This window comes from Phaethon aethereus, assembly GCF_964289735.1.
Source record: "Phaethon aethereus genome assembly, chromosome: 17".
NCBI classification, from domain to species: Eukaryota; Metazoa; Chordata; class Aves; order Phaethontiformes; family Phaethontidae; genus Phaethon; species Phaethon aethereus.
This window is the reverse complement of record NC_138593.1, coordinates 3,089,996-3,227,201: the sequence shown is the minus strand read 5'-3', so window position 1 is coordinate 3,227,201 and position 137,206 is coordinate 3,089,996. Positions and strand designations below refer to the sequence as shown.

At 42.1% G+C, this 137,206-nt stretch overlaps 4 protein-coding genes and 1 pseudogene across 7 annotated transcripts; 2 read left to right on the top strand and 3 right to left on the bottom strand.

The window, feature by feature from the left end:
• Positions 1 to 34,003: 34,003 nt before the first annotated feature.
• IFT81 (intraflagellar transport 81) lies at positions 34,004 to 73,202 on the bottom strand (the record flags this gene model as incomplete). The annotated part of the gene is made up of 18 exons (XM_082007940.1): positions 34,004 to 34,186; positions 35,123 to 35,168; positions 39,938 to 40,023; positions 40,111 to 40,182; positions 41,721 to 41,807; positions 42,834 to 42,923; positions 44,081 to 44,209; positions 45,682 to 45,831; positions 54,271 to 54,417; positions 56,328 to 56,423; positions 57,701 to 57,864; positions 65,888 to 65,972; positions 67,231 to 67,341; positions 67,658 to 67,723; positions 68,789 to 68,878; positions 71,388 to 71,568; positions 72,215 to 72,318; positions 73,059 to 73,202. 18 exons carry the CDS (start codon positions 73,200 to 73,202, stop codon positions 34,004 to 34,006), a joined length of 2,031 nt encoding a protein of 676 aa, XP_081864066.1.
• A 933-nt stretch (positions 73,203 to 74,135) lies between these two features.
• Positions 74,136 to 92,073, top strand: LOC309411172 (P2X purinoceptor 7-like; annotated as a pseudogene). The gene is made up of 11 exons: positions 74,136 to 74,174; positions 81,694 to 81,767; positions 82,691 to 82,786; positions 85,885 to 85,969; positions 86,546 to 86,674; positions 87,617 to 87,666; positions 89,725 to 89,741; positions 90,068 to 90,132; positions 90,975 to 91,063; positions 91,530 to 91,654; positions 91,773 to 92,073. The product of its transcript is annotated as a P2X purinoceptor 7-like (transcript).
• A 1,945-nt stretch (positions 92,074 to 94,018) lies between these two features.
• Positions 94,019 to 100,744, top strand: P2RX4 (purinergic receptor P2X 4; the record flags this gene model as incomplete). 2 transcript variants are annotated; one of them, XM_082007623.1, is made up of 12 exons in its annotated part: positions 94,019 to 94,503; positions 95,182 to 95,329; positions 96,355 to 96,426; positions 96,521 to 96,593; positions 97,082 to 97,178; positions 97,362 to 97,442; positions 97,549 to 97,690; positions 98,029 to 98,165; positions 99,592 to 99,685; positions 99,772 to 99,837; positions 99,922 to 100,017; positions 100,712 to 100,744. In XM_082007623.1, exons 1-12 carry the CDS (start codon positions 94,373 to 94,375, stop codon positions 100,742 to 100,744), a joined length of 1,170 nt encoding a protein of 389 aa, XP_081863749.1. In that variant the 5' UTR covers positions 94,019 to 94,372. The 2 variants fall into 2 exon arrangements, with proteins under 2 accessions (XP_081863749.1, XP_081863748.1); XM_082007622.1 differs by lacking the exon at positions 100,712 to 100,744 and having other exon boundaries at positions 99,922 to 100,083.
• A 4,330-nt stretch (positions 100,745 to 105,074) lies between these two features.
• CAMKK2 (calcium/calmodulin dependent protein kinase kinase 2) lies at positions 105,075 to 114,936 on the bottom strand (the record flags this gene model as incomplete). The annotated part of the gene is made up of 16 exons (XM_082007523.1): positions 105,075 to 105,663; positions 106,056 to 106,156; positions 108,144 to 108,272; positions 108,830 to 108,925; positions 109,170 to 109,257; positions 109,826 to 109,899; positions 110,373 to 110,426; positions 110,531 to 110,730; positions 110,974 to 111,062; positions 111,349 to 111,370; positions 112,155 to 112,191; positions 112,844 to 112,977; positions 113,070 to 113,121; positions 113,283 to 113,336; positions 113,759 to 113,806; positions 114,499 to 114,936. The coding sequence occupies 16 exons, from the start codon at positions 114,934 to 114,936 to the stop codon at positions 105,591 to 105,593; spliced, it is 1,689 nt and encodes a 562-aa protein (XP_081863649.1). The 3' UTR covers positions 105,075 to 105,590.
• Positions 114,937 to 121,386: 6,450 nt separating this feature from the next.
• Positions 121,387 to 135,520, bottom strand: ANAPC5 (anaphase promoting complex subunit 5; the record flags this gene model as incomplete). Of its 2 annotated transcripts, none has more annotated exons than XM_082007912.1 (17): positions 121,387 to 122,266; positions 122,671 to 122,833; positions 123,411 to 123,558; positions 124,062 to 124,169; positions 124,958 to 125,079; positions 125,862 to 125,936; positions 126,172 to 126,307; positions 126,788 to 126,969; positions 127,911 to 128,000; positions 128,734 to 128,815; positions 129,755 to 129,945; positions 131,104 to 131,205; positions 132,948 to 133,014; positions 134,231 to 134,426; positions 134,815 to 134,924; positions 135,131 to 135,210; positions 135,317 to 135,520. In XM_082007912.1, the coding sequence occupies 17 exons, from the start codon at positions 135,518 to 135,520 to the stop codon at positions 122,052 to 122,054; spliced, it is 2,271 nt and encodes a 756-aa protein (XP_081864038.1). In that variant the 3' UTR covers positions 121,387 to 122,051. The 2 variants fall into 2 exon arrangements, with proteins under 2 accessions (XP_081864038.1, XP_081864039.1); XM_082007913.1 differs by having other exon boundaries at positions 126,788 to 126,930.
• Between the last annotated feature and the right edge of the window lie 1,686 nt (positions 135,521 to 137,206).

Here is a 137,206-nt window from a genome sequence, read left to right as displayed (position 1 = left end):
CTGTCGCGACAGGCACCTCAGCGCAAGGGGTTGGCGCGGAGCTGCCCCGGCGCATGTCGTGACAGGAGTGTCAGCCTGCCGGTGAGAGTTACCCTCACTTCTGTTGTGACGGGATCCTCATCCAGTCAAGGGGCGAGTGTGGGGCTGCCCCCATCTCTGTCGTGACAGGAGCCTCATCCAGCCGTGAGTGCGCCAGAGGTGAGAGAGAGAAGCGAGGGCTGTGTGCCTCCATGCAGGGGTGACACCCTCCACACTGAAGGGCTTCGTTCCCCACAGGTCCTGCCCCTGCCCTGACAAGGCCTGCGCTGACACCGACCAACGTCTTTTGCACGACTTCCCCAATTGCCGCTGCGGCCATCGCCCACTGCCCCGCCAGCATAACAGTGACACGCACACTCAGCCCTGGCTTGCAGAGAGATAACGTAAGGAGGTATAAACTGCACCGTGTGATTTCAGCAGCGTGTGTGGTGTGAGATACCAGCTTTCCTCGGCACAGTATCTCGGTAACTGACACAGTTCACCAATATAGAATGCAGAAAACTGACTGATTTAGCCATCCCATCCAATAATTCACAGAATCTTCGATGAACTCAATACAAACTGAGAGAGGTCACCACCAACTGACATTAATGACACCTGCGATACATACATAACAGATCGCAAGCAGTTCAGTACACAACATAAACACCTTCCCTTAAAAACAGTTGGTGCCAAGCAACGTTCTTGTATACGTGCATGCAAATATAAAAGCTGATCTCCACATGTGTGCTGGCTTACATAAATGCAGATCCTACATACAATCTGCATATCCATCACTGTTACGAACCACCCACAGTACCACGCTATGAGAAACTGCATGTCTGATCTGGAAGGAAAATATCTTAGTCTTAACTCCATATTAGCAAAAGAAATAAGGAGAGGGGACAGACAATATAAAATTACAATGTTTTAGGGTATGTGTGCCCCTATATCCTTTCTAGCAAAAGTACAACTGCCCTAAAAGAGACTTCTCTGTAACTAGCCAATGTCCAGATAAGGGTAACCTGACAGCATGTCTATACTGGACAGGGCAGTTCTGAATAAAAATTCATGTGTTAGATCTGATGATCTAGTTTAGGTATGACAATTACCTATTCCATGCCTTGCCTGTATTAATTTTTTCTTGCTTCAGCATGGGCCAACATTGCTTGAATACAGTTATGTTGCATCTCATACCATTACATCACACTGCACGTATATAGACACACCCTAACTGTTACAAAGGTAAAGAAAGTCAACATGACAGGTTTATATAGTTTACTGTAAGTTTCTTACCTAGGTTTAATACTTTTCTTGATATTGTATGAACACATGATCCCATCATTCCCAAATCATAACTCAAATCACAAGGTGCACATGCATCTGAAATTAATGCTCTTACAAAACAATGTCTTTGAAAATATACACTCAATGCCAACAAAGCTGCTGATTGATGCCTGTCACAGGTCCACCTAATGCACACCGAAGTTTTCAGTGTCCTCTAACGCACAAGTATGTACATACCACCTCTGCACATTAAAAAAAAAATAATTTCCACAATCATTATATGCCATTAATGCCAGCTACTTGAATTAACATATTTCACTGACTAACAGCAGAGTACATCTATATAAATAGTTTCTTCCCTTCTTCTACATTAACACAGCCTGCATTATATGTAAGCTTTTTGTAAAAATACCACAGCAATGTTTTTACACAGAAGCATATTTTACTAGCCTTCATATACAAGAGCTATACATATATAAAGGACCTGAAAGACCTGTATTTCATTTTCTTACTATTTTAAAGTACTTTTAAATGTTATAAAAGAGCAATACAATTAAACAGCAGTAGCAATTTTCAAAACAAACTGATATTAGAAAGAAACATGGGTCATGTTTCATAATTATTTCTCCCTGTGATACACTTTGTATGTCATTGTTGGTTTCTTTTTTGTGCCTGTTTCCAAAAAGTCTTATGGAAAATTATTTTAAGCATACTAGAACCATGGCATGTGCAGTTAGAGCTTGGCAGAGTGTATAATAAAGTAGATATGTTGTTCTTTCAGTCTTAACTTGATAACAAGCGGAAATGCTGCTAGGAAAGTGAACAGAGTTTGCCTTCTAGTGAATCCTGGGGACCTCTTGGCATTCTCTGGGATTCACTAGTTCAGTATGACAACTCCATTTCCATTGATTCTCTCTCATCCATTAAGAATAGAGGATTTGATTCTTCCCATTTTTTTCTGTCTTTTGAACATAGACCCTACATAAAATCTGGAAAGAACCTGAAAGCATGGTCCTCTGCCTGTGTTTATTTCTGTCTTGTGTTCTGTTATGGATCAGTGAATTTTGAGGGAAGAATGACTGAATTAAGGACTGTTACACAGGTCTTTCTCTTCCAGAGCAGAATAAACTCTGCATTTCCTTCACAATTGCTTCCCTGTCTTTCCACAGATGTGCAAGACTGATGCTAGCGGACCAGTGAGGATTTCTTTGCAGGTGATACCCTCCAAATCATTACAGATCCTCTGACAGTTGCACATTTGAAAAACATTTGCAGATACAATGCTTGGTCTAGACAGCATAGTGCAGAATGAACTACAAATACCCATGTAGATACTGCAGCAGAAGCAGTACCTGCTAATTTTGGCATCACTTGGCATCATACAAATTTAGAATTGTGAATTGAAATCAGTGTTATTCCCCATCGCTATGCAAGGATTCATAAAGTTTCCTATGAAATCTGTCTTGTCTCTTAAAGAAGATGGTTATCTTGACCCAAATCAGAATGAAGGCACCTCAGCTCTCCCTTAAGCAGTCTGAGCCCATGAAAGCTTCTAGGCGACTAAAACTTACAGCATGTGCAGACAGCTTTACATTCTCCATCTTTAAAGGAAGAAGGAAAACAATTTATTTCGCTGCTGTGAGGTGAAGTTGCAGTCTGTTTTTAGAGTGGAACCCCTTACAGCGTTACCTTGGAAAGAAACATGACAAAATGGGCCAGCTTTGGCCTTGATGAAATTCCATTCACATAATTAAAGTATACCATTCATACATTTGGCCTACTGTCTTTTTTTCACTGTAATGTATTAGAAGAAGCAGCCAACACATCAGGCAGCAGCATTAAAATGGTTCCTGTAATGCTTACTAATTGAAGCAAATGGGAATTTGGCGTGAGAGAGGACTGCAGGATGCTTTCCTTCAAATTGCAATAATGTTAGGTCACCTCTATTGCTGCAAAGCAGATTCACAGTAGAGTTACTGGTCTTAATGTGAATTGTCTCTTGCTGTACACAAAAACATATGTTTTGTAGCTCAATTTTCAAAGAAGATTAATAGTTTTTACTGGAGCTAAATGCAGCACAGAAGGGCACTACACAAAATGCCAGTTTGTTGAGCCAATACACCTGAATGCTGACCTGCAATAAATAGCCTTCCTATTTCAGGTCTGGATCTTTTTCAGTGGTCATAGACAAGGTTCTACTATTCTGCTTGACTGTGCCAAATTATGTCATGATTTTTGCAGACTGGCTAATTGTCTAATGGGGCTTAGGCTGAGACCACCAAACTCATTGCTCTTATTACCCCAGCTGATTTCACATTTAAGTCTTCATGAGTGACAAATAGGGGCATTGTTTCTTCCTCTTGTGGTACTATTTTATTTTTCTTAAATTACGGTTATTAAAATATTTCAGTCACTTGAAATCTACTAAGACATATTAAAATATTGCAAAAGTGCTGTATCAAAGTGGAAAGGTTTTAAAACTGCAGTTCTGTCACAGGATAATGCAGTTTAAATATAGTAACTGTTTTTTCCTGCCAGCTTGCTCTTTGATTTCATGGTATTATGTTAAGGGTTTTTTTCCCCCCTCTCCCCTTTAAGAAGCTTATAGCTTAAACAGCAAAATGCAAAAAATACTGAGATGAAACAGTTACACAAACCCAGTAGAAAAAATCAGTGATAAAATATGAGTTTGAATTTTGATGATTATGATAATCTGAGTATGTTCTTAATCATTTTTATTCCTAGGCAATAGAATGTTCCTGTATCAGCAGCAGGTAGAATTTTACTTCCACTGAGACTGAGAGACTGTGAATACAAAGGATAGTGTTGCTGCTGGGAGATTTCTAGAACTGGATCACTGTTCCTGCACAAAGCAGCTGCTTGCTGCCTTGGTAGTGTAAAAGAGACAGTGAGACAGATTCTGATCTCAGTGACAGTAACTATAAGCGATCACAGGCTGGCTTGGTAGATTTCTTCTTTTATTTCTGTATCCTATTGATAGTCACTTAGTTTGTTACTGAAGACTCCATTAGAGTATTTGCCACAATAATCTCCATTTCCCTGTTTGGAAAAATCTGTCTATCCCATGCTGATGTCAATAGGAGATCTAGAAGTATGGGAGAGAGGAACACTGTATCAGAACCAAGATCCATCATGCATATCTGAAAAAATAATTTATCCTTATTTGATGGCCAAGTCATTTATCTTAAAGGGAAATCAGCTCGACTGCTATCTTTAAAATGCACAACAACTTTAGAAATAAAGCACTGTTCGGTGCCCACGAGATTTGAATTCTTATCTCATCCTGACCTGAATTTTCCATCTAATTAAGGTCTAATTCTGATTAATTTGGCCGGTAGCTACCATTTTTTCCTGTGTAAATATCCCTTGTGTGCTTCTGGATCTCAATTTTGCTCTCTGTAGAAGGGGCTAGGGATACTACCAAGCTTGTAGGAGACTGTGTGGCCAGGCACATTATAAAATGGCAAAGTTTGTTGTTTGTAACATGTTATAAAATTGCTCTACATTTCATATGTGCAACAAGTTGATGGCTAATTGGGATGTCATAGAAGGATCATACTAGCACTTACCTGTAGAACTCAATAGTGCAATGAAAGTTGAATCACTTTGCTATAGGACATGGGGCACCCCTTCCTGAGCAAAGAATTTGCGTCAGTTTTGAAGCTATCAGTCTGTGGTCTCTGGCATTCAGTGCCAATTCCAAGTTGGACACATAAATACACAACACAGCCTCATTTCTTACAGTATTAAAGCTTCAGTTAATTACTTTGGATGGTTTCTTTTTGTGATTCTTAAGTATGTTAGAAACAGAAATGCTAACATGGAATTTAGAGTTTACCTTGCACCCTCTTCAACATGTAATGCACACTGTTATATTAGTCAGGTTCAAGTGAGCTAGCCTGGTACTTAGCAGGCTAATGACAAGTCCTAGAAACTACCAGCTACAAGGTAGGGCAATAATTACTGTAGATTAATAGTACCATTGTATCCGTCTCTAGGGGCACTATAAATTCAAATTCCTTTCCTGCTTCATGGATATTTATGGGGACAGAACCAAAGTCTTGTACACTGAAAGCAAAACAGCGTGGATTGTGCTCATCCACAGTGCTTTTGCATGATCCTGTCTGTGATAGGATGGATGAAGGAAAGGATTTCCAACAAAAGTACAAAAACAGCTACACTTTTCATATGTTTGTATCAGCCTGTACATATTGATGTTTGTATTCACCTGAGAGCAGCAATGACAACCAGAATTTAGCTCAGCGATACCAGTTTTTTATCTTTTCACCTTCTATCTACTCAGGCTTTGTACAGTAAGACTCTTCTGTTAAAGTGAACCATCTGAATTACTTGGTTTTAAAACTTTTCCTTTTTTTCAGTGTTACAGTACTGTACCATCAACAGTTCCACCATGCAACGGGTGTCTGACATTTCATATATTTACTGAATCGCGATGAAAAGTCGCACTCTCTCTGACTTTTCAAGACTGAAAGGAAGACATCCAGATGCACTCCATGTAGGTGAGTAGCAATAATGTAAGATTGAAAAGCTTTTCTTAGTCATGGAGATTACTTCATTTTCAGCCATTGTTTGGGACTAATGGCACATAACTACCACTTTTATTAGGCTTGTGACATTTTATGATATGACACAAGCTTGAAATTACTTTCTGTGTTTCTTGTGGAGGATTTCCTCCAAACTCATAGGTAGTTACTAGCAACATAGTGAAGTAACACACTTCAGTTTTCAGACATGGATAAAATTATTATATACATCAAACAAGCTCTTTTATTGGTTATGAGGTATATTAAATAGAATTCTTTTTTGTTGGATTTTTTTCTCTCTCATGAAATAAGACAAAATGAGGTATTGAGACCAAATGCTCTGTTTGCTTTACCAGTTAAATTCTTCCAGTCTGACCCGTAAGAAATCTGTGTAACCCACAATCCACACGGGTTTACTTTTGAAAAGGCAATATTTCTATGGTAAGACTAATGGGTGAACTTACACTCTGTGTCTCACCTTCCCCTACCTTTCTTAAGGTCTTCACACCTGCTTCCTAACATGGGATGCTCAGAAGGAAAAGAGAAACTGCTAGACTGCCTTCATTCTCTGTTAATGTGACTCTAAGCAAATCTGAACACATTTTTCTTTAGTGGAATAAGTGCTATATTGATCTTCTATGTTTCCACTTCCTGACCTCATCTCTACCATTCGATACAATCTATATAGATATTTCACAAAAATGATAGATTTTCAAAGGAGCTTTAACTTCCCAAATTACCTGTGGTATTTTTTGGTCACTCACAGAACAAAAATTATTACAATTAATCTGTAATTAATTGGAAGCTCAAGGCTTCCAATATGAGAGATCTGTTTTTCTCTGTTGTTTCTGCATAGATTTCTTATATGTCAATGGTGTTGCATGTGAACTCAAATTATCCTGACCTACAATACTTGCTCTATTTCAGGGTTCTGGGATTCTGAAACATTGTTTGACTCCTGGGTGTTGGTTTTTGGTTTTTTTTCTTCAGTTCTGTTAGAAAGAGAAAACCTCTCCTGAGTCATATATTAGAAATACTGTTAAGCTCTTAAAGATGCTTCTGCTCCTATGTCACAAAGCATTATTGAAAAGATACTAATTTTTACCACCTGCAATTGCTGAGATGGAGAACATCAAGAATTCTTTTCCACTCCCATGTTGAAACTATGCTGGCAGCACTCTTGTGCTACTATGATCTTCCTGCTATGTGCAGGTTGGGCTTTTTATGAGAACAATGCTGTCAAGCTTATAATTTAATATTAATAACACTAACAAACATTAATAATAACAACAATAATAACAACAACAATAATAATAATAGTAGTGCTGATACTGTGATTACTATTACTTGATTAAAAATTTGCATTTGCAACTTCTTCTAATCAAAGATCTCAAGCATTTCATAAACCTTAATGAAAATTCTATTATACAACATCACTGAGAGAACAGTAATTATTATCACCCTGTTTCACAAAAACGGGAGCTGAGGTTCAAAGTCATAGTCACACAGTCTATGGCAGAACTAGAAATAGAAACAGTCTCCTGGCTCCCAGTCCTGTTTCTTCTCCAGTCACCCTAAATAGTTTCTAGTGTAGTTTTGTAAGACATTTATCACATGATTTTTGAAAATCTTGTCCTCTTTGTTAAGGAAAATGAAAAAAAAAGAAAATGATTTAAAAGTGATACAAAAAGGAGACTACCTAATTTTTGAATGAGGTTGCTGAAATGATTCTACCTGTTTCATGAGCAATGCCATCCAAGTTTCATGAGTTAATCCTGACCCTAAGTACACCTAAAATAGATATCTTTGCCTCCAGCAAATCAACAGGCTTGCTAAGATTGCCTAAATAATTTATGTATAACCAACTAGTGGAAACTAGATCATCTGTAATTTCCCTAGATACATATTCTGCATGTATCATGTATATCCTTGCCTATTTCTGATACTCCTTTGAAATTCAGTTGGGACATTTCAGAACATTTTTGTACTCTAGCTGTATAGCTCTAAGAAAAAGCCAGCTGGAGACATAATACAGTATCTTTGAATTGGGCAAAATAATGTTTTAAATCCAAGTGCATAGTAGATAAAGATTATGAATTTTCTGTTAATGAAGAGTGGATAAGAATAAAAAACCCCACAGTTCTAACTCTAACACTGGCCCATGTGGATAAGCATTTTGTCTCTCTGTGCCCTATTTGTACAATAAAAATAATGGCATTTAGCAACAAATTCAAAGACAATATAATGATATGCAGACACACAGATGAATATAAGGTATGAGAGGATGATTAAATAAAATGAAAAATGAAATAATCTAATTTTCTTGTTTATACTACAGAAAATGTGAAGAAAATACAGTACCAAATTGTGCTTTCTGGACACATTTGTGTAATGTTGCCTTCAATGGAGTAGTGAAATGAAGCTTGAATTAAAACTCACTCCACTGTGGAAAAAACAGATTTTCTTTTCCAGTGCCTGCAAACAGAAAGCAAAAGCATTAGCAGACATTGTCCTACCTTGTTCTGACTGCAAATTCAAGAATCTGTTTCACATCTGTAGCTGAAATGGAAGGTACAGTACAAACTGTCTATCTGGAGTTCATAACTTTTATCCAGAATTTGTAACATAAATATATTCTGTCTCTTTTGCATAGCAGCTGCTAGAAGACAATTCTTGCTCATGTCTGCTCCACTGTTCCAGGAATGCTTTGAACTGTTTACTGTACTTGTTGAGACTAGCTGCAAAATTAGGGCCAGGTTGTAGCTTCAGTCAGCCATGCAGGAGGTGGAGGAGGAGCACCAGGTACCTAGGAATAATGTAGGTCTGGCAGCCAGAAATTTTGCGGCAGTCACTGAAAGGATACAGCAAGCCTTGCTGCTACCCGACATTGGCTCAGCTGTACTGGTTGGTGCTGCCTTCATCTGCAGAGTTTATGGCAGCACTGAACTAGAATGATACTTGTGTAGATACTTATGTAGCTCTTTATACCTGTGCAAAAGGAGTGTGAAGGACTGTTGTTCCAAATCATATCATTTTACATGCACTTCTACCTCCTCAAGCTATTTTTATCAATCCAATAATGCTCATCTATTCTCACAGTTAGCAACGTCACCATGTTCCTCGGATTTCTGTCTTTGCATATTCCATCTCTGCACAGTTGAAAATCCTTCAGGCCTAAGCCTCAGGGCAGTATGTTGAGTTCATGTACCGTTCCCAAATGTGAACTTGTTTTCCTTGTGCATACACAAGTTTTCACATTTCAAATGTCACAAAAAAGACCAAGAAGAAAGACGAATTAAAATGTCATTGAGAATGGTAAAGACATGAATTGTTTCTGGGCTGTATTCATATAGCACCTGTTTATGACAACTGTAAGAAGGGATAAGCAGATTCATGTTTGCTGTGTAGAACTCAGTGTTGCTCTGCAAAGCTGGAAGATCTCCACTGCTTAGACTGACCTTTAAAGGCAAGTACCACTTTTTTCCAAACTCACCGAGCCATGGTAATCAGGCAGGTGTCAAAACCTGTGGATGCTCATTGTCCACAAGAAAACTTGGAGCATTCAATATCCGTGTATGTTGAGACAAGTTTAGAGTGGTTCTACATTGTGACATATGTTAAGGCCTCAAAATATTAAAATTTGTCATTTCATAGCCATTTTGTGCTGAATATGATGTGCTGGAGCCATTAACTTCTGTTGATTCTATGTTTCTTCTTTCTGTATAGACATCTTGGCTGATGAGGAAGAGAAAGACCTGTATCTTTTCATGTGGCTAGGGATGTATGCAATTCATCTCAACTGTTGCTAAGCGGTATGCCCAAATTTTTTATTAAATCCCTTATCTCCTATACATTTACAGTTTTTGCTTGAAAAGCCATGGTCATCACCTGAAACCACGACCTCCCAGTTAATCCTTTTGAGATTAATCCTGGCTGAGACATACAAGATTGTAATTTGTTACTGTTTCTGTACATTTTAAGTCCTTCTCAATCATCCAAAAGAGAGGCCTGAAGAGCATGGCAAACTGAAGCAGTACCTGTGGTTTACTTTTTTGCTGTTTTGGCTCAAGGAAGAATCAATTCAATTATTCTGATTAGGAAAGAGGCTCAGTTAAATTAATTCTCACTTCAGTTTGGTGAGAGGGCATTCTTCCTTTCTTGAGTATGATGAAATAAAAAGCAGACACTGAAGGTTTTTATTTTTATGAAGAGAATATAAAAATCTCAGCCTATAAATTCACCATGACAGTAAAAATATATATCAGATTTTTTGATGGGTTGTCTTTGTGCCAGCCAGCAGTCTTTATGCTAGATGTGTTTTTTATGTTATGCTAGATGTTCCTTTATGTGTTGTCTACATGAACCTTTTTTACTTTATGCTGCTACAATCTTTATGTCTGTCCTCTCACAAGCTGAATACATGTCATATAGTACATTCTGTCCCATTTGTCGCAAGTACTATTGTGTGTCTACCCTGGATCCATTTTGGATTAGTATTGATGAGAGATGCCAGGTACTTTATACAAAGAGAGTATCAAGAAGGATGTATAGAAAATACAGATAGGAAAACAAAGCTCAAGTGATCACTTTTGGAAGTAGATGCATTAAAACAGCCTGATGAAACATATTTTGGAAGGTCATTCTCTTATTTCAGAGGTGTTTGGGAGAGGTTTGACAGTTTTATTAGTAATTGCTTATTCTTTGAGGTGTAAACTGTCTGTTGTGGCTTTCACATGACTGACTGTATAAGTATCTGAGATAAAACTTACAAGTACTATACTTTCAGAAATGTCTAGAAAAAGCTGTGCTATACATAGAAAGCTACAATCTCAGATCCTCCCAGACGAAAAAGTAAATGATACCTAACTGGCAAAATAGGAATCTCCCTTTTCTGAAGGCATAAAGTTTCCACTTTTAGCTCTGGCGTTTCATGGCCTTCCACCTGCCACTGGGCCAGAATGATGACCATTTGTTGGCTTGCAGGGCAGTGTCATTTCAGAAAGAAGTTCCACTTGAAATGGAGAAAGTGAACATTTTTGTGAGGTATATATTCAGTTACTTACATGACAGCTGTTTGAAGAAAGAAGCCAAGCACTTACATGAATTATTTTCAATAGGCAGAAATACTTAACAAACCATTCAGCTGTCTTTTAACTAGATTCGTAAAGAAACAGCAAATAATTAATTGAGGCCAAAATACATGTCATACTGAGTTTGCATTAGCTGGAAGGTTTGGAAATAATTAAGAGCAAAACTGCTAATACTCCATTTAAATAGCTGCTGCCTATCTGTCCGGTATGAAAGCCCAATCTGTTGTATTCAATCAGCTTTCAGCTGCTACTTGCCAGCAGCCTAATTCCCCAGTCTTGTCTCTGTGCTGTGCTTGTGCATTCCACTACCTGCTAAGTTAAACCCTGCTGTTCTGGTTCTGCATGGAGATTTCTAGTGCTATTCAAACTATGCACACTGGTTGAGAATATAGCCCCCAAACCTGTACACTGTGTTGAGTATCCATACAAACATGCCTGGTTTCAGTGGAGCACCACATGGGTGAAAAGGGGAGTCAGCAGCTGTGTAGTTTAGCTCGCAGGGTTAGTGCTGTGTTCATTCATACTGTTCTCTGTGCATTTATGCAGTTTTGACAAGCTGTTGACCCACAATATTTCCCCCTTAGGTTCTCTTTTTTTAAGGGATGCAATTGACACTGCAGAGTAAGTTGCTCAGACAAACTGGCACTCTTCAGATGACAGCATATCTCAGTTTTCCTAAATTTCTTTGCATTTGTGTTTCAGGTTCCATGCATTGGCCAATCATTTATATTGCAAGAGGATTAAAAATCAATAATTGAACTCCTTATGTGCTTAGCTTGTGCTAGGTTCTGTGCAAATTGTGAATGAACACTACAGGGAAGTCTCTGCTTAGGTTTCACAGTTACAAAGCTATATGGGTAGCATTAGAAATATATTCTGATGAAAGGTGTTTTCAAGTTGAGAGTCATTCTAAGCCTCAAACCTGTATCACCAGTTCTTTGCTGAGATATCTGTATTAAAAATGGCAAAGTTCATTGCACAGGCTTTTGGAAGGAACTAAAGAGGAATTCATTGACCTTTGCAGATTAAGTAATGCATAGTGTCATAAGGAAGTGATATTTGAGTAACAAACAGCAAATGTACACAATTATCTTTCATTAACCTCTCAATGGAGGCAATCAGGATTTCCTTATCCTAACACATTTAGCGTTCTTGGCATCCTGAAGATATGTTTTCTGTGGCCTGTGGACACATTAGTTCTCTAAACATGTTAGAGGCTGCTTAGTGCATTGCTTGCCTTTTCTGAAAATGTACATATGCAGGAAAGAAGGAAGAAGGCCAAGGAATGGGGGTGCAGATGGAATACTGAGGGCTCTGTGCTCTGCTCTCAGATTTAACACAAGCCTCGGTGCCTGACTCTCTGCCTCAGTTTTCACTAAATTAAACGGGACTGAAGTGTTTGCGTAATCCACAGAGAAACTTGCTTCCATTTAAAGTGCTTTGAGATAATGGACAGTAACAGAGCAACAAAGAGCAGTTTTGCTGCTTTTGCAGAACATTTATACTACAGAAAAAGGACAAGAATGAAAATGAACCATGTGTATAATTCAAAACTTGAATGCAAAAAAAGTTAAATATGTTCTTCTTTTCTTTTATAGTTTATTAAGTCAAAGCATTTTTCAAAAATCTATGGGAAAAATTTTATAGGAAACATTTTGTTGCTTTCTTCTGGGGAATGAAATAATCTGTTCAAGTGCAAAAGAATATGTCACATTCTTAAATGATTTGCAAGAAGATGAGTTAATGGGTCTCCTTCTCCAGTCTTTCTTCCTCTTTTCTAATCTACATGAAGATTATTTTCAGATTCACTGTGTTGGTCTTTATGTGGCTTGTTGCACACTGAAAGAAATTGGCCACACTCTTACTAAAGCAGTGTTTTTAAAGCTACTTCTTTTATTTAGAAATTCTTGGTACAGCATTGCACATTTTTGAAAAATTAAATTAGTGAAATAGAGAAAAATTTTCTGTTCATCAGTCTTAAAGTTTGAGCTCATAATTGTGTGGCAGATGAAGAGAAAAAAAAAAATTGGAGCAATCCAGAGCCCCTGGGCAAGGTAATCACTTTACCTCAGGACATTGAGATAATTTATCTGGATGGCTTAGAAAAAATCTTAGATAAGACTGGCATTTGGAGAGGATGAGCACGTCCAGGCTCAGCCTTTGGATTTCCAAGGAATTAATAAATCCAGCAACTGGCATTTGAATATGTTAATGCCGTAGATTCTAGCATGGAAACAGGAAACCTTATTTATGAGGGAAAAGTATATCAGAGATTAATTCAGTTCTATATAGAATATATACATTTTACATACACAAAAACTTTGCCAAAATATGAATAATTTGCAAGCACACTGAAGTTAGAAAATGCCAGAATAAAGGTTGCCTTTCCATGTATATGCCCTAAAGTAATCTTTAATTACATGATTCCTGGCTTCTTTACTTTCTCTTTTAAATAAAGACTTTTGGGATGTATTTCCCCAGGTTTTCAAAAAAGCATTTGAAAACAATGATATTCCATCCTACTAACTTCCACATGGGTCATCATCAGTCTGTAACCTTTATCTGTCATCTGAGAAGACTCCTGCATGGCCATAACTGATGCTGGTGTGGTGTTGAAGTCTGAGCAATGAGGCCGTGTGTCTTCTGTCATGTGGCATAAAGCTACAGATGTCAGACCAGAGGACTGTAAGGTAAAGGAGCACCCGAACAGAGTTTTAAATAAGTTACTTATTATTGCTCTCTCTCATCCTTTCTATTCATTAATGCTCTGTATTGTGCAACTATTAACGGACCTTGCTTAGACAGCAGTCACGTAATCTTCATCAACCTGTTTCTGTACTGCCTTGTACCATATGCGTGGCCATTTCTACTCATGCAAAATGGATGTAAAATGTTGATTTCTGATTTGCTAACATGTTAAAACTACTCTGCACTTAGTTGATGCGGATGTGAATGGTGGCACATAATGCTACAGCATGCAAATCCAGGGCCCATATGCTGAGGAGGGTTACACTTTAAGCTGATTTTTTCACCGTGTTTGTAAGTCAGAGTAGTCACACCAACAGCACAGAAGTTGGATCCAGTGTGTTAAGTCATTATTCCTTGTCTACTTCTTTCTATATTGTATTGAACAGTTTTGATCAATAGCGGCAGCATGCAAAGCCTCATAAAAATTGTTCATTTCCTAAAATCTATTTCCATGCTTAGGTATTTAGTCTTTTGTGTTGATAACTGAGAGGGTAATATTTCAAATCTCTCTCTGTGCACAACAGAAATGCTCCAAAACAAGTATTCACCTCTGCTGCACTGAAAAGGCTGTGCAGTCCCAAATTCTAAATTTTCACAGAAGATGAGCTTTCAGGACTCAAGAACCTGACTCTAACGAGATAGGTTAGAGGCAGAAGAAGATCCTACCTGTGAAGACTCAGGCAGGGTGTGAGAGGGTTAAGTACTTGCTGTATGTTATTTTTTAGTTGATTAATTTAAGCCTGGTACTGAAACTGCAAACTGAAAGTTCTCTGTGAGATCTGGAAACAGCAACAGGCTGGCTTCCATAAATAATACTGGAAGTTAAACAGTGATTTCACAAGGTCCAGGGCATAGTATAAATAAGAAAGCAGAAAAATCCAGGAAATCCTTAGTTAACAAATGTTTTGTTTTAAACATTATATGCTTTTCTTGATCTCTGAGAATCATTTTCACAGTAGACACTAAACTCAGGGAAGTAAAAAAAAATTTCCTTAGACTTGAGTGAGACGTTTTGCCTTCCTGAAAGCCTAGTTTGTTCTCAAGCTTTTCAGAGTTAATCTAGAAGCTCACAGACCTGGCAAAAGGTAAGAAACCAATGAAATAATACTCTATTAACAAGGGACCAAGCTTGTGTCAAAAAATCTATAATGCCGCCTGCTGACAGCAAACATTACAGTATTTGGCAACTGCAGGAGATTGTATTAGTGCAATATTTTGAATTGAACAATCCCAAAGGATATTCTAGGCATGTTGGGCCAAATACAGCCAGGAGGTAACTGTATTGATTTTACTAGGTTTATACCCAGAGGAATTTGGTCCTTTTTGTTGTGGCCAAAATGCAATGCTCAGGTTTAAATTGAGCAGCTGTACTAAAGTTGTGGCTTCTTTTTTAAAGAAATAATTTTAAAAGTCATTCAGTTATTTCAGGTAAACACAGGTACGATTTCAGATAAGTGATGGTGCTGTTTTCATCTTTGGCTTCTAGAGCAAACTCCATTGCTCAAAAGTGAAAGGGAGGGAAACGGGAGCAATTTTGAGAAAGTCTTTGCACTTATGGTATATGCTGATTCTCGCTCGTTCTATGGCCTCAGTCCACCCCATTCTAGATTCAGGACCTGTTTAGGTCACAAGTGTTCCCATTCTGTCTAAAGCATCATCTCTGTCTGGTATTTATTACATAGTCCAGTGGACTGAACGACCTGTGAGTGGGCCAAATGCCAGAGGAAAACATGCACAGGCTGGAGGCAGCCAAAAAGCTACTGGACAGTCATTGAGAAACTATGAGGGATTTTGTCCTGTTTTGTTTTGTTTATGGGCTTTTTGTATCTATGCAGTTTTTGAAAACCAAAAACTCTAGTCTGGAAAATATGTATTTTGGCTTTGTACAGGTTTCTATATTCTGTTCAGCCCACTCGGTAGTATATTAACTTATGTCATATGATTTGTTTTTTCTCTTACTGTCTCCATGGGAAAAAAGTGTTGGAACTGTAGTCCTTGTGGTGTGGTGTTTAGGTTTTTTATTTCTATGTTTGCGTTACATGCAACTGCATCTTGCTTTGGAGAGAAAGGTAACCCATCAGTTCCTGAGCAAGTTCAGGAACCCTGGTGCTTGTATAGAGCTGATGTAAAAAGTGTGGCAGTGGGTAACCGTTCTGTATCAAAGGGAAGGATTTTCCTTATCCTGTCTCAGAGCAGCGGGGAGGCATTTCAGCAGCCATTACAATAATTTCTGTATCTCAGGAGGCTCAGAGTTGCTGTAGCAACCTTTTGCTAGGTAGGAATTTGGCTGGTGAAGCCCCACAGGAATCTGCTCCCACTCTTGACTAACCTCTCACATCACCAGTCTCAACTGCCAGGGAGAAACCCCAGCTGCAAATCGAGCGGGGTGAGGGACCTCTTTCCACAGGTTCCTCACAAAACCTTCCCCTAATCACTGGGATCAGATGCTTTTTGGCAGTTTTCCATGGAGACAGAGCTTCGCTATGTTATCTGTTTGAACCCAAACTGTAAAATGGTCATAGTAAATCTTGTGCATACAAACAAGCCCCTATTCATGCACTTGCAAAAGCAGGGAGTGCAGTTTTAGAGACCAGTGTGGGAAGTTTAACTGGGAGGCAGCAGTAGTTCTGGTGACACAAAAGATGTATTATAAAGTCACTGAGGGGATCAGGCAGATGGGAACAGGCTTGAGTAGGAAGGAATAGAGACAAGGTCCCCAAAGCCTGTTACTTAGATTTGGATAAAAAATAAAGTGTGAACTTGGTCAGAGCATGAGGGGATGCATCACTGCTAAACCAGTTCCTTCAAAAGTGTGAAGTAGTTTCTAGAGTAATGAAAGATTTTTTTTTGGCCTTCCGAGTTGCTGTACGGTTCAGAATAATATCTGGAAGATCTTATTTATGGATAATATTACCCAATGGTTATAGAGAAAAGACAGTAATTTTGGACTCTTGGCTTTTATTTCTAATTCTGCAGGTGACTGGTGTTGTCAAACCACAGGACCCTATACATAAAGCCTAGAAAACAGTAAGTAATGTGATAACTAAAACAAGACTTTGACATAAGACATAGTTCAACGAACAACTTAAGCTGCCCAAATCTGATACTTTTGCCAAAAGAAGCAGTTGTGCTCCACCTTACGCCTTGCTGCTGGTTTTCATCCCTGTATCTTCCCTCATTGTATGGGTACAGGCACTGGAAAGTTGTCCAGGGAAGAAAAAGTTGATTTTAACTGGGTAGATTCACTGTTCAGCCCTACAAGCAATTTTACCAGTACAGCTGACAGACAGGTCAGTCACACTGTGAACTGAATGCTGAACTAGGCTGTCATTATTTTTTTTTTTCCCCTGCATTACTTTTCAGGTGAGCAGCTCTGTGATGTGGCTCGCAATTCTGCTGCATGAGGTCTGGTGCCAACATGACTGGGGGATGGCACAGCTGCACAGGGGCAGGGACAGCAGGAGCAGGGAACCGACTGCAGCACCTTAAACCCAGGCTGGGTTTTCAGAAGGCCAGCTGCAGCCTCAGTCTTTGGAGGGTTCAGTTAAGCCAGCATGCTCAGAGCTTATCTGACAGCTGTCAGGTAACACTGGGTCTTGCTAGGTGCTGCCTTCTGTTGTAACTCTTGGAGGATGAGGAGAAGATGGCATAACTATTGTTTTCCTTTTACATATTGTTTAGTGATTATTGCTGCGGAATCAGAACATGTAGAGCCAGTTCCTTCCCTGGTTTCCAGCTCCTACTCCCAGGTCTGCTTTTATAATTCATTAATAGTCTACTTAGACTAAAATATCAAACAGTCATGGAGCAGGTACCGAAATCGGTGGTGGTTTGAATTAATATGCTGAGCTGGAGAAGTAGATGGCTGAGGAGCCAGCCCACACTCATTTTTGCCAACTGTGTTGCACAGCAGCTGCTTCTGGCAAGCAGACAGTTAGGGACTTACATTTAAAATTGTCCGACAAGGACCACAAAAGCCAGCCTGGAAGCTCTCTGAGGCTCTTTCTATACTAGAGATGTACCAGCTTAACAAAATGGATTGTTGAGTCTATGAGGTTAAGCCAGGTTGAATCCTTAAAGACAATGCAAGATTTATCTCTTGCAGATATTATTTTAAGTTGTACAGACAGGTCACTGAATACAATAAATCGTGAAAAATATATTTAAAAAAAACTGTATTTGTGTATGTAATGATTTTCACTGGTTTAAAGCACAGGTAAAGCAGGGTGAGTTCCAGAAAAAGCCAATCTCTCTTTTTCTTTTATTTAAACCAAGTACCTTACAGTCTGAAGCACTTTTTTATCACACAAAGAAAAAAAATATCTATACTGACAGGTTTCTTAGGCTGCAGACAGATGTTAGGCCTCAGACAGAAAATGGGCCCATGTATGGTTATAGTCAGCTCATTGTGTCACTGAGTGGCAGTAAGAAAGGCAAGTGGGCTTTGGAAAGCTGACTGATCTCGGTGCACTAGCAAAGTAATCAAAACTGAATACGGACCGTGCCCTAGTTAGATTTATTCTAACTATTCAAAGCTGTGTGTCGTTTCATGCAATTTGGGATACAGCCTGGGCTCTGTTTTGGGGGTGTATGTGTATGCTTTTTACTGTATATTTTTAAAAAGAGCACCCAGTTCTGAGGAATCTATTCCCAGCTAAAGCACACAAGCTCTGGAAAGGTCAGAGAGAGGCATCTCTAGCTTTGGTAAATAAACAAATCTCTTCTCTGTGGCTGGGATGTTGTATTAATAGCAGTAGATTTGGTTTCGCATTGTGGAGCTCCTCCTGTTTCATTGCTATTGAAGATAAGAGAACACAAAATGTTCTGTCGCCCTCCCCACGAGAAAGCAAGCCAACAGGCAGAGACTATTATGTTTAAAGATATTACTGGAGAACGCAAACACTCAGGTTTATATTCAGTAACTACTGGATACCGTAGCTGGTACACCAGTAACTCAACATTATTTAATGTCTTACATGAAAGAGTTTGCAAGACAAAATCACTACAATAGAAATAACCTAAAAATAAGGGTTGAACCTTAAGCAGACTGAAGTTGATATTTTCCTTTTGCTTTTTTCTTAGTGATTCAGATACAGCAAAACGTAACAGGTCTTTTCTGCTTCTTAGCCTATTCACCAGTCTGCTACAGTCTGTGTTACTTCAGTTTGCAACCTGGAGTTATTCTGACCTTCATTACAGGATAGCAGGATTGGCAAAGTTTCTCCAAACGGTTCCTGAAAGGAAGATATTTCTCATGAAATTGTAAAGCCCTCTAACTTGGCAGTAAGCGTGTGTAAAATAAATTAACACTGCTGCACCCTAGAGCTTCTCTACACAAGTTATCTGGGAATAATTAATTCTAAGATTCCACATGTGGAGTACCTTACTTTGGAATATGCACTCTTGAGTGTAAAGCAGATTTAACCTATATTGGTTATTGGATAAGAAGCATGATGGGAAGAAATGAAGCATTTATCCTTAACTAGTTAACATATATGACTTCTACAACTGCCTTTACAACGCTAGGCACCTATTACATTAGCTAATACATGCTTAAGACATACCTCTTGTCCTTAGTGGCACCTTTTCTCCAGATCAGGCATCGGTCCAAAAAGGAGACAGTCTTCTCTTCTGCAGATAAGCATCTTCTGTTGGAGAGCAGATTGCTAGATGCAAGTAAAACTAAACATGAACTAAATCAGATAATTCTACTGTTGTTTTCCTTGCCCTTGAAACGTCACCAGCTAGAGATTTATTTATTTCCCTGATGCTCAGGTAGGGAATCTGTTCAGAGGGGAGTTCTCCCTGCATGCAGGAGGCATTTTGTAAAACTACACCTCTACACAGGATACATAAACAAACCGAATGACTCAACAGAAAAAGAGAGTTAACGTGCAGTGAGATCTTTTCCTCTAGGGATATTTTTGCTGCAAGAAAATAAAAATACTGGAAGAAGACAAAGAGACTGAAATCAATGAAATTGCTCTCTCCCCAGTATGAGTCTGACCAATCTGGAATTTAATTTTTGGATGTGGTGCCTAAGGTAGCAGTCCACCTTTCCATCTGTTGTGGGAAAAAGAGAGTCTCAGGTGAGGTTAAGATGCTGCTTATATGTGAGTGTTTGTAAGTGGATATCACTTCCCATCCGCTATACTTATTGTATTTTACAAAAAAAGATTAATTATTTCTTCTAGATCCGTACATATGCAAATTCCTCTAAAAAATTTGTAAGAAATTCTGGGCAGAGACAATGGACTTATTTGACAGCTACCGATGACTCTTTAAGATGATATAAATGTTCAGAGAAAGTAACAGTCTTCGTAGTTAGGAGTAAAAAAAAAAAAGGGAATTGTTCCATATTGTAGCTTCCTTACCATTTGAGAACAAACCCAAATTTAATTCTGCCATCACAGGAATTTTGGCTGTGTTAAATGTGAGAAAAGATTTCAATTTTGAGCATGAAATTTCTTTTAACTGTGATTTCTGATACAACATATGCCATAGAAATGAGGAAGAAACCCCTGCAGCTGGTGTGAGGGCCTTCTGATCTTTCTGAAGGATCCCGTGCACCTCAGTACGTTAGTGTTTGAAAGGATTTAATATAGATGTGTTTGGAAAGGAATGAGTTTTGTTTGTACCTGATACCAATAAGGTTTTCTTTTTCAAACAGATTTAATAGTCATCAGAGCCACACTGTGAATAACATATCCTAAATAGAATTAAAATTTTTGGACCTAACAGTTTTAATTTGATTACATCATAAGCTACTACAATTGAAATATTTATTTTCACTTTAAGAGATATCATAGTGAAATTTCAAAGCCATATGTAACCCATTACATTTGTGTTGACCACTGGAAAAGTAGTGCAAGAAACAGTGTACTAATCTGAATTATTCCAAGAATATAATGTTCTTAAAAGGCAACAGACATTAAATACCCAATACATGAGAATAATATGAAATTTATTCTTTTATAACTTCAGTAATCCAGTTTATTTGGCTTTCTAAAAATGGATTTATGTAAAGAATGTCTTTGCAGCTGAACTTTTGCATAGAGATTTTGGCAGATTGAACCTGATAGTAAGAACTTAAATCTGTTTGACCAGCACCTGAATTTTCCTGCGAAGTATAAGAGAAGGCAGCAAGCAGAGCCCCAACTGTATAAGCAATAATATAAATGCTGTTCTTCTTGACAAGGTCATAATCTGATTTCTGATTATAGATTAACATCAACAAATTAAGGTACTTCCAAGAAGATGGATATCAAACATCATTATTTTAGTATTCCATGTGCCTTATAAAAATTTCTCTTTTCTTTCAAGAATGAAGTCTGTTCTCTGAGTTGCAGCTGGAGAATGAGGGCAACTCAGGCCACCCCAAATCTCAGGAGATCAATAGTGTTAGCAGCTGATGATCTAATTATGGATTATTTGGGTCGGACTCTTTTCTCCTAGCTAGGTGTGACTTGACTGACTTCAAAGAGGTTAGTTCATTCACTTTGTAGGGGTTATAGCATGAGTGAATCATTCCCCTAATAATTGCCATCCTATTAATCATAAGGAGAGTCTAACAATTCCTATAAGCAGACATTTTGATTTGACAAGACATTTTAATGCATAAATTAATGATATTACACGAATTGCTAGCAGTTACGTATGTTATTATTACATTTGTGTTAGTTATGTATATTTTTATTAAAGCTCAGGATGAAAGCATTTACTGAGAAAAATACTGTTATGAATGTTTCCTGTGCAACGTATCTCTCAATTTTGCAAAGGCATATATCAAAAACAGGCTGTCATATTGCATAATCATTCATGTGTTCATATCTTAAGCTGACCATATACATGACACATAATGATGTAGGGTTTATGACATATTTTAAATTTTCATTGCTTAAGAAACTGAAAAATATTGTCCGCTTGAACTACATAATAACCCATAACTGGATTCCAATATTTTGGAGTTTTCCACAGTTTCTTGCATAAGGATTTTTATAATCTCCCTATTGTTGTGGTTTACCTCATATTAACTATCAGCCTTGCAGAACAGGTACAATGTGTCTGGGCATTAATGTAGCACTCAATAAAATTCAAGAAGTCCTGCCTTATACCAAGCAAGGCTCAATGTAAATGATGGGGTACACTAAATAGGGCAGTCTGTTTTCTCTTTGGTTGTTCCAAAATCCTGTTCAGGAAATCATAAGGGATCTGGGCAAGACATTAAATCGGGAAAGTGACTTAGGCAGATTTATACCATCAGGTAAATCGCTAGGCAGACAGATTTCCAGAACTGTATTTTTTTTATCTACTTTAATAGATGCATATGTTCTGTGAGGAGAGGATGATGAGTTTATGGAGGGAAGAGTATTTCCTGGAAAATCAAAAGCCCAGGTGATCATTCTGCATCTTTCTATTTCATTTTTTGAGAATCACACAAAGGAGAGGAGCATGACACCTCAGACACGGCTAATCAGACGGTATGAGTATTCATTTCCTGCCTTCCAACTCTGATCGCTTGGTAAGCATTTCTTAAATGATAAAATGTTTCTATCTTGTTTTTTGTTATTTAACTCTGTGATCACTCAGCATCCGGATAGGGCAGTACATTTTGATGAAGGAGAGATTTCACCTTTGCTTAGAAGTTTTTTAATAAAACAGTTGTTACTTTTCTAATTTGTCTTCAGTCTGTCTTGAGCTCTTCACTGAAGCGCATCGAGGACAATAGGAACTGCAGACATAGGTGCAGTTCTCTAAAACATTTTCTTTGATGGCAAAGGCAGTTTAGGAAGCTCCAGACGTCTGTTCTCTGTGTCACTGCCCACTTGCTCCCAGCTCCTTGCCTGCGGCTCTCTACCCCTTCGGTTGTGCTTTTACAGTTATTTATGGCTATAAACTGAGTAACTGAGTTAATAATCATCATTTAGCAAGCGACCGTAATAAGTCTGACCATGCAGCCCCACAAAGAGTCGTGCCAGCACAACTGAAAAAACATTGTCACAGTAATTGCAGGCTGGTTTAGACTATGGTACCACAGAGCAGGGCAGTCCCACCTCTTCTCTCAGGCTACCAGTTGGTTTTTTCTAACTATTGAGTAACATGTATCACTGTGTGCTAGTGTAATCCACCAAAGAATAGACTAACATTTTATATAACATCTACCATTTAATATTTAATATTTATACTAACATATACTAACTAATTTTTTAAGTCACCTGGGACAGGATTCTTTCAAATGCCAAGCTGCTGTCTTTCGTGGGCTTTCTATCCAGGCAGTTTGGGTTTTCTTTACAGCTATTTTGCTCCACAGGCACTGTAAGTGGGAGTGAGAGTGTGCTCTGCCCATGACCTACCTTCTTTCATGTTCTTTAACTAGCCCACTGATCTTAGTCTAAGACCCTTCTAGCTTGTTGACAGCACTTAAAATAATAATTTATTTTTTAAAAATTATACAAACAGCATGAGCCTGCATACTTGTGTTTGTGGACTTGTGTGTGTGCACACTGTGTGGCTGCAAACAAGCCTTGAAAAAGGGGTTTCCGAAGGGTCAGTTCTCCAAAACCCTTAACATGCAGTGAGTCGTACAAGCAGTTTGCTGATGAAGCACAAGGTGTTTACCACTGGAGGAACATGGGTGTGGGGACCGATTTTTTTACCGTTGGTGCAGTAATGGCTATGAAACAGCAGTCCTATGGGAAGATACAATCTTTTGAGTAGAACACATTTTCTGATGTCTCTGCTTTGGGCAGATTGGCTGGGATTACTGCTGGCTCTGGTCTAACGGCGGGAGGTGCGTGCGTGTGTGGAGAGCATGTATGTGTGGTTTCTCTTCTGAAACGGCTTTTTGTGAATTTTGGTTTACTGTCTGTGTCTTGTAAAGGTAAATTGTATAGAATGTATTTGTATACACCAAGTAATGGTTTCAGTTAAAAGCACAGTTCTCACTACTATTTTACTGGGGGGATTTTGTTGTTGAAGTAGCTTTGGCTTAAGTTCCATACAGGTCAGGCAGCACCCTGCAATTTAAGAAGCTCCATCTAATTTTTTTTGGCTTTCTTTTAGATTCTAGGTGCAAATCATTGCTGGATTTAATCTCCTGGAAACCTACATCCTCATTGTATTCAGGGAGCGACCACAGTATGTGTGGTAAGAGGGCAGGCTTAATCCATGCTTACTTACGGTGTGCTTTATCTCTGGCCAATAATCACCCCCAACTTAATTAGCTAATGTTGTGTTTAGGTATTCAATATTTATGCATCAATGAAGCAATAACATTGCAAACCACTCTGTTGAATGCCCTTTTATAAAAACTGGATGTACTGATACGGATTGTTTCAAACAAAGATAAATTGCGCCAGCACTATGTATTTGCAGGTAAAATTGGCTCCGATGCAGCTGCTGTATCAAAGAAAAATTCCCATATTATGAAACTCCAGTATCCATATGCCTTTCCTCTGAGAATATAATAATGTAAGCATTGCTGAGCGTGCTGTGAAGAGTTCATCTAATTGTAATGGAACTACACAGTAACAGGCTGTACAACTTCTAAGTACAGAGAACATTTCCATCAAAGCTGTTTGAGTTGGTCTTATTTTTTGTATTGACTAAAGAACCTTTTTTTGGTCTTTTATTCAAGAAGTGTAAGTTTTCTTTTGAAAATTTTAACTTTGTATTAAAAAGTTGTGAGTTTTTTAAAACATGAATTTTCAGGTTTTTTCAAGAAATAATATGAACATTTAATTTTTTTGTTCTGTTGAGACTGAAGTTTTTCATGGGGAAGATGGTTTTACTTCCCTGGGGTATATGCTTGTATCAACAAAAGTTCAGTTTGTGTTAAAGGCCAAATTAATCAGACTAAATAGGAAGTATCACCATTGACAGGGTTATTTGTTAATTGAAGATGCCCTGGATTTGTTCTCACATATAAAACCAAAATTTAGTGCTGCAGTGATAAATTTGCTGCCTTTCTATTTGAGGTCTAATTCCAACCAATTCCAGCATGCCAGTGCACTGATGAGCAGACCAGACAAGCTTTGACCACAGCTGCCTGGGGCAATAAACCGGAAGCACAAACTCTCTCGTCCCTTACCATGTTTTAAGCCAGCCAGTTTTTCTCTTATAGTGCTTTCACATTCATGCATCATTACATTTTTTGAAGACAACATTGAGCAAGATTCAACATCTCTTCATTTCCTCTAGATGTTTAAGAAAAAATTTAATTTCCTGATATTTCTGCGCTACGTTATATAATTAATGTGTTTCAGCTACAGCACAAAGTAGACACGTGTAAAAACCTGAAAATGTACACAGAATAGGCACACTAATAAAAAGCTGCCTCTGAATGCTAGTTTATAACTGAGACACCTAATCTTTGTTTGCATGCATGCATGCACATGCACGCACACAGTGTTTCTATTTAGGACTGCCTCTCCTGATATTTATCTCTCCGGGATTATAAAAAGATCTCAAAGTTAAGAGAAAATCTCACATTTAGTTTTGTTGACTCCATTAGCTCAACGAAGGTAGCTGTCATGCTTTTTATCTTTGAAATTCCTTGTTACAATTTAATGAGAAACTCCTTCAGGAAACGCCTTTACGTTTGTCTGTATCGTATTTGTTTATCTGTATCTGTTATGACCTTTCCGATACACATTTCAATGAATTATCACATTGCAAATGTACAGACATTTTACTTGTGAATTACTTCGCCCGGAGTGGCAGGGGTCAGATGAGGATACCCAAAGCTAGGACACTGACAACTGCACTGGGAAATTTTGCGACGTTTGCCGTATCATTCCTTTATGTTCAAATAAACCAAACCTGGGGCTAGGATGAGGGTGAACTGAACACAACAGTGCTCAGGACAAGACTCAGGGGGTTTCTCAGGGAGAAGATCAGGCTGGGATCCCTGGGCATGCCTTGAGACTACAGCCCAGAGACAAGGACTGGATTCCTAGTTTTGCTTCTGTTTCATCCCGTACCGTGGTTTGTTCATCTAGAAAATAATATAAATAGCAGCAACTTTGTTTATCTGGCTATATGTTCGACAGACTTTACTAAGAGTTGTTTGTAAATTATTTTGAGATTCTGTGATGCAAGTTGCTATACCAAATAGTGTATTTTCACCTGATTTGTGCATATGCTAATGGAGTCATGCTCACTTACGTACAGGTTCACAGGATCAGTTAAGAGTTGCTTGTCTTAAGCTGTCCACAACTACTTTACAAGACAATGCCATAAAATAAGGGAACTGGATATTCTAGAGTTAGAACTGGAGCCGCCACTCATAGTAAGTATATAATAGAGCTATAGAAATGTACATTGCCATGAAGTGTGATCAAATGAATATAAACAACATACTCCCAAGTAGTAGGTTTACATCTGCATTTGCATATACCCCTTAGGTAGATTTAGTGTCCATATTATGTATTCTGTATTTGATCATTAGGTAACACCAGACAACATTATTATTGAAAAGAGTAAATACTGTACAGGATAAATGACAAGAATACTGTACTTTCTCAATTCTGTTTTTATTCACAGCAGTGAAACTGCATTATCATTGCAACAAACTAATTCCATTTTGTTACGGAGTCCAGTATGCCTATAACAGAGAGTAATACAAATGAATTAAAATATATTGATTGTACAGAAAATTAAGTGCAAACTATTTAAAACATCTTACGTGATTAGATGAAACACAATTTTACAGATACGATTGCACAGCTGGCAAACCAAGTCAGAAGAAAACAATCACCCCACTCTAAATGTACACAGAACCTGGCTCCTAAGCTTGGCTTTTAAACTCGAAGCTTGACAAACAATATTTCTCCTGTGATCTGGACAGGTGGCAGTCCCATCGCAGAGCATTCGCCCGCATTACCACTCTCCTCATTTAGACTTTACATCAAGTCTGTGTGAGCTCTGGCTTGAAATCAGATTCTTCATGTCTATAAGCAAAGACAAACGCTAATGCTTATTTATTAACACTAGTTCTAAAGAAGCAAGGGCATTACATAAAGGACCACTGTTCATTTAGAGTACACAATATTTTTAAGGGACATGTGATACATGGGAGGACTGCTTATACACACAATTGAAAGTAACTGTTGATTACTTAAAATAATTCTTACCCTAAACAGATCAACACTGCAAAGAAGGTACAGAAAAACAATTCTGCAATAGCATAAAATAAAAATGTCGTGTTTGTGGGTACATTAAAGGATTGAAGAGTATAATTTTACTCTCTTAGACCAAATGAAGTCCTAAATTGGAAAAGCAGCTCCATCCAAGGTCGCCTCTGTTGTTTCCAAAAATATCTTGAAACAAACGCAAGAGGGGCACTTTGTTGGGTGTTATCTAGACATATATAGTTTCAATCAAATTCTTCAAGAAGTGTCAGAATAAAAGTCGAACATTTGTTTGACACTGCCAAGTCACTAGCAAGTGAATCCCTTCAAAGGTTGAAAATAACTTTGATAACAGAATTAAGAATTATGGAGTGCTTTCTCTACCCTTAAAAAAAGCACCACATTAATTTGGGATGGAATTGTAAACACTTTTTAGACATTTCATGAAAGGGTTGTATAATTCTTTCCGCTACCCGGGGTGAAGTGTTACAAGGTTGTGTTAATGATCCCAGGAAAATATTTATAGTGCTTTTTCCAGTATATGAGTTCTCTCTTTCCCTCTCGTCGTATTTTATGATCAACCTTCACTTCATTCAACTAAATCAACAAGCAGAAAAGAACCTTTAGTGTATAAAGACTTTGAAGTGATGCATTTCACATACAAATGGTTGAAGTAGAGTGTAGTAAATAACAAATACAAAACGAATAGTAAGCACAACAGTAACAACCCACTATGAAGTATGCCACACTCCACTTCTTTGTTAGAAGAATTCAGATTGCTTTCTAGTTTTAGCTGTGGGAGATATTTTCCTGAGGAGACTTAATTTTGAGATGATGTTGTTGTTGCCCATGAAATAAGAAATGCCCAGTTTTCATTACTGTTCTCTGAACATTAACTAGATCTCTGTTTCCTAGCTCTCTCATGCAGGTACCTGAGCAGCCTAATCAGCCTACATAAAATGAAGTAGAGAAATCCTTCAGGACAAAAGATGAAACACGAATGTAAAATATTAGAGGAACAGGTTGTCTGTGGGTGACTTTCCATGTTCTGACACAGTTCTGTTTTCTTTTTAATATGCTATAAAAACACGGCAAGCTTGAAAACATGGAATAAGGGAGATGGATACAACATATTATAACTACTTAAAACAATTCAAAATTTTTGAATGCCGCAGTTCACAGAATGCAGTCTTGGAGCAATGCATCATTTAAATAGTGGTTGATAAGCAAAATGCATCATTATAATTTATTTTTAATTTTTGAATTTTCAATTGTTAGAAGCCAAAATTAATTGGCCCTTTTTGCTTTTGGTATTTCTTCACTAATGGCTCTGAAATTTCTGTGATAACTGCAAAGAAATGCCTAGAAACACTAGTTTACTCACCAGGAAATGCTGCAATAGTGTAAACCAAGTAAAATGCTGAATTATTTGTATCTTATAACCTTTGAGTTTCAACTGCTATTTAAAAAACAGTAATCCAGTTTAAAAAAAAACACATTAAAAACCTACACATTTTAATTGCAGAAAATCTTAAGAATTTTGTGGGGGTTTTCTCAGTATGACCCAGTTGTAAAATTCATGAAGAAGAAATTGTGAGATTAATTCCTTCATTACCTCCCTTACATGGTTAGTATTTGTACATGATGTATGCCTTTATGGTTTTGTTGTCGTCACTCCCTAAGTGCCAGGCATACTGTCTATTCCATTCCAGGGAAAAGAAGTAGGGAGAGGGAAAGGAATTTATCTTTGAAAACTGGTAAGATCCCATTTTCCATACTCCTATCAACTGCATTTTTTCTGGTATTAGCAAAATGTGCAGGATTTGGCTCTATCCTATTTCAAGAGTAGACCTAATTAAGTGCTTATTGAATTAATGAGTGGTTTTAAAACTTGAGCAGTTCCAATAAAATTTAGAAGCTTAAAAATGACATGTTCTTCTGTAAGACAGAGCTGAAACGGTGTAATAGACATTGGCTTGAGTAAATCCATTTGCAGGAAAAGAACTCTAGTTCTTGGTTGTAGGTATCCTGATTTGCAAAAACATTCTATTTTCAAAACTATGAGGAATGGACATGCAAAAAAAGGTAAAGAGATACTTCTTTTTGTAATAATAAATCTAAATAATGCCTTTAAATATAAGGTGATGCAAAAAGTTGTATTTTAATGATAAACACTATAAATACTCCAGCACTGGATTTGTGCAAGACAGCCTCTCCTAGATGTCTAATCAAAATCAAACCACATTGCTAACTACCTGTGTATTTTGATTTTTTTGTGCTGAGAAAAGCTTCCACAAACATTTAATTTTTGTTATAAATTAGACTGTGTCTAATGGAACATTGATTTGTGTTGGATGAAAGTTGTTAATTTAGGTAAAGATAATTACAGGTCTCTTTTATTCTCTGTGAATGCTAAATCTGATCCTGGCCCTTTAATTTCGGCTTCTGTCAGGAGGAAGAATACAGAACTAAATCCAGCAGACCTTATTTTGGCAAAACTCCCACTGAAGTCAGTGAGGGTTTTGTGAAAGTAAGGACGGCATGATTTGTCTCACAGTTCCTGCTGATTATTTGGAATATGTTTGCTCCCCCCCCCAAAACAGCAGAGCTCCTCACTGAGTTTGACATCACCACGGCGCAGTGGCTTACAGCGTTTTTTTGTCTATAAACTAGAATAATGAAAATCAGTGTAATGCAATTGTGAAAAACGCCCTTTTCACCGAATGACCTTGGAATAAAACAGATTGCCTTGGGAGTTGGGAGACTGCTACTGTGGAACTAACAGTACAGAAACAGAGGCACTGCGAATTTGGAGAACCCATTTTAAATTCATGCTGAGAATTTAAAGAACTCTTTAACCAAGCTGGAAATAGGTCAAATTCTGATTGTTAAAAAACAACTACCCAACTGGGTGTTGCCCAGACAAGGTGGTACCTTCTGATAAAATTGTTGATTTGTGTAACACTTCCTCACTGCAACACTGGCATGTCCATGAAAATTTCAATTCTGTTTCCATTACGGATTGCAGTAGAGAAAGGCAGCTGAAGAGTTAACAGCGTTCCTTCGGCAGGAAACCTACTGCCTCAGATGATAAAACAGGGCACATGTTCAGATCGAGTTCTTTATTTTTTCCCTTAAGTCTGGGCAAGTACAGGGCTGACGGGAGAAATCAGATCTGCAAGCATCAGCGCTCTCCTCATCCACAGACAAGATGACAGAGTAACAGCTTCCCACACTCCACTGTGTCAATGTGTCACGACCTTTCTCCAAAGGGATCACCTTTCGGGTGACAGCGCTTCAGTCTCCATGGTCTTTCAGTCACATATCTGTCTGCCTTCATGTGGAAGCTGGCTCCAGGCTCGCCAAACACTGCCAGAGTGGTGATTTAGGAATCGGACTGATACTGCCAAATTGCTCTGCATAGATCACTTGCTGAGGACAGCCACCAGGTAGTTAGCAGTGAGCTTTCCGTCGCTGTTCATCATGGGCCAGACATGAAATAGTGATCGAAGGAGAAGCAGCTCTGTACTTCATTTCCAGTTTCTGAACCAGCAAGTCACCCGGAGAATGGCTTTTATATTGCTTACTGCGTACTGTGCTATCCGTGCTTCTTAATCAGAACATCCTCATCGTGAGGACATTGCCTAGGCACTGAATTGTTACTAAATACTTCTGCTGTATTGTGTTTTATAACAGTGAGCAGCTTCATACTGTAGGAAAGTCTTATCAAGAAAGCTCTAGAAATCAGTATATTTAAACATAATAAATACAATGGCAGGGCCTGACTTTTACGATTGTGGGCAACTATATGCATATGACTTCATTAGTAGTAATATCCATGTGAGTAAAGATATACAAATAAGTAATCCTAGATTTGGGTTACTTAAAAGAAATGTTCTTAGCCTTCCTTATCTATTACAGTTCAAACGGAAGTAAAATGGTACCGCTATTAGAAACAAAATCATCTGATATCCAGATAGTAAAATGGCAGGTCATACAACACGGTAGATGTAGTTTTCTCATGCCTATTTCTGATGCCTGTAACTATTTCGTCTCTTAGGTCCATGTGGAACTTGCCTGTAGCTCTAAGGACAGCTGAAGTCAACATGACTAAATAACACAAAGCTGCAGAATACTATACTAGTTTTAGCTGGAATACTTCCTCATCCAGTTCTGGGTAAAGATAAGGAGAAGCCTTTTGAAACAAAGTAAGTGACTGCTCGGATCAGTGTTCCAACTGGAAGAAATCTGGTAAGTGCTGGAGCCCCAAATTTAGTTAGGCACATTTTGATTTATTTGGACCTTCACAAGAGAAAGACAGGTATTTTTCCATATGGTACATTTAATCTTATTAGTTAACCAGCTAGGTTATTAAAAAGAACAAAGTAAAAAAAAATTTAAAGTAAGCTTTTTGTTGCAAGTTAGGAGGTAAAGATAAACTGTGAAATTCAAAGATTTTTGAACGCTCCCATCAAATCATGAGCTAGGTGGAAAAGCCAGTGAACAGAATCCATTAAAGTTGCATTTATTCAATGTCCACTTATATAAAAAGCTAAAAATAGCATTTGAGTTTTTCCAATTTTCTTTTCATAACAGTTATTATGATTTTCTGCTTCATTTCAGAAAGTCATTTTGCTGCTGCTGTAGTGTATAATCCGTGTGTCCTTTCTTGGTGCAGTACAAATGACAACACTAATCAGATCAGAACAACAATCACGTCATCTTTGAGTAACTAGCAATAACCTGTTTTTACAGGGAAGAAAGACGAACTATTTTAGGGTAACTCTGAACAGAAAAACAGAAAATGATTATACTCAATCTTACTCTACATCATTGTTATGAATTTCAATAGCATTGCTTTTTCCTGAGCAGCAGGCTAATTCGTGTAATACATCTTTGCATAAAGGGTCTAGTCAAATAGGGTTTCTAGGGTTTTGTTAAAAGTTTTGACTTGAAGTATATAAAATCCCCTTGCTCTCTGCTCTGTCTGGTGACTCTGAACTGTAGGCTGATTCCTAAGTAAGCTAAATGCCCATTTTTGGTGATTATCCCATGTTTTCAGCATGTTTCATATCTAGTGGTCTGTGTTATTTTACTATTGCTGGCAAGTGTTCAGCAAAACCCTCCTTTAGAAGTCCAAGTATGTGACTGCCATAACTTTCTTCAGCTCAACAGGCCTTACAGTGCAATGCAGGTGAAGCGTGGTAATAATGGTACAGGGCCAGCAGGAAAAAGATGTATAGGTGTCTCTGGAGACAGCTGTGCCTACGCCATATAGTCTGCGTACATCCTTTTCCTGAGCTTCTCCCTTCCAGATCGACATGGCTCGTTCTCCTGCCACGTAGAGTCATGAGCTCATGGAAGCAGCGGGTGGTGGCAATGCAGCACGTTCTCCCCACCCCAGCCAAGTCTACCTGTGGTGCGTCCTACTGCGCAGCCTTCCTTCCACGCTCACCGAAAATGTGCGTAGGGGAAACCACGCTGCTTCTCCTTGCCCTGAGAAAGATTAGTGTGCAGCTGTTGAGAAAGACTATCTTCAGCTATTCAGCAGCGTGGGGGGGCTTACATGAGGATGTCCTGGGAACCTATGGATCTGAGACCCACTCCTTACACATACACCGTGGTTTTCAACACTTTGGGGGGGCATCTGAAATAAATTTCATTAAATGACCTATTCAAACCTCTTTTTCCTGTGGCCCAGCAAGCTACTTGTCACTAACAATTTAACTTCTTTCACTTAAGAAATATAAAAAAAACCCCAGAACACCATACAGTCAAAATGTCATCATCAGGTTTTATTTTAGTTCTGTTAACAAATATATTTAATGCAAAGGCAAATAGGAACTATATAATGACCATACACTCTCTTGATATAGAAAACAGCAGAAGATCTCATAGTTAGGTATCAAAGAAAGCAAATTTATTTTTTATGTCCTGAAAAGAGATTCTACTTCAGGCAGGAAAAATGAAAAAAACCCCAACCCAACAAACCCAACCCTATCTAGAAATTCAATAAGCCAAGAGACTAAAGAAGAATAGCAAGAGTTCTGGTCCCACAGACTTATCTCTCTGCAGCTGATCTTTGATTGTGGCTAAGAGGCGCTCATCCGAAATGATGAAGCGTGAGGGACAGTTTCAAGCCTCACCTACATTCCTCTTACCCTGGGTCAGCTGCGGGTCTCATGATGCAGTGTTAAGGGCAGTGACAGTTGCCTGTGGCTCACGGGTCAAAGCCAGAGTAGAAGGCAGCCTTGCCTATCTACCTGTTCTGCATACCCTAACTTATGCAAGAACCACTGTGCCATATTTACATCCATCAATAACCCTCCATCCCTGGGACGACCCTTTCTGGGTAGTGTAATCACTTTGGAACCGTGCTGCACAGAGCAGACAGCACAAAGTGTCCTCGGTGGAGGAAGCCTTTAGTCGACCACCATTTACACTTCCACGCGGGCAACTCGGAAAAATTAGAAGAAGATATATGTGCAAAAGAAATACGTTTGTTAAAAACAACAACAAAAGATAATGGAAAAAGGTCAGAATCCAAGTAATTGTTCTCAGAAGCTACTCCTGACGCTGTAGCAATGAACTGTCTCCTGGAAGCACAATCAATTTAATTCAACCGTGCAAGGAAAGTATGACTAGCAGTGTGCAGGCAAGGTCTGTGCAGCTCAGAGCGAAAATGGCTCCATTCTTGCCAGTCACACTAGATGAATAAAGACAATAGGGAAGGAGAGGGCCAAGCCAGGAGGGCCACAATTACACAGTAACAAGTCCCAGGCCTTGCAAAAATATAACCTTAGTGACACAGAATAAGGAGCAGAGCAATTACGTAAGTTTTCTGTGACCCCGGAGAAGGATTTCTTTTCCTTTGATCTCCCTGCAGATGCATGCCATTCCCAGCCTCATAAAACTAAGATTTACGATGACGTTCACCCTAGCACAGCTCTCACAACAGATCCTCCTAACCACGTTACGTTGTCCCTTAAACAATGGAGGAAAAGTTTCGTAGTGGTTAGTCGCTCTCTTTGTTTACCACCAAAACCAAATAATGCACAACAAATTTATGTAGAAATGATGAAAGCAACAATATCTAGTAAGAGGTTACCTTTAGGAAGACAACACACTGTCTTCCTACTCTACGTTGGAATCGAGAAGGAAGCATTCACAACACAAGCCTATCTTTGCCTCCTTCTTGAATGACTTGACCAATGGCTGTTTGATTTTGCTGTTTCAGAAAACATTCTCTCTTACATTCCATTAACTGCTCAAAGTCCTGCCACATTTTAATTTGCTTCATATTTGGCCCGTGACTTTCCCGTACAACTTTCTGCTTCTCTCGTAATTTCTGTTAAAAATACAAAAATATTGGATGTTTGGAACAGTTCTGTGCCACAAAAATTGCTTACATAGGCAGATTGGAATGACGAAGGTTTTTATATGCTACTGAAATATTATTTTGTTCAAGTTGATAACAGTCCCTGCAAGTGATAGATGCATTAACAGTTGGGACTCAGATATCCACTTTATACGAACTGACAATTATTTCGGTGTTTTAAAACTGTCTAAATAATAGTCCTATCTATTTGAGAGGTTATGCTAAAATTCTGAGTTCATTTCCGTACAGAGCTCTTGCAGTATGAAGTTGCAAGCTGCAATCGGTTAGTATCATGATATTATAAACATGAAATTAATGTTTTGCAATGAAACTGATTATTAATAGTGGCAGCCCAAACGTGTAGAAATTGCTCACAGACTCACTCATAAAAAGGAAACTAATGAAAGAAAGATGTTTAGTGTGAATTGGTAAGCCTAACCTTCTCCATGCTGGTCTGAGCTTCATACAAGATTAAAAAGGGACAACTGCTTTTGTTTAACACTGCTGCGCTGATGATCCCCTGGCCTTTAGTGATAAGGCTGACAGGCTTCAAATTTATTGTCTTCAACAGGTTGCTTTATATACAACACAAAATTTGAGCTGGCACAGTTTGTTATGCCCATGTTTCAGTTTCTTGTCCAAATGGTTTTCAGGGAATGTGCTGTCACGTTAAGCTGTTTGACTATCTTTTACAAGCGTCTCATGCTATGCTCTGCAGGAAATCAAGCCCTGAAGAGTGAGCATGATCTCTTTTCAGAGTATTAGTTACCAGTGCCAGCAGTGATGGAATTTTCTTTGTAGGCTGCAATATGCTTTTTATAAAAGACTGACCACAGCCTCTAGTAATAAGCCCCACAAAAATATGAACTGTACAATGTTTTTACAAGGTAAAAACTTCATTCTTACCTTCCCGAGGTTTTCTTGTTCAAGAATCATGCGTGTATACTGTTCTCTAAAGGAAATAGAAAGTAATTTTATTATGATTTTATGGTTCTATGTAATAGAACACAATAATGATGAAAAATTATGAAACTATCAGGAGGTTCATAAATTAAATAGAAGAGGAAGCATGAAGAAACCTTTCTGTCATTGGACAACGTATCCCTTGACATCAAGGATCAGATCTCTCTGATTCTCTCAGTTGTGCGGTTGGGAAAAGTGGTATCAGAGATGATCTCTCACATTTTTGAAGCAAGCATGATTACCGCTCCTTCCAGCTTGAAGACAACAGCAAGATCATTTACAGTAAGACATACTTGATCCCTTTTTAATAATGCATTTATCCTGGTGATATGCTGAGGTTAGCCACAGTGACCTCATTTGTCAGAGTTTACAAACCCACAGCCCTTAATTGCTGTGAATGTAGCGTTAGAATGAGTGAGAAAATACCGGAATGAAGGGGAATAGTATTTCCCCCCAGGTTTGACAAATCCAGTGACGGCAATGGAACCGCTGTGCGTTCCTCGCTTTCAGAAAACAGCCGTCACATTTAGGTGCCTAAATATAGGCTTAGAAGCATAACTGTTGACATTCATTATTAAAAATCTTGGCTGTACACCTTTGTCTTGTAACACGTGGCTGGATCACTTTCTGACATATGCAAACTTGATACATGAAACCTGACAATATAGTATGCAAACCAGAACAGCAGGATCCAGATACCTTGCTATGTACTTATTTTGGATTTTTTTGAAATGTGACAATAAAAAAACCTCTTCACTGATTCACTTGGAAAAAAAATATTATATTTTGTGAGTAACAGGTACACTTAGAGTTTGCTAGTGGAATACAAAGTAACTCGGCTCAACTAGAGAACTTCCCAAATTGGTCAGGGTAGAATACCTTCGCACAGAGAAATCCTAATTTCCAGAAAGAAATATCAGCTTTCACAACACCAGAGTGTGAACATTTGCTAGAGCATGGTGAGCAGCCGTGCAGAACCAAGGCATTGTGTTTCTTCTATTCCTTCCATTTCTACTAAGTACTCCAGGCTTTCGACTGGAGCACTTGGGCCCCTGGCCACCTGGTCCTGCCTGCCGTACTCCCTGCAGAATGGACGTGCAAGGAATGAAGCTGGATCATTTTATGATCCCTCACTCTTGGACGATTCCAGCCAGAACAAATCAGAGCCATCTTGAGGCTGCTCCAAGTGCTGTGCTGCACAGCTGATCCCTAGCAATCCTCACCAAATCAAAGAGATGGAAAGTCACACTGAGTCTTATTTCCACTGGCACACAGCATCTGTTCACACACACTTGGCCTCAAGAACATACTTTTTTTCGTCAGAAGATTAGATGTCTTTCCTAGTAAGTTTTTTCTTTACTATTTGTAATGATAACTGGAAAGAATGCAACTTAATAACTTCATTAAAAAAAGCACAACTTTCTATTTTTAGAGAAGAAAATTAACTTTTCACATTCCTAAGGAGTGAATCCACAGAACAGAGAGTTTATATTCAATAAAGAGGGTCAGAATTAAGACTTTTTTGTTCAGTATGTTGTTAGGAAAGTGCTGTTCTATTTATGGTTCATTTTTACTCAGTGTACATTCCAGTGCCTGCTGAAAAATATATTCACATTCTAAAAGGATGTCTAGAAAAATAATTTATCATCTCATTTTATATTTTGCAAAGATCTCTATATTGGATTTTGTTGTAATTCATTTAAACGGCACAGGTCTGTGACCTCTTACAGAAGGTCAAAAATGTGTATAGTCACTGTGAGAGCATAATTTCCCTAGCTTCTGTGCCCACAGCGAGCAAGTGAACCGGGGACAGCAGAGAGAGTGGTAATGCTCCGTTCACATTCTCCTCACCATACCTGGAATTACATAGCTGGGCTCATGCTTAATTCCAGCATTTGGCTTTGATGGCTTGTCTGTGTGAATACTCCCATTGTGGTTGTTCATTTCACAAGTATTTCAGTTGGAGCATTTTTTGCTCGGCATCTGTGAATAAACTCCGACCCTCCCCTTCCCCACGAGGCCGTAAAAGGACAGTGCCTGCTGTTTGACCCGCATTTCCTCTCAGCTGCTTGGCTGAGCTGTCTTGCCTTTCATACTAATGAATATTAACATCATCACTAAGATTTTTCTCACAGCCACTTCTCTCTTTATCCTTCTGCTTCATTTTGCTGTTTCATCATCTTTCATTAGATAAATCTTTTATTTCCTACAGCTTTGCATTATTTTGTGAGATGGAGTAAGAGGCTGCTTAGCCTCCACTAACGTGCTATGTCCTCATCCTTTTCTTCTCCCACCCTAACATTAGTAGTTTTGATTCTTTTCTTACTCATATTTTTCCTACGTTGTTTCCTACATAGTGTTTAAACATTCTCATGCCTCAGATCCTTGCAGCAGGTCTCTGTGGTGGATATTAATCTTGCCTTTCATTTCCTAGCGATCTCTGCCTCATGTTCTAGACCAGCAGGAGATGCAGCTCCACTGGTACCAGTGCAAGGTGCATCAGGACAACTTCTGGTTGATGAAGGATTTGATGGGGGAAGACGACCTCATCTCTCTGTCTCCTGAGGGAATCCCTGGAGTTTTCTCACTCAGTTTGACACATCACTATTATCCCTGTCAACAGCCCCACTCCAGAGCCCAGAAAATCCTAGTGGTCAACCACCACCTTTTTTCACTCCACAATGAGTGAAGACATTGCCCTGGTGATACCAAATTACTTTTGATTATGTATACTACCACCTAACGGTGCTTCCTTTGTTGCCACCACTGCAACAGAAAGGTCCAGAAATTATTCTGAAAGGTGAAAATCTTGAGGACACATGTCTTGAGAAATTAATTTAAACTCCTCTGAGAAGACAGACAACTACTGGTTCTCTTTTCCTGTTGTGCTGTCAGCACGTTGAATGGTCTGACGCTTTCAAATGGAATGTAGAATGATAATTAATTATCTAATTAAGCAGTTCTATCTTTGCTTTTCCCCTCAGTCATGTTTTTAAATTGTTTTGTGAATGGGACAATTTTGTGAAGCATTTTGGCACATTGTACAGAAGACTGTACATGAACCACAGCTCTGACATGACAGATTACACAGATCTCAAGCAACAATCTGTCCCGCTGCTGAAATACAAATGCAGAAATCTAAGAAGAGGCCTCACATCGAGGAATTATACTGCTGTGGATTTTTAAAGCCTAAGCAATAAAGCAAACTGTAGGAACGCTGATTGATGCAGACTGAGATGGAGAGGTACAAGGCAGAGCTGATGCCCCCCTGCACTGAACTAAAAATTATACACGCTGTGGAGATTCCTTGCTACAGTAATGACTGCACCTTTAAGGAGACCCAATCCTCAGAACATCAGAGCGTTTTTCACTCGTTCTATTCGTTAAAAATTAAAACAAAAAGACCCTTGGTTGAACCAAGCAAACATGAATTTTAAAACTATGGTTTTGATAAATATTTTCATGACTGAGAAATACTGTGGTGCAAAAGCCAAAGACCACCTTATAAAACTAGTGACAGCAATTTAAACTTGTTGATTTTGTTGACAGCTAGGATCTAAGAATTTAGGTTTTTGTGTGTGTCAAAGATAAAACTAGCTGTAAAACAGAATTTGTATTTCATGCAAAATTATAAAATCTTGAAAAAGTAATTACGAAGAATAAAAAAACCACAGGTATTTTGACCAAATGAAAGTTATAAATGTTTTGGGTTTGGATTTTCCTGATGTTTAATTTTGATGGAGCTGAACCAGCTTGTTGACTTTATTGCCTGAATTTTGTTTCACCTTGTATATTGTATTAAAAGACTGAACATATACAAAATTTTAAACAGGATACTTTTATAAAAATATTTACTATAAATTAAATTAATTTAATAATAAATGGAAGTGTAAAAAACCTATATGACACAGTAACATTTAGACTTCTTAGGACAGATAATTAATCCAAAATATCTCATTCTCAGAAAACATTTCATTCTTTGACAGGACTGCATAATTTAAAAATAGAAAACTACACTCCCAAAAAATCATCAGCTCAATTCATAACCCTTTCTGCTTCTCTCTCTACCAGGCAAAGGCAAGGGGTCCTGAAAACACTCACAGGATGAAGCAACCGTCTTTATATTGGAGTAAATTAAATTGACTGTAAAGATGAAGGTTTGTGTGATGGTGCAGAACAATATTCATTCCACCTCTAGTAAGAACTGCAAATAGGAGCAAAACCAAATCCATGTAGGATGAGAATATGCAGTCCTCTGTTCCTGTACCAGTGATGGTGACAGTTATTACACCTTCTACTCTTCTACAGAAGAGCAGAAGATTTGCAAATAATGGCCAGAATTTGAGGGCAGCACGTGGTTGCTCTCTGAGAGGTAGTAAACCTTCTACTCCTGCCCGCTGGAGTCTCGGGGGAAACTTGGCAGCAGCGTTATGTCTGGTAGAGCCACACTTCCTGCAGGACCTAGCTGGAGCACAGCTTCTCTGAGCTTCTGCCAACGCGGGCTGCGAGTTAAAACTGCTATCTGGGGCCTATAATCTCCAGCAGGAAGAGAAAATCTTTTGGTATGTCTGAGAGAACTCGTAGGTTTACAGCAGTATATACTGGAATTTGAGATGCTTATTTTTAGATTATTATAGTGTTTCTAAATTTATCAGGTGAACTCCTCCAGTTCAAATGCCAGTGAGAAAATTCCTAACTTGAACCTCAGTTTATGAATATCCTCAAGTTAACACAAAGGAAACACGATAATATACTTACCGAATTGCCTTTCGTTTTTCCTGTGGGTCTGGGGAGATGTATGCCTTCATTTCTTCTTTAGCACGCTGCAGCTGTATTTCTAGGTTCTATAAATACATACGTAATTTTAAAAAAAATATATATAAAATAATTCCTATTTGAAATGAACAATTGGGTCCCTCCTGTGATCTTACCCTTTTCATGCAGTTAATATAACGGTAGTTGCTTTCTTCCTGAACGCACTCCTCAAGAAGTCCTTTCACTTCCTGTCGTACAAGAATAAGATTTCAAAGGACATCGTAACTGAAAGTCCACAGAGATGCTCCGTGTTGCTATATGAACCATGAGAGTCCGTAATAGAAACAGGCATTATACTGAATTGATGATTTCTTAAATGTTTATAAAAGAGACTTCAGTAAAGCCAAAATTATGAAGTGAAAGACAATTGATTTTTTTAGATTTGGAGTTTCAGTCACAGTCAGAGATGCTAAATGGTTGTTAATAGGTGTTTATTAATATGACTGACTTCTAACGGACACTTCACAAGCGCTGCCAAGACTCTTGTTCCTAAGCACATCTTAAGTGCTAAATACAGTTGTGAATAAGCATTTCCTGGAACACATCTGCAAAATGTATGTTAGAAACTACAGACATGTTAATAGTATGTTAATTAGCAATCAATAATTACGTTGATGAGTATGGAGTGGTATGGAGTTCCATCTCTAAATGGTCCACACCAAAAAACCCTAATAATCCAAATGGAATTCATGTACTCTGGGTCGCACAACAACTGTCAACTCCAAAGCTCTGTCACCACGTGATTTTCAGATCATCAGCTGGAAAACCGAATTCTACTGTTCAACTGCAAGAGTTCACTGACAGACATGTCCAGCTTAATCAGTGGATGTGATTGTCATCATGTGTTAGAAAATGACTAAGATTTGTCTGCCAAGAAAAAAGCCTTGGTTGCTATTGTAAAATAGCACTTATGGAAGGTCTACTTCATAGTAGGTTCATCTGTGCATTCTTTTATTTTGCTTGGATTAAGCCATACAAAGGTAATTTTAGTGCAGGAAAAGAATTATCTATATATCCACCCACACTTTAAATGTATGCCTTTTTTATTTTGAAATATATTCCTTGAAAAATCAAGACTAAAGTCACAGGAGATAAAGCATATTCATACAAGCATATTAACACTGTCCCAACCTTAAAGGATTGCGGTGGTTTAGGTACCTCCTTCCCTGAAAGTGCTATAGTTCAAGTAATGCATAAGCTACTTACACACAAGCTCAACCTATATGGTTGTATTTTTAAAAAACTGTTGTATGCAAGAATACAAACCAGTCACATTTAGTGAAGTATACTTGCCATCAATTCCAGTGCGTTAATTATCCATTGGATGTAATTAATCTGCTTAAATGCATATAAAGATTTGTCTTGATAAATTAATTCTTATTTTATGGTCAAATTCTCTCCTAACAGATACTATCTGGGTCAGCAGGATTTCTGGCAGATGAATCTTTTTTACAGTATTCCTTCTAATCAAAGCTGGACGTCGGTGGATGGACTGATGTACCACTGAGTTCAGTTGTTGCTGTTCAGAGCAGATGTGTGTGACTGTAGCTAGTCCTCAGCAGCTTCAGGCTTGATTTGCATAGCTGTGGATCACCACTGACTCATTTCCACCTGAAGTGGATTCATACTTTCCATATCCAGAGGGAAGGCAGGGAAAATATTATACCACAGTGAATAACATGTTGCACAGCATTTATTAATATGCATGAATGAGCCACCATCTTACCTGTTCCAGTGTAGAGCGATTGCTTTCTAACCCTGCTGCACAACTGTCGTATTGGATCTTTTTTTCATCACATTCTTGAGTTAATTCCTTATGTGAAAAGGGCAAAAGGGTATATAAATGAAATCTTCAACTGACTGACATGTGACATTCAGGCAGACTGTGTTGGTGTCGGTCTCACACATCAACCTCAGCTATTGGCATTCTCGCAGCCGCTTACATAAAACCTAGCAGGCACACGGGTATTATTACACACGGGGAAGCCTCTAGCCTCCACTTGCATACTGGAGGATCAGCTGTATACACCACACCATAGCATGCAGATTTCCTCTTTACAGCCACATCCATAGCTTTAATGCGGTAGGTTAATAGGGCAGTGTTTGCAAGAAGAAAGGAAAAATAATTATGAAAATAGAGATTAAGAAAGGATTCATATAATTGCTACCTATGAAAAGCCAGCTTTCTAGTTGTACACAACAAACGCCGTAGCTGGATTTCATTTGGTGACGCTTTTAATAGAACCATCAAAAATAAGATTTCTGGAAAACTGGTTGATAGATAAATGGATCACTTGCTCTACTTCTATGGCAGTGAGCCAACTTATAGCAGCTGTGGACCTGAATGACTCTTTTTTCAGCTCCCCATAAAACTTTGAAAACAAATAGATAAATCTGTCATTCCTACAGACTAATATAGGACTTTGATCTATGTACTCAACTACTTGGATACGGTATTATTTGCAACCCATTTAAAAAGGAGAGTGTTAGTTGAGATCATCAGTGCTGAGATGCAGAAAAAGCTTTGAAACCAATTTGAAAACTAACTTTGCTATGGGTTTGAACCATGATTTTTTAAATTTTCCCCTGGTGTAGTAATTTTTTTTAATTGCTACAAAGGACAAAATTTTCAGCCTGATTTTGTGCCTGCACTGTCAGCTTTTACAAATTCCAGTCTTTTATATGTTGCTTGTTGCAAATCACTGTTGATCCATTCTGTTATTTCCAGCTTTCCTTCAGAATTGATTATGTCTTTGCACAGCACTAGAGAGACCTGTAAATTAGACTATTTGTGATTCTGACTTGATTCACATAGAATGAGAGAAGTGTTTCTACTAACCTGGCACTTTTGACGCAACTGTCTCAGTTCTTTGATAACAGGAGCTAGGCTTGCCTTCTTCTCTGCCACCATAGCATTCAGTTTTTTTACCTGATAGAGGGACAAAATAATATACATTCACATTATGATACTAACAGTACATTTATATGATTAGGAATGTGAAAAGAAAGAGAAGAAAACCAAAATATGGAGAGAAAAAAAATGTGCAATGAAGCCTGAGCTATATATAATGTAACGTACATATATATATATATATATATAAAAAAAAAAAAAAAAAAGTACATATATGTCCACGTTGCAGTGGGGTCATTACCACAAATAAAACAAATTCTGCTCCCATTGTTTCAACTGCAAACATCACAGAGAAGTCCAGAAGACAACCTATGTGCCAGGCACCTGAAGAGCTTAAGAAGTAGGGGAGAGTTGCATAGAGGTGGACTGAGGGAAAGGAAGAAATCCTTAAAAAAACAAATAAAAAACCCTGCATAGGTTAAATAAAGTTTGGAAAATGCTAAAACAGAGTCACTTTAAAATATTTATACTGAAAATTCAAATCGATCCAGCTTTCTATTTGAGTCATCCTGTTTTAATTATAGCACTTTATTTTTAAAGTGCCCTAATGATTTCAAATAATGTTATTTTGCTTTTTCCTCTTTTACAATATTTTCAAATTAGAAATTCAAGTTCTGTCTTGTCTATGGCTATGCAGGAAGTTAAATTAAAACACAACAGATCTAAGGGCAGTTGAAAATTAGGCTATAGAGAAAAAGACAAGATACTTAGCTCTTTAGGCATAGTAAGTATTTTTTTAACAAATGCTTAACTCCAGTGATTTACGAACATTTCAGAAAGAGATTCTGTTAAAGATTCAAACCATTCATCTCTTTCAAATAATGTGATAACAAATATGAAACCACTTCTGCAATCACAAAAAAGTAAAAAAACCAAAGATGAAAAGACTCGATATCCCTAATGTTTCTGAAGGGGAAGAAAATAGGGTTTATTTGTAGGATTTATTTTTTTTTTTAATTCTAAATTTCTCCTTCATATATTAAAGAAATGCACACTTTAGTAAACTTTTTCAAGATTACCTTTGCAGGTGTACACTGTTTGAAAGGTTTTTTTAATATATAAACATAGATTAAAAGAAAACTAAGAACCCAAACAAAAATACTAAGTGTGGTTTTATATGCTGAGGGACCAGATATTCAAACTGAGGAAATACAGTAATTTAAGACAATAATCACCATTTCAGACATGTTATCTAGTGTTCGGCCTTTCATTTCATCCAATTCACTCTTTACTGCAGATACTCTTTCCAGCTCCTCCTGGGTGTAACTATATCCAGAAATACCTTTCTTGTCTTCAATAGCTTGCTGCAGACACAAAAAATAAATGCTGAATGTGAGTCCATTAATCAAGTTACGCAGAAAATTCCTTCATTGAGCCAAAATCTTGTAAGAAAGCGGAAAAGGTACGTGCTGTAATCAATTTATTTTAAAAGTGATTAATATCCTAGCTGCCAGAACAACTAACTTTTTGTTTAGTGCCTGTACAGTAGGATAATAACAACTTTCTGCAAATACACTATTTGCTCATCCAGTGCCCAAAGGAATTAACAGAAAGTTTCCAAAAAGCAAAGCTTTAGGACAGGCTCTGAAGAAGTTCAATGTATAAAATCCAGATGCTTAATCCGAAGATGTAGATAATTATTTTTTAAGCAATTGCAAGCAAAACTAAGTAAGTATTGTATTCATTATAGTAATACTAATCCCATCTTACCAAATTCCAGTCTCACATTACATAAACTTTACATTTACTTATATGTTGGTATAATGGTCTTTAGCAATGCTTCCTCATATAAGTATGTAAGGAGGGTATTTTCTGAAATCTGAAAGCTAAGTGTTGATTTACGCAGCCACAATTTGTTAAAAAGCAAAGTGTTCATTCTATAAAGTGCCATGTATCCATGAACTCCAAGTCCGTTATCCTCATTAAACAATGAACGCCCTATTGAAATAGTATGACATCATCCACTGCATCTATGTGAGTATCTTTCCAAAGTCTATCCCATGTATTTTCACACTTTCAATTTTCTTTTAATAAGGCAAATACTTTTATGTTTAAAAATGCAAAATATGTACATATTACAAACGGATATAAGAGAAATAAACCCAAAATATTCTGATAACAAAAATACTGGTATTAGAAGAAAATACTACAGCAGTAGATTTTTGTGAACTAAAAAGGGAATCTCTCTGCATTTGGGATGCGTGTACGTTCCCTGACTGCTTACAGTTATGTATAGCAGAAATCTTTCTCCTGCTGTTCTCGCTTAGAACAAGCATTCATCCAGTTCTCAATTTTTCACTGTTAAATGCATTTTCTTCTAAATATTCTGGGGTTAGAATTTTCCTTCCTGCCTGCTCCTTTTTTAAAAAACTATTCCTATATCTTTTGCAGCAGTAACTTGAATCCTACTTGCTGTTGAAAATTTTCAAAGCACTTACTATGTATGTGGATACCAAAAACTAATTTAAGAATCCAGCCTTGCTCTAACTGGAGTTAGTGAAGACTTACCATTGACTTTAAAAAGCAGGGTCAAGACCCTCAGTCTAAAAAGAAATTGCGGAACAGTCATGAAGGCCTGTAAGAAACAGGCGCTGAACATGAAGTACAGCAGCTTAGCATAGCCAACCGACAAAAATAAATTTTGTACCCTAAGGACAGCAGGAGAGCTGAAGATGACATGCATTAGAATCTAACAAACCAACATCAATCTTATTATACAGCTGTTGTCAGGGAAGGACGGGTGATGGACTGTGGAAGCAGTAAATGCGTGTATTACCAACTGCTGCTGAATAGCCTCGTGGCGCTGTTTTAGAAGTTCTTCCGTCCTCTGGAGGATACCATACTCAGCTGTAATTTCTGCTATTTCCAGTCGCTTCTTTTTATAAAACGTGTTCTTGCTCCGGAGCTTATTAACATAGTGTTTAAACTGGAAAGAGAGAGGATAGAAATATGATTTAACTTAAAGGAAAAAAAAGGGCTTTATCACAGGCTGTTGCTACATAAAATGTCATTATCCTATTTGGACTGCATATTGAAGATTAAGTGTTTAGAACAGAGGACTGGAATTCAGGATTCCCAGGGTCTATTTATTTTCAGCTCTGCATTTGTCCACTGAGATCAAGAAAACCAACTCTCTTGCTTTCTGTCCCAGCTCACTCATTTGTGGTACTGAGATCATTCAGTTGTTCTCACCACCATTTGACAGCTGGAAAACTAATTACTCTTTGTAAAATGTTGTGAGAATCATGGATAATAAAAAAGTTACTGTAACAGTAATTTGCACTTGTAACAGAGCACCAGATCAGCAGCATGTTGCCCCGAAGAGCTCTGCAGACCAAGAAACATGATAAGAAAGTGCAGAAAATATGAAAGAGAAGAGGGCATGGGAAAAGACAATCTTTTTTCCAAATGCTATTCCTCAATAGTTAACATTTGTTGTTCTCTTTCCTTGACTCTTGCAGACCTAAATGGTATCACTGGCCAAGTTTTTAAAAACAGGAAAATTAAAGCAGAGTCCTTGCATAGAAGCAGAGAAATGCAATATATATTTCACTCAAAATCTAAAGTAATGGAGAATTTATATTTTCATTAAAGACTAAGCAAAATAATACATACCCTTACAGATCAACAGCCTTAGCTAATTTGCATCTGAATCCGTGTGTGCTCCATTTGTAACACACATGAAATATCCGGTGTTGAAGCAAACGTAATATTTTTCTTTGCTTTAATGTTTTCCACCTGTCAAACAGGCTTAGCTCTTATTCTTACATTTTACCTGAGAGCTGCGAGGCAAATGCCAGTCACAGCTCAAAAATGGATTCAGATCCAGAGATGGAAAGCAAATAAAATTTATTAGAGTAAATGACGTAAGATGTAAGATGTAAGAACAGGCTTCAGAATGTTCTTTGATGAGGAGGGGTTCAGCGTGTGCATGGTGAGCATAAAACTGGCAGCCCCAAGGAGAAAACAGGAGTTCTTCTACCACCGATACAAGTTTAAAACTCAAACAGAAAAGAACTTAGATTTTGAAGTTTACATTAATTTTTCTTTTTGCAAACTTACGCCTCTCCCTTCTCAAGACTAAATCGAAAAAACCAATGTGACCAACAGCCTAAGAACCCCCAGAGTAACTGTATGTTCTATAAAAAGTGTCCTGGGCAAAACGCCCAAAATGAAATCAACCCTGTTCATCTGCCATCCTGTGCAATAACTAGGCCAAAGCTGCTTCTCTCTTGCTATGCTCCAGAACTATTTTTAAAGCCAAAAGCTATAAACGTTTTTGGTGAAAGAACAAACCCACAAATTACTCAATGTGCTCTATGCAGATTGGACTATGTGTGGCTTTGGAATACCATTTTACATTGTGCGTACTACCTAGGACAAGGATAGACAAGGTCACCTAAGCCACAGCACTGCACGGCGGAGGCAGTTCTGTTACAGTCGCACTGTCTTTGTTATATTATTGGCACACTTATATAGTATTACCAGAATTAATTATTTTTCATAGCAAATTCAGGTATATCCTCTTAGTTAATATCAAAGACTTTTTTAATTGCTTAGACAATACCAAGTTTTCTGTGATTTTCAAGAGATTATAAAAATATAAATACAATCTCTCCAACTAACTGAGGAAAATTTAAGGGGAGCACAGTCATCTGTCTTGATCGAGTAGTTCCAGAGATATTTCATTTGACCAGTGGAATGTAGTAAAGAATGATGTAAAGGATTAAACTTACTTAATACGTGACCACACACAGCTATCAAATCTGAATGATTTTCTGTCAGTTTAGCCCAGAATGAAAAGCAAACTATTCTTCTCTTCACTTCTATAGCTACTTTTAAGGTCTTGAAAATAGCTCGAGTGGGAGGTAGAGTATTTGCATATTCAATATTCAAAGCATAATATATTTTACAATGGAAGTCAAAAGATCTTGTTGATTAAAGAACTGATTCCACCTATGTTCTATTATTAGTTGATTAAGTTAGGGCTATATAATAAAAATTTCATCTAAAATGAACTACAAGTTTCTCACATTGACAAGTGAAACCTCTTCATTTTAGGACATAGATGTCTATCTTTCATCGCAATCTCTGGCTTTTTAAAAGCAAACTTAACCTTTCACATAGCTTTTATTGCAGCAAACAAGGTAAAACAAGATATAAACAACGGTAGCAAAATGATAATAGCCATAGAAAATCAATCAATAGTTTGGCAGAATTTTCAAAAGACTTCATCTACTCCAAATGCAGCCCAGATTAACCTCTCAAAATCTCACTAACTGAAGGCTTCTTTAGATCCAGGGCCAAATTCAGAGCTGGAGTTATTAAATTTAACTCTACTTAAATCAGCAGCTTGCAGGGGTCTTATGGCAAAATTAGGTTTCTTCAGCCTAAAAGCTGAGAATCATTCCACAGGTTTCCAAAACTTGTAAATAAGCTTCTTGTAAAATACCAGTGCTTTCATTTGTGTAAGCATTAGTTCTGAAGCTTTATACATCTCATGCTCCCATCTATATGTAAATGAAAAATCAAGCCCTTAAAATGCTATAAAACATTGTATTTTTTACTGCGGTACAAGGTCTTTTAAATAATTTGAATAGTTCACAAAAGAGTAACATTGTCTAGCCATACCGCTTTAAAGTTAACCAACCAAAAGGGATCCATTTTTGAGCAGCAGCATTTTCCCAGAGACCAGGTCAACTGCTCCCCGTGTAGAAACTCAGCAGGCTCAACCTACAGAATTCCCATGGATCTGCCAGTGCCCACAGTGATGTACCATTCAAGGCTATGTCCACTAGTAAGCTTGTCTTTCTCAAGCAACTTAACACAAATAGCTATTTAAGCTTCAAAGATTAAATGACTGGACAAGAATCAAATGCTGGCACTGAGTTCAAGTTAAAGTAAACAAGCTTGGAGACCCATGTTTGCTGGCCGAGTCAGAGCCCCCTGAGATATAAAAACTATCCAAATGAAAGCAAAGAAAGATTATGCTTTTTCACTTGGCTATTTTTATGGGTGACTGTAACGTAACAAGCATGGAATCTAGATTATGAAATAGAGTGAATGAAAACAGCACTTCCATTGCTCCTATGATGTCCTGCAGCATGCAGGTATCTAGCACCTCTGGCCAGATTTCCTGTATTGTCTTCCACTCTTATTGAAAGAAACCAGCAATGCCGGGACTTTATGCTTCTCCACTTACCACAATCTGCAAGTGATTGCTATCACCTGGTTAAATCTTGCAACACTTTTGTGAAGTAATTATTACGACAATGCTAAATACAACAAAATTGAATCACGGCTATTAAGATGACTTCTCCAGGACCATATAGAGCCCGGCAGGTTACCTCCCTCCAGGAAAGAACATAATCATGTTCACCACATGCTTCAGTGCACCGCTGAACTGGGATCAAAGCCCAGCTCCACTAATGCTTAGTCCTCTGCTTCCACTATAAGCCCATTGTTTTTCTCCTTCAAACTAACATTTGCCCCATGTGAAGTTTTCACAAGGTTTTTATTCCAAGATTATCATTAAAGGAGAAAATGGGTAAGCTTGTTTTCAGAAAAGAACAAATCCCAGATTAATCCTGCACTTTCGAGGCAAATGTTTAAAAACAGTATTTTCTGGATTACTGCATCGATTTGATTGTGTTATAGTAATCAAAATAGTCTTCACACAAAAGTACTACAGAAAATAAAGTATTAATTGTAAAAAAAAATTTATTTCTGAAATGCATAATGTAAGCAAGGTTCCAAATAAACAGTTTTGTTAATAAAATTATTTGCACAAGCACAATAATGGCAGGAAATCTTCGCTGACTTTTTTTACTAAGAATTGAGGAACAGATGTTTTCATTTTCTAACTAGACCAATTAACGGGACACAGGCTGTCCAAAGTATTAAAATTCAGTTAGGAAAAGTTCCTGATCATGACAGATTTTCAGGTTTTTTTCCTAAGAGGCTCTAAGTTTAAGCTAGTACAGCCACTGTTAGAGTTAATAACTCATACATAGAAAGACAAACTTCTAAAAGATACAAGCAGTATTACTTCAATCTGTTAAAATGAAAGTATGACAGATCAATCAGGAAAATTCTTCATTAGCATTAAGTAGGATGTATCTTCTAGGAGTGCTTGTTTCTGGTCAGGAGAGAAGTATTAAAGTAGGCATTACTAACAATTTGGATCAATCAGGATTTTTTTAATGAAAAACCATTTTCAGATATCACTGACAACGCACAGATCAATAAAATTGATTATTTATTCATGCCAGTGGGTGCTGAAAGAGCATTCAGTTCCATTCAGATTTGTCTGAATCACTGCATACATTTGGCCTAAATGCTGGTTAACTTCTTACAGCAAAAAGCTTCTGGCTTCTGTAAGAATCCTACAGATTTGCCACTTCTGTTCTCACAACTTGACTACCAGCTACTCTCCTATTTTCATGTGTAAGGAGCCTTTGACAGACAGGAATGTAACTGTACCTAGAACCTTAGCTAAAAGTTGAGAGAAAGACAGCAGACTGATAGGATAATATATCCTGGGTTCTGGCTTAATACAGCTCCGTTACAGCTACTCTCTTAAAAGTCCATCCACCCAGTTTCGACCAAGATAACTGTTGCTGGTGGATTCAGACGGACCTGACAGTTTTGGAGGAGAAGCGACAACATCTGTGGTCCAAGACTGACTTTTTTCTCTGCAAACTGAAACATTTTGGTATTGTTTTACCAGGGGGCACGTAGGCATGGATGAGCATGTCTATCAAAAAAATTAAACTCCTTATGTAAATGAATATGCAAAACTCACATATCTATTAATAAACTGATAGGACTTTCTATGCCACATTCTCAAAAACATATTCATTTCAACTACTGCAGCCAAGCACAGCTATGATACTATTCTATTCTGATACCTGGGGAAAGTCTAGGTTCTTGGGGCCCTAATGCTGAACTCTGAAATGTACAATGCGTTGTGTAAAGAGATAAAAATATCACAGCTTTACCTAGGATCACTTGTAATTGAACCATCTAGCCTTCTAAGTGTCAACATTTGATTCCCTAATTTTCAGGATCTGACAGCTGCAGCTAGGAGCCTGCCAACTTTGCTCCATGCTCATTGTACTTTGTTTGAAGTACTGAAAAAGATTTCATAATCCCCAAAGCAGACAATTTATTCCTACCTTTTTGCGTTTGATGTAAATGAATTGGTTATCCCCTGCTGTTTCTTCTAAGTTCTATCTAGCTACGCAACCTCTCAAACCAACTGGAATGCTGTAAGATTCCTTTTTATGATTAGAGAAGAAAGCAGAACGCTAGCACCTAAAAACATAAGCCAGGATTGACCTTTTGGTGAATGCAGTGCTAAGAAGACCTCAACTGGAGATCCAAATACTGGTATGGGAGCACAAGCTAGGAAGGCACCAATTCTTCGATTGCCAAGTCTTCTGAGTGCCATGATAGAAGAGGACACAGTGAAGCGAGACAAAGAGAAGATGAGAAATACTGGGTATTGGAGAAAGAGAATTCTTTAACTGTAGCATTTAGATAGGTTAAACGAGGCAGGATTAAAATCCCATTTTAAATTTAAGACAGCAAACCTATTTGTTAAAAACCCCTCTTCCTTCCTTTTTGAAAATGGAGGAACTAAACGTAAAATATGTTCGACTGCAACAAGAAAGTGTAAGGAAGCTCTTGGTTGTCAGAGAGTGCAAAGTGAAGGTTGAAAGTACTACTTCTTTCTGTCCCCATTGAACATACGTATTGCAACAGCGACTCACCACTACATTAATCAAGATTTCCTTTGGTATTGGCTCAAAGCTGGAGTAACTGAGCACTGAACCAGAAAATACAAATTTAAAAGCATAAAGATACCAGAAACAAATCTATAGCAAAAGGTTGTCTGGTGAGTGATGAACCGAGACTTTTACTGATGAGACATAACCTGTTCACATCCCTTTTGCTTCATCACCTCTTCTCTGACAATTTATTGGTCTCATCTATCAGTCCTGTCTTCTCACAACCTGGACTCTGAAGCAGGACTGTTCCATAATATGCGTTTGCAACGTACTTTAAGGAGATACGAAAACTATAGTACCACGGTCCTATGCAGTATTTTTGGCAGCAGACATTTACAAAAAAATTAAATATCACGATCTCCATTATCCAGATGAGGAAACTGCAACCTTTGAAAAAGAAGCTATCAACATCATCAAGAATTCAAATGCTTTCCTAGTTTTTAGCCATAAGAAACACTCTTTTTACTGCTTTACACTGGTGCCCGTGAGTACCACTACAGTATACCTAATGAAGTAATAAACAAGAACAGGACACAGCTTGTACAACAGCAGCTTCCTTGGGCCAATGTGCAGAAAGTATTTTACAAAACAGGAAATGCTTCTTATGAAAAGACAAACACTTCTTACTTTAAGCTGATGGTTTTGTCCAAAGTGCTCAGTCATTTATTCTTCACTCCTCACAATGAAGACTTGAAAAGATTTTAAAAGTCAAAAGCAGAACATGTTTGAACAAAAGGAATACAGGTTATGTTCTAAACAGGTCTTGTCTTTTTCTTGAGCCTCTTCCTTGTGTCAGACAACTAACTTGAATTTTTCATTATCAAGCCTCTAATGAGGTTCTGTAACTGTGTCTCCCTCCTACCCTGCTCTCCTTGAATTTCTATGGATAAGAGCATGTTGTCCCTCTCAAGAATAAGAACAACAGGAATTATTTCTTACCTTACAGCGCATTTACAGGTAATATAAAACATATGTTGCTGTCTTGGTAATGCATTCTTGTTGATTAAACACTTCTTTCCCATCACACATCATGAAACACAGATTGTCTACTTTCTGTTTTTATTTTTACTTAAAAAGTTGTCAAAGACTCTCACAACATGCACACTAGAGTTCAAAACCTTGTAATGGAGAGAAATCTAATGCAGTGATCTTATTATGGCTACCTATGGAACACCTATGGAATGTGCATAGTATGTCTCAGTAAGAAAACTCAAAGTCTTAGTTCTTAAAAGTCTCTGTGCCATTGCTTCCACCTGCAGTTTTCATCTTGATTTACAGAAGAGGAGAAAGGCAAGAAGGCACAAGTGAAATATGCATGGATTCCATATTATACAGGCAGCCTTTATGCATGAGTGTACACGTTTCCATATTTGATTTACTCTTTAAGACTCCTTACAAGAAAACTGATCTTTGTGGAGCAGGCATGTCCTATGGGATCAGGAAGGGAGTTCCTTCTACAAAGGGCGTTCCCTTGTATTGAGTAGTATGTAAAAAAAGCACAGAAATAGACAAAGAAAAGGAAAGCAAAGAGCGTTACTCTTGATAAATGATGGCAGCGCAAATTAACACAATATGGAGGGAATTAAAAGATACATTAAATCAGAGAATGATGCCGCTAAAATGCTCTTTGCTTTAGTGATTCTGCCTGTAAGTACTCTTAGCAGGCTTCTTCCAAGCTGAGAAAAATTACTGTCTTAAGAAAAGTCAATTCATTTTCCTGACAAACCACTACCCAGCTGCAGCAGCCTCATTCTCCGCAAACTTTTGAAGAAGAGCGAGCTGCTTTGATAAGTACAGCTTCAAATATAACTTTGCCAGAACTACACTGATTGTGCTAGTCAAACTCTGTATTGCAGAGGAACTTCAGGAGGTTCTGGGAAAATTTTTTAAGTAAAAACCTTTGTGGGTAATAAATATAACAGGACTAAGTGCATTGCTGATAATTGCTGGTATTATGCTTTATGATCATATATCGTATAGAGAACAGATAGTAACACAGATTTTTAATAGACATAAAAGAATAAAATTAATCTATGTGACTTATCACTTGAACTCCTAATCCCTTAATTGTTATTTTTCGTTAGTTTTTTAACTTTTATAGCTAGTTATTTACCATCATACCTTTGTAATGATATTGATATTATTTTGACTCAGAATCTGGAATGTTAAGACAGCCCAACATCAAATCCTCATATACCTTCCACTCTATTAGGTACAATGTGAATAATTGAAATTAATAATTTGAAAATAGCTACAAATCAAGCACTGCTACAGTATAAATACTGGAAAGCATTTGAAAGCATTGGACAGCATTGTACTACCTGCACAATAAAAAGAAAAAGCCTTCAAAGATGTTACTTTTGGAATTCGATGACAAAATGTGCATAAAAAAAGCAGAGGACAGCCTGTTGCAATGCTGAGGCCATGTAGTTTGACAACATACTATAAAAATAGGTAAGATACTGTAGAAGCAGCTATTGCAACGTAAAGTTAAAAGGAAATTGTGAGTTAACAAAAATTGATCCATCTCTCACAAATTTCCTCTTCCTTATACCCACTGGTCTATTGCATACCTCATCCCCTTTCAGAACTTCAGAGCCTTCTAACTCATGGGCCTGATTGGTCTTCTGTAGCATCTGCCTTTCAGTGCTGGACATCTCTTCCTTAGCAGCCTGAAGTTCTTCTGCCTTGGCTTCCTTTTTCCGGGAAATTATAGATGCCTGCGTGATCATTAAAAATGCATACAGATAAGTAAAGTAAAAATTGCCTTGTTCAATCATTAGTAAAATGTCATGCATTAAATTTCAGGCATTGCACCACTGAAACCACATTCTAACTGTCAAAAACTGATTTTTATTAGGAAATGTGGGCCTGTCTCTTTGCAAAGAAAAAAGCATCGATTATGCCTTATATACAGCGGGTTAAACTACAACTTCATTGAGTTGATTGCAGACTCCCAACTTTCCTCAGTACAGCCAAGATTTCAAGCACACCTTTTTTTCCCAGATTCATGTTAATGTATTTCACATTTTAGATTTACAGTTTTTCACCTCATTTTTTCACAGAAGAAAAAGGTAGGCATTTTAGCTGCTCCATTTCTTCTGCTTAATCCTTTTTTGTGCATATGTAGGATACACCAACATGGCTTAACTGGAAAGTTATCCAAGATTTCACAAATGTCATAATACAGATTTTTATAACTCCAACCTACTCCAACCTACAGAAATATGTTCTAATAACAGCAGAACCGAGCCACTAAATCTTGGCAAATAGCTAGAAGACGATAAATACAGCAATACAGTACAGCAACAGTGTAGATTACAGATTTTTTTTTTAATCTAGAAGATAAAGCATCTAAAAAAATAGTATTTTATACAATATTATTTAATAGTACCTAACATTTGACCAGAAGCTAACAGATTTGGGATTTTTATCTTGCCAAAGTATACTATTTTAAAATATTTTTAAATAACACAACATGTTAATTTAGATGCACGTGCCTGAATTTGGGGGCACGGTTGGTTTCTTCATATGAACAGTAAAACTTAAGAAAAAATGAAGCAAAATACACACCGCCTTTCTCACATTAGGTTAAAAGGACCAGTTTATTTCTAAAACTATATCTAACAGAATTTTGCTGGGGTAGTATCTCAGGTCTTTGCTTTTTTTACAAAGATATTTGCAGTGACAAATTGTGGTACAATATATATGATTATTTTATGAAACAGAAGCCAGTCCCTAGCAGAACAAAGCAAAGATCTCCATACGCTTTCAACTCACAGCCACAACCTGAGCTCCTGGAGTGGTTCCTCTGCTGAACATAATTTTATCACAAGCCAGTTGTCTTTGGTACCAGCACATTAGGTAGCAGGCTTTTCTTTAGGGAAGATCATATCTTACAAAACAAAATGGTGTGTTTCATATTGCATATGTGATCGAACTGCAGTATACATTTTATCACAATTTTTTTCCTCCCACTGATACGTTTTACTTAAGTCTTTTTATTTTTTTAAACCGTCACCATAAGCATCATCATGAAAATCTTCAATAAAATTAGCAGCGGTACAGGTTGCCTGGAAAAGAAATCACTTATATTTCTGTGTAAGCTCTGAAAATTGCAGAGTTCATAAATCCTTTTGATAACTTCTGAATTTACTAAGACTAGATCAGACAGCCTATTTTACAGAAAGACTATTTTATAGCCTCAGGACGAAAAATCAAAGAATACCTTCTTAACAGACGTAATGGGAAAATTAGCATCGGTCAAACACAAGCAAGGGACATAACTGAAAGCAAGCTTTGCATCCAGGTCTGGCTGCAGCAGTCAGCCCACACGCTGTGTTTTAAGAATCTGTCCACAGCTGGAGCTTTACCAAAATAGCTCCTCCAAAATGATCCTTCCAGAATTACTGTGAGGTAGCTGAAGAGCAACACCTAACAGCTTAAGGACAGCAGTCACTAACATGACTGAAAGCAATTGTTTGACTCAGCCCTAAACACACATATGTTCAACAGCTATTTATTTTCTTTTTGTCCTTCATTATTATGTACTTCTACTGATTTATGCTAAATAAAGAAAAACTCAGCACATAACTGCTACTGCTTAAAAAAATGTTTTGTTCCTTCTCACCTGTTGGCGATACATGGAAAATTTACTGTCAATTGGCTCATACTTCATCATTCTCTTCTCAATAAGCTGATTCATTTGTGCATTTACTTCATTTATCTGCAAGATAGAGTAGAAAACTGAGGAAATGGAGTTTTATTTCTTTGTCTTCTCCAAGAATTAAATGCTTTGCAAACTAGATTTACAATCCAGCTAGTTCCATTTTTAAAACAGAGAAAACAAACCCAAAAAACTCAATGAGTCATTAAGTATTGGCCAGGAAGGGGCTATGTTTTTGGATTTCCAGTTCTGTGCCTTTATGATAAGGCAGAAGCATGACGTTGGCCCTGAAAATGAAGTAAACTGGTGTACGTGGAAAGAAAACTAATGTGAATTGGTACAGACACAAAAAAGACTGATGTTGTAACATACTATGTGAAAAATGTAATTTTATCGATATTAATTAAAATTCCTTTTCACTCAATCATTTATCAGAAGTTTAAAGGGGAGCAAATAAAAACTAAGTGATATCAAATTTCATCAATACTTTGAAGAGTCACAGACCATCATATTCCAGCTCTACGGTACCTTTTTTCCACTGCTGCAAAATGTACGTGTTTGTCCAGAGTCTCAAATTGTTGATCTTCGTTCTAGCTGAAGATTTAGAGCCTACTGCATCTGGAAACTCATAGCTACACCAGTGTACTGATTCCAGCTTTTCCAGTCCTGACTTAATGCTACACTGGGACTCTCATCAGCCATGGAAACCACAGCCCTAGCAACCTTCCTTTAATTCTCTGCTAACTAGATGAGTGCTGATAAGCCAGCAGTGTAAATATGTGCTGAAATCCTGTGAAGTCAAAACGTAACGCAGGTACAGTGTTGGGCATTACCCTAAGATTTCCATGAGCAATATCCGTGTACTTTGTAAGCAAAGGATTTGAAATAAAGTGCTCAATAGGACTAAAAATACTCGAACACCTGAAAAAAATATAAATTCTATTCCTTTACAAAAGTTATTAGTGGTAGAACAGGCCTGAATTCGAAGATGGCATAGAGACTCCCTTCTGTGAATAAATTCCTGGTTTATATGTTATAAAATGCACGACAGTATCACGCTTAGTGCAGTTCAGCTCCTTTTTAAGGCACTGAGATAATAGAAGGCTGACTTTAAAAAAACAAGTTGTCTAAGGCCGTGCTGTGATAACAGCCAAGTATATCTGAGAGTTTTCATTTAGTGATTAAACATCTTTTCTTTTACAACTGAAGGGATGGTCCTTTGGGAATGAAAGATTTTCTCAAGGATATGTATAAAGTAGGGATAAGAAAACTACAGTGTACAACAACCTCAGACTATGCTACAGAACACAAATTTAGTGTGACCTTGGTCAACTTACCTTGATTTCAAGTACACTGAGATCAGATTGACTCATAGCTGGCTCTGCAACCACCTTTTGTAAGAAATACGCTGAATTCTTCTTACTTTCAAGCTCTCTAGGTATTTTTTCAGTAACCAGGTATGAATTGAAATTTATCTCCTCTTCTAGTTTCTTCATTAAGCCTTAAAAACAAATTAAATCACTGTGTGTCTATAAAAGTAATGTGGCGGATAATTAAGTTTGATTTCACCAACACATTAAAGTATTCAGCAGCAGATTACAATTACAACAGCATAACATTTGAGTCTTCAACGCTCAAAGAAACAGGTAGTTGCTTGACTTAGATTTTTAATCTGGATGTTAAACAATATAATATATATTATTATCCATCTGTAGCTCTAACATGTAACTGTTAACTCCTTGACAGATTCTTTTTATCAATAAAGGTAAAACCCTTCTTACATGAAACTCTAGCTGAATCGGATGCAAAATCCAACAGGCAGCATTGATATCAAAAGTCATTAACCCCATGTGTATCTTCCACACATCAAGATATTGGATTCTATGTTACTTTTTGTTGTTCTTGTTATGAATTATATTCTTTTTAAGTTTTAAAAGTTGAGAGCTAGACTTTGGTGCTTATGCACACACAAGGTGAGGGGCAGCAGAGCTTGTCACAGCTATGCGGACTTGGTCAGAGCTTTTTTGAAGCTTGTAATCACTTGGAACTGTCCTGGTTGGAGCAGTGGAGCAAGCAACCTGAAGTTGGTCTAACCCACAGAGTGCATAGGTCATTGTTTTGTGTGAATTACTTCATCTACAAATTATCTCAGCGTGAATCCTTTATCTGTACAAAGATCTTAATTTGGCCTACATCATGTACAGATTTTTGGTATCCTTCAAAATTCTGCCTTAAAAGAAAACTTTATTCTAAACTGGCATCTAAAAAGCCCTTAAAATGAGCAGAACTGAATGTATGCCTACTTTAAGGGTCTTTTATACTCCTGGAACACTTACAAATTGCCTCTCTGTACCAAGCAGATGATTTTTTCTTGTAAGAACAAGCGTTTAATCTCAGGTCAATAGATGGACTGAGAATTCTGAAAATAATAATAGAAAAAACAAGAAGGAATTGCTAGGTAACATCCAAAATTCCATTGAGTAAAGCAACCACATTTATACATTTTGCTCTACACAAGCCTGATGCACACTGCACGTTACCGTGCTTATGATGACTTGGCTCTGGCGAGGTAATTTAGCCTCCTTAACAGATAATTTATAAATAAATACAGGTACATTCAGGTAAGAACTATACACAGCTAGAAAAATGTGGTAGAATGAAATAAAGCAGCTATTTAAATTGCACATTCTTCTGCTGACAACAGGCAGTTTAGTGCAATTACTCCTCCGAGACACCTGTGCCAAGGCCTACGGTAAGATTTGGAAATTATATGTCAGATGAGAGTGGGAATAGGTATTTCAGAATATTTTTCATTATCTAGATGACTAAAAGGTAAGTAGGAACTTTTTAAAACTACTTGCTGGAGGTTTGTTTTTGGTTTTTTTGTTTTGTTTTGTTTTTTGGGGGGGGGGGTGTTCTCTCCATATTTGGGAGAATATGGAATTACCATGAAATGACAAGAAAAACAAGACATTCACAATCTCCGCCTCTTCCATATACTGCACAAGCAGAGAAAAGCTTGAGTACAGAGACACAATAATACACTTGACGTTGCTGAAACAGAGATGGGAAAGGATGTAGGTGAAAGCAGAGTTTTTGGCGCTCAGGCTAAAAAGCCTGCTGACCATATCACTGACTGACAAAAGGAGGTCACAACAAAGTGAAATACAAGCCTAGGAAAGGGTCCCCCATTATTCTGCCGCTATTTACCTCTGGAAACACCGTACTGATAGATCCTCCTCACCCTCTGCTCCCAGCTCAGACTGAAAGGAAAGCTGGTTTAGCTGCCAGAGAGGAAATAAGCCATCAGCTCTTGAGAAAGCCTCAAGAACTAGCAGAAAGAAAACAGACCCTAGGGAAAGCAGTGTTGCTAACAAAATCAACACAAACTAAAAATGAGTGGGAATTCCTCTTTTCCAGCAGTTTAGTTTGTTGATTTCTGTGTTTATGAGAAGCAACACTACGACATGAACTTTTCCCCTTTGTGGTAAGGTCATTTATCTTGTGCAAAACGAACTGCCTCAATACTGGTTTCAGAATGGTAAGCGGAGTTACTCTATGTATGCAACAGCCATTATGTACTTGGCACTACAGCTATACCTTGAGAAACACACTTGAACCTACTCAATTCCCACTTCTTTCTTCCAGAAGAACTCTATTCCAGTCTTCCTCAGCCCACGACAGAGCTGGGCAGGAGGGACTGCATTTTAATGTCTCACTAGAAATCTACCACCTCTGCAAATGCAGCAAAGCTTCCCACGTACACTGTGAGCTGAATTATCACCTCAGAACTCACTAGGAACACAACTTCCAATTTGATATTTATAACCAAGATCTTTGGTGTGGAAATCAAAGGGATATCAATTAAAGTATTCTGATATTAAATATTAATATTTTAATTTAATCAAACAAGTTTCTTGTTTTCCTCTTAGCAGCAAAAACAATCTGCATATATAGCCTATACTTTATTTCTTGTACTGCTCCAGTTTTCTTATAAAAATGTATATGCCTAAATAATTTGTTGTAGAAATGACACTAAACTCAGGAAATAACCATGCCTAGACAATTGCTTTCCTAAGAGTGGGGACCTATTGACTTCACAGGGTATATAACCTTGACCACTATCTAGATTTAGTTCTCGATAACCTCAGAGCTACTATCAACTTCTTTTAAACACTGACTGGTTCTGCATCATGCTTACTCTTGACAGTGCAAGAAGCAATGAAGCGAGTTAAAACTTCACATCTGGATGGGGAAAGACATGATGATGTCAACATCCCTCATGACTAATGTAGTTTTTTCCCTAAATATATTGGATATATTTTTCCTCCGATACGATTCAACATACGGAGAAGTACGGAAGAGCAATTTTTGCTGCTTGACAGAACCTTAAAAAACAAAACATAGGGCAGCTCTTGTTTTAATTTTTTTTTTCAGTGTAAAACATTCTTTCTTCAAATTCCCAGGCTAGAGGAAAGAAAAGCAAGCATACTTTAAATCTTTCCATTACACATGTAAATTCTGTTTTTAATGTTTTAACATTGACTTATGGTTACAAAATCTACATACGTAAGCTGCCCAGAAAGTCTGGCTCTGTGCCCTAAGGTTATTTTAGCAAGGTTCTGCCAACCACGTATTTACATGTGGAGAGCTATTAACAGCAACTCATGTTTCCATTCAAATTTTTTTTATTATTATTATTACAAAGAGAGGGATGGGAGAAAGAATTTCTTAGTGCTTGCTCAGTCACGCAGAAAAGAGGCAAGTTTCTCTGCATAATTCTGCTAATGGATCTAAAACTCGATTCACCTTGTGCTCAGACTCCTACTAGTTTTCCTACTTCTTTTCCCTCTACAGGCTATCAATTGTGCATCCTATACCAAAATCATTTGCAACACTGATTTTCTAAAAAAAGGGAAGAAGAAAAAAGAAGAAAAAGAAGAGCACTCATTTTATAGACTATCTGCAAACTCCTCCTTTAATATCACAGAGGAAGGCCACGACAAAAGCACATCTCGAACAGACTTCCACACGGCATTCACTTATATCAAAGCCCTCGCTTCCCTTTCTACAATCATCCTCAGTAAGTATTGAGCACTGAAATGACTCCATCCACAGCTTCCAATGACATCACTTCCAATTTCCCTGTATTAAACAGAGGCCTGGGACATGCAAACACTGACAGATTATGAGCAAATCATTCCTTAGATAGTTCCTTCAAAAATGAAAAAGCTTCCTGAATTTGCCACTGTTATGCTTTCCATGTTTATAATTATTATTGATGCTCTTTGAAATCTCTCTGACCTTTCAACATTCTTGAATTCTGGTAAATGGACTCAAGTGTTGCAGTGATGGACGTATCAGAGTTAAAATGTGAGGTAATATAACTCTCTTATTCCATTTTCTTCCGTAAATAAATGCTTGGATAGCACCAAATCTTTGACACTGGGAGCTCCAGTTCTACCATTGTTACACCATGACCCACAAGTCCTTTTCAGAGTCACAAGTCCCACGTGCTATAACTACATTGCATATGCCACAACTACATTGTGGCATTTTGCTCTTCCTTAAAATACATACTCTTGGCATGGGCTTGGCTTCCTAAGTGATTAAGGTCACCGCAAATCAACAACCTGCTCTCCTCATTATTCAGGCATTTCCCAAATTTTTATTTCACCTGACAATTTCACCAGTGATCATTTACTGTTTTCTTTCAGGTATCTGATGTAAATACTAGAGAAAAAAGAACCAAACATTGGTTTCTGCGTGTCCCAATTAGAAACACATCCACTCAGTGATGATTCCCTGATTCATTTTCTTTCTACAACTTTTAGTAAACTCCTTTTAATCCTTTTAACTGAGGTCATGCAGAGTTTTTGCTGCCTTGTTTGTTCTTCAAAATGGGGTAAAGGTTAAGAGTCAATGGTCTTAAAAAAGTCAACCATAGCAATACTATTAATCTTACCAACCAGACTTCTATTCTCATCAAAGACACCAAGTTAGCTTAAAAGTGCTTTACCCGTGACCTTGCATCAACTGAGATTAAATATAATCATTTAAAGATGGAAAAAAAGTTACACCTAAGCCATTCTCCTTTACCAAATATATCTATAACTTTAATTGTAATGTGGTTTTCAGTACTGGTGGAGATCATTTAAACTTGGAATTTTTGGGAAAGATAGTTCTATGGAAATAAAAATGTTAATGTTTTCATTCAAATGGAATATTTAAATAATAGCATCCTAAATTTCTATTTTTCATCAAGTGTTCAGAATGACATAAAATAGGTATCTGTACAAAGCAATTCCACTTTGACCAGTATCTTTGAAGTTCTCAGTGCTCTAAATCTATTACTACATATTAACTTAATGAAATATATAAATTACACTTTTCACTGTTTACCAACAATAATCACCGTAACACATTCTTTTAATCAATATTTTCATGCTAGTCATCCACTTCTTCATATTTCTGCCAATAAAGTGAACAATAATGTTCTGAAAATGGACAGAGATCAAGAATTTCAGTAACTCAGTTCGCTTCTTGGCATTAAAAATTTGTGTTAGTGCCAGCAGATATTCAAAGCAAAAAGATGGCAATCTTGCAGAGAAAGCATGAGCCAGGTTATTCAAACTAGTGGTCAGTGTTAATAAAAATACTATTCATATCCAGAACAACAACATCAACACAAAAAAACCCAGAAACTGCAAAATTCATGATACTTAGTGCTACCAGCAGCAACTGCCTCTCTGTAGTTAAACAGCATACTGTTTATTATTATACACTGTTTATTATTATACATATACACTGTTTATTATTATTACTGTTTATTATTATACATAATAAGTTTATAATAAACAGGGAAGGAGTGTACTGCGGAAACCAGTATGATCAATTTGAGCCTACAAAACATCTCATAATAATCAATTGTTTTTCATGAGACAATACAAAATCTTCTAAATATTGTATTTCTAAGATAAAAAACTACTAACCATAAGCTGTATTCTCCTGGCACAGCTAAAGCAGACTGATTCTACTTGCATGTTAATGACACTCATGAATATGTGCTAGTTGCATTCCTTAAAGAGTTCCTCTACATTTCTTTAAAGTACTTCATCCTAAATTAATTATAAGATGAAGTAATGAAAGCAGCATGCATCCATAAGACAAACAAAAAAGCTGCCACTCATTAACAACAACTTGTTTCATTTTATCTTGCTTTGGAAGTAAAAACACCTGAAGTATTAAAAATGGAAGAAAATTCTCGTAAAGGAAAGTATCTAACTTCCAGTGAAAACCCACACCTACCAACCAGTCGTTGAATTGTCAGCATACAAGCTATACTGATACGAGTAGGCAGCTGAGGTACCAAACTGCAGCTAATGGGAATTTTTAAAATAAAATAGATTGTGCTAACTGCAGACCAACAAAGCTTTTAAAATAAATGTAATCCTATTCAGTGCACTGTGGTGACCTAATTTCAATTATTTAAAAAACACATTTGGCGTTCTATAATTGCTACTACAGGCAGTGTCTTTGTAACTACTATGGGGAAAAAGCAATTACAAAGCTAAGTCTTGAAGTCTTTGTTTGGGCAAAATTTCAACACAAGTTTTCTTAAGTAATGACTCCAAGTTTTCTTCAGAACATCTAAACACGTTTTTTTTCCGCTACGAGCAGGACTCAAGATAAGGAAATTAAATATGTTAACTTTATCTTTATTTTCATCTCAATGATTAAATGACATATTTACTGCCTTTTTATTATGTTGCCTTTGCTTCTGTGAACTGAACCCATTAAGTTTCCATTGGCCTTAAAAAAAAAACAGGAACTGAAATAGAAATGTTGACACAGCTTTCCTATATAAACTCTCTGATAGCTACTGCAAAAATGGAACAGTTACAAAATCCACTGCAGGTCCCTTTGAGTAAAGAAGATAGTTCAGATACTCTTTTAGTTCCATTTGTGGTTCAGTGGCTGATGAGCATCATAAAAAAATTAAAGTAAAATTGCGAAGTAAGAACAACACAATGTGGTGGTGACTGAAAAAAATTCTCTACCTCTAAACAGCTGCCAAAGCAGTTATATCATGCAACTGGAATATTAAATGTACTTGAAAGGGTAGGACAATTTAAACTTAGTTACTTTACTAAGTTTAAATCGATAAATAGTCAGATTCTATCATTTTAGAAGTAATTTATACATATAATAAGATTCATTCTATGGCATTTTTTTTTACCACAGCAACTTAGAATGCAACTGGAAAAGCCCTGTGAAAAGGACTATTCCGAGTCTTAAACGTTCATGCTATCTCACATACAGTAAAGTATTTCCCTATAAACCAACCCCAATGCCTGTATGAACAGCACATAAAACCTCTATCAGTCCTGTGATGTGTTATTAATAACCAAGTGCAAGAAACAAACTGAAAGGGATTAAGTGATTTGCCAAAGCTCATATACATTTGAAACACTGAGCCCTAAACTGGCTCCCAGTTTTGCTGTCAAACTGCCAGGCTAATCCTTGTTACATTTCCTTCACAGTGATTAAATCATCAGAAACCTAGAGGTTGTCAAATTGTAGCCTTTGGAGACAGTTAGTTATGCATTTATCTAATAACTGCAATTCCTTCCCACCTGCTATTTTTAGAAATGCTTATAGAGTACTAACTTATTCCATAAGTAGTATAATTTATTTTGCTGAGGTTATTGGCAGACTAAGATATCACTGAAAATGAGAAGCAATCTTGCTATTTCTAATATCATACAGCAAGATACAACTCAATCAGCTAGTCATATAACGAGAACATATATGTAAACAAATATATTAATATATAAATATATAGGCTTTAATATATAGCTATATCTAGTGTATATACTTATAAACATAGTCTTATATAAGTGTCTGTGTGTGTGTATATATAACTCATAATCTAGGAAAAAAGTTTAATTAGGAAGTAGCTTTATTTTTGGCACCATACAAAACTACAACACAAAATTGCACTACGGTAACATACAGGCCTTAAAACTTTTCAAATATTTTATAGAGGGTAACTAGAAAACCACATCTAGACTGAATAAAACACAGTATTCAATGTATTTGTACATTCATTGAGAAAATTTAAGAAGCAGTATTTCACCAATGCCCAATTACAAACAGAAAAGACAAAATTCTGATTTAGTAAGAGGTTTCTGCTTTTTCCAACCCTTTGTAGTTCCAGCTGCTTTTTTTCTTGTAGAGTATTATGGTTAGTATTCAGTATTAACTGTTTTAAGATCTTTTAAAAAGCGAACCTCAAAAATATGACTGATATCATCTCCCTTGTGATTGTCTCCCTGGCTTTTTGTGGCAAGGCACATTCAGCCTTAGGATCTCCAGCACGTACCTTTAGAACATATTCTTCCTTTAGATTCTCTTAAGTTCCTACACATTTTTTGGCACTACCATAGTACTGACAGCCATCCAGTTTTGATTTAATTTCTAACACAAGTGTAAACCCCAAGCCTTTATAGAATACTACTTACTTTCAGGTTTTGAATCCACTACTGCATGATGCATCTCCTTCAGCTGGAGCTGTGCTCTTCGCAGCCTCTGCTCCGCGTGGAACAACTTTTGAGAGAGAATTGGACACACATAAGCTCATTCAATCAACTAAAACAAGATAGTATCAAAAAGAACCCCAAATACAAATAATAGGAGCTATAAGCATCTGGTGATTATCTGTTTCACAAGGAAATGTGCCAAAACAAATTTTCAACAATTGGCCTGGGCTTACTTGGTATTCTTTAGTGTTAATTGAGGAAAGTATTCTTGTACTCCCAAGTGATATTTTCTCTATGGCAGAAATTCATTAAACAATTTTCAACCAAAAATATGGGTGGCTTGAACATTAGAACAACAGAAAAAAAAAAGACAGCAAGAATCAGGATTGCAGCAGATAACTATCCTTATACTGCAGTTCTTGCAATGCAACTGAGTTGTGACAGCAGTCCACTGTCCAACTTGTGAGCACACTGGAAAGCCTGTTGCCAAACAATACCCAGTTGATTAGGATTTTTGTGATTTAGAGATTGATGTGTACTAAAAACTGGAATTAGCTGGATATCACATTCATTTTACTTGTGATCTCACTCAGGTTCAAGCAAAGACCCAACAGCTTGAAAGCCTACTGATTCACACTGATTCCACACCCAGATATAGATGGCACTACTAGAAATCTGGGGGGTTTTCCCCTTTTAATACAGTGTTGAAGTTCATGCTACAGAATTTGGCGAGAGGATATAACAATATAGCACTGGATTTTATTAAAGTATCTTGCTTTGACAACATAGCTCAGGAATAAAACCCACCCTTACATTCAGATGTCAACTGCTTCCAGTGCTTCTCAGGACACCATTTTTGCCCAACTCGAGAACAAAAATCCCAAGGTTGCTCCTGAATCCATATTGTCCCCAAGCAAAAATCCCCCTCAGCAAAAAGCTGAGGTAATTTCTGTGTTAAGATTTCAGCCCCTGAAATCTTAGTGCAGATGCAGAGAGATACAAATCAAACTAAGGAAACATTTGCTCACTACCATAAATATAAAGAATTCTCTTTGGGTGCTACAACAATAAGTCATGGAACATTTCCTGGGACTGCTAAATGATGATGTCAGTGGCAGCTGAGGCAGCCAAGTACCTTGAATGAGGTGTTCAAAACTTGCAGGGCCAAGCCTCCTCCCTTAAAATGTACATAGATATTTTAAATGGGTTTTAATTTTCTGGTGTTGGGAGAAACTCTGTACTGTTGTCCCTGATGTACTCCTGATTGATTCCCAATCAAATGTCAACAACTATTTATTTTAATAGGTATGCTTTTATGTCAGTACCTGATTTTTTTGTTCTTGTTTCTGTTGAGACAAAGATTCTTCTCTCTCTTTTTCCAAGCGAAGCTGTCTTGCTATTTCAAGCATTCGTTGATGATTTTGTACTGTCTCCACCTACAGCAAGTGGATAAATAGTGCATGTTACTGTCAGATAGTTGAGAAATAAATTAAAGAGATTATATGTCTCACAAGCCCACTTAGCACTTCCTTTCCATACATGTTACTACTCAGAAATGACAGCAAAGTACTGGACTCAAGATTCTTAAAAGCTCTGGACTAGCGCCTAGGGAGATTCCCTGTGGGTCAATTAGTTATTCGATTCCTTCCTAGACATACAGTATGTTTATCTTAATCCTTGTTTGCATTCCAAAATCAGAGTTGCAAGCCAAGGATTATGACACTGAAGTAACTGCGTTACTTCTCTTATTACCCTCTTCTTAAGACGCTCTACTCTTTTGATGAGTTGATCTTTCTCCTCTTCCATTGCACTGATGTCCTAAAAAGCAGAAAAGGTAGATAAAGAAATGTTAATTTACTTACAACATAATGTGGATTGTACTGAATTCTGATCAGCTTAATATGAAATCAGAATTCTCTGAATACCCTGAAGCGGTTATAATTTTATTGATCTATGATCAGAACATCCAGGATTTCAATCTCTCTTTTCTCTCTTACTTCGCCCACAGTTCCCACTCTTTATGCTAACATTTCTTCATCTGCATCCTTGAATATTAGTGTAAACGTTTAAGATAAAAGCAGGTGGATTTCTCTAGAATAAAAAGAAACAAACAGAAACAACCAAGCAAAAATCAACATGGATTCAACATCTGATGCAGTCAAACATGTTCTTAATGTTACCATCATTACTCACTTCCTGGCAGACAATTTTGCATGAAGTTGTGTACAAGTGACGTTTGCTGCCACTTTTTGTATTAAAATTGTGTTAAAAGAAACACTTTCTAGTGCTAAAACATGTATCCGATTATTATTCTCCTTTAATCCTATCTTACAACAGCAGTATTCCAGAGGTTGATAGTTATGACAAAGGGAAATAAATTCTCCAAATTTAGGCCTTATCTCAACATTTGCTTAACTTGTCCATATGTCTTACTGGAAAGCTGTACCCGTGCTTAAATATTTTGCTGAAACAGAGCAAATATCTTTACTTAACACCTTGGCCACACAGGATCGTCATTTTTGTTGACTTAAGCTCTTAAATCATTCAAAATTCTCTGAAATCATTACCTGATATCAGTAAAGCAACAGGCCTTGTATCAGTTTGCATTCACAGGAAAAGGAGTTGTAATATTTGCAAATCATGCTGAACAGAGTCTTGGCAGCCTTGTTTCCCAATCTGCTTCAGAAAGCTCAGCTCTAAGCACGAGCGAGGACTTTCTAATCTGTTTGCCAACAGAGACCAGTTTCAAAAAGGCAGTTGCAGTGCCTACCAGCTCTGACCTCTACAACTTATACACTACGAGTCCACAAAACCAATAAAAATAGAACTGACATTCAAAAAAAATCTAAACAAATGTTGTGCAATTTTGTCAGATTTTTTTACCCTTCTTATTTCTGCAGTAGATAAACCAGATGTTTTGAGCTGCTCACACTCCTTATGTAGGTTTTTAAATGCTTCCATGAGTTCTTCATACTACAAAATGAAATAAAAACCATGCAGAATGAGCTCTGTGTCTAAGGATTTTCAGATCAACATGTAGCTTTATACGACAGTAAATATAGAAATATGGCAAGAACAGGAATTAAAGGCATTTTTTCATCACAAAAGCTTGTCAATTTATAAAGCAAAAATAAAAAAATCACAGTGAATTATCTTCTATTTGAAGGTACACACAGAAGTTTCACAATTTCTTCAGTATTTTCACCTCTTCCCTTGTAATACATAGTATATTTTCAAAACAGGAAGATAAGATGTTATCTGAAAGGGACAATGCTATATTAACAAATTATTCTCTCTTAGTATAAATCTGTGTATATCACACACATAAATTTATCAGCCCAAAAAGGAAAAGCTTGATCTAACAACATGCTTGATCAAAGCAATGGGGCTTGAATCTATAGAGCCCTGAGCTTCAATCCAGCAAAGGTCCAAGAGCACACCTGACTTAACATGTGAGAAATAGTTTTGACACATTGCATAATCATGCCCTCAGTATAATATAGAGATTGATATATGTAGTTCGGTAGTTAGAAAGCAGTAGACAGTGTGCTACTTCCACACTAGTACATTGCCCACCAGTAATCTTAAACTGAGAGGCAGTGTGAAAGTCTGTGTGGGTAGAGAAATAACAGGGGACAGAAAGAGTTTAGAAATATGGATAGGAAATAAATTTAGATTCAACATGGAGAAATGCAAGCTGAGATATAAGGAAAGATAATCTCCACAGAAACAGGCATTCAGTAAGATGGAAAAATCTAAGAAGAGAATATCAAGTCATTTTTTACTTCCTGGAAAGAGCAATTGATATGAATGTTGAACACAAAATGGCAACGGCAAAGGCCAGTTCAAACAAAGGCATCATATCCCTGAGCAGTGAAGCAGCAAGTCCGTTCTATAAAACCCTGGTGAACCAGCATCTAGAATGCTCTGTTCATTTCTGCTTGTTTCAATACCAGGCACACACTGACAAGCTGGTATTAATTTAAAAAAAAAAAAACAAAAAACAAAAAAAGCAATAAAATGGCTACTGAGAAGAAGATAAAATAGTGAGACACTCAAATGACAGAAGAACACCCAGGTTCCTGCAGTGGAAAGATTCCTGTCACCTGAGGGCAACTCACTGAAGACTGGATAACCAGTTTTATGCCTGGAGTTGCTTACTTTTTAAATTACACACTGAAGCCAATCTGATGTCCAAATCACAAAGCAGTTGGGAAGGTGGCAAGTACTCTGAGTATCTCGTTTCAATAATCTACAAAAGTACATTTGAGCTTGATTCTATACACCCATAAAACTTGACCATATTGGAAGATTTCCAAACGCTCATGTTTGCAAAGTTTCTCTTAAAATACACTATTGAGCTTGTCTATCTAAATACTTCAGGCTAATTCTTTAATTCATTAATATATAAATATTTGCATGGTAATGTTAAATTACATTAAGGCACTATATTACCCCAACTTCTGTTTTGAATTAATCAGCAGGGCATTAGTTTAGTAAGGAGGTTTTATATTACTGTAATCCTAAAAAGGAACACATCTTACGTAATGGAAATAATGGAGTTGGATATTTATACATACTAAGACTGTGACATACTGAAAAAACATACAATCTGCATTCCTTTCTCTCTTTGCTGCTTCTGCTTAGTTATTCCAAGTTATAAATCCAATACTGGTAGTGGTAACAAAAAAATAAAAGGCTTAGTCAACCTTCAGTCAGATTATACAGCTTTGCTGGTGCACAGTGAATATATCAAGTTATCTGTTACAAATGTTCAAAACCACTGTGATTTTGCAAGTCACTATACATAACAAAAGGCACAGAAAACTGGATAAAAATTAGGTAAATATGTACCTCAGATAATATGGATCTAAAAACATAACTTTGGTTCACTATAAGCTTTACATTTCAAACCCACCCACTCTGACTATCTAAAAATCACCATTTAATGCTCACAAAAGAAGTGGGAACATAATGAGTAGGAATGTCAGCCCAGGAAAAATAATTTTTTTTACTTATTCACAAAAAAATAAATGGTTGAGGCAGAAGTGGGATAAGGCTAGTATAAATATTAGGAGCTAAATATCATACAATTAATTGACAATTAGGAGACTTGGTCATAACATTTTCTAGACTAGTCTGAAGTGGTAATATATCCATGTCATAGTTCATAGGGGAAAAAAAAGTGTTTACAAATTAAAAAATAAAAATGTGTCTTCACCAACATGGCTCCGAACATTATTTAGTACCCAGTACTTAATGGGTTTAAAACCTTTTAATTCAATGCTACCTATTAATGTACAATTTCACGGTTATTGGAAGAAAGGCAGCAAAGACACGTATTTCTTATTACAAATCTTTGCTCACCCTTGATTCCAACATGCTCTTAACATAACTCACTTGAACATGATTCATTTATCCCTCCTCCTATTGGCAGTTTAATTAATTAACGTAAAATGTTGGCATTCATGAAAAATGGTACCTGTTTGTTGATGTCAGCCACAGTATCATCCTGTAGGAACTCTGCTGGCACTTCCAATTTTACTAAGAAACGTGACAGGTAAGCTCTTTTCTTGAGTTCATTGGTCCTCTGAAGAAGCCAATGTAAGACAGGATGAATTACAGTTTTGCTTCCAGTAACTAACCCTTGGCGAAATGCGCTCCTACATGAAAATAACAAAAGGAAAATACCAATAAATCTCAAACTAAAGAACACTGGCTTGGAACAAACAATTTGCAATATTTTGACATTCCCTCTCCACTTGCCTAATGATTTTCTTAATGCTGTTAAAAGAGAAAACACTCATGATGCCGGTTTGCTATTTATGATGCCGATTCTGCTACCTTGAGATCGATAAAAACCCCATAATACATCAAAAGGCTAAAGCCAGCAACCACGACTCTTCCTTTTCTGCGATATTCTTCGGGAATAAAGGCAATGTGGGAAGAGTGTGGGTTTTCTGGGTTACAACCTGGCGCAGGAGGGTACAATCCAGCCTCGGGCGGCTGGTCTGAAAGGGCTGGGGAAGGGACTGACCCTGCCAGTCATGCGGCACCCTCTCCTGGCTGGCTCCGCAATAGCAGCTGCTGCAGCAGGGCCCGAGGGGCAGCCTACACCTGCAGGAGCCTTCTGCTGGCATCCCCTATACCATGCTCTATAGGGACAAGGGAGGAGCTGTCTTCAAGGCGTTACACATACCCACCGGGACAGTGGAGGTCAAAAATACGCACAACTACTGAGTTAAAGGTCGTTACCGTATAAGCTGTAAAAGACGTTTTACCATGGTTTGTAGACAAAAAGATACTTACAAGTCTGATACACTTCCTGGAGGTTTGTATTTAAGAATACCAAGAAGACTCAACATTCTTTTAGCTGTTTGTTCAGGCAGCTCCTCTCTAATGTCAACAGCATGCTATACAGTTTAAAAAAAAAATTAATTATCCACTGTTTGTCAAAGTCATGCTAATTAACTAACAACACTGAAAGAATTTATTTCATCCATTTATCACATGATACATCGAGGAAGTGAGATGCTCCATACAGAACACCCTTTTTATCACCAAACTTCAATTTTCTTTGAATGGATTTTTTTCCAACATGTGTATTCAGATAAATTTATTCTAGATATACATTCTCCCAGCTCATGGGACCTCATCTATGTCCCAGATGTATGAACGATCTCTTACAGTTTTGGTAGCCTCAAAGGAGCGGGATTCATTATCTATTGCAACAGCTAAATCATGAGGTTCAGTTCTGGATCAGTTCCTGCCCTCTGTACATGTGCAAGACAGTCTGATTTTTGACTTAAGAACACAGTGGTTGTCAGTATGAACCAAGTTAAGATCTGTATCCTGACTCCCAAGGAAAAATATACAGTCATCAGTCTCTGGGGGGCTGGGATCCAGTATCCCTGGCCCAAGAAACATTTCCTGGTTTGCCAAAAACACATAGATGTTTGCCAAATACACATAGACAGAAAGGATTCTTGCCAGGCATTTATTTCCAGGAAGATTCATACAAGCTATTTTGGTAAACCAAATATGCCACAAGATTATACAGAGCCAGACCGAAAGAAAAGCAAATTTCTGTGTCAAGCCCATTTAATATGTTCGCAATTACACAGGTCTGAGCACCTCTGATTGCTTGCCTTACCTTTGGGTCAATCTCCCCTAGAACATCATTGAGCAGCTGCAACAGCTGCACTGACTCTAAGGAGTCAAACGTGATTAAATTGTAGTTCTTCTTGAAGGGCTCCTGATTGAGCTTCTCAACAATGAACTGGATTTGATCACTCATAATCGTGTCCTGGAAAAAACCTCTGCAGGAAAGACAAAAGAGACGTCACGAGGCCTCGGCGGGAAGAGGGACTTGGGGGCTGCCGGGAGGGCGGGCAAAGGCACCACCTCAGCGAGGCCCACGGAAGCGCAGAGGCGGTGAGGCAGCACCAGGCTCGGCGGGGCCCAGCCCGGCCGCCCCCTCAGACCCGGGGGGGCGCCCCGCGGCCTACGAAGGAAGGTCGGACCCCTCACAGAGACTGCGGGGGCGGCGCCCGGGCCCCTACCGCCAGCCGGGTCCGCCGAGGGCCGCACCAGATCGAGCGGCAGCGCCCTGAGGCGACGGGTCGGCCTCGTCCGTAGTCCCCCGCGCCCGCGCGCGCCTCCCGGTTACCCTGGTAACGGTTGCCAGGCCGGGACGATGGCGTCACTTCCGACGCAACCGCGCGCTTCTGCCAACGCGGCGGAGCGGCTGGAAATGGGCTCGAGCGAGGGGGCGTCCGCGCATGCGCAGAGCGACGGCGGGACTGCGCGGGGCGGGCGGGGGGCGGTGTGTGGAGAGGTGCCACCACCCCGGGCCGGGCCGGGCCGGGCTCTCCCGGCGGAGGGCGGGTCCTTGCTCGGTCCCCGCATGTTTCGCTGCCGCTTGCGGCCTGAGGGGAGGCACCGCGGAGCAGGCCGCACTCGGAAGCCTCCCGGCGGCATTGCGGCCTGCTCCGGGCAGCCTTTCCAGCCGCGCCGCTTTGCCAGTCGGGCGGGGCTCTGGGAAACTCCATCTCCCCCCTTCCTGCCCGGAACCGGGCAGGAATTGGGATTTTTATCCGCAGCTCCTGACCAAAGGGCAGCTGGTGGCGGTGCCCCAGCAGCAGGCCCTGCCCGGCACCGTATGGTGTGAGGCAGCGGGGGTAGGCGCTAGCACCATCGCTAGACATCAGATGGGTTTAGGGTAGGGTCGATGCCGCTTTGCTGTGTGGGAAGCATGGCTGTGGTGGCTGTAGGTGATGCTGGGGCGTACGCTCCATAGGCCAAGCCTCTGGTAGGGCTTCACCGTGCAAGTACTCTTAATGCAAGGAATGGCAGAAATAGGTTTGAGATTCACCCTTTAAAGTATATACTTAGCTTTGCGGTCTTTTAAGAGGGAGGCTGTTGTCGCATGTGTGGGAGATGTACAAACAGATTGATGCAGTTACCCAATTAAGATTTCTGGCAGTCTTTGACAGCATAAAGAGTTGTCAAGTGTGGCTGATGCATATACCAGGTAAATGGTTACTTCATTTCTTTGAAGTGGAAAAATGCACAGAGAATGGATCCTTGTGAAACAGGAATGCCAGTCCTGTGCCCAGGCTTCATTTGGGGCAAATGGCAAATTTATGTCCACAGGATTGAACATCAGTTGTCAGTATGCCTGAAAGTAACTATAAATACATAGTGCTAGCTATGCTAAATCTGAAACAGACAGGAGCTTCAAAAATACCAAACAATCAAAAATATTAAAGTAAAACTTGTTCATGAAATGGGTATCTCTCAATTTGCAAGGTTTTTTTGTTGCAGAACCTTCAAAACCCATGCTTAGACCTTAAATAGGTGGATTTTGGAGCCTCTGCTATTGCAGTTAGCTTCTTGGATAGTCTTAGAATCCCATGTGAGTCCACAGATGATGGATTAAAATATGCAGTGAGTCATGTTAAATTGGTGCCGATTGAAATGCACAGGTTGTAAATCACTGCAGAATTTGACTCAGTAAATAGCACTCATAAATGTAATACTTTGCAATTCTAAGCACTGTGTCTAACTTGGGTTAGGTCCTTTTTTTGTTTCTGAGGAACAGAAAACGCATTGTAAAATACTAATTTACTGGTCTTCATGGGAAGCCTGAAAAGTGACACTGCATTGGTGTCCTAGCTTTTAACTGGCTAAACTAAGTTACAGAGGGGATGGATGGGCTGCTTGTGATTGTGCATGAAAGCTGTGCTAGAGCCAGGAATATAATCCAAGTCTCCTGACTCCTGGATTTGAACTTTAAAACCAGATCATGTTTCCTTTGTGCTTTCAGTCTGTATACTGACCTTTAGGAATTGTATTTACCTACAACTTCCCAGAAGAGATCTACTTTCCCTTGACATGCTTTCCTGGTATCAGTTACCCTTTTCTTCTGATGAGTATTTTGAGCATCTAGAATACACAGAGAGAGCAAATGAAAACAGTATTTCCTGTGGAGGCACTGGGGGCCAGGTCTGCTCCCTGTAGTCCGCCTTAGTGGGTCCACCACAATGCTAGAGAAACACTTGTTTCTGTAAATAGATACACATCCTTTCTTCAGACCTCAGTGCAGAAGAGAGAGCAATTGTGCCCACAGTGCTGAGGATGGAGAGGGAGCTGTGCTGGGTACAGTGGCAGGGTGCTGCTCTGAGAGTTTCCTTTACATCAGACTATTTCAGTCCTCACACCTTCCAAGAAGCAAAGGACCGTTCCCCTCTTCTCATGTTTCTGTAACGTTAAAGAGGCAACAGATAAAGAAGAGGAAGGATGTCTGAAAACTTCAGAAAATGCCAAGATAAGAAGAAAAAAAGATGGTGAGATTGTTTCACTCTGTTGTGGTTGAAAGCCATGAAAGTCTGGTTGTTCTGACTCTTGGGGAAGGAGACTTCCACAAACAGACGTAATTAGAACTGGACTGGCTGAGCTCTGGCTTGCTGGCCTGTTTGAAAGCTCAGTTGATTAAATCAGGAGCAAAGTCATACATCGAAGCCCCGTTCTATGGGACTTCCCAACTTGGGGAAAGCATGGGGGATCCTGTGTCATACTTAAAGTTGTATGTTTTCATGATCCTTTCTTCCACTGGTTTTGTGCTATTTGTACGTGCAGCCCAAAGTAGCCATACTGCTACCCCAGGCTGCATGCCTGCTGCTTGATATTTACAGTCTGTCATGGTGCCTGAATTTTCAAACTTGCTGCTTAAAAAAACTTAAGGTTTAGCTCAGTGTCTTGACCTCTGTGTCACAACAGAATATTCACAGACATAAAAGAGATGATAGCTTTCAGTGCAGCCTTGGGTAAATATTGCAGGAAGCAACTGACATACTTGTTCGATGCTTAACTTGTCTTAAGTTATCTTAGTTGGGGTGATGTGGTATCTGGATCAAGTCTTACAGAATTGAAGGCCAGTGTTCATATGTATTTGTTGTATAATTCTGGGGGCATTTTCCAAATTCCCAATTTAGTTTGCATGGACAGTGATACAGAGCAAAGCTTCCTAATGACATGAGAGTTATTCTAACAGTTCAGCCCTGTAGTTCCATCCAGTTCTCTGGATAGGGCTGATGTTTTATATAGGCTTATGGAAGCTGCTTGTTGAAAAGTCATCATGCAGAGGCAACATGCGGAAGAAAGAGAATGGAGCCTGCAAATAAACTATCCAGAGCTCTTTAGATCTGCAGGCACCGCTTCATTACTCCCTCCTGGTTTTCTCCTCCCTTTATAGCTACTGCTGCGTGGATGACCGCCTTGCAAAACTGTGAGAGAGCTCGACCACAGAGGCCAGCAAATCAGCGTGGAACGAAACTTGAGCAAATCAAAATAGTGCTCCCCGGGCGAAGAGAGATCACCTTATATGGGAACATCACGGGCAAGAAGATGAATACGTCCGGCTGAGCTGCTGAGGCCAGATCCCAAACAGATGGAAGACAGTAATGTGAAAACAAGAGCATTTAGGAAGAGACGACAACACTTACTTCTGTTTCGCTTATGCAGTCTGAGCACTCCTTTTTGTCTCTTTTCATAAATGTTGTGTTATGTGTATGTACACATAGGTCTGACATAGGTGTTATATTAAAAATCAATTTCTTTGTGGCTATCCTAGCACTTAAATGCATCCCAGGTCTGCTTCTGGTTCCTAGTTGGAGCTTTTTCACTTGTTATTATGTAGCAGAATTTTCCTTGCTGAAGTGTTGCTTGTACCAACCATAGCAGCATGGGCGGTAGTCAGTGAAAGTCTAAGGAGTGATCGCTGATGTCTCAAAAAATTAAGCCTGTTTGTGCAGAATGTAACTTGTTCCTGTGTGCTAAAGCACTTAAGAAAATACCAACAGCCAAGAAGAATCCTGTCTGATTCTGAATGTTTTGTCATGACTACAGCCATAGGTAGCATCCTAGGTGATTTAAAATACTAAAGGATTGAAAGAAAAACATTAGATCTATGTTGTAGGGTTTGTATCTTTTGGGCCTCTGTGTGGGTCTTCTGTTGCAAGAGAGAGGACCCTGGTCCTTGTAATCTGGGTCTAATGGATTCTGATCCAAACTTCTTGTATTTCAGACTCTGAGCCTGAGATTTACAGGTCCCACCTTGAGAGCTCCACATCTTTACAGCTCCACCTCCAGTGTTTATAGTGTCAGATAGTGGCCTCACATCTGCTCCTTGACTCCCTGGATCAGATGCAAACAGTTGGCTTGCAGTGCACGGACCAGCTCTGGCGTGTGCATCGTTCTGTGGAGGAAAGGCTGCAGCCAAGGTATGTGCCATGTATTGGCTCTGCTGAGAGTAGTGGCTTTGTCACTCTCTTTTAATCCCATGACCTGATACAAATCCAGTCTAAGACCAAACAGGATCATGTCCCATGCAATGTGAGATAACAAGCTGCAGATTTCCGTGGCCGTTGATGACCCAAAAGCTTGCTTTACCATTGCCCTGCACCATACATGGCCATTGCCACCCCTGCGAAGTGGGTGTTGCATGCATCTGCCCAGTCCAGAAGTGCATCTCTGTGCTGGTGAGACGTGTTGGGCAATGGGGATTCAGGCCCAGAAGGAGGTCAGCGTGGTGGTGGTTTCTATCCATTTATCCTCATCTCTACAGTTCTCGAAGCATTACTTCAGACTGGCAAATTCTGGTAGTACTGAGGAGAGATGGTGCTGTCAACAGAAAGTGACAAGAACAGCGCTGAGCAATGAGCTCTGGAGCTCCAGGGTGAAATTTGGTGTTTTTTCTGTGAACAAACCAAAGGATGTTTCCTTCTTCAGGAAGTTATGGACTACATCAACAGCTGTTCTTTAAAAGGCCTGTAGTACCATTCTCTTGCAGGTTTCTGACTGTGCCTTTAAATGGGATGGCCTGGGAAGAATGCAGGGGTGGAAGAAGACAGCATCAGGCAGCTGCAATTTTCAAAAGCTAGTACCTCACAGGAAGTGCTAGCAATGGGTGTACATGGCTGGCTGGAATGCCTGACTCAGTATGACTCTCCAAAATACATACCCGTTCAGAGTCTTACATGTGGATGTGTGAAATATTTCCTCTTTATAACTGTTGCTCTGTCTGTTTGGTAAGTGCAGGGTGCCGGGATGCTGTGTTGTACGTGAGCAGATGTTTCTTGCATTGGGGGTTGTCTAGTTACAACTTGGCTTTCAGCACTTTGAGTTTTGTGGGAGCAAACAAGATCATTGATCTGGTGTTAGACCATTCTTGGAAGATGGATGTGGTTGTGGGAACTTTGCGGTGGGAGCATGGCATAGAATGTTATCTAACAAGGTGGGGTTGCTTGGACAGAGTTAACTAAGCTTCCTCTAACAAACACTTGGAGTTTCGTTCCTTGCCATGCTGTCTGGTTTTGTTTCTTGTCTGAAAAATCCAAAATAACTCCACTGAATAATCTCAGATTTACACCAGTGTTTCTGAGATTAGAGTCTCCTCTGTAGAGTCTCCTATTCAGGGTCAGATGAAATGGCAAGTCACTTGTTGCAGCAGATTTCAAGAACAATAAGATGTTTTAGGAATATGCAATAATTCATTGCCTCTAAAGGGCAGATTTTCCTCTTTGCTGCCAAACTAGGGCTGTTCTCAGTGATAAGTGTTTGCTGAACGAAGTCAGCCGAAGTTCATAAAGTTGGTTTCATTCTCATGGGAGGGCAGCAAGCCAGGACATTGAGCGCACTGATCCCAATCTCACAAAGAATCAAGTCTGCAGGAAATTCAAGTTGCCTTACTAAGGTACTGTACCCACCTACTGCTGCTCAGAGCTGGGTTCCAACTGCCAGTTTCCAACAACATGGTTATCCCAAAGCACTGTTCTCCAGACGGAAAAGGCTGAAATGCTATTATAAGAGACGATATAAATAAAGGAACGTTGATCAGGTGCTTGGTATTTCTGATCTTCAGATATTATTTTATCCCCCCCAGAACAGTATGTTGTTAAACTGAAATGGTGCTGGCTCTTGTGGCTTGTTTTTCAAAGCCAACCTTTTATATCACTTTTATGTAGTGTGGAAAGTATCTTCTGAACATACAATAGTTTTTCAAAGTTGGTGGTGCTTTTATGAGTTAGATGAGCTAGACAACTTTCCTGAGAGCTTAAAAACAGAGGCATCCTTCTTCCTTTCATTGACACATTCAGTTCATGAGAAAGAGAAAACATTAGGCCAAGGTTTTTGAAGCAATCAGCATGAGGCACAAAAATAGTCACTCTGGAAAGTTAAGGACTAAGTATTTTAAGCTCTCTTAAAAGAAAAAAAAAACCCACACCAAAAAACCTAAAGAGGACATTACTGTTTGTGACAGAAAAAGTCAAAGTCTAGATACACAGCAATGCAGCATGGGTGGAAGTTTTTGGATGACATCAAGACCTGTTGCAGTTAATTGGTGTTTCACAAATGGCATCTGAAGGGACAGGATGTCACCTCATGTTGTCTTTATCATTTAGGATGGGAAAATAGAAATTATCTTCTTGCATATATCAAGTCATTTCTGACAAAGCCAAAAGTTGCGAAAGTGAAACCAAGGCAGACTTTGGTCCAGCCAATTCATGCGTCTCACATAAAAAGGCTCTCAATTACTTGAAAATGTCCGTCTGAATTTTATCTTGCAGTGCGTTTTGTCCAAGAACGATACAAAGAAGCTGACCCATTTTATTCTTATGGGCTTATTTGTCCTTTCTGTTTTATCTGGCCAGTGGTATAGTCAATGCTTACAGACTATGAGGAGACGGATGAAGTTAACAGCTTAGTTTGCACTAGTGTGAAGGGAGTGGCTTACACAAGCAACAGGATCTGGGATACAGCAGAATACACTATACAATGCAGGCAAGTCTTGATGTAATGTCAGCACAGTATTCAACTTCCATTGATACATCTGGTTCCTTTCCTGACATATGTGTATCCTACCATTCAATGTAATTACTTTATATTGGAGACAGCAATTTTTAAAGCTAAATCTTCCCTTCTTCCTGTAATATAAGGAAAAAAAAATCCTCTTTTATGAGATTACTGTGGTGCTATTTATTACACAATTTTTACCTAATTAATTTAGTATTTTGGTAATAGAAAACCTAGGAACAGAGGTTCCAGAAACACTCCGGTATAGCTGTACTAAACACAGTAGTGTTATTACCAGCTAATGCTAGTGTATCTTTCTCAGTTGTAATGCCAGTTTAAAAAAAAGATCAGTGCCTTCTTGCCTCTGACCGCTCATTCCTGCCCTGATGATGTCCCTGGCTTTTCCTCCTTGAGCCAGGTAGAATCAGAATGTCTATCAGGCGGAGGGAGAGCAGGAACAGCCTTGTTGTCTTTCCAGGTGGTGTTCTGGAATGACTGAGGTCTGAATCAAGTATGTGAAATTTCAGTCAGATTCATGTTCTTTCCTCCATGTAGGCGGTAAATTCTAGAGTTTCAGCTTGAGCAGAGGTGCCCCATGGTAAATAGGTTTTGTGGTTTATACTTGGGATGTATCGAATGCATGTTGATGTAAAAGAGTGGACTGTCCTTGGAGCCATCCAGTACAAGCAAATACTGTTTCTCTTTATGAGAAACATGCAAGATCTAGTTTAATTGCTCCTTTTCTTTCTTGAGGAATCAGCTGGCAGTTGTGACTTTGCCCGCACCAATGACCTTGCAGCCAAACCTATCTGCATCGCTTTCAGGAGGTGATGATATTCAAGCCAGTGATTGCTGTCCAGCTTCTCTGACATTGCTGCTGCTCTTGAGGAAAACCTGAAGGAATGATGGAGCCACAAAATTGCTGTCAGCTTCTTTGCTAATACGGTGCTCTTACTATTACTGTTGCTCATTGCTACATGTTCCCCTTCCTTTCTGTAGGCCAAACCTGGTCATCATCAGCAGCTCTCCTCTTCATTCGACTGGCCTAGAAGTGGGACCTTGCAGAGTAGTTCTCGAATATAAGTTGACTTTCACTGGCAGAAGTACATGGGACTGTTAGTAAACAAAGAATTAAATAGTCCAGTGTTAAATTTATTGTCCTTAATAGTATAGAAAAGAATGTGAAAAATGGGAAAATACATAAATAATAAAGGAAAATGTTATTGTAAGCAAGGAAAGGGCTTTTTTCCGTTTTTGCAGGTAGCTAAGCCTTTATCTCCTATAAGCCAAATAATTAATAAGGATTATACCTGCTCTGCATTGTTATTTTCTCTTATTTTTTGATATTTTTACATTGAAGCTGGGTACGACTCTTTACATACACGTGGAGAGGTAGATGTTTATATTGCTCTTTTTTGTAATTTTTTTCCCAGTATCCCTTTGCCAAAGCTATCTGCTCTTCAGACAAGTCCTGTGAAAAAAGGAAGTGTGGATATCCACAGTCATGGTATGTAAATGGCATTTTCAGATTGGAGTATTTTTTTGTGGGCACTATCTTCTATTGTATTATTGACCAATGCAGCATGTGCAAGATCCAACTTAGAGAATTGCAGTAGTAGTAGTACAGAATCCTAAGAGATATCTGAGAACATATTTTCAAAACTACAAAACTGAGTTATTATCAGCTTGTGTGTGCCCTTACTAAAAGGAGAAACAGTGAGAGGGAGTAGAGGAAAGGGAGGTGTGAGTAAGAATACAGACTGGTGTGAATGAGGGCCGATCTCACGGTCACTCCCATTGAAGTCCGTGGCTGCTTAGCAAGTGGAGTGACTGCAGGATCTGTTTGAAGGGTTTGTAACACCCCTATGATGGTTAGGTAGTTCTCAGAATAAGTCAGTGGACTTGTGTCCTTTATTTGGGACCAGTTGTCCAGAAGGCATACTGTTTTCATCAGCTCTGTGAGTTCTTTGTAGTGCTGAGGTTCCCTGAATTTGGACTGCTGGCTGGATTATCACTTTCCCTGGTAAAGACTTAATGCTCACAGAAAATGCTGACTTTCCAGAAGTGCAGAAAGAATTAAGGTTTTCTGCCCACCTTTAACTTCTTACTGAAACAGTTGTTTTCTCAATTTATCCCAAAACTTAGATACATAACTTCATATAAAACTGTCAAGGAAACTACTTTGCCCTCAGCCTAAACAATGACAAGCACTGTTGACCCAAGCAAATGGCTAAATAAGGATTGATGATGTGTGGCAGGACCATGGTTTGGGTAGTTCTTCCTACAGCTTCCTCCTATAGAAAGCTGCAACAATCTGAAATGTCAAACTCCCTATCTTACATTTGAGGAGGAATCCACTGACATGTTGAAACTGTCTCTAATTGGTGAAAAACTCTTGTCTTTGCTGAGTAAGAGCTTGTTTCTCTACAGGAATTCAAACAGGGAGATGTGTGAATTATAATGCAACTGTTAAAACCTGTGAGGTCAGGGCATGGTGCCCTGTGGAATCCATGGAAAACCCCCTGAGTAAATGAAAGGGATGTCTGCATTTTTTTTTATGTCAAAAGAAGGATTTACTTTGAGAAAGTAATGAAATTTTAGGATAATCCCTTTGTCTAGGCACATATATATATCTCATGTATGTAAAACATCTATTTCCTTCATAGCCATAGTGTTAACACTTACTATATCTAAATATCTTACTTCTAACAATCTGTCCTGCTGTATGATTCTGCAATGAAGTCATAGCCTCCTGTTTGTATCATCATGCAGCTGCCATAGAAACAGTTTTAGATGTCACTAGCTCATCTTGAATTCACTAGAGGCATTTGGCTCATTAATTCAAATGTCAAGGAAAATGCATCAATGTAAGAGGGGTTTAATCAGTGACAGAAATAAAAAGTTTCCTAACTTGGGGTTTTCTTCTGCAAGGCTCAGGGCTCTATGGTGTAGAAGTTCTTTGTGGGTTCATTTATCACAGTGAGGTTGATTCCACCTCCCAGAACAGTAGGGGTAGATTGGTTGTCTGTACATTGTGCTGCAGGCTAGTGTTTGGCCGTCCACCTCAGATCGAAGAACAGTCTCTCCATCCTCTCTAGGTAGACGATGAAATTCTCAATGCTGGCAATCTGTAACAGTGAGCTGAAGAAAACTCTAGGAAAAAGACTCCACAGAACAATGCTGCTGTGACCTAGAGAGTACAATAGAAGGGCCTCGTAGCCATCTCTTTTTGTAACGCCATGACTGTACAGTGTTCCAAGATGAAAATGTTCTATTTCTGTTCTGTATCAGCCAAAGCATCACAAAAATTTATAAAAGATTTTATTTCAACTGAAATGATGGAAATTGTGCGCTAAGAGAGCCAATGTTAATCAATTTTAGCTCCTCTCAACCAGCTTTGAAATATATGTGTAAGAAACTAGGTCAATTATCACTTTTATTAGCTCATTGCTTTTGAAAGTTAAAAGCATGATTCTGTGTATATTATCCCATCTTTTCCCTAGTTTGGGCTTTTCTGCAGAGACTGAGCAGTTTTTCCACTGCCAGGTCCCCTCCAGAGCCCACAATGCCTCCTACAGCTCCTTCTGCTGAGTTTTTTTCAGCTCTTTAAAGGAAGTTCCATTCCCTTCTCCTGCGGACAGAGTTGTGATCTGAAAAAAAGGCTTTGTCCAACGACAGGAAGGCTGTAATTGTTCATACAGCATCCGGGAAAGATATGCATGAGCTTCCTGAGTTAATGAAATCCTAGGGGTTTTTTATAAAGCTTCAGTGACTGCCATTCATTTTTAAATGTCACACTGCGTAGGCTCACTGCTGTGTATGTTACAGAGGGAATTTTGCTTTTAATTACATCACACAGTTGACACATTCTGTCTCGTTTCCTAACCTTCCTCTAAAGTGCCAGTAGTCGGTCACTACCAGGGACCAAAAATAATGGATGAGAGGTTTGATCCAAACCTCTGACGTATAAAGTTCCTTCACAAGTTCCATTGGCAAGAAAAAATTAGGAATCACTAAAAAGCAAAGCTGAGTGTTTATTTTCTATCAGAACGATACGTAAGACCAAGAGCAGAGCCCAGGAAGCTTTGCCATCTGGTTGAGATACTGAGGTAGTAATGTTGGGCTTTGGTTACACCCATGATTGTCTTTATTGTCTAAATTCCTTGGAAAGGTAAGTTTCATGAGCTATACAGGAGGCCTCTTTTTCCTTCCTGTTAGCTATGGCAGGAGCTGAACAAAGCCATTGCATGTTGGCAAGAAGATTCTTTTATTTTTGATTGTTCTTTTCTTGCCTGAGGGCACAGTTGTCAGATTGGCTGGCTGAAGGACAGGTGTTTACAACATCTTTTTCAGAAGAGCTTTGGATCAGATTCCAGATGCTTCCCAGTTGATGAATTATGGACAGTTTCACACTAAAAGTTCATCCATTTTTAGTTCTTTAAAAATTAATGTGCATTATTAATGTCTTGACTATTATACACTGAAAATCAGTGACTTTTGTGTCCAGGTAGCATCCACAAATGTTAACTGGGTTTGCAATCAAGTCTCATTCTTTGACTTGGTTTAGGAGACACTCATGAGAAGTGCCTCATGGAAGCTGCATGTCATCCAGCTAATGTGCTTCTTGTCATCACAGATCTCTGATGCAGAGGCATTGCTCAAAATACATTGATAGGAAAAATATTCCCTGCTTAGAAGCACTGTCCTTTATGCGGATGACTGCTTTGAAGACTGGGTTTCCCCCTTGGAATGGCTCTCTTGATGGAAATCAAAATATTCCTGGCTCATTCTTAAAATGGATCAATGCCAATATTCCAGTTCAGCATAGTCTCTATGCTAGACAAACCATGCTAAAAATTGTATCTTTTACTTTCTCATAGCCCTGGCAAGTCCTGGAGCATAGCAGAGGTTGTCTCACACAGTCTAGGCCAAGGTTACCCAGCTGGCAACTTGTGGGAAAATTCCTTCTTTCCTGCCATGTTAGCTTCAGAGAAATCACTCTGAGGAGAGGACAAACTGGCAGTCTGCTTTCTATTGTGTTTGCATTCCACCTACATATTTAGTGACACAAACCACTGTGACACAAACAAGGGGAGGTCCTCAAACCGGTATCTGCTAGGAAGGCAGGACAACCTTTGGTGATGTGACTGACACCTCAATCCCAGAGACATCCTCTAGGATTGAGCACATGGTTCATTCTTACACTCTTACTAGCTGGCAGCTCTGGTGTAAACGGCCACTGGTCTGTGGGGACCAGCAGTGAAACTGCCAATTCATTGTGCAGAAATCATCAGCTGTCAAATGATGTAATTTCTTACTGCTATTCTATAGCAAGATTTATATGTGAAGTCTCCTGAGATCATATTTCAGCTGCATGTAGAGACTCCAGTTAGGCTTGGCCCACACAAACAAGTGCAATAGAGAGAGAACAACTTATACCTAAAATTAAGAAAACGACCTATATCTTTCTTGATCCCCTGAGCCACCCAACTCCCTGCATTTTAATCTTAGCATTTAATATTCTTAGCAACATATTCCTCCTTTCCAGGTAATAGTAAAGTAACATAACATTAACTGATATATTTAAGTAAAAGAAGTTAGTTAGTTTGATGTTTCTTTTTTAGGCCTGCTGTTCTGAGGAGTTCTGAAGACTTTACTGTGCTAATAAAGAACAACATTCACTTCCCAATATTTAATTACACCATGCAAGTGCAAACATTCCTCAATGTTTTCTGAAGAGTGAGTGGTTGTGCTCTGAAAAAAAGATTGTATAAATTGGCACATTCTTTATTCAAAAAGGCTATGCAGTCAGGGACTGTATCTGCCTGAGTGACAAATATCAAGTTTCTATAATTCTTTAGCCCTGTTAATCTTTAGAGAACCAAGAAAAGTAAGGAGAGCTTGGGAACAGAGCCTCCCAGCATAACTCTATTTCTTTCATGCACTGGCCAACAGAATTGTTCATTCAGATATACTGGTTTATGTTAGGGTAAAATAGCTAAAATATAGCACAACAGATGTGCGATTCAAATTATAAGGTGCAAGTGTTTAGTTTACACAGGTAAAATTTTGCTGTTGGTAATATCAAAAGAGTAAAGAATTCATCTTGATTCCCAGATTCCAGTTAAGGATATATAGATCTGACAGCTACAAAACCAAAAGCTCGTATACTTACAAACCGCGCACATTTAACACAGGTTCTATTAAGCGTGAAGTTCCCTTACCTGTATTTGTAGCTGCTCCAGCTTGTTTTTAAATTTTAACAATTGTGTGTGTTCTTCACAGATGAAATATTCACCAAATTTAAATACTTCCTGCTCATACAACAAGATAACTTCCCTGCTCTGTCCAATTTTCTGTCTGGGAGATACCCTTCAGGAAGCAAAAGAGAAGTATTCTGAGGTGGCGGTAAAGGCCTGTGATACCACTTTTTTTTCATGCTCAGTGTTAAAACATTTTCTTGATTCTCTTCCTGCATGTTTTGCTGTCTGCCATATAATGGAATTGTTCTCAGTTTAGAAACTGTGTGAGAAGCAAAGCAACCCCAACTTTCAAGAATTAAATGTGCTTAACATCTCACAGGATGGGGCCCATGTGGACAGAGTTAATATTATTTTGTTAGTATTGTAGCATGTAGAGGCCATTTTACAAAGCACAGTGCATTTAAACAGGTCCTATACAAGGCTGTCACTCATGGTCATCTTTGATTCTACTCAAGCAGATCCTAAATCATGTTGCTGGGGGAATCATCCAAAAGTCAGAGTGGCACAAACGACAGCTTATATTCAGAGTCAAAAAGCATTTATCTTTGCCATTACATTTTCACTCTGTTCTTTAGGGTATTGAGCCAAATGCCCTTAAACACAGTACCCAGCCATACCTCTAGAAAGTCATTATTAACAGATGGGTAGAATAGAAGTAGAGACAAAGTGTCCTGCCCAGAGTCATCAACTGAGCCACATTTATTGATTCTTAGCCTGGCACAGTGCATTCAAGATGGAATATTTGGACTGGGTGTCTACAAAACTTAGCCTTGCACTCAGGCTTTATACTATACGTAGTATAAAGCAACAAAATGACCGTCACAGTATATCAGCTAAATGCACACTTGTGCTACTAAGATGAAGAGAAAGACAGAAGATAGGAAAGGCCTGAATGAATGGTAGCTTCTAATTCATGTAACGAAGTCACTTCCGAAGAAGACTGCTTGATTGGCAAATGTTGCTTATGAGTTAGTGTGTCTATAGAGATATGTCCCTGCCAATGGCGTCCTTCAGGTCTCCACTGACCTTAACAGCAGTTTAGCACAGGCAGCAATCAAGCGCTAGTCCCTAAGCTCACTGTGTCTGTTTCTAGGGAGGAATCATTGCCATTGAGACTAACTTGGACAACGACTGCAGTCCAAAGTATGGTTTCTGACGTCTTGATGACAAAAAATAAAGCCTGGATTTCACTTCAGGTAAAAAATGTTATATGAAGCAAGTAGCATGTTTTATGAGTTGAAACAAAGATGTGATGAGGTGTGGGGAATGCTGACTTGGAATGACATTTGATTCTCCTTCTTTACTCCTGTAGTCATGTTCTTAACCTGCAGTTACTGCAGTTGTATAGATGTATCGTCATCGTCATCTTCCAAATAAGCATGCTTGTACTGCAGGAGATTTTATTTCTGTGTCAAAAGGCCTAGAAATTTCCAACAAGTATTCTGGGAGCTAACAGAGACTAGTTTGGGCAGATTCTACCATATGGCAACTGAAGCTTGAAACTACCTAAACTTGTGAGTTTCCCAAGCCAATTAACACAAATAAAATAACAAAGTGTTTTTCTTCCATCTGGGTAACCCCACAGTTCACTGAATCAAGATTTATTCAAAAGAAAATTAGAGCTTTTGATTCTGTGTGCATATAGCAGACTTAGAAGTTTTGACAAAAAATCTTGACATGACTCCAGTTCTAAACAGTTACACAAAGCATTTATCAAATGCTTATCAGCATGTTTAAAACTAAAGTTGTCCCTCAGATATAGGTCAAAACTCTTGTGTAACAACACTCTTTTTTTGACTCACAGTATGATTATTATTACATTATGTGTGTTCATACACTTGTGATGCTAGCGTGACTGCCATAACTTGCAGTCACTGCCAGTGTATTCCAAAGCTGCATTGTGCTGGAGCTGTGCAAAGAAAGAATAAATAGGTGTTCCCTCTCACCTGGCAACCACAGGCAGGCGGTGGGGGAGATCACAAGGAAAAAGCAAGACAGTGCTGAGAGGCTGAGGCCAGCAACCTTTCTGTTGAATACATTTTTGTAGGCAAAGCACTTTCTGAGAAGGTTTTTGCAAGAAGACAGTGGACTGGTTTTGAGGATGTTTAGTGTCAGATTAACAGCTAGGGTCAAAATGCCAAGAATGGGTTTGCCTAAAATTTTTTATCTTTTAAGCATCAAAATATCAGTCTGTAGCAAGATTACTTTGCTGCAGTTCAGCTGAAATCTCTGCTGCAGGAAGTGAGCCTCGTCTGAGAACAGGCTGCTGGGAGAGTGTGCATTATGCCAGACCACATCCTGGTGGCCTGACTCTGTATCTGTTAATCAAGGGATTTATTGGCAAAGAAATGTCATTCTCTAACGTCTCCAAAATTAAAAAAAAGGAGCAGAGTAGTTCAGTGCAGCAATTTATAAAGCAAAGACAGTGAAAGCTGAAGAGCAGTGAATAGATTGAGCATAATACTATTTAAAACAAGCATGGATGTTTTGGCGAAGGGCATGCACAAACCCTGCCATGCTGTTGAGCTAGCGTATGCCAACCTGTATAAACAGAGCTGCCGATTTCATTAGAACTACCCAAGTGAGCAAGGGGGGGAAGAGCTAGAAATGATCCTACAATTAATATATTTCAAGAATTTTTTTTTTACATCAGTGACATGTCATAAGAATGTAAAATGTTATCATGTCAGAGGTCCATCCAGCCCAGTGTCCTAAAGCTAACAAAGATCAATAGCAAGAGAAAATTCCAATTTGAATTGAGACAGCAAAACAATTGTTGAATATTATTTGGATTTTTAATTTGTCTAAATCTCTATGTAAGTATTCATTTAGTTTAGACTGACAGGTCAGGTGCTGGGAAAAATACTGTTCATCAAGCTGGCCTCAGCACCTTCATTTCAGAAGACTGAAAGGGCTGAGGGAAGAAGGGAGAAGAAACTATGCAGCCTCATGGCCTTATATTCCCCAGGGAAGCTGCACAGGTCTTCGTTTACTCTTTTGCAGATATGCAAGGTACTGCAAGCTACCACATGGGAAGAAACAGAGAACCCTTTTCAAAGTCTGTGCAATATAATTTGATGTCCTTGTCTTGGGCACAGTAAATGCAATTCTTTTTTCTTGTGGAGGGAGAAGAAAGCTTGCTATTTCCTTAGCCCCACTTCTGCCAGATACCCCTCTTCTCTCTCCTGTCCATCATTCTAGGATGGAAGTCATGTCAGGTGAGTAGATCTAATAGGAGAGCAAAGCTGGGAATGAAATGGCAGGGCTGGGAGAGAGGCAGGATTGTTTAAGACTGAGACGATAACAGGTATCATCATGACATGATGTTATTGTCATGAACCCCTCATGTTCTAGAGGCTGTTTCCCTCTCAAGTTGTTTATTCTCTGCTGCAAAGTGTCTGAGATGGTCTATGAAATTTTGGGATTGATCGAATTGTAAAGAGACAAAGATACATTGTGAAGAGACAAAAAGAGAAAAGCCATTAAGTTGAATGAGTGGTAACAGATCTTGCCTCCCAGTTATTCTTTTCTGCTTTCTTGACAGGTGGAAAATTTAATGGCATTGAACTCATTAAAAACATTGGATCCATGATCTCCAATTTTGGTTTGGTGAGAGACTTTTTTTTTTGTGTGTTAATTAAACCAATTCTGGAGATACAGTCTCAGTAAGAAAGTGGAATGACTACTTGCTCTTTTTTCAGTGCAGGTTGTGAGTGCCATTGAAGTTGCTATTTGTGCAGGTAATTGCTCCAGCTGCGGCAAATCACCATTCTACAAAATTTACAGCAGGAAAAAGTAGGAGATTGTGCTGAATCCAAGACAGGTCTAAGAATGTAAATTGCTGCTTTATGGATACAAAAATGCAGATGATCCAGGAAGCTTCCATGGAGCTGTGCATGGCATGAACTGCATGAGTGCCATGGGCTCTACACACAGCCTTGGCATGGCAGAGTCACACCAGCTCTATCAGAGAAATCTGCAGGGAACAGTGATCCTTCCAAGCAGCAGAAGGATGTCATGAAAGGATTGTCCATGAAGAGGGCATTGAGCAAAGCCTCTTCCCTGCCAACTTCAGTTGCCTCTTCCTCTATTTCAATACATTAATGGTTATTTCTCTAGGCTGCCTCTACTAATGCCCCAGCATTTTAGACATGTATTTTTAAAGAAGAGTGAAGAGGAGAGTACCTAAAGGCCCTGTACAACCCCACTCCTACAATTAATTCTATACCATCTCTTCCTCTTCCCTCTGTCTCCACAGCTCCCCACGTCCTTGCTATACCGGATACTGGAGATACGGGCCCTTGCAACATGCAGTTGCAGGAGATTGTTATTGGAGTACAGACTGCAGAACCCAAGTCCTGAGGTCAGATCTATGCTGTGTTCGTCCCCAGTTCTCCAGGTAACTACTACAGCTGGCAATGCTCATTTCTTCTGCTGTACAGGTGATGTAGGTGTCCTATGTTGATGAGCCACATGTTACCTTATGATAAAGAAGCCCCTGAAAACAAGTTTGCAGCACGCTCAAGGCAGTATTGTTGAGGTAAAGACAGACACTTAACCTTTGGGATCATCCCTTCAGAAGGGAGAATTGAGGAATATAATTCCACACTGATTTGGGTTTCCACCCCCCATATTTCCAGATTAGATTCTGAGGGGCTAAAACTAGATTCCCATTGCCCGCTTCAAGTTAATAAGTCCTGTTACCAGAGGATGTATTTTCCAGAGTCAACTAAAAATTGCTGCTTTCCTGGGGTGGGTATGTGCCAGCGGGAGTGCATTGGTGTTGAAACAACTTGTGAGGTGTCGATTCGATTTCACTAGGGTGGGCGTTGGCAACACAGAAAGACAATCCTCCTCCAGATCTGCTGATCTATCATCCTTATCCCTATTGTGCTGTGTCAAATGAAAAACCCAATGGTGAGGATCACTGTTGTAAATTCTCTCTGCACTTGGATGAAGTAGCAAATGCTGGTTTCTTTAATTTATGTTGGGAATTGTTGTTGCAGACTCATGCTCTGAAATTCTGTGATGCTGGCAGCTGCCACACCAGCGAGCCCAACAAGAACCATGATAATGAAGAATCCAAGCCGATGCGTACCAGTGAGTCCGACAAGAACCATGCTAATGAAGTGTATGAGCTGGGGCAACCTCTCAGACGAGAGGCCTCTTCCCTAGACTGCCAAAAGTGGTGCTGCCATGGCAAATGCCAGCACAACACAGAAGTACCATGGGCAGCTCTGCTGATGAAGGAAAATAAGGCAGCACATCACAACCTCACACTGGTTTCAGCAGCTGGTGCTGTCCAGTCACATCCTGAAGAAAGTCCTTCTCTACAAAGACCCCTTTCTGGATGTGACAGATGGCAATATGAACAACCAGCTACGTCGCCTTGCTTACAAGCAGTATGTTCACTGGCACTTTGGCTCTTTTGATCTGGAAGACAGAGCCATCATCCCAAGCTGATGCAGGTGGAAAATTAGAGGTACTTATCCCAAAGCAGTCAAAAACTATTCTTGTTTTAAGATGGAATGCAGATGTAGCGCAACTTAAGCTCACACTGTGACTCACCTTGGACATTTAACCTTTGTTTTCTTTCATGGACCTTTTTTTAAAAAAAGAGAAAAAAGCATGTGACCTCTCAAAATCTTCTGCAGTACAGCTGAATTCTTGTATACTGTCTTTGGAGAGGCACAATTGCCTGCTGCTTAGCCTAGAGGAACAAATACATTGAGCTAAAGTGCTTGCTTCTGCCTTTGCTTCATTCTGTGAGTCGCCCCATGTGGTTTGGAAATGTAGGCTCTGGGGTGAGTTCTTAGGGCTATGTTTTAGTGGGAGGTTCCTCCTGCCTTTGCATTGGTGCATACCAGAATCGCAGCTGAGTCAGGAGGTGACCAACAGCCTGAAAATAAGATGTAGCCAAAAGTCATCTCAAAGCATGACCCCTAAAGGAAGAAAGTTCAAAAGAGTTATCACTTGAAAACATGGTCCTGAGCATTTTTCTCCCCCAGCCTCACCACCTTTCTGCAGCCCTGGATCAAGAAGCTTTAGAAAGAGGCCACTGAGCATGTAGTTTCATAACTCGCCAGTGAAGGCCTCACCATCCATCCAGATTAAAGAGGCTCATTTTAGATCATTTCAGTGACACAGACAAAGCATTTTCTGAAAAGCTCAGCTGTTCTTTTTACTACTCCTTTTAGCTTGAACTCATGAATTAGAATGAAAAGTACTTTTACCGCCTTTGTGTGATATTCTCGAGCATTTCTTTCATACTCATTGAAATTGTAATGTTGGACTTTGGCCTCCTGTTTGCCGCTAGCTTCAAACATGCCTTGCCCCCTACACCTCCTCCTCCCAAACCTGGCACAGTGTGAGTTGCTTTGTGCTACGATGCATAAGGCTGGAGTACAGCTGAGGAGCAGCAAATTCAGGTTAGATTAATCTGTGCTCCAACACCTTTTCAGTTCTTTCTGATAAGAAGGATTGTAACATGTATATTCTGCATTACTTTCAACTAAACTTTGTTCTTTCTGAGCTAACCCAGCAGTTTGCCATTTCCATTTCCCATATATACTTTAAGACATATTGCTGGCAGATTATGACAGATGTGTTTATATCTTCAGTTGTGATATGTATTAATTGTATTAACATTCATATTGCAGCATCTTAGATATCTAGAGTGGGAAAATGTGACAGTTGGCATTAATGCATTCCTGTTCTGACACACGAACTGACTCTCCTTTTGGGAAGAATTACACTGAATATTCACTTAAGACTGTGATTTTAATCTCCTTTCACATTTGTATATACGTTCTTCCTTATCCTCTTCCCCCCTTTTTTTGTCCTTTCCATAAATAGAGCATTTTATTAATCTATAGCTGACTCAAAGTCTCTTTAATAGTATTGTACTGTCTGAAATTCCCACTGCCAGTTTGTCAGTTCACTTCATCTCATTCTAAGGATTTACCTGTTATAGTGAGGGCTATGGTGATGTTTCTAAAATAAGCACTGTGTTGGGCAGCTCAGCATCAAGTGGAAGATGCATGAATTAGGTGGTGCAGATCTCTGCGTTTATAGCAAAGATTAATTCTGCAAGAGGATGAATGAAAGATTTGGTCTTTGGAGGGTGACAGTCTTAGACATGCTTTTGCTATCTTTTGCAGGCAGGTGCTCTGTCCTTGCCCTGAGCTGGCTGCAAGTTATGTCTCTGTGTTAGGATGGCCCTTGCCTGAAGTCATCTCTCCAGCTTTTTTGTGAGACTTAGTAGCCGAGCCTCAGCATAGGGCCGACAGCAACAGACTTCCAGGTAATGGCTGACTCATGTCTGACCTGTATGGAGGAGAAAAACTCCCCATAAACTTGCTAACAGTGAGTAGCATGGGGAAAAAAAAAAATCTCCCAGATTTAGCAACGAGGCTGAGAGCATCCTCCTCAGAACGACCCACCACCTGCACTGCCCAGCCCCGTACGCACAGCAGAGCTACAGCAGCGGGAGGCCTGCGGGGAGAGCCTCGCCCTAGGCTGCCGAGCGCCGCGTTATCCCGGGCAGCCCCGAGGGGATCAGGGCGGCGGTGAACCGCTTTTCCCTGCCGAAAACAGCCGGAGAGACTGCGGCGCCTGCGGGCAGCCGCTGCCTCCTGCTCGGCCGCGGGCAGGGCCGGCTGGCAGGCAGCCCGCAGCTAGCGGGGAGGGGGCCGGCAGTCAGGAGCCCCAGCCGGTGCAAGCCCCGGGGCTGCGGGAGCGCTCTCCGGGCTGCTCGGGGCGCTGTGGCTCCGCGGGGCTGCGGCAGCCGCTTGCCGGGCGTGTGGGGGCTCCCGCCCGCCCTTCCCGGCCGCCCTTCCCGGCCGCCGCCATGGTGTCGTGCGGGGCTTTCCACAGCTTCCTCTTCGAGTACGACACCCCTCGCATCGTGCTGATCCGCAGCCGCAAAGTGGGACTCATCAACCGCGGGGTGCAGCTCGCCATCCTCGCCTACGTGATCGGGTGAGCGGGCGGGTGGGCGCCGGCCTGCCTCCCCTCCCCGCCGGGCTGCGCTCGGGGGCAGCCCGCTGCGCCGCCGAGGCTGGTGGCGGGTGGGTGTGCTTCGGGCCGGCTGCCGTGAGGGAGGAGGGCAGCTCCTCGCTGGGAGCCCCCGGGGGCGTGGGGCTGAGGGGCGGAAGCCGGCCGGCCGCCTCCCTCCGGGCCAGGCGAGGAGGCAGCTCCCGGCTGCCGGGACCCCCTTTTCTATCAGGGAGGCGCGGGCTGGGCTGGGGGGCGGGAAGCGCCCGCCGCGGGCGGAGGGGAGGCCGGGGCTCGCCGCGGCAGCTGTCCCGAGTGCCAGCACGAAGCGGTGACAAGCGGGTGGCGGGACAGCTTAACTGGGGCTGTAGGGCTGCGCAGAGGCAGCTGCAGGCAGGACGGGACCCTCGGGAGCAGAGACCGTCCCGGAGGGTGATGGTCGTTCACCCGGCGGGGGATGTGCGTAAAAGCCCCAATTACAGCCTAACGAACCACTTTGGGGAAAAAAAGCAGAAGGGAGATTGCTAGTCCTGTGACTCTTGTGGGGAAACACTATGAAACTAGTGGACTGGCCCTGTCAGGTAACACATAAAAAAAGGAGAAACTCCTGTGGTGGTTTATCTGGTTTTTTGTTGTTTCTTTCTTGCAATCCTTCTCTTGCAGCTGGGTCTTTGTATGGGAGAAGGGCTACCAGGAAACGGACTCTGTGGTCAGTTCTGTAACCACAAAGGTGAAAGGAGTAATGCTGACAAACACATCCGCCTTGGGAGCCAGGATCTGGGATGTAGCTGACTATGTCATCCCTCCTCAGGTATCAGTCACTTCCACACACAGAGGGAAGGTTTTCTAACAAACAGGTCTTGCTCTGCCAAAGTACTCTGAGGTCTGGAGCAGCCTCAGCTCTAGCGTGCAGCAGCTTTGCTTTGTTGCTGATCATGCTGAGCACCTGCACCGCTAGCCCCAGGGAAGCTTGTTTCAAGAAGAGTTTGTCTGTGTGTGTGCTTGTATAGGAGGGAGAATTTTGCAGGCTTCAGGAAAAAGTTGCAACAATAACCACATGTCCTCTTTCTTACTGCTTTCTAAAGCAAACAAGTCAAAGTTAACTTGTTGGCAGAAGCCCCGGGAATAGCCTGCAAGTCACTTGATCCGGAACTGAACAGGAGGTATTGCTGTAGTTACTGATTGACTGTGGGAATATCTGTGCTGTGTGGACAATATGTGGCGGCCTTCAGGGCTGTCAGGCACAGCCAAGCTGCTAGTCGTGGGTCACTCTGCCTGCACGAGTTGTGGTGCAGAAAAAAGTGACAGATTTAGCCAGATTTTGGCTGAGTGATCATATTTCCATATCAGCGGAGCAGAAGCAAACAACAGATCCCAAATCAAACAGATCTGAAAATAATGGGAGTGGTGCTCTCTGGAGAAACAAACCAGGACTGGTCAAGTTTCTAATAGATATATTGAAAAAAAAACAAAAAAAAAGGAAAGAAAGAGTGGGAGTTGTGTTCAGACTGGCAGCTGGAGCTTTTTTCTGCTCCTGTCTTGTGACTCCCCTGAGGGGCTGCAATATCTCTGTTTTCATAATGTGAATGAGGAAATTTGGGCCAAGTGGAAGGACAGAAAGGGTTGCTAGTCCCACAGTCCTTTCTCTACCTAAAGGCAGCGGCATCAAGCGATACATGTGGGAATCTGCTCCTTTAGTGCTACACCAGCACTGTCCAACGCAAGTCCACTCTGTAGGACCACGTAGGCTCTGTCAACAAAGACGTTTTGGGCAGTGCGTTGGACATTCTTTGCAAACAGTCACCCTTAAATTTCCTTCTTGTTTTGCATGTTCAGGAGGAGAACACTGTGTTTGTCATGACCAACGCGATACTCACACTGAGCCAGCGCCAAGGCCGCTGCCCAGAGGTAGGTACAGGATCTCCTTTAATCCTGCCTTGTGTGGGTGGGAGTGTGGGGAGGAGAGGTCATAGAGTTTAGTGTCATTATTGTTGCTCTCCAGCTTCCAGATGATAAAACAGAATGCAAGGTGAACAACAACTGTGTTCCAGGATATGTCAGCACCCACAGCAATGGTAAGAAGCCTGCTGCAAGGGCTCCTTTCAGTCTGTGTTGTGATACCTCTGTGCTGTGCCTTCCCTCCTGTGAAGGAAGCAGCATTTCATTTCAGTCTCCTTGTTCTCATTCTCTCACACCTAAGAGAACTGAAAGGGAAGCTCAGATTTTTCTTCTGTGAGAGAGCAGATGGGCTTAGTCTGTGTTGGGTGGATGCTGGATAGATGAGTGCTTTAGTGAATTAGCAAAGAGTGTGAGGGCTTTTTCAAGACCTTGAGTCCATGGAAGCAGTATTTCACACAGAGGAGGATTTGATTTAGAAAAAGGACCTGATGCTTCTTTCTCTGAAATTGCACTACAAATTGCAATGGAAGATAATGGGGGTCTTGGTACTGGCGCTTCACGTCTGAGCAGATTGCTTTCACCTTGTGGAGTGAGGAGATATCACAGAGCAAATAGTGCCTCTGTATTTTTGCTTGGTAATACCTCCATTCACATATCTTTCCAGGCATCCAGACTGGGGAGTGTGTACCGTACAACAGCAGCATTAAGACCTGTGAAGTCTTGGCATGGTGCCCTGTGGAGGATGACTATCATATACCCAAGTGAGTGCTCTGTCTTCCTACTCTGTGGTGGCCCTCCTGAGAGGAGGCTAGCAGTACGCAGCTGATGTTTCCACCTATGAGGCACTATTGGGAAAAGCTGAAGAGATGATCACTAAGGGCCCTGCAGAGTCCTGTTTGTGGAAATAGCAGTGAAACTTGTTTACTTTTCCTATTGTTTTGTAGGCCAGCGTTCCTGCAAGAAGCTGAGAACTTCACCATTCTGGTGAAAAACAACATTTGGTACCCCAAGTTCAACTTCAGCAAGTAAATAATGTGTGGGGCATTGCACTGTTTGGTCTCTTCGATAGTAAAGGGGAGCTGGAGGAGTGGAACAAGATGCAACAGATCTTCTCTCTCTGTTCCCCTGTAGGCGAAACATCCTCCCCACTATCAACTCCACTTACCTCAAGAACTGCATCTATGACTCTCAGACAGATCCCTTCTGCCCTATCTTTCGTTTAGGGAAAATAGTTGAAGCTGCAGGGCAGAACTTCCAGGAGATGGCTGTGGAGGTATTTGGCAGACCCTTCCCTTGGGCCTCAGCTGTGTGGAAGGGGAGCGGTAGGTGGTTGGCCCCTGTGCCTCGTGGCATGAGCCACAGGACACAGAGTAGCAGCAGAATGGAGAGCTGCTCTGGCCAGCGGGACTGGAGTCAATTCTGCTTAACAAATCCTTGGCCTTGGCTTGTTCAGGTGGGGTTATGTCCAAGGCCCTTCTGTAGAAGGGGAAAGAGTGTTGGACTGGGACTGGGACAAGGGCTAGTAAATCAGGGTCCCGGTCAGCAGAGAGCCTAGTGCAGGGCTGGCCGGGCACTTGGACTGCTCACCTTCTCCTCTCCTCCACTTGGCAGGGTGGAGTCATGGCGCTGCAGATCAACTGGGACTGCAACCTTGACAGAGCTGCTTCCCACTGTGTGCCAAAGTACTCCTTCCGCCGCCTTGACAACAAGGACTCGGCCCACACCGTCTCACCTGGCTACAACTTCAGGTAATGTGCTATGGAGGGCACCTGGTGTCCCTGCGGCTCAGTCTGCCACTGGCACAGTGTTATGGGCTGCCCGCACTCCTCTGGCAGTTGCAGGTAGTCCTTGGACTTCTGATGATGCTGTAAAACTTGGAGAGTTTCTCTGATGCAGGTCGGATCCTCGCTGTGTGCAAACAGCAGCAGAGGGCGTGGTCAGTGAAGCTCCACTGATGGTGTCAGAGTGTCTGAGTCATACTTGCATCAGCATTTGGGTGACCGTTTTGGCCAGCCTCCTGTGGCGTGGCAATGTGAGAACTGACTGTTTCAGGGGGTGCTGACAGGGCAGTATTTGAGGGGGCCTGGGTGTGGGGCTAGAAGACCGAAGCACTTCCTTCGCTGTGTATGAGGGAAAAACTAACCTCTGGAAATCAGTTCTGTCAGTTGAAGACCATATCTGCACCAGGAGTGTCCTGGCATACACCACCACATAGACATTCTGGCCTGTACGGATAGGTCCGGTACCTCCAGGAAAAGCGCCAGCACAGAGCCAGATAGCTGGTTGCATCCAGACTGAGGGCTCTAATAATATGGATTGGACACCTTGCCAAGATCCTCGCAACAGTCCTCCATGTGAGGAAACACTGCTCGGCGCTATGCTTGTTTCTAGAATCACAAACTCTCACTTAGCACGGGGGATCTCTTTTGGTGGAACCTGAATGAATTCACTGAGAAGCTGTTGTCATGCAGACAGCACAAGCTTGTGTCTGGGAGGTGCCAGGCCTGCAGGTATTGGGGTGTCAGGCGAGACCGGCTGGAGGGTATGGCAGTTGTGGCTGGTGTGGGTTCTGAAATACTCTTGCTAATTCCAGACCGTGGTGCAGCCCCTTACCAATCCTTCCTCTTCTCTTCCACCCTCTTCTCTGCTTCCTCCTGGCTTAGTCAACCATGTGGCAGAGTAAGTCTGACCTCATTTCTTCTCATCCCTTTTTCCCTTCCATTTGCCTGCGAGTCACATTGTGCGGGACAAGGAACAGCCTTTGTGTGCCAGGCTGAGCTGTGCTGCCTGCTTCCTGCCCTGCCCTCTCCTGGCTGCCTGCACTCCTGCAGCCTCCTGCTTGCCCCTGCCTGAAGGGGCCGATTCTCATGTGTAGCTGAATTTCTTCCTCTCTGTCCTCCTGCTCCCCCACTAAAGCTAAGTTTCTCCCCTTCCTATGCTTTGCAAGGTTCCTGATTTGGCTTGTGCTGACTGCTGTGTTAAATTCGCCTGTTCTGGGCTTTTCTCCTATATGTGCTTGCCTGCATGAAATCTCCCTCCATCATTTGGGGCTTATCTCTGGAAGTACCAGTGTTTGAGCCCATCCTCTTGGGATGGGGGACACGCCTGGATGCTGCATGATCACATAAGCAGCGTCAAAATTTCCAGTTAAGCTCTGACCTATCTTCTCTCCAGGTTTGCGAAATACTACAAGGATAGTAATGACACTGAAACACGGACGCTTGTCAAAGCTTATGGCATTCGCTTTGATATCATAGTGTTTGGAAAGGTAGGGTGACTTAATTCTTGGAGTTCTTGTGGTGAGGGCTTTCAGAGATGCTGAAAAACACATTCATCCTTGTAACCGTCTCCTAGGCAGGAAAATTTGATGTAATTCCTACCATGATTAACATCGGCTCTGGCTTAGCGCTGTTTGGTGTGGTAAGTGACACTGTCTGCACTCAATTCTGGATTAGCGCCTCAGTTCTGAGGATCATTGTCTTAAACTCTTTCAATCTCCACTAGGCAACCGTGCTGTGTGACATTGTTGTTCTGTATTGCATGAAGAAAAAATACTACTATCGGGAGAAGAAATACAAATATGTCGAAGATTATGAACTGGTAAGCATCAGTGATGGTAGAGTGAAGGCAAAGTTGCTTCCTCCTCTGACTCGGGAGAGATTCTGAAACAGGATGTAGAAAGTCTGCATCAAACAGGGATTTTGAACTACAGCTCTGAGGAAACTTTGTCTTCATCAGAGAAGCTAATTTTTACCTCAAAGCCTTTGCAGGGAGGAGCACTAGAAACAAATATTGTCACATTTCCTGGGCAGCCACTCTTAGGGAAGGAAACGTATGTTCAGGAACTTGTCATGCTCCCACTGCACCTCTTTTTGGGGTTGCAGTCCTTGGCAGTTGCCTTTTGAGAGCTGCAGCTCTGTCCCCATAAAATCCTTCCTTCTTGGCTTTTGGGTGAACAGACCCGTGCAATGGGTTGGTATTTTCCGAGACCAGTATGCTGACAGCCACAGCTACGGCTCCCTTCGGGATCCAAATGATCCTTTTGGCCAGTAGAAGGATTTACTGGGGTAGTGGGGTTGCTTGGCTGGTGCTGAGGGTAGAACTCGGCTCTGCAGCCCTGTGCTTGGTGGGAAAGTGTTGCTGCAGCGGGTGGATTTCTGATCAAAAGACCTTGTGGCGCTGGAAAAGTCTAAGTAGTGGAGAGTAACTTGACTGTGCAAAGGGTCGTATGTGAGAGGAAGAGGGAGAAAGAAGAGTTTTTCTGGCAGAGAACTGTAATCTCTGATCCTTGCAGGGTGTCAGTGAGACATATGGAACAAACTCCTGACCTCCTGCTGCTACAGCACCAACCGCTGCTGTAAACTGCTGCTGTGAACACTTCTCTGACCCTGCAGTGAGACCCACACCCTCTTTGTTGGAAGGAAAGGGGGAACAAACCTGAGAAAGGGACCTTCTTCACTACGCTTCGCTACTTTTGCTGGCTGGAGCCAACGCCCAGAGAGAAGAACTGGGTCTGCTCCTTGTCTGCTGTCTTTCCAGGTGAATTGCACTAAGCACATAGGGAGAATTGTGCTTTTATGCCCGGCCTCTGCACTGGGTAAGCCTGGGACAGGGACTGCCCTGACACTGCCTTTTTGACAGTCCTCCTTTCCCTCAGCTTGCCGGTAGCAAGAGAGCACAGGGTTGCAGGCACAGATTCCTCCTTACAGTGAACATGGCCCCTGCCGGGTCTTGCCTAACCTTGGGGGAGCAGCTCCTTGCTGTTGTCAAATCACTTTTCCTTGCCCTGACGGATCGTGATGCTTAGCTGAGCCTGTGCCTACTATTTAATCGTGTCTCCAAGCTCCAGTGGCCAACAGACTGAGACAAATTGGTGTCTAGTTCCATTGTTCTACAGTAAATGGCTTACTGCTTATGGAATTTTTTTCTGTTTTGTCTAATTTTTATGGTACTACTTTAAAATTTACTTTCTTTTTAATAAAATATAACGCTCTCTACTTTCTTTTTAATAAAATATAACGCTCTCTTAGCCCTCTGGGAGTCCTGCAAGCTGGGTTTTGCATGTTTATTTTTCTCCAGGGCCCATGAAGGTAGGGTCAGGGAACTGTCTTCATTTTACACAGATACCAACTGTTAGAGAGCTATCAAAGCTTTTGCCACTCGATTCGCTCAGCAAGAGTGCTGCTGCAACTACAGCTTCTGCTCCACCTGGGTTCTCCTAACACCTTGTCTGTGGCTGTTGCACTAAAACTCTAAGGGAAAAGACTTGAAAGCTAGAGGCCAGGGTGGATTAGCCCAGCATGGCCTTAGTCAAATGCTAGTACCAACTGCTCAGAACAGAGCTGTTAGTCCCTGGGATACCTCCCATGCTTTTTGCCACCACACCCAGACCCTGCATCTGGGCTGCTGCATTTAATGGGCTTACACCATTTGACTTAAGTGAATTTGTTGGCTTTTATCTTCCCCTGGCCTTGAGCATCTCTGGCAATCAGACTGGCATGCAAGGTACAGCTCTTCTCTTTCTCTCTTCACCTTTTCTAGTGTTACAGAGACCTGGGACCTATTCCAAACCTCCAGCATCCTGGCTGGGGCTTTGCTGCCTTTTCTCAGCAGCGCAGTGGGTTTGCTACAGCATTATCATTTTGTTTAATTCTTTATTTGCCTGCTGTGGCTGAGCACTAAGCTGAGTCGCAACTCAAGCGATGCCTTTCCAAGAGTCAGCGCTCCAGTCCACACCTGTGAATGGCTCAGTTCGGATTATGCAGTGGCTGGAGCCACTGTGGTCCCGTCCTAGCCCAAGATGCCCAGGAATGGTAGAGCACCAGACTTCACTAACACAGGAAAGTGCTTTCAGACTCCTCTTCCAACAGTCAAACTCTCATAGCTTGGTAAAGAACAGTCAAACAGGATAATGGTTCCACTTGATCAACTAACTCTGAGTTTTGTTGCATGTCATTTATTTCAACTTGTACAGAGAAGCTGCGTGGAAAAACATTTAGTTGGTTGTTGTTTTTTTTTTCTTAGGTAATAATTTAAACGTGGTAAATACACAGTATTTAAACTTGATACACCTGATAAAGTTAAATGCATAATAAAGGGGTAGGAATGAAACACAAGCCTCAATCATTAAACAAACAGTATAAAAAAATCAGCGATAGTTCAGGACCTTAGAAAAGAAACAGATCAATTGCCTGATAGGTAAGGGGGGACCACCGAGAAAAACTAGTGAAGACAAGAGGCCTCATTTCCCCTTAGCACTTTCCTATGTGCTTTCAGAGCCAAAAAGGCTTAGCATCCAGCATTAAGCCTACAGTCAGCACTGGGCTTGCCTGAAAGGGAGGGAGTTGGGGAAATCAAGCTATAGCCCAGTTCCAAGGCACAAGCAAAATGTGTGCTTCACTAGAAGAAAAAAAGATAGCTTTACTACCAAGGAACAGCAGCTGGGGAACTGGGCAGATTTATATATACAGCACAGCTTCTCTAACAGGTCATGCATTTAGATAGATCTTCCTCACACAGCCATGCTTTATGCTTTCAACAGAACTAAGCAATGAGAAAAATCCACATCGAGTTTCTTTCAGAAACGTGCATTTGGCTGCAGCCCTACCGCAGCTGGCACTGAGAGGCAATCATTTCGGAGAGCACCATAGCGAAGTGTCGAGCTTTAGGACGCTTACGAACCAAGCCCGTGCTAGCCGTAAGACACCGATCTACAGCAGTACCTGAGGCCCAGCAGCTATGTGGCTGGGCATCGAGGAACCGGTACAGCTTACTCCGCTCAGAAGCTGTGTTGCACCTGGCAAACCCCTTTGGTAAGCGTAAACCGTCCCGCTAGGCACCTGACAAATCACAAACCGGCGATACACAGCACAGAGCATCTCTACAGCTCACCGTTAACAAAACACACCACACACACGACTATGCACCAGCTATAAATAACCAGATCCACCCCCCCCCTTTTTTTTTTTTTTTTTTTTTTTGGCAGAGCAAGTCCATTTACAAAGTTGGAGAACCAAGCTGCCCGCTCGCACACGCTTCCGCAGTGAAAAGTCGTGTTTGGGAAAGGGGGAGCACCCAGGTTACCGGTTTGGTTTTCCCATAGCTGAAGCTGCAGGCCTTTGGCATAGCCTCAGGCTAAAACGGGAGGAGAACAGTGCGTGTCTTATGGCTCCAAACTCCGCAGCAATGCTCCTAAACCACGAACCGTCATCGTTGGCTTTGGAGAGGGGCCGGCAGCACAACGTTTCGGTAATAAATTGCGATTTAGGGGGAGCATTGCTTCAAGTGATCAAAAGATGCGAGGGACAGTTGGCATAGGCACCTGCACGCTTGCTAATGCTACTCTGGCTTTAACAAAGACCTGTCCTAACCCGGCCAGGTCTGACTGCGGCAGGGCCAAGGACCTCGGCGCTCTGCTGCTGGCAGTGCCCAAGATCAAGGAAGACAAGGGGACAGTCACTTCCTAAAGGCAGGGCTCCCGTGGCTGGGGCTAGCAGGGAGAGATCTTACCATGAACCAAAATACTTGGGTCTCTCCTAGTGCCTTCTTCCTCAGGGCAAAGAATTATGCCTTAGCCATCCCTTCCGTGCTTGGGACATTCGAGTCCTCCCCGTCTTTCAGGTACACCATCACTCAAGGTCACACACATTCAAGTGCCTCATTCAAGGTCACACAACCACATTAGACTGAGGAGAGGTCAGACCTTTCCCCTCCCAGTCCCACGCTCCATCCACAAAACAACTGTACTTACCGTGACCCCTTTCCTCAAGAAAACCCCGGCGCTCCTCCAGCTCACCCACACTCCGTTCTCCAGCTTTGTCCAGGCACAGAGAACTTTGGAAAGTGAGTCTGGACACCGGAGTCTCTCCCACCACACGATAGATTTTTTTTGTTTTTACAAGCACCACAGAATAATCAGAGTAACCTGACTGAAGGTGAAAGAGCTCTTCATAAGAAACAATCCATTAATTAGGTATACACTTAATTTACTAACAAGCCTCTGATCCACAGACATTCACAAATTACTGGTAACGAACTTGCAAAAAAATACATAGCATTGGCCCCAAAACCCGGATTAAGAGTTTGGAAAACAAAAGTTTCTCTGAAAATTACTAGCTAATCCAAGTACATCAAGATCTTAAATTCTAAGCAAGCCCTAAGTCTATACTTAAAAAATAGCATAAGTTGTATTATTTTTAATTGTAGTAAACCATGTAATGTACATGGAAGTGAAGGATTTTACCCTGAATTTTATATTTAATAATATATCTACCTAGATCAAGTAAAAGATTTAGAAACAAACTGTTTTTAGTGCTTTCTCTGCTGTTCAAAACAAACATTCAGCTAAACACCACCTTTCACTCGTATGTCTGCAGCAAAAATAGTTCAGACTGAACTTAAGCCCTTAAATACCTTTTCCTTTCTTACACCAAATACTCAACTTACCAAGTCCTAGTCACACCAAGGCCTTAGGAAAGGCATTAATTACCTCAGGAGGTAATTAACCTCACTTTCCGAATGACCCGAGGATGCTGTTTAATACAACTCGGCTCACAAAGGTAGGCATTCTTTAAAAAAGCTGAAAAGGTGAGTTTTTGCTTTGTTCCCATGCGGTTAAAAAGGTGTCAATTAAAAACAAACCAGAATGATGAGAAATAGATGCAACAACATTTCCGGCAGGTGGTGAAGTCTCAAAGTGCGCACGTGTAGTTTTGCTGTTGTGTGTGCTTCACCCTTCTGCGTGTGCCCACCAACTACGCGACGGGCATCCAACACCCCTGGGACGCTGGCGGTAGTCCCCGGAAATTATTTGGCATTAAAACCAGGTAAAAGCGGTTCCAAATGCATTTTTGCATTTTTGACTGCTTTTTTTTTTTTTTTTTTTTTTGCAAAGCAGTGTTGCTGCCCAACAGGATAGCTCACCTTTCCATCAGCCAGCACCTTTCCCACAAGAAGCCAGCAGTCCAAGGGGTCGGAGATGTTCGATGTTTATGACAAGTAGTCGGATGTCTTATAACATGCTGCTACGTAAGCTCTACATCCAGCGCTATACCGACATAGCGCCATGTCATGCTGTGTTCGGTGTAGGCTCTGTTGATGTCGCTCGTCCTCAGCTGCACACTTTACTAACGTGCCCCGGACCAAGTTGCTCAACAGAACCGTGAAGTCGATGTTCACGAAAGAAGTTCCTCCTCTCCCACGTTGGGCAAGTCGTTGCATTTCAGATTATCTTCGCTGCCTTGCTTCCTGCTTTAAGAGGAAACAAAAAGTCGCTGAGCAACTCAGAAAAAGGCAAAGCAGAAGACGAGACACCAGCATCTGCCCCTTCCCCACCACGGGACCTCTGGGACCCTGAGCACGTGCCATCTCCCCCCAGCTCCCCTGCAACAGGCTTGGGAGCACCATAAAAAGATGCTTTTCAGCCCAATGGAGGGGCAGGATACGCTATGGCACAAAAATCGTCCCACAGAGCGGTTACGGGTCAGGCAGAGCGTGTGCGAACGTCCTGGTCATGGCCCCACGTGAAAGATTCGAAGCCCAGCTCCTTGAATTCTCCTCCTGTGCTTTGCAGCGATTTCCAGAGCATTAAGACAAGCTGCAAATGCCTTTTCGGGCCAAGGCGAGGCGATGACACTTACGGCAGCAGGTTCCCGGGGGCAGACAACGACCGCTCCTCCCTCCTGCTCCCCTCGAACGGGTTCCCGAAGGATCGCTTCCGGATCATCGTTTTAACCAAGATCTGCAAGACCAGATTGGAGCCTGTCAGGGACACTTTCCTTTCATTCAAGAGCGGCAGGAACATCCAACCCTCATGCCCAAGTAATTAAAAAAAACCAACAGTGATAACAAGTCAAAATTCTCTTTACCAAAAAAAAAACCCCCAAAAAACCCAAAAACAAAAAAAGAAAAAACAAAACCAGAAGGAAGCATGTTTACAAGTCTCCAGCTGCTTAATACAGGCGTTGTATCCTTGTCTGAAACCCAGGGTGCAACAACTGAACATGCAGATGAGAGCCACGCTGGGTGTGAGAGGCTGGAAAGGACAGCAAAGCCAAGTCTGGGAAGATTTTCTCCCCCTAGAAGTCTGTGTTACAGATTACTGCATCCAGTACCTGCAAATTCCCAGTTCCTCACGATTACCTGGCAGAAGAATTCGTTGGAAAGGGAGAGGGGAAGGAAGGAACCGGCACAATTTTGCCTTTACGTTTATCAAAGCCAAGCTGAAAAATTGGCCGCTTGTCTAGTTTTGGCTGCAAAACACAAAGTTACCCGGCGTCAGCTGCGATCGCAGACTGCTGGGAGCAGAGCAAGTGCCGGGGTCCTGCCCAGGCATCCCCCAACTTATTTTGCTGGTGGAAGCAGAGAACAACACGAGCAGCACTGGATCCTGCGTCCCGCTCTGGGAACCCCCGGCTTCATTTGATATTGCTTCTCGTCCCTCTGTGCCTTATTTATCGGCTCACCACGGTGCCCCGAGAGCCCTCGCACGTCTGCAACGCGCGTGCCAGCAGGGTCCCGCGGGAGAAGGCATTTTACGCGAGAGTCGAAGCCACCCGAATCTCATACTCCAGCATTAAAACGCCCGCAGTCGGATGCACAAAGATCAGGCACCGGAGGGTAATTTTGAAGAACAAATGCGAATGGGAAAGTACAAGGTCTGCCTGGAGGCAGCGCGTTATTTAAGAGGCAAGAGTCGCAGCACGAGCTCGTTTGCCCTGAGCTGTGCTAAACACGCCTGGACTTTCAGTGGGGCCGGGAATACTGAGCCATCCTCTGCTGCATCACAGCAAGTCACCTCTGAGCAGGAGAAACAGGGAAAAACCCCTCATTGATGGTGATCGCTTTAGAGCAAGATCTGCTTTTTCAGCTTGAGTGGCGCAAGGCACATTTGCATATCAACGTATCTGCGGTTGAAGAGACTTCTGCAGGGTACCGAAGCAGGGGAGAGCTCCAGAAACAGAGCCAGATGTGGGCACAGCCACGAGGTGGAAAAGGGGCTTCAAAAGGAGACCTGTACTTAAAAAAAAAAAAAATAAAAACACAGCCTGGGTGACTACAGGCAGATAACGCCGCGCCAGGGAACTGCGAATGGTCGCCGTTTCTCCTAGCACAAGGGCTAAGCAGGCACCCAAAGAAATCGTTAGGTTCAAAACCCAAAGGGATTTCACTTTCCGCACGGGCCAGGGGTACACTGTGGTTCTCACCACCACAGCGGATGGCAGAGAATAAAAATAAGAGCTTGAAAAGAGACGAGATGGATTCACCAGGAATAGCTCCGGGGGGGGCTGGCACACACCGTGGCCCAGATAAAATCTCCATCCCGGGAAGCCCCCGCAGCCCCTACGGCTGGACGGGCGGAGCAGGGCAGGAGCTCCTCGTGCCTGGCCAAAACACCCGCTCCCGGCCACGGGCAGGGCCTGGACAAGATGCTCTTTTGCCCTGAGCAAATACGGTGATATTTAGGCAGCCAGCTCAAGCATGGAGACGCTGACAGGTCCCTTTGGGACCACTCTGATATATTCCCCGCACCACGGGGTACGGCCACCTCCAGCGAGATGCTGAGACCCACTCCGGCAGCGCCTGTTTCCGAGAGAGGGAAGGTCTTTGCTCTAATCCTGCCCAACGCTTCTGCCCTCCAGCAGCAGCCTCCGGCTGTTCAGGACCATCCCGGGAGGCAGCGTGGACCCCGGTGTGCGTCCACAGACCGTGGCCTCCCTCGTACTCACCACGGTGGCCAGACTGGGGATGTGCTTGACCGAATTCTCCACCTCCTCCTCCGTCACCTCGACAAGGGTGCAGTTCTCATCCTCCGTGGGCAGCAGCTCCGCTCCATTCTTGGTGACCCAAGGGTGCAACTTCAATTAATAACACAGCCTGTCAGGAACGATTTCCTCTTTTTCGTAACTCAAACAACACAAGCCTGGCAAACGCATCTCCTCGCCCAAGCTACGGCCCCTACGTGCTCCTGAAATACCAGGGAGCAGGGGACAGACGTGCCATCTCCCTGGGGAGCCAGCTCACCCCGGCGCCGCTGCAAACGGCTCAGCCTGGAGCAGAAAATGCCGCGGTGTGGCTCATCCAGAGCCAGCGCTGGCCCCATCTCCGCAACCAAAAGCGGTAACCTTGGTGACCTACGGCACTGGGCATCTCAGTGGGTTTTAGGGAAGACGACCTATTTTCACTCTCATCTTATGGATGAGAGTGCACCAAGAGGCAGGAGCAATTTATTCCATACCATATGTATGAGAAGAAGTGATGGGGAGACCCACCGAGCCCTAGTCTTGGACCTGAATTAATCCACGACAAAAGGCAGAAACCCCTTTTTCTCCTTGCCCACGCACCTGGCGTCTTGGGCGACTGCAGGAGGAGCACAAAACGGTTCAGCAATTCCCCCGCAATCCTTTCGCCCTACCTTAGTCTCCATTTTCTCAGCTTCTCGCCCCTTCCAGGCTCCCACAGGGGCGGAGGACCAGAAATCTCCTGCGAAAGGCTGTTGCACAGTACTTTCCTGGTAGCAGAGGAAATACTGTACTCAGGGGATTTCCTTTTGCCTGTGACTTCTGTAGGCACCAAAGGTCCCAAAGCTGAGCAGGTCCCGGAGCAGGGGAAGGAGCTGGGACTTACCTGCCCCGGGGCCCTGGGCACAGGGGAGGACCTAGCCTGGCGCGATCAAACTGACTCCCAAAAAACGCCGAGCAAGGAGAACCCAACAGAAGTGAAGCCACAGCCAACACCAAAGGCTGGGTCAGTACCTTGATTTCTGGGACCGAAATCCTAGATTCAGGATTTTTATCCAACATCCGTGTAATCAAATCCTTCAAGAAGTCTGTAACTTCTGGCCTGGGGAAAGGAGATGGGAGAAATGAGATGGGGAAGGGGCTGGATGCTGCCTCCCTTCTTCACCCCGGCGCCAGCCACCGTGGTCCTTCCCAGGCTGATTGGGGCTGGACCCCAGTCCCGGCAGGGATGCAGCTCTGGGTACTCATGCACCTAGGTGCCACGCAGCCCTTCCTCCCCAAACCCCCCAGGGAAGGCAAATATCCTCTTTTGGGGCAATCCGAAGCATGATCCCGCATGTACGGGGCTGGGAGAGCCCAACGCTGATGCCACCGAGGCTAAAACCCAACAGGCAGCAACGGCAGAGGTTAATCCGTTCCCTCAAACGCCTCCGCAACTTCAATCGCTCCTTCTTCAGCAACAGCAAACCAAGAGATGTTGCCTTCGCGTTTAACGCGAAGGAAGGTTTCCAGGGCTGAGGGCCAACAGAAGGGCTCAGAGCCCGAGTTTCGCAAAACCGCAGTGGAGCAGGGCCAGCCCCACCCAGGCAGCGCCTGAGAAATGGCTCAAATGAGCTTTAAAATAAGGGGTGAGGGGGTTGTTTTGGGTTTTTTTTTTTTTGGGTACTTACTGGTCTGGGAACTCCAACGTCTGGGTCTTGATTTTATTGTGTAAACTCAGGATCCTTTCATCCATGAAAGGGCACTACCACGAAGAAAAAGAGCAATGAGAAAAGCAACAATCGCTGTTAAGAAGTGGCAGTGGGGTGGCCAGTCAAGCATCGGGATCTCGCAGGGTTTGAAGGAGAGCAAGGAGCCAGTTATAGGGAAATACCAGAGGATTTCCGATTATATCGCTGTCTTCTTTTAAACGCAATGAAAATAACATTTGACTAAAAATGACGAAATTACTACAACAGCTCCTTTCCTAAAAATTCTGGCTGGGCACAGAATATTGTCCCCTGGGAAAAAGAGAAACACATCCCTTTTAGCTGCACCCTTCCCACGGACAGGCAGAGCTTTCCCATCTCCACCCGCACAGCCCCGTCTCCCCTCGGTAATACCCGACTGCTGGAACAGGGGTGCAGGGTGCAAATCCCACCGCATACCTGGCACATGGGGGGCACACGCCAACCCCCCCCCCCGACCACCCAACGCTCAAAAAATCGATCTCGTTACCTGCCCAAACACGAAGCAGTACAGCGTGATCCCCATGGCCCAGACATCCAAAGCCTGCAGAGTGAAGAAAGCATAGTTAGATCTGTAACAGACAACATGTGCAAGGAAGTGGGGAGGAGGAAAAAAAAAAAAAAAAAAATCAAATTGCTATTAAATACCTTTCCGGAGAAGATTTTCCTGGTTTCTGAGAGCGTCTCTGGGGCCATGAAGGCAGGGGTGCCCACCGTGTTGGTTAAGAGGGCATCGGCTCCCTTGAACTCGTTGCTTACTCCGAAGTCAGCGATCTTGATGTGCCCGTCTTCCCCCACGAGGAGGTTGGAAGGTTTAATATCCCGGTGGATTATCTTTTGGTAGTGCACTGCAGCCGAAGGAGAAAGAAGCGATTCAGCAGCAGCACCGGTCTGCGGCCAAGGAGCCACGAAGCCCCCGCATGGCTGTGAGCCTTTCTGCTACCACCACCACCAGCCCCAGCTACAAAAACCCCTGGGCAGTAGCACGAGCTGCCGGAAACAGCACCGTACACCAGCAGAAAGCCCAGCCCCAGGTGTTTAGAAAAAAATTAAAAAATAAGAAATCCCATCCTTTTTGCACAGACACTCACAGTATTCGATGCCCTTGATCAGATCCTGGAAGTAGAACCGAGCCTGGTCCTCGCTGAGAGGTTTCAGGGTTGGGATTTCCATCACGGGGCTGCAAAGGTGACGGAGAACGGAGCTCGTTCCCCATCTGGATGCACTGAAACGGGTCCCGGAGGCTTTGCCGCCGGCCGGCCGCAACACACGGCCCCAGACACGGGCACGTACGGGGAGTACGCGACTGTAACTGGGTTGGGGAGATGATACCCAAACCCGTAGGGGACCATGAACCTCCCCGTCACCTGTGCCCCGTGCCCGCCTCAGGTGGCCGAGCTGTGCCACCCACAAACCCGCCCCACGTTCGTGCTTTAGTAGGTTTAAATGCGGAATTCAATACTCACCCTTGCTTCACCAGTTCAAACACTGAAACACAAAAGAGAAGGTGATTACGGATCACTTACAGGCTAGAGCTCCTGCGAGCACCGCCTCGGCACAAAAACTCTAAAAATAATACTCTTTTTTTTTTTTAAAAGGAAATGCTGTCTTATGCCAGGCACGTGGCATTCTGGCCGCTTCCGCTTCCAGTTAAGGGGATGCTGCCGACCGCCTTCGCAGGGCTGCGGCTTCAGCATCACGAAGCGCCCTCCGCACGGCACGCCGAAACCCTGCAAAACCGCCGCCGAGCCCACGCCGCGAGCAAACCTCCGCGCTCGGCCATGAAGGCATCGCACGCTCCTCCGCTAACGCAGGCTGAACGTAAATGACGGAAAAGAAATGCCTCCTCCAAAGGCGTGGGTGTTTACATCGAGCAAACCACTGCTGGCTGCAAGACAGGCTGGGAAGGAGCTCGTTTGTACCGTGGGTAATTAACACATGCCTTGCTCTCGAAGCCGAAACGAAGCTATTTTGTAGCAGCCCAGCTTCAGAACTGAGAACGCAAACGCTGGCGAAGCATGCCCTGGTGTCAAACTAAAGCCGATGAAGTGCTATGAAGCGCTCCCATCTCCTTTCGGAACCCAGACTGGATCCCGTTTGCTCCAGCCATGGGAAGGGATTTGCTCCTCCAGCACGTCCAGGCCATACCCGCTCCAGAGGAGAGACCCAGCCCCGCACGCAGACGCCCCGAACGGGCCAGGGGAACCCTTCGCCCCAGCAAACCCCGATCGCCCCGACACCCCGCGAATGCCGCAGGGTGGTGGGCAGTTACCCATGTACAGGTGATCCTCGCTGGGGTCATCCAGGACCTGCCAAAAGAAGTGGAAAGGAAATTAAACAGCACCTAAAAACCTTACAAATCCAACACCGTGATTTTTTATTTGGCGGCCATCTCCGTTCTGCACCGTCTGCACCATTCGCGTGGTCTGCTCGTCTCCGAGCTTCTACCCACATGGGGTGGGGACAAAAAAAAAGAGGAGAGAGATGTAGCTGTACTTCAAGGAAGTAAATATTTAAAACACACAGAAAGCATCATCTGACTCATGAGCCAAATAAACTCCAGCCTGCACATTCTTAATTCTGGATTTTTGGACCCTTTCATAGAGGCAGTGGGTGGAAGGCAGGACAGCTGCACTGCAGAACCCACAGAAACACCAGTTCCTCCCCAAAACCCATCTGAGCACTTGTTTCCTCCAAGGAAGCAACATTTTCCTGCATTTTCCCTTTCTGGGCAGGGAAGAAAAAAAAAAAAATAAATCATCTTTTGGGAGATGGGAATAAAACCCCCTTTTAAACTAGGGAAATCACGAGTCTCCCGTAGGCAGGACGTGCCATGGCCATCCCAGCCTGGGATTCTGCGGTCGCTCCCCGCCACCCAAGGCAACATGTAGCCCATCCCCGCAGCATCCAGGCTCCTTCACGCTCAGGGTGGGGTTCGGGAAGGGGCTGGCCAGCTCTCACCTCCACCAGCTTCACCACGTTGGGGTGGTCCAGCTTCTTCAGGATGGCGATCTCCTGGTAGACCTGTTCGATGGGCCCTTTGGGCTGCAGGCAGCCCTCGGAGGCAGCTTTGGCCCCGCGGGGCGGCGGGCGGCCTGCGGGAAAGGCAAAGACGGGGCGTCCGGCCGGGAATGATCCCCCGGGGTCCCCAGATCATCTCCCACCCTAAAGCTTTTGCGCCACTTACGGGGGAAGCCCGCCTGTCTCATCAGCTTCTTTTTGGAGAGAACCTTCATTGCCTGCAAGAGGGGAGAAAATGTGGGATTTGGAGCAAATCAAGGATGAAGCAGGGCCGGTGGGAGGGGGCCGGCGTGGAGCCAGGGAGGGAGGCAGCAGAGGGGATCCGTCCCCGCGCCCCATCCGACCAGAGCTGCGGGCACTGGCGACGTGCGCTACTCACATAGTAGGTGTTATCGTCCTCGTTGTAGGCCAGCTTCACCACGCCGTAGGAGCCCTGGAGAGGGGCACAGCCGTGGGGAGCAGTTAGGGACAGTCCAAAGAAAAACCCACAGCGCCAAACCGGGCTCTGGGCTCCTCCGCAAACGCGGCCTCACCCGCGCCGCAGAGCCGGCGGGCGGTGCCGGTGGGATACACGGGCTGGCATCACGCCGCCGGCAAAGAAAAACTTCAAATATCCCATTTTGGGGGGGGACGGGACAAGGGGGGATGGGGAGGGAATCAATAATAATTTAAAAAATGTATACAATTCAATCGGCACCACCCAGAAGAGACCGGCGTCACAGCGAGGAGCCGGCCGAGTTGCCATGGTGAGCGGCTGAAATTGCATCTCACCAGCTCGACAGCAAACGCGAGCCCAGCGCCCAGCGCCCTCCCGCCCCGAATCCCCCCGTCCCGCCCCAAACCGGCCATATTCACCTTCCCGATCTCGTCCTTCAGCTTGTACTGGTTGAGCTGCACACAGTCCTGCGGGGAGAGAGGGGGGGTCCGACACGAGCCACGAAGCCGCTCGCGTTCGCTCTCCTCCTTTTAAACCTGCCGCAAAACTTCCTCGGCAAACTCACGCCCCGTTCTGCTCCGCCGGGACGGCCGCGCGGCGCTGGCCGCGCCTCGGCGCGTTTATCGGCGGCTAATCGCAAATGCTAACGGCCGGGCAGGCAATATTGCCCGCTCCCGTGGAACGAGAGCGCACGCCGGACGCGCGGCGGCGGGGATCACCAGCCGGGAGAGTCCCGGGCCTTTAACACCGGCGACCCGGCGCCGAGTATTTTTATTTCTTACGGGCAAAGCAGCCGCTTGCTGCCTGGTTTCTGTCAGCGCTGGCAGGCTGGGGGGGCAGGCAGGGCCGTTTTCTCTTTAGATCGCGGTGGGTCTCTCTTCTTTTTTAAGGGAGAGAAAAAGGAAGTCCGGGCACGCCGCCGGCTCCCCCGAAACGCAGCCGCGAGAGCTGGCAGCACCTACGAAAGGCACGAAACGCGGCGAGCCGCTGGGTCCCACCTCCCCGGGGCCGTCGCCGGGCGCAAGGACGGATCGGGAGGTCTCGCCGCCTCCCGCCGCGCATCTGCAGACACGCCGCGGGGTCGTATCCCGACAAACCGAGCGAGAAGCGATGCCACGGGGGCGGGAGCACCGCGGCAGGAGCAGCGGCTCCCCCTCACCTGCAGCCCTGTGATGGACACGCGGTTCGACTCCACGGTCGGCCGCCGCGGCAGCCGCGGGGAGGAGTGCGGGGACGTCACCGGCGAGTAAGGGAGGGACGGGTAGATGAAGCGTTCGTTGGTGCCGTCGCTGGCCCCGGGCGAGCGGGCGGGCTGCGAGCGCTCCTGCAGGGAGAGCTTTCGGCCGGAGAGGTGCAGCTTCGCCCTCGGCTCCCGGCCGTCCCCAAAACCGTCGCCGCCGGGCGCGTCCATCTCCTCCTCCTCGCTCGCGCTCGCTATCGCGTCGTACTCGGTCACCACAATGAGCGAGGCCATGCCGGGGCGGCGGGGGCTCAGCGGCGGGGGGTCCCGCGGCGCCGCGGGTGCTCGGCGGCCGCAGCCTCCGTCACGGCAGAGGGGCCACGGGGCGGGCGAGGCGCCGGGGACGCATGATGGCATGGCGCGACCGACGGCCTCATCCCGGCCACGCCGCGACGGGGAGGCGAGCCTGCGAACACAGGGCGGCTCAGCCGGGCTCCCCCGGAAAGCCGCATTTCCTCCCACCGGCCGTTAACTCTACAGATTAATTTACTCATCCCGTAGGGGATGGCAAAGCCAAGGGCAGCGGCGTGGGATGGCAGCAAGGCCGGGCAGCCACCCTGTCACGGGGCGGACCCCAGGCAGGGGCCAGCCTCAGCTCCGAGGCCGCTCCTTCCGCTCCCTTTATTTAAACACCTCCAGGGAATAACAACCCCATCACCTCCGCTACAGAAATACCCCAAAAGCGCTATTTTACAGGCAGGATCAGGCCCTGCACTGTGTCGGCATAAATACCGCCTGGTTCCTCGCCTTACTGCTCGGTCCCGCAGTCAGAGCGGGCACAGTTCTGCCGAATGCCCCGCGAACGGAGCCGGTCGTGGGCGCAGGGACCTGCTTACCGAGCGCGGGGCGCGGGATCAGTCCCCCCGGCTCACTGCCTCCTCCCGCAGCCCATCATTGCCAGCAATTTCTCTTCCTCGCCCCGGGTTCCTTACGGCCTTCTGAGCAAAAATCAGCTTCCTTTTATTCCTGGATAAATGAGAAAACAATTCTGCTAGCAACAAAGAATTAAAAAAAATTATATATATATATATACACATAAAATAAATAATAATTAAAAAGGGGGAGAAAACGGTGTCATTCACATATACTGGGTGCCCCGCAGCAGCCGGGGCAGTTGGATGGTTGGTTGGTTGTAAACCATCACTCTTCCCTGCCGTGATGCCAGCGCTATTTTTAATTTCTAGGTTAACGAGGTGCCGCAGAAGCAAGCGAAAAAAAATATCCTGCAACAAACAGCCCAGAAGCAGGAACGAGGTTTGAGGCGTTTTTCTGCCTGGTTCCCACACCTCGGCGAGGCGACCGGTTAAAATTAGCTCCGCTCATCTCCACTGAAGTTTCCGCAGCGCAACCACTCTGAATCAGCCCGGCAGAAATTACGGGTCAAGTACAGAAACCAACTCGTCTCCCCCTTCCTCGCGGCTTCGCGACGGCCTCGTTGCCATTTTCAGCACCAATCTACAAACCCGAGGTTTTTGCCCGAGCGGGATCGGCCCAGAGCTAAAGCCGACCCGGCGCCGCTTGCTGCTTCGCGGCAGAGAGGAACGCAGGGGATGCGAAGGCTATAAATAAGCCGACGAACGGCAACGAGGACAAACTATTTCAGAAACGCCGCGTTTCGCGGGGCTGAATCCGCTCCAACCGGGGCTTTGCTGGGCAAGAGAGCTGGGAGCCGCCAGCCAAGCCGGGGCTCCAGGTCTGGGGCACGGTGGCTGCAAGATTTTCCCCCCCCCGGTGCTGCTGGCGGGCACGTATAAATAGCCGTGTTTTAGTGCACTCCCAAAATGGATTAAAATAACCAAGCAGCCGCCCCTCCCCTTCATCCCGAGCCCACAGGGATGCACCTCGAGGCCGGCTGCCATTTGCCCGGCTTGCTTTGGGCATCGCGCCAGCGGGCACATAAAAATAGCCGTCCCCCGAAGCCGGAGCCGATCCCGAACGCCGTGCCCTCCACCCTCACCGCGTGCCGCGGCCGCACCGAAAAAGGCAGCTCATCGGGACGGCCCCGGGATGAAGCCCCCCCAGGAGCATCGCCCGCCACGGCACCGGTCCCCGGCAGCGGCACGGCACGGCCGGGCACCCCGTCCTGCCCCCAGAGCGTCGCCTGCACCTGAATTTCCAAGGGTTCGCGCTGAACTTTGCCAGGCTAGAGCAAAAGCGAGCCATGGAGTCCCCGCCACGCTTGGGCGCCGCGCGTGCCCTGGCCGGGGGGAGTTAATTGGCTTGACCAGGATAAACGTACCGAGGCTGATTAATTCAAGCAGGCTTCCCCAGGCTCTGCGAACAGGCTAAAAGTCATCCAAGCACCGTCGTACCATCAGCTAGGGTGGAAAATCGGAGGGTTCTTCCCTTCGCGCGTGTGCGGAGGGGCCGAGCGCAGGGTTTTGCAGAAAGTGCCCTTTGAGACGACACCAGCCCCGAGAGAAACCCGAAAGTGGGAGCCCGCTGTCGAACGCAGCCCCGCAGGATGTGGGACAACTGCTAATGATAACGCAGCCGGTTCTCCTTAATAAGCGCGTGGAGAGGCTGAGGAGGTGGAGAGCAGCCGTATTCCCAGCCAAAGGGAAAACCAAAATAGCCGGAATGGGGGGAATAAACCCAAAGAGGGGAAATACAGCCCAGGGGCTCTGGCTTCACCAGCCCACCCAGGTCCTTGCCCAGGGAAAAGCGTCACGTTCTGGTATGAACTCCAGCAGATCCTTATGTAAAATCGAGCAGCACATGCCCACAAAATCCTCAGGAAATATAACAGCCTGGTGTATAGGAATGATTTATCGGCACGGCTTTTGGCTGCGATCCATATATAACCCATAGCGGCTGCAGCAGGATTATCGAAGCAATCAGTCTCGCATCTAATTCCGCAAGGAAAGGGATATTAAAATGAAAAGAGGTTTGTGAAACCCTGGCAGAGGCTGTCCCTCTCGCTCAGCATCCACATGGCTTTAGCGGAAACGAATGGGAGCGACATCGGCCCCTGCGGGGGTGAAGTGATTTTTACAGCCCCCTCCTGCCACCCCAGCTCCGCTGCGAGCGTGTGGTCTCTGCTGGGATGCGGCACCTCCGGACGGGAACACGCCGACCGATTTTGGGGAGCGCAGAGGACGACACCTTGCAGCCAGCACTGGCTGCACGGATTTAAATTGGAGCGTGCAGACGTATCGGCCTGTCCTTCCCTCCCCGGAGCTGCTTCTCTACCCAGGCGCAGGGCGGGCGATGGGACGGTGCCGCCGGGCCCCGACGGCTGCCACGCGCTCGCCTTGCCCCCCCCACGCTTCCCTCTGGCAAGGCCGGACGCAGTGTCAGGGTCGGACCCTCCCAAGGGGGTAAGACGCGGTGGCAGCTCTGGCAGCGGCCGGAGGTTGATTTTACTCGCAGAGGATCCTCCCACCAAAGGTCTGCGGTTAAAAGTTAACCGGGGCCAGCACGTGGGGAAGTTACCGGCTCTCGCCGGGCAGAGTCCAGCGGCTATTTTGTTTTCCCCGTCGCTGTCAGCGGTGGAAGCGGCAGTGCCAAGAGCAGTGTCATCTGCAGCTACGGGGGCATCGATCACAGTTTCCCTTCCTACGGGTGAGCGCAGACCTTGCCAGAAATATATTAGTCACTGTAGTATACAAAGACCATATGCATCCCCGCCTGACTTTTAATGGGAAAAAAATCTCTCAGCAGCTTCCCTAGAAGTCAGAGGACAACCAAAATAACAAGATACTGGAAACAGGCACCCAGCCCCCATCTACAGCGGGTCCCTGTGCCTGAGCAGCGAAGCTTTTCATTGCCCCTGGGGAGAACAGAAGAGCCTCCTGCACTGCCCGGCCCATCCAACACAAGGTGCGAAGAATTGGGGAAAAAATGCAAAGCCGGGCCAGTAGCACTGTAACAGCACAAAACCCAGCGGCAGATCTCAACAGGAGTCAAAAAACGTCTTTACTAAGATTTTTTGTAATCTTGATGATACTGCCTAATACTGCTTAAGCAGTCTATAATGAGCATCCCAAAACAAGAGTGTAAGCTCCGGACATGGCATTGAGCATGGGCCGGGATGCGCTCAGGGCACCACCATCACCTTGTCCAGCACTGCCGAGCGGCTCCCGGCTCTCCTGGAAACACCAGCTCCAGCCTGCAATGCCCACGAGCAGCTCTGCACTTTGTGAACATCACTTAAAAGACATTAGGGCTGAGCTGAAAGCAAAGCTTCCTCCAGATTACCTCCCCAATCTGATAACAGCCGCCTTCCCTGGAACAGAGCAGCGCTGGTCAAGCAGACACCCCTCGCAGCACTCTCAGGGATGGGCTCTCAGGTTTTTTGGGCTGGTTTTCCCAAAACAAGCTGCTTACGGAGAGGGGCCAGGACTGTGATGGTGCCGCCTCTCCCAGGAGAGGGGCTGCCTCTCCAGTTGGGAACCATGAAGGCAGCTCCAGTGCCCGCAGCCACCACGCATCCCCTCCCCAGCGCGGTCCCCCAGGCCCTGAGGACAACCTGGTCCTGTCCCCAGGGATGGCTTCTGCTCCCGTGGCATCGCACAGCCGCGCGGTCAGCCCACAGCTCCATCGCCCCAGCTTCCTGCGGTCACCCCGCCGCTGCCTTTGGTCTTTGCCGTTACCTTCACGCTCCCGATGCTCCGAGCCGCGCGTGTGGCCGCAGGGCTGCGTCCCACCTCCTAACCACGCTCGGTCACTCGCAGCCACCCAACCTGTGGCTCCTCCTGACGAGACCCGTCCCCAGCACACAGTCGCTCCACCAACTCCATCCCCTCCATCTTCTCCTGGCCCTGTCACTTGCCCCTTGCCCTTAAAAATCCCCTCCTTTTCCCAGCCCCACGGCCTAACTCGCCCCGCTCCTGGCGTGGCGGGCACGGCCCCGGCCCCGGCCCCGGCACCTCCCCAGGCCCGGGGCGCTGCCGGCCCACCGGGCCGCCTCGGCGCTCGCCGGGGCTGGTGGGCGGGAGCGCGATGCCGGCCGGGCCCGGGCGGCCACGGCGCAGCTCCCCGAAGCGGGATGGGGAGAGGACAGCACCGATCCCCCATCGCCAAAATACCGGCCCGGGCCGGCTGCGAGCCCCGCGGGGAAGCGGCGTTTGATGGAGACGCCGTTTTCTGCTCAGAGGGGCGGCTCCGGCCCCCCCACGCCCGCCGCCAGCCCCGGTCCCTCCGGCCGCGGCTTTGTCTCCGCAGCCGCGGGCGCATCCCCCGGCCGGGCCCGCCCGGCCTCCCCGCCCGCTCCGCAGCCACCGACCTGGCGGGACGCGCCGCTCCGCCGGCGAAGGGAGCGGCCGCCGGGACCCCCCGGCGCCCCCGGGACCCCGCGGGGCCGCAGCGAGGCCGCCCGGCGCCGCCTTCGCTTTCGGTTCCGCTCCGGCGGCGGCAGCGAGGGAAGGAGGGAGCGAGGGAGGGAAGGAAGGAGGAGGGAGGGAGGCCCCGCTCCGCCCCAGGGAAGGGGAGGTTTACCCCGGGCAGCCGCCTCCTGCCCGCCCACCCCCGGTGAGCCGTTCTTTCGGGGTTTTTTAATACTTTTTTTTTTTTAGTATTTTATCCCCGGCCGCGGGCTGCCCGGGGCTTCCTCCCCTCTGCCCTTGCGCAAAGACAGAATTTCCAGCATGAGGTCGACTGGGTCCACGCGAGGTTACCTGCATCAGCTCCCCTGGACCTTCACGAAACGGTTGCCCAACGCCCCAGAAATCAGCACCTGAAGGGGTTTTTAGAAACCCGTTGGTTGGAAATGTCAGCACGGCCATCGCCGCTGAGCACGGCTGCCGCTCAGGTCACCGCGCTGCAGCACCAGGATGGAGGCAACCCTGCCGCACGGGCACGGCCTTTAGCTCCCCGGCTGGCACCAGCCCTTTGTAAACATCTCCCTTGCTTTGTCCATGCTAATTATTTGGGTTTTCTTATCGAGCACATTCCCATCAAGCACCGTTCTTGCGCTGAGCTCACCTGCAGTTTTCTGATCGACTCTTTTTTTCGTGAAGTAACAACTTCCAGCCTTGAGCAGATGCGAACACCACAGCTGGCACAAACCATCTTCCTCATTTTGCTTTGAGACCCATTTGTGGGCATTGCTGGGACATTGCAGAGCTCCCCGGAGCACAGCCACGCTTCCACGAGAGCTTCATGGATAAACACTGCTATTTTGACCAGGATCTTGAAAGCCACTCTAGAAACCAGGTTGATGCACTTAGTGTAAAATAGTAGATGCTCCAAATGTTTTATGGACTGCGCGGTGCCGATTAATGGAGGTCTGATAACGTAGCTGAGAGGCGACAAGCCACCAAACTCGGTGCTCCCGCAAAACTGGGTTACTCTTCACTGTTAGAAATACAGCCTTCGTTTTAAAGCCAGGCACTGATTATCTGCCAACAGCCACATTGCAACACTAATTAATGGGATGCGTAAACTATCGCTGGACAACCCTCATTTCAAGCACATCTTAAGAGCTTCTCTGTTCCTGCCTTAGACAGCAAGGCTCCAGCAGAGCCAGCTTTAGGTCTGGTCTTGCTTTCTCATTGCTAACAATGCCACGGCTTAATCTAGCGCTTCCTGGTAGGGTATCTCCAAGCATTTACACTAATGATGTTCAGCTTTTATATTGTCACAAGGCGAAAGGACTGGCACCCCCAGCCCCTAAGGTTCACCCACAAAAGATTTACACTCACAAAAGTGCAACCCCATCTGCCTTGAAATCCCACACTACAGCTGAAACAGAATTTTCTTCCAAAATGAGGATCTTATTGCTCAAAGTAATCGGCAGCGTATCGGCTGTTGAGCTAGCTGTGATCTTCAGTCATTCACCCGTGAAACCAGAGCAGGTAAATGATACGCAGCACCTATGGGAGAACACATACAATAAAAACATTTCAGCTGAGCTGGGGCTTTCGTTGAGCACTCTTTACTTTTCTCAGCTGCTCTTCGCACAGGGACACATGTAACAACAATACCGGGACTTTGCACTATGAGACCCTTCCAAATGGATCCTGGTTTTTTTCCCTTCTGCCAGCACCATCTGTTTCCTCCAAGTAAACAGCAACTGTAGACAGGTTAAACACAAGGACACGTTTTAAATGAGATGCCCCATTCTATACTACCTAAAATGAACACAAAAGAGACTCACTTACATTTTTTGACTATTTTTTGTACCCCAGTGTTCATAAAGCCAGCATTGATTCTGGAAATGTCACTACTAAGAACAGATATTATTTCATCGTGACTGTGCTACTCCCCTCAGTGTGTTTATAACGCAGTCAAGAGAGTCTTTTCTTTTTTTTTTTTTTACCCCATTCAATTCTTATTTTTAGTTTCAAGTACAGAATAAAAGTGAAATGGGTGGAAACCTATGTTTTCCCTTAAGTCATTACAAACAAAACACAAGTTTGTTCAGAAGACCACGATTTATTGGCAGTTATTTTGAAACACGGATGACTGAATATAATACAAAGACATTTGTACAAAAACAGGAAAACAAACAAATCTCATCTTTAAATGCATCACTTGAAGGCATTGATTAAGGGGACACCATGTGCTGGCAGTTCCTGGTGCAACTGACGGAACAACATGGCACATTTGTTCCTTTCCTGGGTCTTGCCTAGGGTGTGGAAGAGCCGGGCTTGGAAGTAGAGGACGTCTCGGAGCTGCTCTTTGCAGTCCACTTTGGCAAAGTAAGTCTTGGCTTCATTTAGATTCAAGATAGCAGATTCCAAAGCTGTGGAAAAAAAGGGGGACAGTCATATTTAAGATAATATCACAATAACAACCCCAAGCACTACAGCTCAGTTCGGAGGAGCCCAATTATAAACTCCTCAGCTTTTCAAAACAATTTGTGTCTTAGCAACATGGTCTTTCAGCTAGTTTCTGTTATTCAGCCTTTGCTGAAAAATACAGGCGTGACAGTATGCAGATAAACAAGATTCCACCATAAACACTGCATCTGTTGAATAACTAGTGACAAATAAATTTTGCTATCTGATAACTAGGTAAAACACACTCCGCTGTATCATTTAAACTTTTTTAACAGTGATCGTGTAGCAGGACTCCAATATATGCACTGGTTTGCACTTCTCAACTTCTGAGCGCAGTTTCAGTGAGGAGAATTACTCTTCACACTACCTTCAGTCTTCTTTTGTGGAGTGTAGGAATCTGCAGAAGCCACCTGACATTTGGCCACCAAGAACATGGCACAGCCTTTGTCCAGGACAGCACCGTGGGCCAAGATAGGCTCTATTGCCATGTGCAGAATATTCAGGGCTTGTTCAGGAATGCCAAGGATCAGCTGAAAGAGAAACAGTTGCGGATTTAACGCTGGAATCTAACCAACATTAAGTCACACCTGTTTCTAATAACACAATGCACTACAGACAAGGATGGAAATTTTTTCCCCACAATCTTTTACATCAAAACTTATTAGTAGAAATGAGCTGCTATTCGAAATGATTGGGCATGGCTTCTCCACTGCAGTCAGTGCTGACAACCACGTCTCTGCCAGCTCAGAATAAACAGTATAACTGAACTTCATTACAAGCATTATTTTATTTCAGACACATGCCAAACTGTGCTACTAAAAAGCCAAAACACTAGCATAAAAAACAAGAACCGAAGAAATTAAGGCAGGGCCAATTCATGCTTGCCTGCTTAACTGTATGCAATAACTACTCATCTTAGTGATACACATGAAACTCAATTTTTATTAACTCCCTCAAAAGATTTTACATTTAGAATATACTTCTTCATAATCGATAATTTAATTCCAACAAGGTTGTGTTCTTAAATCTCACAGGAGTAAAAACAGTATCCAGAACCCCAGAATAAACATTGCCCTATAGCCCTGTGAAAACAGAGATCAGACATACCTGGGAGAAAGCCAAGTTCAGCAGAGTTTCAGAAGCCAAGTACTGTAGACTATATTCTCGAGAGAGGGCAAGAGCCTGCAGCAGGACAGGCAACGCAATGGTATGACATGAAGATCTCCAGTAGAGCTCTGCTATTGTCAGCAGTACACTAATCAAAACAGAGGGAAAGAATTACAAACATTTTCTTTTGATGAAAAAGCCTACTCGCTTCCCAAACAATTATTCCATCCATAATGGTATTGATTTTATTATGAATTACACTGCTGCATATACAATAAACTTCAATTATACCCTTAAGAGGGGATGCCACCGACATACAACTACTCTGAAGGTTAGCACAAAGGTACAGTTACACGCATACATTTCTATTTGCTATTTATTTCATATGCAGTGTTTCCTTCTTCTGTAAGTCTGCAATGAACTTTAAAATAAGTTTACTACCTTTTAGTTTACATATTAAAGATAACTAGGTTTCAATTCTCCAATATCTTGAGGATTCCTCTATACCAGTAATAAACAAAATTATTTTGTAATCTCCAAATCATAGTAGGTAATCTGAAGACTAGTGAAGTCTGAACACAGATAAATTGAAACGTCTGATTCCAATCGCTGCAAAGTGGCTTTAATAGTCTGAAAATGAAACATTCTTACCTAATCACCATCTCTGTATTCTTGATTTTCTGGCAGTGGATCAACAATTTCTGCAAAAGTTTGTGTGCCTCTGACATTTGATTTTGGGCTTTCAATACAATGGCTTTTCTGCCGCAATAGAAAGAAAACACCACTGATCGTATTTTTATATTTTAGATACGATTTTGCTCTTCAGAACACAGTAAAATAGGCCTCTATTTTGTGACCGCTGTTTCTTGTAACCACAGAACAGCATTCTGCCAAAGTGTACGCATGCTACACACACTGGCAGGGGGAAAACCAGGTACCTCTGATTCCAGCCAGACAACTCACAGGCAGAAAGGTTCAAACTCATAAAACAGCTTTAGATAGAGAACAGGGATTGCCAAAAACAAAGGCCAAGCAGGCAGCAGAAGTGCGAGGGCATGCAAGCTAGAAAGCACAAGTAATTTATTTGTAAGAAAAACAGGTATGAGGTAAAGTAGCTAAAACTGGCTTGAGCTAACAAAGATATGGAACAACAGGGAAAGAGCGAGAACAGGGAAATAAGAAACAAATACACAGCAGCAGGGGATGCTATTCGACATGAAATTCTGCTCTGTGCTCAGGTTTGAGTACAGTTACTGTGGCAGATTTTGAAGAAGTATTTTGTGTTCTCACAACAGGTTTACAGCTCTAGAATAACACCAACTTCAGCAGTGCTATTACAGTTCTTAAAATGTCCACAGAAACAACTAGAAATTATACTGCATTATTGCTAATGGAGTAAGCACTACAGGTTAGACAACATGACCATAATTAGTTCTGGAAAGGGAAGAACATGTAAGCACACGTGAGTGCCAGCAATCATTTTACTAGATTTTTCATTATCTTCATGGGACACACCTGCAAGTGTATGCAGATTCATGATTTCTTACCTGTATACGCCTTCAATGCTATTAAGTGCTGTAATTCCTGCTACAAGAGAATCTGCTATATGATATCTGCCATCATTCATGGCGCTCTCAAATTGTATTTTCTGATCAAACAGCATCCAAAGCTAAACAAAGAACATCCAGGAACGAGTTTTAGAAGTTGTGCCTGCTCATTTTCTAATTCTAAGTTAGAACTTACTTTTTATTTTCCCCTGTGGGTATTTATGTCTAGACACACCTACCTCCACTGCCCAATTACTGAATTTACTAAATTACTGTCCTCAACAGAAATGCTCAGGTCTGAATTAACGTTTCAATACTAACGCTCACCTATTTGACTGCATTTTAAGTAATGATTTTAAAAAACCTTTTTTACTAATGCTTTGAAACTGTAAACTTGTTCTGTAACAAAAAGACAAGAACCAAACTATATTTAACGGACTCTTGAACACTTCAACGTAAATATTATCTTAGGGACTCATGTGTTAACGTGTCACACAAAAAACAGCCTATTCTCTCTGTTATTTCTGGATTGTAATGTATCAAAATAAATAGCACTAATTAAACAGAACTTTGAAGCTCCAAATCAATGCAGAGCATTTAATTCCTATACGTGCTCACGAAGGAGATGTATATCCCTCTGTCAATGACATTTCTATTTAAACAGCTTTTTCTTAGGAGGCCATGGTGAGATAAATGTCTCACCAGTCTTAAAACAACAGAGGCGTCTTTTTCATGCTTCTGTAGAAAAGCTTATGCCGCACAGTTTTCTGTGAGGTCATGAGCCAAGTGAAATGAGCAAGATATAGCCCAAGGCATACCGAGGAAAGAATTCAGAGGCAATGGAATTCAGATCCTATTTGTATGATAGTTGCATAATTCACAGGCTAAATTATAAATATTCTACCTGTGCATGCTGACTGTTGGGAGGGAATCTTTCCTTTAGGTGTTTCAGTATTTCAGAAGCAGCTGCAAAGTACCCCTGTAGAACAGAAATAGCACTCTAATTAACGTACACTGGGGCAAACACCACTCCTCTTGATTTCAACACATCCCTCACGGAGAGAACTTGCCAAGCAAAACCCCTGTATTTTCTTCACCCCCAATGCAGACATTAAAGGCAGAACAAAACACGAGTCAAGTCTCGCACTCTGTCAATAACACCCACACGTTCTCTCACCCAAATGACATTTTGTGCAACTAGCCATAAAACTCACCTGCTCTGCATGTAGCTCAGCCAGGTGACACAATACTACGGCAAAGGACTCTGTGTTATTCTGCTGAACGCCCACGTTCACAGCCTCCAGACTGTTCATGCTCAGCAATGTTTGGGCTTGTTGAAGTGCCATGGTGCTTGTGCAAGAGAAACATCTTTTAGCTTTCAAGCAACAAACAATAACCATTTTTCATCTATGGTCTTGTTATGACAACAGTCTACATTTTTTGGTAAGCCAGGGGCCTGGGGGAGAACAAAAACTTGTAAAACAACAGCTGTCCAGGAACTCTGGACTATGCAGGCACATCAAGTACCTCATACTGAAAGCTGCACACAGTCCAAGCACAGAGATGCTGAAAACGGGGGCACAGGAACAATTTATGCACTATTTGCCACTACTAAATGGAAACTCAATCTTTTCTCCTGTATGAGTTTTAAAGGAACACAAGAGAATGGAAATAACTGCACTCAGCCTGTACTGAATCACAGTCTGATTCCTTTATTTTAGTGCACTGGAGAGACACAGTCACTTGTTACACCTATATAAATAACTCAAAATGCATTATATGCTAACAAATACAGTGAGCCAACCCAAGAGTTCAAAAGAAACAAAATACCTGCGGCCATATAATCTCCAAATGGCAGTCTTCTGTGCTATACTAATATCAATAAGCTCTGACAAGCTGTGTTTCCAGTGCAACAGATCAGAATCTTTTAAGGCATCCATTAGTTTGTTGGCAGCCTTTCCTGCAAAAGCTCTTTGCTGAACCAAGGACTGTATTCCCAGGGAAGCAAGGTACTGGGAAGAAGAAGAAAAAAAAAAATACCAACAGCATTGAAAGACAGTTGAGTACACTATGCTTGCAAATTACACCAGAGGAAGAGTTCTAAACTAAGAAAAAAATCCCAAAGTAAAAGATGTGATGTTATTCAGCACAGACAAAGGAACACTGCTCCAGGCACTTCTTTAAATACCACTTATGCACACCCACACATATGTGAATACCATTTTGCTAGATGTGAAAGGTAATTTCCACTCCCCCACACAGAAGTCTTAAAGAGGATGACAGGACTTTTACCTGGATTTCTCTGATGATGAAACAGCTGTGAAAACACAGGGCCTTCCCTCCCCTTCCCCATCAAATGGCCATGTCTGCTCTCACCTCCCAACATCAGCAGTTTAGCTCCTTTTAGAGCAATTCTCTTAAAGATATTGCAGATCTCAGGGAAGACAGAACTAAACATTAACAGCCAACAGATTCAGGGCACAAAACTATCTAAGGAGAGGGCTGCCTTGCAAGATTTCACAGCTGGGATAGAGCTGTACAAGTAAACGTGTTCAAAGTGCTGCCAGAGGCACCAGCACCAAGTTTCACGGAAGGCAGAGGCATAGGAACCTCCCTTAAGCACCAGCAGATTGTGCTACAGGGCTAAGGCAAAAATGGTGCACAGGGCCAGGCTAGTATCCACAGGCAGTTTTTCTGCCTGAAAGACAAACAAGTTAGAAGGAAAAACAGTGAGCCTTACAATAATGTACTGCCATTGAAGCAACTGAACTCTGGTTTGTTAATAAGGACAGTAAAAAAAAAAAAAAAAAAATAGAAACAGCTAGATTTTGGAGTGTTAAAATGTATTTGTTTAAATTCAGTTACATATTTTGAACAGACGCTATCATGTACACTCCCCTCACCACATGTGTTTGTCCTAGAATAAAGTTAAGGATATATGAAATGGACTTACCGGCAAACCAAAATGTAAAGACTTGTTTACAGAATGCTCCAGCAGAACACAGCTATCGAATATCTTCTGCTCCAAGATGTACAACCAGCTCTAGCAAGAAAAAAAAGTTAAAATCTCATGGCAAATAGTTAATGGCTGCAGCACTTTTAATGTCTCTTACATTTTGCACAGAATACACAAAAACTCACTGGAAATACAAACCGCTCTTCAGAATTAACATGATACAAGGAAACATCTATTAAATGCTGCACAGCAAAATATTTCCAAAATGCAGCTAGGTTGGAACACTGGCGTGACAGCAGGCAACGCTGGAGGTTCAGAGTACACACAGAAACCCCATTATACAGTTAACTATGGAAAGAAGTATCTCAGGAGTTTGATACCATCAATGCCAACTCATTATAACAGTAATGCTAATTACAGAACAAAATACAGAGGAATAGAAGTCTTTCACTCCTCCTTTTGAGAATCCAACAGACAGTATGGAGGAAGTTTATGACATACTTTTTCTCTTTAAAATGTATGAGAAATTGTAAGACACGCATTGAGCTTAGTACTGAGATCTTAGTACTCTGGGATGACTACTCCTGTTTAAGAAAGTAATCCTGAGTTGCAACAAAACCGTTCCATGACCTCTCTACAGTTTATTGCTGTGGGTGACCCATCTGCCAGAAGCAATGTCACCCCACTGTTGGACAGTCATATTTAAATCACTGGTGCATTTGATGAGATACTACTGTAAGAGTAGTTCTGCAACAGTTCACTGAGCTCAGATAACACAGACAAAGGTGACTTAACCTCCATTTCAATACAGCTATCTTACCAGGCAGTGCTGCAAGCAAACATGGTCGTTAGACTCCTGTGCAATTCGGATGGCTTCCTGAAGTGCAAGTTCAGCCTGTTGGCTATCAGCAAACAAAAAGGGGAGAACATATTAGTATTCCCACAGTGCTTAAAATACAGCATTATGATAGAGGAATATTGATCTAAATTATGCATATCGTGCTCAGAAGATAACTGATTTAATAGACTGCTGAGAAAACCTGTGTTTTCCTCCTAGCACTCCAGCGATATATTCTAGTCTTGAGGATAATAAGCAAGATGGCATCTGCATGCCACCACAAAAATGCAACTGTAACCCCTAAGTGGGCTTTCAAACCCTGTACATGCCAATGCGCCAAATTACTGTTTGAATAGGGGCAACGTTAAGTATCTGCCTGTGTAGAAAACATTGCTGCCCTCAATTTTGCAGATGTCCTTCCCTCCTCCAGTCCTTTTACATGACGCATCCAGGCAGCAGTCAATAAATGCAAACCATATATGAAGATGAGGAAGCCAGCTTTGTCAATAAAATAACACCCACCCCTACAGCATTTTAAAATTAAAAAAGCTCAGATGGCTCTTTTTTTTTTTTTTAATTACTCTTTTTCCAGATCATCAGCTCTATGTTGATTTGAACGTTAGCAGAAAACCAACCACACTTTCTTGAGAATGCAGCTGAAAATAGACATTTGTGTCCACTGACCTTTCTGAGGTCATGGAAATGTAGTAATTGAGAACTTAAATACCTTGGAAACAGTTGCAACCAGACACAGACAAATATCAACTTTTACCCTGCTGTAGAGGGCTCAGTTATTATGGAAACCAAATAAATGTCAAAACAAAAACAAACAAAACTAAACCAAGATTCCAAGAAAATTCCAACCCAACGCAACTACAGCTGTTATCAAATTAGAGAAAGTCCCTTCTCCTGAAGAGATTTTTGGAATGAACAATAGGTCTATCAGCACTTATGAAATGCAACAAGATGAATTTTAGTTGTACAGTACAATGTATTAACTTACTAATGGCCAAACCGACAGTGCAGTGCAGCTAGATTCAGAGCAGCGTATCTCAGACTCCGACCGTAGCCTTCATCCCCATTGCTTTTGCTTTCTGCTCCAGTGAGAATTAAACGGTCAAAATAATGAAGGAGGCTGTGTGTTGAACTGAAGACATCTTGCACTCTGAGACTATTTAAGTAGCTTAAATAATGCTAAAAATTGAAGCAAAATCAGCTTTACCTACACAGAACTATTAAAACTAAGTTTTTGTTTACAATTACTAGGCAACCTTTCTCAGTGAGAAGATACATAACAAGTGCAACTGAAATACTGCATGGCCAGGAAAGTACTTCATCAGCAGTGATACTGGTACTACCTGTGCAGAATTTCTGTAAATCTTGGATAAAACTGGTTGCTTTCCCTAATAGGAACTTCCAAATGGTGTCCCACAGGCCAAGATCTGGCCGTCAAAATTATCCCATCCAGCCCGAGACCTCTACGTAGGTAGAATCCCTGTATTTATGTGCTAAGTGAGAGTGGCAATGGAGGTGGGACTCACATTGTCTCTGCACTCAGAAACATACTCAGAAGTGTGACTACTGCTTCCCAATGCCATGCAGATCAAGAGCAGATGCTAAAACTATGTATTTTCTTCTTGGCATTGAGACCTGGGCAGGACAACCCTTTATGTCAGACAAACAGAACACTAGAGAGGACTTCTGGAGTTGTGAAGTCCACCCCCTTTCACAGATATGTCCCCAAATAGGAGCAAGGAAAATCCTGTCTGCCTCAGCCCAGGGCTACTGGGAGGAAGAGTTAGAAAGTAAGGCAGGAAAGAGTTGACTGGGAACTCATGGAACTTGCTCCAGAATAAGATCTCTAGGAACAAGGCAAATGCTCGCAGCACAGGTCTGGAACCAACTCTCAGTATGAGTTGTCTATTACTTCCAGTATAAATTGCTCTTAAGCAGCAGAAGTAAAATGAACATCAGTAAGCAAAATCAACAGATATTGCACTTAATACTGATTTTTAAACTATGGGAGTATGAGGCCTGAAATTTCTTAGGAAAACGTGTAAAAAAAAATAAGTTTTAGGTTTAGTTCAACAAGAATGCACTCACATAGTCCCACCAAAATTAAAAGCATTATATCTATGCATAAAGTGAGGCATGTGGTAAAGTACTTAGCTTAATTAAGGTTTCTGTACTTCCAGGAGTTTCAGTCTGAATTACTAACCATTTACATGCAACTTGCTCACATTTTTATCATCTGCTTATATTTCAATATAGAATAAATTACTCCCAAATAATCCTATCCCAGAGATAAGAAATCCCTTTACAACCATTTTCGATGACGAAAAAGATGCTTACTGCTTCAGCAAAGTCTGGATTAAATTTTAACAAGTTGTTCAATTCCTTTTGTAAAGATGCTGGAGTAAGAGCCTTTGTTTCATCATTCTTTAATAAAGAAGCCTGGAATAAAAATTGGAAAGTAAAAGTAAGTAACTCAAACTGGAGGGTTACAAAGATATTTTGATATACGCTTGTCAGTTTGTTATCTGCTTGGAGAGAACATTAAAGAAGATTTTGTAACTGCTCTGTCTACTATGCCGCTGAAATGTCAGTGGCAGTTTTAGTCTATGCTGTATTATAGCATTCACTTTCCAGAGATCAGAGAGACCAAGTAAAATAAAAGCTTATTCAAAACACTATTTAAACGTACTTAAAGAATTCTGTTTTAAGTTTCTCTTTGAAGAACTAATACAACGGATCGCTCACTGAGATTACACGTATCTTCTCACAAAAAATTTCAGGAAACTAAATGAATCTATAGTTTGCTTTGGCAAGTAGATCAATTCATAAAAAATTACAATAGTTTAGTTACTAGAATAAGCATTACTGAATACTGAATAATGAAAAGACTTCAAATTTCAGAACACTCCTAAACATCCCAATTCCTCCATAATACTCTAATTAGGAAGGAGAAAAAAAAATTATACACACTGGTAGCAGACACTCTACATAAATCACACCAGCTAAAAAACATAGTATAACAGAATGTCACTGCAGATAAAATCCGTACCTTGCAATATCACTGCATCTGTCTTGTCTCATCATTCAACCCTATTTCTAACTCTGCTCCTAGATAAGGGGTCCCCTATTCTGCATGCGTGTTTACGGTGGCTGGAGTGCCAGCAACTGGAGCTAGATCACAGGGGTCTGTGTGTCTGTGGTGCCAGCAGCTGGAGAGTATACGTGTCAGTGGGTGACCACTGATGAACATCAAGCTGGACTAGGCAGAAAGTAGGATAAGCAGCTCGAGAGCCAAGTATTTCAACAGCCATAAGACTGGGCCAGATACATCTCTCTGAACGAGACAACTGGAGGACATCCAGGCCAACCAGGACATCCTAAGCCAACTGATGAAGAGACTGTGTGGCCTCTGGGTCAGCTGAGAGATGCATCTGTATGTGTGTCAGGTCTTTCTGCAGGAGGCAACCGGAGACAAGACAATCCAGGGACCAGTTACTTGATAAACTGAGTGGCTAAGCCCAGCTACTGGTGGAATCAAGATAGAGAGTCAGTCCGAAAGAGTGTGCACGAGAGCAGACATGTGTATCTGTTTCACACTAATGGACCTTCATCCTCATCAGCCAGAGAGGGGAACAGGGTAACAGATAGTATGCTCAGCCTCACCACTGGTTGCACTGCGTGTTAGGGAGCTGCAGGAGCCTTGCCATGATGTGGCTACCAGATTCAACAATCCCTAACAGTAAAGATCCTAATGGGACTGAGAAGTTGCTTTGGACTTGTAATACATAATGTTTCATCCACATTTTAAATGCATTTTATTTTTTTACTAAGCTATTATAAACATGCAGAGCATTTACTGACATTTGTGCCCATGTGTACTTCTGCCCCATTTCGTATTTACCAACTGGAATAACCAACAAAACTGGACATTTAGCAGACATCAAATCTGAGGAAAGTAGTCGCAACAGAACTGAACTTCTCAGAATCAAATATCATCACACAGAGTACGTGCCTAGATAAAACACTTTCAGCCCCAAGTGCTCATACTGAGCAACTCCATGCAAGATATCAACAAATCTTTAACAGATCTAAGAAAACATCATGTCTGACACCGTGGATAAAATTGAAGGTGAAATTCATGTTATGGATCATTTACTCAACTTTATTCAGAATTAACATACCTGCTGAGAAAGAAAATATTCTGCTTGTTTCTGGGAAAGAGGCCCACTGCAAGATATCTCTTCTTCCCTAATAAAAAGCACTCTGGTTAGAAACAAGGGCAATGAAATAGAATACAAAAAACTGTATTTTATCAGACACTCCACACTTTTGCTTAATAAAGTTTTATGAGATATTAGAGCTCAACAGCATGAAAGGAAACCTAAAGGAGAAAATTTAATAAAGAATAACATCTACTACATCAAAGTTAGCAATCCAAATGATTCCACACAGTTTAGTTGTAATCTTCAACCTGCAAAGACCACGGTCAATATGAATGTTACCCTAAATACATGTGAAAATGCAAAGAAAAACAGCAGATGGAAGAGTTGGGCTTGACATATTCAAATGCCTTTGCTTTGTTTTTCCTTTCTTCTGAAGATAGTCACAATGAAATGAACAGGCACTTTGGCCACATACATCACTCCAGAAAACAGCTGTTCTGCAAGAGCAGGCATGGAAAGACAGCAACTACAGCATACAGCCAGACTCCAAAAGCTGTTAACTGACTCATGCTGTAGCAGAGCATGCACAAGCACAAGTTTATATAAAGACATTTTAGAAAGTACCTTTTAAATACATGGATACACAAAATGTGTTTAGGATTATTCTTACAGTGGAACACCTCTTTAGCAGGTGAAAAGTCTCAATATTTGCTTCTCATTTTTGATGTAATTAAACATCAGTTCTTTTATTTGGAGAAGGTTGAAAAGAGAAACTAAAACCATTAAGCTTAACTTTTCCTTAGTAAGCAACCTTCCCTTGCTGGAAGCAGAAGTGACCTCTCCAACCGCGTTATCACATCACACTAGCACAAGCAGAGAGGTCATTCAGCAGTGGGCTGTACAGAAGGGAACTGTGGGCAGCATCTGGCCTTCAGCTTGCGATTCACTAAGTGAGCATGAGAATGAGGTACCGCCATCTTCTATGAGACACTGAGCAGAACTGTTGCCATTCACAAGTGTTACCACATGGTGGCACCAAGGAAACGGAGAGGCCACCCAGCTCTGCCGGTGTGTATAAGGCTTCAAAAAAATACAAGATTACAGTACACTACATCTCAGTATCACAGCTGAAGTCGTTAGTGACAGGACATGCACAGGGCCTAGATGGGAATTTGTGGAGTTTGGATGGTTTAACAGGAGCAGCATCTTGAGCTTAAGTTTACCCTGACGTGTACAGGGGTAATGTGAAATAAGACTAATTCTCTTAAGAAGTAGGAAAGGCTTTAATATTAATATATCACCTTAAAGGTACATCAAGTTCTTCTTTCTCCATTTTCCCCTCCAGTTCCTCTGTATTCGTCAGTTCCATATCACTCTCATCAATTCCATTTTTTTTCTCATCGTTCTGAAAGTACTGCTGAAGGGCAGTGTAAAGTTTATAGACCTGACTAAAAGAAAGCTTATTGTATGCCAAGATCATATGGCGCAGAAATAAACCTGCAAAGCAAAACAGCTGTTATGACACCTGTTGTAAGGCTGCTATTTCAGAGAGGAGACTAGAAATCATAAAACCAGAAGCTTAAATCACATTATTTAATTTTGCTTAAGTGTCTCATCTCATTGATAAAACTCAATTTTGCAGGCTTTAAATATGGTATTAGTCTGTGAGATTTGCCACTAAATTATCTGATCACAGAAAAATTAAGACTGGTAAGAATTGCACAATATGCAAAATTATTGGTTAATATGAAACATCTAAGCAAGAGAAAAATCATATTATGCAATCTTTACACCTCCCCAGAAAGAAAAACAAGACTATATTCTGAGCAAATTACATCAATGACAGATATCACATCAAATAAGCTTATGGATAACAATTAGTTACCTACTACACTTGTTTTATGAACTTCTGGCTCTGTCCCTGTAAATGAATCTGAAAGGTCATCAAAAAATTGTTCCATATCTTTCAATTCTCCTTCTGCCATAAGTTTTAACCTGAACAGGGAAAGAAAACCACATTTTTAGGATATTAATAATATACATAAAATATTCTTCTATTTCAAGTATAGGTGAGTAAACACAAACAGAACCAAGTGGTAGCTAATTCAGGCCCAGAGGTTTTTATACTCCTGAGCCAAATCAAAACCCCGGGTTAAGGGTTTCCTGTGGGCGGGGATTCCAGGCGCGGCCTCGGCGCCCACCTGATGTGCACGGAGCTGGCCAGGTGCGGGCAGGACTCCTCGATGGCCTTGCGCAGTCGCGACAGCGGCATGTCAGGACCCTGGGGAGGACAGCGACATGTCACGACAGGCTACAAGGCAAGCGGCCCCTCAGGGTCGCCCTCCTTCCCCGCCAGGGCCAGGCCCAGGCCCAGGCCCATCCCTGACCTGCAGCAGCGGCAGCAGCAGCCGGTTGAGCCGCCGCCGCTCCAGCAAGCCGAGCTGCGCGCCAGCACGACCCAACTCGCTCAAGAGCACCAGCAGCGCCATCTTGTAGGGGGTGACCCAGTCCTTGATGCCGAAGACGTTGGCATGCACCACGCCGTTCGTCATCATCGGGTTGAAGTAGAGGCTCTCGTGCACGCTCGCCATGGCGGCACCCGCCCATCACCCGGGAAACCGGGCTCGCCCGCCCGCCAATCGCAGCCGCCGTTGCCATCATGCGGGCCGCGCCGCGGCCAATCAGAGGCGGAGCTGTGCGCCGCCACCGAGGGGCCGGCTGGAGGCCCGAGCCCAGGGGAGACGTTCCAGGGAAAGAAGGATCCGTGCGGTGCCGTCCGGAGGGACGCGGGCGGGCGGCGGGGGAACCCTCGCAGGGTGGTCGGGCGTGCTGCATCGCGCGGGGTCTTCCCTGAGCTGCCACAACCGCTCAGCCGGGAGGTAGACTGTGGCGAGCTATGGCCAGAACCTGTGTGGGTTGGCTACAGCCTGTTATCACTCACAGCCCAGTGGCTGGTCACATCTCCTCCGTTGACATGGGCCTCCATGCTGCTCCTGCCACAGCCCGTGGGGCTGGTGGCACAGTGGGGCCAGCACCCGAACCATGACCTGTGAGGTCTTGGGGACCCTCGCGGCCTTTCGTGGACATGCCACAGCCCTCTGAGGAAGGCGTGACCATTGCCGGCATCGCCCCGGGTGCGGTCAGCCTCGCGTCTCCCAGTGAGGAGCCACACTGAGGAGCCTGAGGCGCAGCAGCTCGGCGAGGACATGGTGTTTCTCCACAGCCAGTCACAGAAGAGGCCAGAAGGGGATTCCCTGGGCCGTGTGGGGAGACTGACCCATGCCATGATGCAAGCGTTTCCTCGGTGCCCCTGGAGAACACCGTGGCGTGAATTCACTCCTCTTGGACTGGATTTCTTGCAAATTAGTTGTGATGCAATGAAGATATTTCCACACATAAGTTTTTATTTTCTCAACAATTCGCTAAAGTTCTTCATTAAGGCATCATGTTCCTAAAGAAGATACTCCAATTATTATAATAGTTCTCATTTTTGTAAGTGAGAGCAAAACAAAACACAGTTGTTATTATACATCTGCGTGTCCCCGGGGATTTCAGTTGAGTTCCTCCTGATTCATGCCTGGGGGTGGTGAGAGGAGGAGGAGGTGAACCAAGCATGGAGTCATTTTCTAGAATACATTTACATTTAAGAAACTTAATATAGCAGTTAGTTGTTGCTGGCATGATTAACGATAGCTTCCTAGACCTCAATGAACTAAACAGTCATTGAACTATAACTGAATGTAAAACCCAGGAAATAACTACAGCTATTATGTTATAAAGGTCAATTTACTGATATTTCCTGAAAATAAAGTAATGATGGCTTGAGCGGAAACACCGAAATGGTGCAGTGGTTTGGCGAGGAGGGGCGGGAGATGACATAAAGGCCAGGCTGCAGCCAGCGTGTGCAGAACTTGGAGGAAAAAGGAAATGACACACATCTGGTTCTGATGTTTCTGTGTAATTGTCTGAAGTCAACATGCAAACTCTGCTGACAACCTTTTGGCATGTGGTACAGAGAACGTTTAGACTATCCTTTTTAAGGATGTTTAAATACACTTGCACACCTAAAAAACAGCCCTCTAACTAAGCAGCAAGGGATTATTTTGGTCATGCTAAATTCAAGTTTAGGTAACGCAATTGAGAAAGTCATCTTTTACCTTACCTAAAGTAGGCTGAAGCCTCTGAGTAACATGCCTGAGCTTATGAAGCACAAAATAGCCAGCGTCTGGGTTTGAGGATATTTAGTGCAGCACTGAATCTGTCAAATCAAGTCTCTG